Source organism: Schistocerca serialis, chromosome 9, assembly GCF_023864345.2.
Source record: "Schistocerca serialis cubense isolate TAMUIC-IGC-003099 chromosome 9, iqSchSeri2.2, whole genome shotgun sequence".
NCBI classification, from domain to species: Eukaryota; Metazoa; Arthropoda; class Insecta; order Orthoptera; family Acrididae; genus Schistocerca; species Schistocerca serialis.
In genome coordinates, this window is record NC_064646.1 from 82,719,977 (window position 1) to 82,864,155 (window position 144,179).

The window sequence follows — 144,179 nt, forward strand, 5'->3', positions numbered from 1 at the left end:
TCACCATACACTTCCGTCAATTGGCGATGGATTTCAAGCGGCGCAATGCTCTTTGCGTCCAAAAACATAATACCTGCTAGCAATCCGCATTTGGTGGTAACATCCAACGGGAGCTCCATTCTCAACGGCTACGCCTCAGCGCGGCGTGCGAATGTTCACACACAGCGCGTGAAGCACTCTTCATAACAGTGTGACCAACTGCCACACAAACAGGATCCTGTCCTTATAAAAAAATAGGAGACCTTACTTTTGGGATTACCCTCGTAGTTGCACGATATACGAGAGAGAAATGTCAGAGCATGTGCTTCGGTAAGTGCTGAAGTGGTAAGGAACACCACTCAGTCCATGATAAGAAGATTTCAGCACTGCATTGATACCAGCTGTCATCACTTCGAACAACTTCTGTGAATAGACGTTCAGGCCAGCTTTTTTACCTTCGTTAATCTTCAAAGACCTTACTGTTACACTTCACTGGATTCGTCTCGATGGCCGCTATCAGAAAATAAGTACCAAACTATAGGATCCTATAAAAAAATTAAAAAAAAAAGTTGACCTTCATATCTCTGACGCGACCCCGCCTAGCAACAAAACACCAACGCCCGGGTTCCCGGGTTCGATTCCCGGCGGGGTCAGGGATTTTCTCTGCCTCGTGATGACTGGGTGTTGTGTGCTGTCCTTAGGTTAGTTAGCTTTAAGTAGTTCTAAGTTCTAGGGGACTGATGACCATAGATGTTAAGTCCCATAGTGCTCAGAGCCATTTGAACCAAAACACCAACGTCATATTATGGCCCCTGTTGTCCCATGCAATGTTTGTCCCACAAACTTTTCAGCTGCTATCATAGTTTCGGAGTTATTCTAGGTGTCAATAGTTAGTGACTTACCCTGTACATTGTTTGTTGTTTTTCTTTTTTTCTCCGTGTCGCACAGTGTTCCCACAAACACGTACGAACTTTACGACCTGATGTTTTCTGCACGGTGTAACTGCTGCTCCTAACAAGGAGAGATCCCCCGCAGGGGGATAGACTTCATGCAACAATCTATGTGTTGACGTAGGTTAATGTCCAAGGTATCACACCCTGCAACCATTCACCCTGGTCAGCCCACATTTGCGAGCAGTCGACAGAAAAAACATTTCAGAATTTTGCGTAATATTTATTCAGATTGCCTGAAGCATTATTTTTATTCAATTAATTGGTTTAAGTGTAATTTTTTTGTATCCTTTGTCACGTCATATTACTCATCATATGAAATACATTTTCTCTCATTTTTGTACGTATTAGAATTTTCCACTTGGAATCATTGTTCGTGTGATTTTCATTATTGTTATGTGTTAATTTCCATTTCGTCATCTTACATTTTTGCCCATGTTATTGCATTCATTATTTATATTTCTCCTTTTGCTTAAATTTCGTTTTACTTATAATCCCTGATTTCATTTAAATCGTCATGCACGTTATTTTGTACACAAAGCAATAAGAATTTGTTTTAAATGTCTGTGTGAGGATTGCTACCCTAAAAGATGTACATTTTGGAAGGAAAAATATATTCTTGAGACAGTTGCACAGTCAATATAAATATATTATTTCCTCTTTTGTTTTTTAACCGACAAATGTGTAAATATAGTGACAGATAACTAAAAATAATTAAATCTACATGCACAAAGTCTTCAAGTGGAAAAAGAATTTTAGGAAGAAAAAGTTAGAGCACTTGAAGAAGGTAATAAGTTGATTAAAATGATGTGACAGAGGAATACAAATAAAAAAATTGCATGTAAACCAATTAGTGGAAAAAAACTACTGATCAAAGTTATTTTGATGAAGGTTTAGCATCAAAAAAATTTCACTGACCCTGACCCTGACCCTGACGACTGACCCTGACACTGACCCTGACGACATTCTTTTGCAACCAGTGTGTAAATTAATACCATGTTGTAAGCTATAAAGCATGATAAGGAATTCCGAAACTTTTATTTGTCGAGTACTCGCAGGCGAGATCCCACCAAGGTGAAGGGCTCCAGCGTGTTTCCGTTTTTCCTTGAACTCCAACCTACATCACCGTATAGACTGTTTCAAAATGTCGACCCCATCGCTGGGGACTTCTCCTTGCATGTGGACTACCCCTGTCAGTATAGACTGATCATTTTGGTTGCATGTGTCCGCACTACAACTGCTGACCTGATGAGCAGGGGAAAACAAGAGTTAACAGTTTGCACTTAACACATGTACAGCGTGACAGTCATTGAACTATGTGAAATAAAATCGTCGTAACTCCTGAACGGTTTACGTTAGGATCATCGAACTGCACGGTTGGCAGCGGGACGTGATGGAAATTAGTAAATGCATGTTGGTTTGTTTTAGCGATTAAGTGCACTTTCATTTGGATGGGTTCGTGAATAAGCAAAACTGGCGCATTCGGGGGACTGAGATTTCACGTATCGCTATCGATAAGTCATTCACCGTCAACGGGTGACTGGTGTGCAATGTCCAGTGGCGGAATACTCGGTGCGATATTCCTGGTTGACACGGTGACTACCGAACGGCACGAGAAGGTTTTGGAAGATGATTTCGACTCCATTATTCAAGGTGACCATGATTTCGACAAGATGTGGTTCATGCAACGCGGAGCTCGACTCCATAGAAGTATAAGGGTGTTTACTGTCCTGTAGGAGCGCTTTGGGGATCGCACTCTGGCTCTGGGGTGCCCAAAGGTCACTGGCATTGGCCTCGATTGGCTGCCATATTCTCCGGATTTTGACACTTGCGACTCCTGTATTAAAGACAAGATGTACAGCGATAATCTCAAAACCATTGCTGATCTGTAAACAGCCATTCAGGAGGTCATCGACAGGATCCATCTTATGAATCTTCAGCGAGTCATGCAGAATTTCGCTATTCGTCTGCGCCACATCATCACCAATCATGGCAGGCATAACCTTAATCCGAATATCTGTAGTGACGTTTACATATTGAATAAAGGATATGCATGCCGTAGTTTGTTACTAATATACGTTATTCTTCATATAGTTCAATAATTGTCACCCTGTGCTTGGCGAGATTACCCAACCTAAAAAAATATGGCTTGTAACAGCTATAATTACTAGTCTACAAATAAGATAAATACTGATGTAATCTTGTTCACTACACTGTTCTCTGTCACCAATAGAAATATCTCCACTTATACCTGTTACATCTTGTTACAATGCTTTTCTTGTAGTGTCATTGATCTTAATATACTTACGCCATGTAACATTCCAATAACGCCTTTATGTGCAAAATCAGATAATGTAACTTTATTGAATTTTTGTGTTGTTAATCTTTGGCCAGACTGAATTACATACACAAAACAGTTCAGCTTATGATTAATTCATATTCAGAGCTGCATTACATTTTATCGCTTGTGAGCGAAATTAAAATAGTAGCCATAATAATCTGACGAATGCTTTCTAGAAACACTCTCTAAGGAATACTTACTGGTCTATTTAAAACACCTGAAATTATCGTAAATGGGTGAAATTCGATCTGCAGGGAGAGATAAACTCCAAGCGACACACTTGAGTTGACTTATCTCAAATCAGAAATAAAATATTTATTTTCATTGGTTGTTTACAGGAAGTCTATCAGTAAGCACACAAAGAGACGAGAGATACTACCGATTTATTATTTACAAATTGTAACATAAAAAATATAAATACGAGATGCAACCTTCGGCGCAAGGTGTTGATGCTCTGGATGTACCTGCAAACAGTTACATGACTACATTGTGGCACTCACGAAAAGTTGTAAGAAGTGCAGACGTTATTCACCAGTAGGCTCTTTTCGGACAGACCCCCTGCAACGAAAACAAGCCCATAAGTTATGCAAATTTTTTCATGTCTTCAATATTTCTACTAATTTTTTCAACTGGTTTCATGCTGTCCTCCATTTTTATCAATGTCGGACTAATCTTTTCATCCCCCTCCTAACTTCTACACCCAACATCCGTTATAATGTATTCTGCATATTTTAATTATGGTCTGCTCTACTGTTTTTCCCTATTTCATGGCGTAGCAGATGTCCCACTAACCTGTTTCTGAACTACTGGGGCTTCATATAAAATAAGAGTGTATGTAAAATTATACAATCTTTACATAAAAAGTCCATTCGCTCACTTCCATACTGAGAACGTTTTTCTGTGTCTCTTACTAGTTGTCTGCTCTCCCGTTTCATCGTATTTGTCTTATGAGATGCGGGAGGAAAAAGAGGAGATCAGTGTTTAACGTCCCGTCGATAGCGAGGTCATTAGAAACGGAGCACAAGCTCGGTTTCGGGAAGGATGGAGAAAGAAATCGGCCGTGCCCTTTCAAAGAAATCATCCCGTCATTTACCTGAAGCGATTTATAGAAATCACGAAAAACCTAAATCAGGATGGCCCGACGGGGGTTTGAGCCGTCATCCTCACGAATAAGAGCCCAGTGTGCCAACCACTGCGGCAACTTGCTCGGTAAGAGAGGCTGATGTGATACCAATGTGATTTTTCGTAGTAATCAAAGTGTGTTGTTTTGAGGGTCGTGTGGGACACAGATTTTTGTTTACTGAAAAACTATTATTGTTGGACACATCTTAACCCTTAGTTGTACGTAGTATTACTGTCACCTAAGGCCACAGTATGAATTTAGTGGACAGGAAAAGTATAACATCGTGCCAAATGTGACAATGTTACGGAATTATTGTGAATATATTACGAAATGGTTAATAAAATGTAGTTACCAATCTCCAATACAGCCAGCGAGTGTACAACTTGCTCCTATCCCGTCTTCGTCACATAAACATACGTTACATTCCTCCATGTATGTTGTGTTGGGGACACAGCATTTCCCTGCAACAGAATACAACCAGCCAACACAGCTACTTTTCAGGACAGAGCGAGAAATTTGAGAACGCTAAGTTTCTAACAGCCTAGTACCTTGAAAGCGGCGAACATAACAATACAGGAGTTAATGCCATTGAAGATATTACGGTATGATTTTATTGTCTGCTATTTTCATGTTCCATGGGTCATGCTCCTCATAGGTACTTACGATCTGGAAAGTGTCAACTGATTTACTAAAAATGTTAAATTTCTTCAGCTGATATATGGCTACATAGTGATAATTTACTTAGCAGTTTACACGTATGTTTCATTTCTGTTTAAAATGATTAACTGAAATATAGGCTAATACGCGCGCGTGCGCACACACACACACACACACACACACACACACACACACACACACACACACGGTTGCACAGTTACATAAATTCTGCTGTACAGTGGAGTGACATAAAAACAAGGACATTTGTTTTTGAAGCTCTTTCGAAAAATAAAAAACAAGAGCAGGTAAACCGTTTGAATTACTTGGGTATGACTTGTCTGCACATAGTACGCGGTAGAGCAACACAATTAGTAATTTTACAGATTTTCATCGTCCAGACTAGGATCTGCTGATATCCTGAAGAGCACATTTATGAAACTTAAATTCGTTTTCACTATTCATATTAGGATCCAGAAAGTTTGGACGTTCTGTTTCACACATTCGCTTCTTCGAAAGCCCCCCTATAGATGATAAGTTACTTCTCTAATGTACGTTATCAAATGAACTAAGTGCTTTTTCTAGGTTAACGGGACTTCTATTTACAGAGATTACAAATAACTTAAGCAAAATTACAAACGTAACTAGGCAATGCTGATAAAAACTTGTGTCCATTTGGTAAACTTCGTAACAGAGCAAAGGTTCTCGAATGTACAGTGATATAGCCGGCCGAAGTGGCCGTGCAGTTAAAGGCGCTGCAGTCTGGAACCGCAAGACCGCTACAGTCGCAGCTTCGAATCCTGCCTCGGGCATGGATGTTTGTGATGTCCTTAGGTTAGTTAGGTTTAACTAGTTCTAAGTTCTAGGGGACTAATGACCTCAGCAGTTGAGTCCCATAGTGCTCAGAGCCATTTGAACCATTTGTACAGTGATAAATGTGATAAGTGTTGCTGAATTACAGGTAATGATCCAATTGATATGAGTCTCTTTCAACCACTAGCAAGTAGAAAGATGCTTTACACTGTCATTTACAGTACTGTACGTTTTGGTGTACCTCGGAGTTCTATCATAGGGCCCATTCTTTTACTGATCCACATTAATGACCAGTCTTGAACGCCAGTGATGCTTTGTTTACAAATGGTACAAGTTCAGTTGTTACAAATTGAGGTAATGAAATGAAAAAAAAAATAAGAAACAGTATTCTAAAGCTATTCTTTCCTCTGCAATAAGACACAATACTTGCTATATTCGTGACATTCCATATGGAAATCATCTCCATAGTTTGTTGAAACTACAGCTCAACGCAGCATTTGACGGATTATTGTGGTCTCAGAAGGCCTGTACAATTTCCTAGTGACACGAGCTATCAGTAGATGAGTACGTGCACAACCACTTTGTCAACGTGAAATGAAGTCATTGCTTCGCAGTCCTGTCAAGAGAATTAAGTGGAGCGAGTAGGAGAAACGAGTGACACAGTGAAAACAAGAGAAGTTCAAATAGCGAACTCATCACAAACTGACGAATTTAATACGGTCCAACAGTGTACGGAAAAGTCGAATGAGCAGACAGAAACAAAACTGAAAGCGAGTAGCATGGAGCAAGCTGAAGATAGTCAATGAGGAATTGAGAGGTGAAAGGCAGTAATTAGGCATCAGAAACGATTTGGAGATTGATGACAACGCATCGCGGTTTGAGGCAAAAATTTTTCTGTGGTATGCCTTTAAAGATGACGACATCGGTGACGGAAGGTTGTTCTCCATTCTTCGCCAATATGACGGAGTCGTGCGGTCCTCACTAAGGCCTCTGCAGCGCGAAGGACACCTCGTCAGCTGGCATTTGTGCAACATGCTTGGTGCTTAAGTCACCTGTTATGAAAATCTTGCCACGTAAGTTCATAATGACTGGAGCCCCTACATCTATTAGGAAGTGATGAACCCAGTCTATATCGACACTCGGTAAGCACGTATTTTGTTTGCTAAAAGACGGTAGCACAGGCGTACGGAGCTTGCTGTTAATCTTCTAATAGAAGGACGGCTAAGAATTCGTTATGTGCTTGTTTCTTCCACCTGGCTGCACATTCCCCCCCCCCCCCCTCCTCCCCTGTCGGAGCGTGAGGAGGGAAAAAGAGTGAATCTGTAAACGCGCCATATTCAGATGTAATGCAGTCGCACTACGTACAACTTGGTTTCGTATTTCATACTTCTTAACAGCACAGAACATAAATTAAACAAATTTTCAGTAGTATTCAATTATATTTGGTGCGCTGAATACGTAATATAATTTTTATCTTGCACGAACTGTCGGCATACGGACAGACACAGACAATTTTACAGTTTTTTCACTCATGGTGCCACATAATCGTGACTTATTCATTGTCATAATAGGAAGACGCCCTTCACACACATATGTCGATCCAAACATTTTATCGCATTTTGGAGACATGGAAACTCTTCTTGAAGAAAACGACGTAGACCTCTTGGGTAGTCATAATGTCACAGAATTGGTCTTTTAAATGGGAACTACACCGCATAACAGTAAGTTCCATCTGCACTTGCGCAGGAACGCTTTCAACTGAATTGGCAAACGGTCTCGAAATCAACTCGAAAACAAATGTAAGATGAGCAGTGTCCTCAAAACGCTTAGAAAACTATCATTGTAATTCTTTCAAGGCCACAAGGAATTCTCCAAAAGCCGCATTTCCTTTATGCTAGTAACCTTATGGAAATGGCGGTATCTTAGGACAGAATTTGTTCCTTCGAGAATGCGATTTTCTTTTTAAACACATCTCCATAAAAACAGAAATAAATTGTTTTTCGTCTTTCAGTGGCTAAAGTCCACTTAAAATGCAAGCTCTGCATTCCATGTACTAATTTTCGTTACTTCCTCGTTCATTAATTCGAAGCCGCGCGGGATTAGCCGAGCGGTTTAAGGCGCTGCAGTCATGGCGGAGGTTCGCGTGCTCCCTCGGGCATGGGTGTGTGTGTTTGTCCTTAGGATAATTTAGGTTAAGTAGTGTGTAAGCTTAGCGACTGATGACCTTAGCAGTTAAGTCCCATAAGATTTCACACACATTTGAACATAATTCAAATGTGTGTGAAATCTTATGGGACTTAATTCGAGAATAATGGGATTCAAATCGAAAAATTGCTCCAGGCATGACCCTTGACTTGACCAACGTACTTAGCAGCAATAGTCCCAACACTATTCGTTCTGTTCCGCCGAAAAAATGTTGCACCTGACATAGCAATAATGCACTCAGTTCTGTACCGCTAATTTCATCACACGCACCATGCCTGCAAATTTAGCGCCAAGTGCTTCCTGATGTACAGAATAATTAACCCTGCCTATCAACTGTTGTAAATTTTTATCTTTAGTCATCACCAAAGCTTTAAATTCCTTCGGCACAATATTGTATTTCGGTCAATAGCAAATTTCTGGTACCTGTCGATCAGGCGACTGCATAATAGACAATGAGAATCCTCCCTCAGTTCCCATTCATTTTTAAAGGCTTGTGACGATCAATAGACAGAATCTTTTTGCGCAAACAGCCACTGAGCCTCTGAACTTTCCTTATACCACGATCAAACAGCTAAGGGTAAATAGCGCTGACACCACTATTTCGCCCGTGCTGAAGAATGTAGTGCCCACCGAAAACTGCCGTACCGCAGTACTTAATAGAATGTCGCGCTGTACCAAGTAATTCCAGGATGGACCGAGAAAAGCCGAGACAGGTCGAAGCTCTGCCAACACCTGTTAAGAACACCGTGCTCGCCCGCAATTTTGCACGCCGTAGCCGGCCCTGTTTTAATAGGTCACTATTTGATTTATCTGTGTTAAACACATCATGTTGCCTCTATACATGTTCAGTGAGAACTCAAAATCAGCACTTGCAATGGAAACATTGTCCAAGGCTTCCTGCCTTGGATCCACCGTATGCCCTTATCTTACTCACTCGTTACCTATGTCGTACAGCATCGCACTTCTCAAATTCAGGGAGACAGAATCTACTTGTGAAACCCGTATCTACCTTATTCTACATATCACTTGCGTCTAAAGCAAGCCGTGTTTCACACATGTGGTTTTTCTTTCAAAATATTTTCCATCCTTGATAGGATGCTATTTTCTTCAATAACTTCGAGTGTAATGTTATGTCTAGGGTACTGTAACAGACGGAAGTCAGAAATATATCCTGTCATTCAGTGCATTCGTTTTTCCTCCCTTTTTCGAAACAAGAATGATCTGCACATTTCTCCGGTCACAGGATTTTATTCGCTACATGATTTTCGACAAGTATAAGCAACCTACTCCAGTGGAAAATCTATCAGAATTTCGATCAGGTCCTTTTGCTTGTTCTCTTGATTTTATTTTGATTTTTGAATTATTTATTTATTTCAGTGTTTTGAATGAAGGACACCTACACCTGCACCCTGACGTGGAGGGCATGTTAGTTCTCCATTCACTTCAGTGAAAGGGTTGGTTTCAATTCGTCCACCTTTTTTCTGGTCTTCCAGTGAGTCTTTGCAGGATATATTTCAAAAAATGTAATGGTAATCTTGACTCCTCCATTCACAACAGATGCGAAGGAAAGCAGAGCTCTGGTGCAGAAGGGCGAACTGGGGCTGACTCAGCTTCGTGTCACGCTCAGCCAATGGAGTCAATTGGATGCGTTATGGAGAGCCATGGGATATGGGATCAGCACACAGCCCTCCCGTCAGCTGTAGGCTTTCTTGATATCGGAAGATCTACTTCTCATTCGAGTAGTTCTTCAGTTGGCATCACAAGATTTAGGGCGACCCGTATCACTGCTTCCACAAAGGGGAAATGTTTTGCAAAGCCTGGAATCGAACCAGGGCCCTCTGTAAAACAGCCGAACGTGCGCATCGCTCAGCTATGGAGGCGGACCGCAAGAGATGGGATATCTGATCTTAATTATTTTCTCCCATCTTTTCGTTTATGTCAAATATTTTCAACTCCATCCCAACAACCACATTCCTTTTATAACCAAACTTAGTGTATCCTGCTATGCTCCTAAGGAATTTCCTTTTGTTGCCCTATAGTCTTATTTTATCTTTTTTTATTTCTCGCTGCCTTAGAGCGATGTTATGAAATTTTAGGATAAGTTTCTGTTCCTTATTTAGGAGAGATCCTCGAATGATACCGTTTACGTAACTAAACTTCATAATTTCGTCTTTTTTAACCAGGTCTCCTACGTAAGTTGGCGTCGTCAAAAAAAATTAAGTCTATTTACTTGCTCTATGATCTCGTTTTCTATTACTATTTTTGTTCTCACTGGGTGTTTTCCACAGAAAGCCATGGCTTTTGTTTTTGTATTTATTTCGAAATATTATATAGCAGACATATTTTGTGTAGTTCGTAAAAAAATGGTTCAAATGGCTCTGAGCACTATGGGACTTAACTTCTAAGGTCATCAGTCCTCTAGAACTTAGAACTACTTAAATCTAACTAACCTAAGGACGTCACACACATCCATGCAGGTTCGAATCAACCTGCGATCGTAGCGGTCGCGCGGTTCCAGACTGTAACGCCTAGAACCGCTCGGCCACCGCGGCCGGCTGTAGTTCGTAGGCAGCTCATTGTAACATCTTCACTGTCCGAGAGAAAAAAAACTAATCATCTTCAGGCAGAGTTACCATTATACACTGAGGTGACAATAGTCTGGGATACCTCCTAATATCGTTTCGGACCCACTTTCACATGATTTACTGCAGCAACTCGACGTAGCAGTACTCAGTAAGCCGTTGGAAATCCCCTGCAGAAATATTCAACCATCCATAGTCATCTGTAGCCGTCCACAATTGCGAAACTGGTGCCAATGCAGGATTCTGAGCACGAACTGACCTCTCGATTATGTCCCATAGATGCTCGATGTGATTCACGTCAAGCGATCTGGGTAGCCAAATCATTCACTCTGATTGTCCAGAATGTACTTCAAACTAATCGTGAACAATTGTGGCCCGCTGTTTGTGAGCATGAAGTCCATGAATGCCTGCAAATCCTCTCGAAGTAGTCGAACATAACCGAGGATCCAGTCAGTTCCATGCAAACGCAACCCCGGTGTTATGGAGACACCACTAGCTTGCACAGTCCCTTGTTGATAACATACCTGGTACGCCCATGGCTGTCTGCGCCACATTTGAGCAATACCATCAGCTCTTGCCAACTGAAATCAGGACTCATCTGATCAGTCCACGGTTTTCTAGTCGCCCAGGGTGCAACTGATATGTTCACGAGCCCAGGAGAGGTGCTGCAGGTGATGTCGTGTTGCTGGCAAAGGCACTCGCGTCGGTCTTCTGCTGCCAAAGCCCATTAACCCAAATTTCACCGCATGGTCCTAACGGATTAGTTCTTCGTACGTCCGCTATTGATTCCTGTTGTTATTTCATGCAGTGTTGCATGTCTTCTAGCACTGACAACTAGACGCAAACGCCGATGCTTTCGGTCGCTAAGTGAAGATCGTCGGCCACAGCGTTGCCCGTGATGAGAGGTAATTCCTGAATTTTGGTATTTCCGGTTGAAACGTCCCCTTATTGAAGACTTATACATGACTGTGCTTAACCTGACACACAATATTTTTAGCGCAACGCAATCTGACTTTCAAAAATCCCTACAAAAGAATGGCCCTGACTAACATTAAACTATACCTTTCAGAAATCACTTACCTCACAAAAATCTTCATTACTCGAACTACTGCAATACAGCGAGCGCCACTACTGCCAGCTAAATAAAAGATTCAAACTACGGAAGGCACTAACTACTGATAGGCATAGTTAGCAAATGAAAGATTTTAATAGAGAACAAACAATGTATTTACCTTAATAGTCATAATATATATAGCAGTTCATGACAAATTACAAAACTCCGCCATCTCTCTCCCCACATCCACCACTGCTGGCGGCTCACCTCCAACTGCGCAACGCTACGCGCTGTTCACATCCAGCTGCCGCTGCCCAACACTACAATGGCAGACAACAATGCAAACTAGCCACAGACTGCACACAGCACAGCCAGTGATTTTCACACAGAGTGCTACATGGCGTTACCAATAAGGAAACCTAAACAGCCTACTTACACGGTGCTCTCTTGACGCATGCATCTAGCTCCAACTACTGTACCAGCCAGCGTTTAGCGTCTGTTAATTCCCGTCGTGGGGCCACAAACGACTCGCAAAGTTTTCCGCATGAATCACCTGAGTACAAATCATAGGTTCGCCTATGCACTGCCCTTTTCTACCTGTAGTGCGCTATACTACCGCCATCTGTATATGTGCATATCGCTATCCCATGGCTTTTGTCAACTCAGTTGGTAATCTTATGGATTAAAATCAAATGTGTAATTCTGTAGTTTCACTTTCCAGTGCCATGTAATTTCTTCAGTGTGTAACCCCATCTCTGCTTCGATTAAAATTGTTTCGGAATTGACATTGCAGGGAGTTCATTCGTAGGGGACAGCCGCGAGCCATTTGTGAGCCACGTTCTCACTGTATTGCCTGTTCTGTGGGCGAGACAGAGTTGTGGCTGGCTGTACGACGACAACATTGGATCTTGCCAGAAAATAGCAGCTAAAGAGTTTGTTAAGGACAGGGCCTAGGGCAAAGGTCGAAACAATCTCTAATCAGTACTCTAGACAGTAATTAGGACAACAGGAGCATTGTGCTCGCTGGCTGTGACAGTTCATGCACAGGTGCAAGATTTAGAAAATGAGTGATTACCGTCTTCAGTCGGCGGTGGTTTCTTCTGCACCAACTGAGGCAGTTTCTTCTGCGCCACCGGCGTTCCTGTAACATGACGAAGTCATCATAGATCAGAGACACGTGAAATTTTGTTACAAAAATCGTCCTAAAAAAACTGGACCTTATCCGTGTGTTTCGTGTGAGCTTTATCCTCTTCCCTGTTGAAGCCAGATGTCTGGGAGCCTAATCCCAGCTGACACAGGTAGTCCCATTTGCTGGTGCACACTGTCTGAACTTGCCATAGGAGCTGTGATTCGCCTAAGAAAAGCGCTTTTAGCCGGTTATGGTTCCTCTACGTTTTTGTTCTTACGTTTTGGAGACTCGGGGTCGTTCGAATATCTTCAATTGGTGTACAGTTGTACGGTGAGTTTCTTGGCATCTCCTTTTGGGGTTTAGTACAGGATTCATTTCACACAACTACGGCGCAACTGTGTCGCGGAGCACTGATTATGATTCGTAAGGCCTTGTTATTTGTGAACTACAAGGGACGCAGATATGTTGGAGATGCGTATTGCCAGGCTGGGGCTGCGTACGACATCAGTAAGTCTCATAAGACGGTTGCACCGAAGCGTGTTGTGGCTGGTTTATCGTGGCACCAGTATCAGCAAGCACCGTGCACCATTGGAACAAAACTTTCCGTACAACTGATATTATACTGCAAGACTGGAAAAGAACAGCTATTCATTGGGTGAACCTCTTGGTAACTACACTGGTGGCCATTGAAAGAGCAACACCGCGGAAAAGGACATGGAACAACCATCAAATTGCCACGAAATGTAATGCAGGGTGACCCAAAAGTCCTTCGTAACCGGTCACACAGCTACTAAAATTATTGCATTTATTCATTAATATTTATAATTCAGCCCCCATGCAATACCTTCCTGCAGGTGTTTAATCATCCACGCTAGGGATGATGCGATTCTGTAACATACCGGCGTACCTCTCAACCGTCATGTTGACAGTCTGAAAACCAACACCGCACGTTTCCTCCAAGAAAAAGGGTCCGATCACGATTGATGTGGAAACTCCACACGACGCCGTGACTTCCTCGTCATGCAGTAGGAGTTCCACGACAGTTCTAGGGTTTTCGGTAGCTGAAATTCTGCATTTATGGGTGTTGACTGTGAATTTCTACGCCTGCCACCTGAGCAACGTGAAGCTGATCAAGAAGCTGCTACCTGATCTCATAGGCGAACTGAACTCCTTGTTCGGGTAATGAAGGCTCAAGGGATGTCGACTGGCCACAGTGTCATCCTCTGTCATACGATGCGGTGGGGATGTGGTATGGAGAGGCACGTGGTCGGTACACTGCTCTCCCAGATATTGTGACGATTTTCCAGACCTTAGAGCCGCTACCTCTCAATGAAGTAGCTCCTCAATTGGCATCACGAAGGTCAGTGGACCGCGTCGAACCCGGGTCCTCTGCAAGGCAACCACCCACGCTGACCATTCAGCTGTGAAGGTCGGGAGACGGTCGTGCAAATATGCCCAGGCCCAGGTAGTAATGCATTTGATATTTCGCATCTCGTAGTGCTCAGCAGCAAAGAACGTGTTAGATGCTTCCTTTCTAGTTCAAAATTAACGTGTATTCTGACCATTTTCAGAATATTTATAGGACGTCTGAATAGCAATTCTAGACAGACAAAGTGAAAGACATCATTCACATAAGAGAATCGAACAGCGGCTCCGTAAGATAAAATATAATCATTTCTACGCACTATGGAATTTGCCCAAATGATTTGGAGTGCTGTACGATAAACACATAATAAGTAATGGCACCTGCGTGTTCGGGATTCCCTGTAGGGGACAGTGACATTTTCCTGGCATTCAGAACGTCGGGAACTTCTATGGGGGCAGTAGTCTTTCTCTGGCTTTCAGACAAGCAGGAGCTTTAGTGGAGGACAGTATCTGTCCCTGGCCTGCAGAAAATCAGGGCCTTTGTGGGGGACAGTAGCTTTTTCCTGGCCTCCAGAACATCAGGATATTTTGCGTGGAACAGTAGTAACCTTCTGGCTTCCAGGACAGCTGCAACTCTGGCAGCCGCCAAAAGAGAGGGAAGTGTTTGTGATGGCAATCGTGATACAAGTTCTATTACTTCAGCCGAAAAGTTCTTAAGAAGACAATTTTGAATGCCAGCTGGAGCAGAACTTCTGTATTACGTGGCTCGCTTAATAACTTGCGTAATGTCATGTGTGTGTAATACTTCCGACCTGGCCTTGCACTTGTTGAGCGAGAGGCGTGTGGCTTCGCAGACAAATACTGGGTGTGTTGCATATACATCCGGCGTGAAAGCCGCTTCCCGTCAGTTAGTCATTAGCTCCGCCTTTTCCTTGGCTTTTCCTTTGGCTTGTCCATCGTGCCGTTGTTGATATCTGATGAGGTGACAAGCGAAATTTCGTACGCCTGGATGGCCAGTTATGCAGCCGGAAGATTTTCTAAATGTTTATTTATTGTATTGATTTCTGTTGACGTGTAGCTTCGGGCAACGGACACCAAGTGCGATGTCGGAAACTGCTGAGTTCGTCTGCCGTGGAAATGAAGCACAGGATCTCCTGCAACTGACCCACTGGGCGTTGTTGAGGTGTTACAAGTGCGTCTTGCACTGCGAATTCTCACTAAGGTAAGCTGCACTGAGCTGCACTTTCAAAACACTGTCAGAAACCACGCGGTACAATGGTTTCATATCAGGCTTCGTTGAATTATCTCATGAAGGGTGTCCCCAACGAAACGGACAATCTCACTGGGAATAAATGTTGCCGCCATTATGAATAATTTATAAAAGTGTCAGTCAAAGTTGAAACCTGTAAGCAGATTTTAACAATGGATGCTCGAAATATACGTGGTGATTATGATATTAAACTTTCGACACTTGGATCAGCCCAAACGGAAAACTATTGTCTTGACGGGTAACAGACTTCAAAGAAATGATGTTCACACTGTTCCCTGCAGGATTAGCGTTGTTATTACCGTTAGTGTCATGACTTGATGTTAGGCGCCGGTACTGGTGCGGCGACATAGAGTTGAAACATAGGCATCAGTGTGCATTACAGTTGCAGAGTCCGCCCCAGTAGCTGAGTGGTCAGCGTGACGGATTGCCGTCCTCTGGGCCCGGGTTCGATTCCCGGCTGGGTCGGAGATTTTCTCCGCTCAGGGACTGGGTGTTGTGTTGTGTTCATCATCATTTCATCCCCATCCGGCGTGCAGGTCGCCCAATGTGGCGCCGAATGTAATAAGACCTGCGATATGGCGGCCGGACCTGCCCCGCGAGGGGCCTCCCGGCCAATGACGCCAAACGCTCATTTCCACAGTTGCAGACAGTCAACATGGGTCTGGACAACGTGATCAGGGCTTTACTCGTAAAGCTGTTTTGTTAAAACAGTGCTGCTGTCCTTTACGAGTATCGACGCATTAAAGGAATACCGTGAGGTCCTTTTCCCGCACAGGGGTTGAAGAACATGATTCGGAAGTTCGAATTAACTGGTGCTCTGGGAACTGCCCTTGGGAGAGATCGCCAGATTTGAACCCGTGTGGTTTCTGGCTGTCGGGCTACATGAATAGAAGGGTTCACTAACGGGACACTAACGCAGTTTGGGGTTAAACACGAGCATAACAACGAAGGTAACCAACATCGCACATGAGGCGCTTCTACTCGTAGCAGCAGCAGATCAGTCTCCAGTACGGTTCCAGACAGTCGCAGATGCAGACGGTCGTCACATTGAGCAACGTTCGTAACCTGTAACTACGTAATTAACAATTGCTGTACTCTTCTGTGGAAACGAAAATGTCTTTCCTTCAATGGTTTTCTCGTTATTTCTCTTCCGCATGTCCTTAAACGTGCTTCCAGAAAGATTAATTGTCCTACGATCACTCGTTTTCCATGGGAGACTTTAATTATAACGACCCTGTGTGTAAAGTGACCGGTACGGAAAGAAAGACGAAACTTAAAACAATGGAATGTTCCGGATGAAAGTATATATTATGTTACGCTATAACCAACTTCTAATACGTGAAAATTCAATTTAGAGAAACAAAAAGGTTTCAATATAAAATCTATTACTATTGTCCGAAGAGTTTATTTTTGTTCCTGTGGAGAAGATGAAGAGTGTTCTAATCAGTATTTGTGATAAATTAGTATTGTAGTGAAACTGCACAAGATTTATAATTGGAATTCTGTGCTTTGAAAACTGGTGGATACAAAATAACACTGGTTTTACACCAGACAAAGCCAGCTAATAAGATAGTACTTAAATGAACAAACCTCTTTTGTCGCGGCATTTCAAGTTGGTACATGCCCAGATACGGGAAGAGAGACATGTACATACGTTGCAGTCCTCCATCTTTGTCTGACCGGGCTTGCACCCTGAATAAGACCAAAATGTTGATTATCATATATTGTGAATAGAATGCTCACTCTTCAGCATTATAATATTCACACTAAACGTTTGCAACTTCGTCTACAAAAAAAAAACAAAAAAAAACAGGTGACATACGTTCTGTACCGCAACTTAAACAGAGATGCAGCTTCTTTTCAGCGCCAGAGTTAAAACTGAAATTTGTATTCTAGTTACTGCATGTTCTCACAAAATGAGATTACGTTACGTTAGGTTTCTTTATTACTAAAACAAATGTGGTCACTAACGACATCTTTCTTAAACCCACTATGATGATACATAACATGCAAAATATACCATTGTCGGTTCGAGAGGCAATGGAGGAAGATTCAGGCTACGTCTCACGTTATGAATGAGTGTACCCAGTGTTACGTGAGGAACTCCTTGGGTGCGAGTCGTAAGTTCTGTCTTTTCTAAGGCTCTTTCGGAAGTGTTGTGTTAACAATTACGACAGGAAAAATATTAGCTGCTGATGGCTCACCAAGTTCCTCAGAAAGGCGACAGAAAATGAGGGTACAGGTGGTGCAGAGATAACCTTCTGTGGGACGTATGTATTACACTTCACAAAATGGACATCGTCGACATGCAAGAAATGTTGAAAACAAACCATTAACTTGCTCCGTGAGCACAGAATGAAAAATAGTGCTCCACAGTGACCACAAAGATTCTCACTATCAAGATCGAAGACGAACTCATTGGGAGCCACAAATCCTGCAGGACGTTCAGCTACGAATCCACTAGAATCATATTTGTGTAACGGGGTGATGAGAATTGATGGATTTGATGGCATGCAACCGAATGCGAAACAACCTATCGTGGAACTTATTGTGAAACTGGTCTTTAAGACTATCTTCATAGTGCGATACTATGTTTTATATGTACGGAAAAAATAGTCATCCGGATGGTGAATTTTTCCAGTGTTTCCAGATGGTATGAACTGCAATATCACTCACTTTTCAGGAGGAATAGTTTGTTTCAAAGGAGTACGATTTTTCCACGCAGTTCAGTAAATAAGCAAAAGAAAGTTATTTTGACAAGCAATTGGCCAAATGTAGTGCTCGTACCGTAGATCTCTTACTCCTATTTGCCCACTCATGCTTGTAGTGACGTAAATATTCCCTACTGCCCTTGCAAGATCACGCACACGAGAAAGAATGGAAGGGGGCACAGCACCTCTAAGTTCTCACAACACAATAAATAACTCGCCAGAAAATTTTTCACCCAGAATAATAGTCTAGATCGTTGTATACGAATGCGTTAAGGCATTGATACTAGTTGATCTTGATACAACTACCTTTTTACCTTTAATTTGAAAGGTTCCTTTCAAATGTATTTCCTCCTCAAATCCGTATTGGTCTGAGCTGAAAACAAATTCCTTGGTGAACGGTGGGATAAGTTTGCTTCACTCAGCGGCAATTTTTCGCACCGATTCCGCAGTTTGCTAAGCATTGGAAAGTAGGCGTGTTGTTTCAAATTTCGTTATCGTACTTCTTCCAATTCTGTAGCACTGTTCAAAGATACGGAACCGTCCAATACTTCCATCGAAAGCTGTATAATCTATGTCGCGTGACATCTGATGTTCATAACGCCGTAGGTCACTATCATGTGCATCCTGTTTATAGTATCGAGAGTCACTGAAATGCACGAACACCAGTTTGTGTAACAGGTGCGCCTCGTCCTCCCTTGAATATCCGTAATTTTTTTTATGCACTACGCGGTTATGTTGCTGCGGGCTTACCCTAATTCTGTTCATAATTGTTTTTTAATGTGCTACGGGTGATCTCCCACATACGTAATTATGTTTAACATCCGCTCCTTGGATAACGATTGCCCTTTAGGGGAAAGAAGGGTAAAATGACCAGGTTGGGAAAAGTGGTCAGTACTCATTTGATGTGTTCAACAGTGCTCCTTCCTACCGAGAAGCGACCAAACTAGCTGTAATCGACAATATTAGTGTTGTCAGTCACGTTGACAAGGGAGCTTCCTCCGTTGTTTTTCTGTGAAAACATTTCGGTTTCTCGATCGTTTAATGTCAGAGAAGTCAGTCATATAACTTTTGTTCACTTTTATGTAGAGCAGTAGGTTTTTGCGATATTACAGTTCACGAAATGCCTTTTGGCTTGCGAATGTAAGTCACTGTCGTTTCCTTCGGTTGTATTGTTTCGCGTGTGATCCACTGACGCAAACATGGAGTTTGATCGCGAAAACTGGCTACACTGCATGTCGGGAAAAGGTGGCCACTTTTCCCGATACATGGCCATTATTCCAGACTTTTTTTCAGTGTATTGCTCCAATAAGAATTAACTAATTCAATGCATAACTATTGAAATTAAAACATTAGAAATCCTTTTATCCACAAAACAAATATCTGTTATCTTGCTCTTCTGCAAGAGTTTGCAAGACCTTCAAGATCCGATAAAAATACACATATAAAAAAACGTTTTGCATCACCTCGATTCCGAGAGTTCTGGAACCTGTACAGAAAATTGTAATAGAGACCAACATAAACATCATTTCCGCCGTTTTCATTGCTCATAAAAACCACACATTGCATGTTGTACCACCATACAGCGAGACCATCAGAGGTGGTGGTCCAGATTGCCGTTACGACACAGTGCACGTTCTCTTGCATTGATGTATTCGTGGTGGCATACTACCCACAAGTTCATCAAGGTACTGTTGGTCCAGATTGTCCCACTCCTCAACGGCGATTCATCGTACATCCCTCAAGAGTGGTTGGTGGGTCACGTCGTCCATGAACTGCCCGTTTCAATCCATCCCAGGCATGTTCGATAGGGTTCATGTCTGGAGAATATACAGGCTACTCTAGTCGAGCGATGTCGTTATCCTGAAGAATGTCATTCACAAGAGGGGCACGATGGGGGCGCGAATTGTCGTCCATGAAGACGAATGTCTCGCTAATATGCTGCCGATATGGTTGCTCTATCGGTCAGAGGATGGCATTCACGTATATACAGCCGTTACGGCACCTTCCATGACCACCTGCGGCGTACGTCGGTCCCACAGAACGCCACCCCTAAACATCAGGGAACCTCCGTCTTGCTGCACTCGCTGGACAGTGTGTCTAAGGCCTTCAGCCTGACAGGGTTGCCTCCAAACACGTCTCCGACGATTGTCTGTTTGAAGGCATATGCGACACTCATCGGTGAAGAGACTTTATGCCATCCTGAGCGGTCCATTCGGCATGTTTTCGGACCCATCTGTGCCGTGCTGCGTTGTGTCGTGATTACAAAGATGGACCTCGCCATGGACGTTGGGCAGCCTACTGTGCGCAGTTTGAGTAGTAACATGACGTCCTGTGGCTGCACGGAAAGCAATATTCAACATCGCGGCGTTAATGTCGGGTTCCTCCGAGCCATAATCCGTAGGTAGCGGTCATCCACTGCAGTAGTAGCCCTTGGGCGGCCTGAGCGAGGTATGTCATCGACAGTTTCTGTCTCTCTGCATCTCCTCCACGTCCGAACAACATCGCTTTGGTTCACTCCGAGACGCCTGGACACTTCCCTTGTTGAGAGCCCTTCCTGGCACAAAGTAGCAACCGTGGTATTGACCGTCCAGGATTGGTTGAACTACGGACAACACGAGCCGCGTACCTCCTTCCTGGTGGAATGACTAGAACTGATCGGTTAATGGACCCCATCCGTCTAATAGTCGCTGCTCATGCATGGTTGTTTACGTCTTTGTGTGGGTTTAGTGACATCACTGAACAGTCAAAGGGACTGTGTGATATAACACCCACCACATTCAGGAGTTCTGGGAACCAGGGTGATGGAAAACTTTTTCTGATGTGTGTACATCCAGAAAACAGGGCAACAAACGTGGGATGCTGTTGCGATGCAAAAGGTAACTGAACTAGTTAGAAATTATAACATGTTTTTTTCAGCAGCAGCAAAACAAATAAATGTTCCAGGTAATACCCTAAAATGTAGAGTTCTAGAAAAAATAGTGTAGTTGGCATTAAAAAGGTTATGGGCAACTTAAGGGCAGAGTTCGATGAAGAACAAGAGCAAGACATCCTTAATTACTTTTTAGGAATAGAAAAGCAATTTCATGGAATTACAGTGAATGACCTGCAGCGTTTAGCATTCAGGTTGGTAGAGCACAACAGAATGCCACATCGTCTGAAATAGCAGGCAAAGACTAGGTGGATAAGACGTCCTAGCTGTAAACTCTGGGCTCATGAACCATTAGCTGGATGTGATGAGGACGATGACAACTTAAAGAGCGAATTTTGTAAATGACTTAATATTGTTTTGTGCCAACAATGTATCGCAACACATTTCTTTCTTATTTATATTATGTTCTCCTAATAATAATCAATGGTGAAATAAAAACTGTAATTCTACCCATTCTTTAAAACTAAAGACTCTATTTGGGAATGGTGGCAAAGGCGTGGGCACTTTATCCCATTAGGTAGGGAAAAGTGGCCACATTCAGAAAAACGTTTATATATCCTATAAAATATACTCATACCTTTGTTATAAATATTTGGTGTGATATCTTACAGTATGTATATTCGAGGTGTATATGCCACTAACTTCCGTTAAGAGCCATGGTTTCATAAAAATTGAATTTCTCTTAGAATGGCCACTTAACCCCACCTTTCCCTAGTACGTTTTACTGGAGACGGTATTTGTGGCTCCCTGCCCAATAAGGATGATGGCTATATGGCTCGACACCTGTTTCAATATCGCTTTCACTTGTTAACTACGTACCGACATAATTGTATTTCTCAGGCCCATTGTCCACACAGTCGAGCGCATACGACACCACACATTCCACCAACTGATCTTGCAGAAACGCTGATATCTGCCACTCCTTTCTCACTCTGAGAAATTTCTTGGGTTCCTTTCAAGCGAAATTTCAACTTCGCCAACCGTTGTTGTAGATATAATCCAATGTCTGCTTTGTTTATATTTGTAATTGCTCTGCTTTGTACCAACATCACTAGCACTGTTGTGAGTGACTCGTCGACTACCCAGTTCGTGTATGCTCCATAGAGCCATGCTGTGCTCACCACTGGGTGCCTCCAATCCCACCCCCTGTTCCAATTAGCAGCCAATATTGTTGTTGTATGGTAGACAATACTTGAGCCGCCGAATGGCGTAAACGTCTTTGGCCTTTTTTGACCTCGCACTGAAGGAGCTCCTTGCCACACCGATGTAACTGCAGCTGCAGTGAGGTGATAAAATCTGATGCTCGAGGAGAGGTGCTGAGGGGTGCGTATTCTGAGGAATACACAACTGCTTATTCAGTGGACAAAGCTAAAGTCAGGAATGCCACAGGGGAATATGATATGTGTGCTCGTGTTCCCTTTGTACATAAACCAGTTGACATCAACCTGGAACTGTTTGCTGATGATGCTGTCTCGTCGTTGGGTGGTTACAGCAGGCTGCAGGTTGACATGTACAGTTTCCATTTGGTGCGATGGATGGCACACTGCTCTAAATGTGTAGGAAGCTAAGTCAGTGCGGAAGAATTGGATATAAATTCCGTAATTTTTGAATCATTGCCAGTGACCTGCTATTTAACTGACTGACGTAGGTTAAAGATCCAGGTGTAAGGTTACGGGAAGACATGGAACGACGACATAAGGTCAGATGTAATGAAGACCGATTATTCAATGATATCAGTTATTCACAGGATTAACCACAAACAATGCATTCAATTTACTGTGAGAATGTTTGGAAAGAAGACCATATACAGAACCCTTATGCGACCCATTCTTGACTACCTCGCTAATGTTCGTGATCCGCACTTACTTAAAGGACGATATCGAAGTAATTAAGAGGCGTGATGAGAGGTCTGTTTCTGGTCGGGTCGAATAGTATGAGAAAGTGACGGAAAGTCTCCCTGAGCTTAGATGGCGGTCTTAGGAGAAGTCAATCTTTTTACTACATGTTGTTTAGCAAGTTTAGAAAACCAGCATTATGAAACACTGTGCACGACTATAATGCCTCCACTGTACACCCCGTGTAGGGACCATTAAGGTCTAAATATATGAGATTAGAGGATACATTGAAAAAAGACAGACCTACATTTTAGCATTTGCACATTAAGAGAAAGCAAATGAGAATGATCACTGGACCAAACTCTTTGAAACTCGGGTGGTCATCTATAACCTTGTATTGAAATCAGACTGCAGTCTTTAATTCGAAGGGCGTGGAACGGGGGAAATAACTGAGAAATTAGTGAATCAGGGTTGTAGCCTACGCCCCCTGTTACACGTAGAGAATGCAGTAAAGGAGATATCTGGAAAAAGAATCACGAGGCATATCCGGAAAGTAAGTTCGGTTTGAAAAAAAAAACTCATAAAAACATTGTTCTTTTCTTTAAACCAACATTTATTTTTACAAGAAGACCATTTCTTAAACTATTTTCCTATGTACGAGGTCTATTCAAATAAATCCGGAACATTCGTATTTTCGAACCAACGGTGTGTTGAAGCGAAATGCGGGTTGGCATCACTGCACGCGCCTGTGTTTAATGTGTAAGTGTTGGAAGTTTCATTATTGTATATCTGTCAGTTATTGTTCAGTGCTGTAATGAGCAGAACGTTGTGTCACACAGTTTGCGAATTTCGATATGGCAGAGTTAGAGGAGCAATAGTCTTCATTAAATGTTGCTTCAAACTCAAGAAAATATTTACAGAGACACACCAACTGATGTGGAAGCCTACGGGTATGAGTGCTTAATCCGTACTCGGTATTATGAATGGGACACACGGTTTAAAAATGATCGGACTGACAAAGATGGCCCTCGTTCTGAACGCCCTTCGGCGTCTACCGACGACGCTCATGTCAGGAAGGTCAACGAAATGGTTCGTGCCAATCGAAGACTGATGTCCGAGAGATTCCACAAGAATGTAACTTTTCAGTCGGATCGTGTCCTGAAATCGTGACACAGCGTCTTGGAATGCATAATGTCGCCTCCAAGTTCGTCCCACGGCTCTTGAGTCACGCCCAGAAAGACCTTTGCCTTGGAATCTGTGAAGAGCTTTTGGTACGCGTAAATGAGAACAAGATGTTCCTTAAGAGAATCATAACTGCTGATGAGACGTGGTATACGGTTATGATATTGAGAACAAGGTTCCGTCTTCACAGTGCGTCGGGAAAGGTTCTCAAAGGCCAAAAAAAGCTCGTCAGGTCAGATCATATGTTAAAGCCATGCTGATAGTTTCTTTGACTCTGAAGGATTAGTTCACCATGAATTCATGCCACAGGGACATACTGCTAATCGATGGTATTATCGGGACGTGTTGCGACGCCTGAGAGAAAATGTGATAAGGTAACGGCCTGAAATGTGGCGAGACAATTCACGGCTCCTGCATCACGATAACCCATCCGCACATTCATCCCTGCTGGTGCGTAACTATTGCACGAAAACAGGAAATCACTGTGCTGCCTCATCCTCTGTAGTCTCCAGACTTGGTATCTCGGACTTTTTTTTTATTTCCAGAGATGAAAACGTCGTTGAAAGGACGAAGATTTACAATGACAGGCGAGATAAGAGAAAATTCCTAGACGGCACTTCGCGCGATCCATCAAGAGGCGTACCAAGTCTGCTTCCGGAAGTGGAAATGGAGTTGGAAGCGGTGTATCGATTGTGGAGGGGGTATTTACATGGAGACCATGCACAATAAGTAATAGGTAAGCGTAGAAAAAATTCGTGGACAGTGTTCCGCAATTTTTTGAACAGACCTCGTAGTTGTCACTATTTATCGGATACTTATCCTAACGGGAAACCAGTTTTTCTAGGCCCTCTTCTCTAGCAGGGTTTCGCCAGTGAAGACAGCCACTGCTGAACGCCGTTTTTTGCGTCTTTCTCGCTGTCAAATCTCCCTCCATCAAAATCACGCCCAGGTTCAGGAACAAGTGGCAGTCAAAAGGTGAAAGGCCGGGGCAGTGCAGTAGGTCATCGACGTGCATCCAATCGAATTGTTGAAAAATGTTTTGATTGACACCAACAGAATGTGGGCGTGCGTTATCATCAAGCAACACAATGCCACGACTGGGCATTCCTCGCCTTTTGTTTTGAACCGCGCGCCGTTCACAGTGTTTCACGCTAGCGTACCACACTGGTGGTTTCATCTCTGGGAAGGAACTCAACTAGCAGAAAACGACCCATAAAAAACAGCAGTGGCTGTCTTCACTGGCGACGCCTGAACAATCATGCCAACTATGAGGAAAAATAGTTTAAATAGTGCCCTTTCTTGTAAAAATAAATTTTGGTTATAAAAAAATATTTTTATGGTTTCTTTTCGGAAACGGTACTAGCTTTCCGGACATGCCTCCTATACACACGGTTAGAAATGGAATCTAAAATGTAAGCCGGTAGTATTCTGATTATGTTGGGAACAGCAATGAATTAGGAGCGGTATGGATAGTGTGGCTTGAAAATTGAAGGTCAAGAACGTACAAGATTAAACGATTGTAGTCGAATCACATTAGATAACGGTGAAAGTTCGTATTAACAAATGAGGCACCAAAAGTAGACATGACACACCTTGCGCCTTAAGGAATAGTTAGCTTGATAGTGGACAGAACTGTTTGCCGGGAGGTGGGGAGGGGGGGGGGGGGGTGAAAGGGAGGGAGTGAAATGGAGAGGATAAAAATTGTACAGGAATACCAAGAATTGACTACAGTAACCAAATGCAAGTGACTGCAATAATTATGCAGAGATGAGCTCCCTTTCCCAAAACAGACTGTCGTCTATATCTACATCAGAACAATCTTGAGACCAAACAACAGAACTCGTGCGGAGGCATACAGCCAATAATTTTAGCTTCGGTTCTGTATGACACAGCTGCAGAAATATGGATGACTATCAACAGCACAAAGTAAACGCCGCCATGCACTGCACAGTGAATAGTAGAAGTTCATGTAAGGTGGTATGGCGACGACGTAATGAAACTACGGACTGTGGCTAAGCAAATTTTTGCCAACGAGGACTGAAGGTTTTATACACGAGCAGGATGTCGTACAATGGCTGGTTCTGCTTAACAGCTGCCTTATGTAAGAGATGCCTCCGTAGCTGTAGCGTCGTAATTCAAGCAGAACAAAGCGGCGTTAAGGTGGAAGTCGCAACCAGAAACGGTCGCTGAATAGAGCTTTCGCAAGGAACGTGCCAACCGGCGTACTCACTCCGATTGGCCTGGACGAGTACGACGAAGAGAAGCAGCCCGCAAACAATGAGCGCCAGCTTCATGATGACTGCTGCGACGACTATGATGACGCGGTCGTCGACTGCCCCAGGCGCCGCAGCGGCGCCTTTTATAGCGAGCGTCCCCCTTCCCCGCTACTGCGCCGCTTTTATGCATCGCTTTTCGCACGAATGTACTCACTCACTGCCGTTTCTTCTCGGAAATACAATCCATTGTGAGTCTTTATTTCTGTTCTTCGTTCGGGCGATATGAAGTAACGCGTCGAGGATATTACTTCCCTCCTATAAAATTCGTGAATTCTTTTTCCGATGAGGTTTTTAGGCAACGGTGTTTCCTTTTTTAATGATTTCCGATGCTTCTTTAAAACTGAATACAGCTATGTCACACGTCACTGTTTGTAATGAAACACTGCGCGCTGATAACAACCAGAGGATATGTGAAATGTGAGGCGAAAGTGTGCCGGTTTAGTGTAGTTCGTTCCCTTTCACTTGTGGACGAAGATTGCTATCCCGAAAGTAAAACATATAATCATGGAATACGAACGAAAGTCATCGTAGTAAGTAGTGCACTAGGAAAAAGGGCTCTCTGTAAAAACAGCTGCTAACATTCAAAAATATAAAGCCTGAGACCAGAAAATGTTTAATGACAAGTTGAGTACAGCTCTGTAGGGATGCGACAACTCGAAAGACTGAAACGATTCGAAAGCTTTGCAACATGATGGCTACGATTACGAAGTCTTTCGCGACGGAGTCCTCGCATAAAAAGTTCTCGGTTTACTTGCCGCGTCAAATTTGGATAAAATCCCAAGCTTTCGATGACTATCTCCGTCATCTTCGTCAGGGGTAAAACCATAATAGAACAAGGTCTGTGTAACTTTTTCATCTTAAGGAAACATGCGATACCACATTATTTTCAATCATGATTATACTTATTTTCTGATATATTAGTGTCCGTTTCATGTTTCTGGATATTTACTTAATGTTGTATTAGTCTGGCGAAGTTCTGCCTTGTATTAAGTTAGTCTAGTATATATCGATATTTTTACACGTTTTCGGGTTATGGTACAAAAATTACTCTTCCTATAAATGTAAACAACAAAATTTAAAACATAACTTTGTTCTCAGTTCTATCTTATAAAATCAAACAAACATCTTTTATGTGAAATAGCACTTATATTTGTGGCCGGCCGCTGGTGGCCGAGCGGTTATAGGCGCTTCAGCCTGGAACCGCGCGACCGCTACGTCGCAGGTTCGAATCCTGCCTCGGGCATGGATGTGTGTGATGTCCTTAGGTTAGTTAGGCTTAAGTAGTTCTAAGTTCTAGGGGACTGATGACCTCAGATGTTAAGTCCCATAGAGCTCAGAGCCATTTGAACCATTTGAACTTATATTTGTGTAATTTACCCACCTACATTATGCTGATCTCAGGACGTGATTTAACATCCGTACTTCTGAAAAACGAGTTAGTATTTCATTTTTTCCAAATATCGCTTTTTTCCATAATATTTTTGAAATATTTTTGTAGGTGAAATACTCAGCTAATTTTGATTTCTGTTGAATATTAAGAGCGGAAGTTTATACAGCACCAATCTGAATCAACGAATATTCTCAGTTTCCAGAACATTAGAGAACTGGTATATAGCATAAATAAGCGCTAAAGAGACAGTTAGTTTGTCACTAGTTTTTCGACTATGTTCTTGTGCAGTTCGAGGAACTCTTTGCTACAAACGGTGTGAACAAAGATGCACTACACACAAAAGTTCTGCTACGCAAACTGTGACTTCAGGTGTTGCGGAAAATGTTTGTGATATATCTACCGAATTCAAAGAGGTGCAAATAAAAAGACGATAAAAAAATTAATGAATTATACATCAGTCACCGCTGAAAGACAACCTTGGACCAATTTTTATTTTCATTAAGGTTATAAACTGGACTAGAACCCTAGACACTAATGTCAACCGCAAGTTAAGTATCAGTTATTATAGGTTATCTGTCTTGGGCTGACTGCGGTGTACACAGCTGGCCATTAAAATTGCTACACCACGAAGATGACGTGCTACAGACGCGAAATTTAAACGACAGGAAGAAGATGCTCTGATATGCAAATGATTAGCTTTTCAGATCATTCACACAAGGTTGGCGCCGGTGGTGACACCTACAACCTGCTGACATGAGGAAAGTTTCCAACCGATTTCTCATACACAAACAGCAGTTGACCGGCGTTGCCTGGTGAAACGTTGTTGTGATGCCTCGTGGAAGTAGGAGAAATGCGTGCCATCACGTTTCCAACTTTGATAAAGGTCGGATTGTAGCTTGTCGCGATTGCGGTTTATCGTATCGCGACATTGCTGCTCGCGTTGGTCGAGATCCAGTGACTGTTAGCAGAATATGGAATCGGTGGGTTCAGGAGTGTAATACGGAACGCCGTGCTGGATCCCAACGGCCTCGTATCACTAGCAGTCGAGATGACAGGCATCTTATCCACATGGCTGTAATGGATCGTTCAGCCACGTCTCGATCCCTGAGTCAACAGATGGGGACGTTTGCAGGACAACAACCATCTGCACGAACAGTTCGACGACGTTTGCAGCAGCATGGACTATCAGCTCGGAGACCATGGCTGCGGTTACCCTTGACGCTGCATCACAGGCAGGAGTGCCTGCGATTGCGTACTCAACGACGAACCTGGGTGCATTAATGGCAAAACGTCATTTTTTCGGATGGATCCAGGTTCTGTTTACAGCATCATGATGGTGGCAACCGTGTTTGGCGACATCGCGTGAACGCACATTGGAAGCGTGTACTCGTCATCGCCATACTGGCGTATCACCCAGCGTGATGGTATGGGGTTACGTTACGTTACATTTCAGATGTGTTACGACCCGTGGCTCTACCCTTCATTCGATCCCTGCGAAACCCTACATTTCCGCAGGATAACGCACGACCGCATGTTGCAGGTCCTGTACAGGTCTTTCTGGATACAGAAAATGTTCGACTGTTGCCCTGGCAAGCACATTCTCCAGATCTCTCAGCAATTGAAAACGTCTGGTCAATGGTGGCCGAGCAACTGGTTCGTCACAATACGCCAGTCACTCTCTTGACGAACTGTGGCATCGTGTTGAAGCTGCATGGGCAGCTGTACCTGTACACGCCATCCAAGCTCTGTTTGACTCAATGCCCAGGCGTATCAAGACCGTTATTACGGCCAGAGGTGGTTGTGCTGGATACTGATTTCTCAGGATCTATGCACCCAAATTGCGTGAAAATGTAATCAAATGTCAGTTCTAGTATAATATATTTGTCCAATGAATACCCATTTATCATCTGCATTTCTTCTTGGTGTAGCAGTTTTAATGGCCACTAGTGTAATTAAAAGAATTACACCAGACGCGTTTAGCTTTTATTTGCAAAGCATCTTCTGTGACATTGGTGTTTCTTTACATACTCTGCACCTTCCTCTCTTGCTAGCAGTGTTTGATGTCGACAGACTTTATTTCACATCTGTAGTTTTTTGCATTTTGCTTTATTTCCTGCGCTGCACTATTTATAATTGATTTTCATAACTGTTTTTCATTCATCACTGCTACAGTTCGTCTGTTTTTCGAATAGGCATGAACACTGTAGCTGTGATGAATGAAAAACAGTTAAGAAAGTCAATTATAAATAGTGCAGCGCAGGAAATAAAGCAAAATGCAAAAAACTGCAGATGTGAAATAAAATCTGTCGACATCAACCACTGCTAGTAACACTATGTAAAGAAACACCAATGCCACAGAAGATACTTTGCAAATAAAAGCGAAACGCGTCTGGTGTAATTCTTTTAATTACATTGCAGTCAGTTCAAGACAGATAACCTATAATAACTGATGTTAACAGCTGCTGCCGAAGATGGTCACACAAACAAACGTAGCAAGTTAAGCAAATTCAAATTCAGTTTAATGTTCTCCTCTTAAAACATTTCTTTATATATTGCATTAACAGCGCTCTTGCATCAATATAGTTGCTCACTTATATGCATTAAATTTGTACTTCTAACATACAATGTATAATATTAAAGGAGAACTTTATACAGTATGAGGGAATGTTGAACATCAGAGGGAGTGATCGAGAAAGGAATGAAGACGTCCAGCAACAAGTCAAAGATAAAAATAATCTAATAAGGAAGTACTCAATAGAACAGGCAAGCTAGTTGGGTGCATATTGCGATATGAGGCATTACTGAAAATTATACTTGGAGGTGTGATTAAACGAAACTGTACGAGGCATAGATATCAGTACACATCAGAGACAATTGTACCGTCAGGAGAGCAGAGGGATCACTGCAGTTTCTGGCCCCCATCGCTGACGCAGCATCTGTCAGCATTTTTTTTTCTGGTGTCCATTACATCTGTGCACGTCATATTGAAGGTCACTGGTGACACAGACCAAGGTCACCCATGGAAGGGAGAGGAAAGGGAACGAAGGGGGAGGGGAGGGGGAAATCGTCCAAAATGAGATTTTCACTCTGCAGCGGAGTGTACGCTGATATGAAAGTTCCTGGCAGATTAAAAGTGTGTGGCGGACCGAGACTCGAACTCAGGACCTTTGCCATTCGCGGGCAAGTGCTCTGCCATCTGAACTACCCGATCACGCCTCACGACCCGTCCTCACAGCCTCAGTTCTGCCAATACCTCGTCTTCTACCTTCCATACTTCACAGAAGCTGTTCTGCGAACCTGTTCTTACTGAAGAGGAACCATTCGAGTTCTGCGCTCTGCGGTGAGAGAAACCTTTGAACAGTTTTTTATTGCTGTAACAGATTATAGCAAAACTGAATGATCAGATGGCATTGCAAAGGTGGCACACGTGTTACACTGGCATAGCACCAATGATATGCTGACACCGATGTCATGATGCGCTGTGGCCTGTTCTGTATGACCTGTACTGTATGAGGAGCATATCGCCTGCTTTGTGTGTGATTACGACTGTGACATTTCCCTGCTGTAGGTGCAGACATGTCGCGATATTTCCGCAGATGTGGCATCGCACGGCAGCTCTTTGAGAAGCTGCTGGCACTTGCTAGCCTTCACACCCAATGTGTGGGGCAAGACAGGACAGTGTCATTAAACATTTTATTTTTAAATCTAATCAAAAGAGTTTGATTATCACTTTTACTCAGATAAGTGGTTTAAATCTAATTTTTTATTTCTAATTCTTTGCCATGTCATTCTTATCATCAATCTGACTTTTTTGTTTGCTCTTATTTTTCTACCTACCATTCTTTTTTGTGTCTGGAATCTGGCTATGTTGTCTATAATCTGCAACCAAGTGCCAGCGAGGGCGCATCGGTTGGTAACGTGGCATCTCATATGGCCAGTGAGAAGACAGATCCAGGTAGCAAATGACACCAAGAAATTAGAGTTTGCTTTTAGCTCTCAAACTGATCTTTTTCTGTTTCGAGTTTGCTCTACAATATTCTGTAAATTAATTGTGCTGTACCAAAAGCTTTTATGGTCACACTGTAATATTATGGCCTCAAGCTACACTCCTGGAAATGGAAAAAAGAACACATTGACACCGGTGTGTCAGACCCACCATACTTGCTCCGGACACTGCGAGAGGGCTGTACAAGCAATGATCACACGCACGGCACAGTGGACACACCAGGAACCGCGGTGTTGGCCGTCGAATGGCGCTAGCTGCGCAGCATTTGTGCACCGCCGCCGTCAGTGTCAGCCAGTTTGCCGTGGCATACGGAGCTCCATCGCAGTCTTTAACACTGGTAGCATGCCGCGACTGCGTGGACGTGAACCGTATGTGCAGTTGACGGACTTTGAGCGAGGGCTTATAGTGGGCATGCGGGAGGCCGGGTGGACGTACCGCCGAATTGCTCAACACGTGGGGCGTGAGGTCTCCACAGTACATCGATGTTGTCGCCAGTGGTCGGCGGAAGGTGCACGTGCCCGTCGACCTGGGCCCGGACCGCAGCGACGCACGGATGCACGCCAACACCGTAGGATCCTACGCAGTGCCGTAGGGGACCGCCCCGCCACTTCCCTGCAAATTAGGGACGCTGTTGCTCCTGGGGTATCGGCGAGGACCATTCGCAACCGTCTCCATGAAGCTGGGCTACGGTCCCGCACACCGTTAGGCCGTCTTTCGCTCACGCCCCAACATCGTGCAGCCCGCCTCCAGTGGTGTCGCGACAGGCGTGAATGGAGGGACGAATGGAGACGTGTCGTCTTCAGCGATGAGAGTCGCTTCTGCCTTGGTGCCAATGATGGTCGTATGCGTGTTTGGCGCCGTGCAGGTGAGCGCCACAATCAGGACTGCATACGACCGAGGCACACAGGGCCAACACCCGGCATCATGGTGTGGGGAGCGATCTCCTACACTGGCCGTACACCACTGGTGATCGTCGAGGGGACACTGAATAGTGCACGGTACATCCAAACCGTCATCGAACCCATCGTTCTACCATTCCTAGACCGGCAAGGGAACTTGCTGTTCCAACAGGACAATGCACGTCCGCATGTATCCCGTGCCACCCAACGTGCTCTAGAAGGTGTAAGTCAACTACCCTGGCCAGCAAGATCTCCGGATCTGTCCCCCATTGAGCATGTTTGGGACTGGATGAAGCGTCGTCTCACGCGGTCTGCACGTCCAGCACGAACGCTGGTCCAACTGAGGCGCCAGGTGGAAATGGCATGGCAAGCCGTTCCACAGGACTACATCCAGCATCTCTACGATCGTCTCCATGGGAGAATAGCAGCCTGCATTGCTGCGAAAGGTGGATATACACTGTACTAGTGCCGACATTGTGCATGCTCTGTTGCCTGTGTCTATGTGCCTGTGGTTCTGTCAGTGTGATCATGTGATGTATCTGACCCCAGGAATGTGTCAATAAAGTTTCCCCTTCCTGGGACAATGAATTCACGGTGTTCTTATTTCAATTTCCAGGAGTGTACATTCACGAGAATTTCTAACACGTAAATCCTGATGCAAGTAATAACGATTATTACCCGATGAAGAAAACGCAAATTAACTGTACTCTAATGTAAATTTTTACTGTATTTCATTTGCGCAACTATCCTAATACGCGTCTGTATACTTTTTCATGTAATCTACCGAATGATGACGTCGCCATAATCTCCATGGAACCCTGTCCTGGGAGGTACACTCTCCACTAATCCCGACTAATCTTCCTGGAGGGTTCTGGCTACAAAAACAGGTTCTGGGCCTTCACGCCATAATGTATGCAGCCCTACACCTGCCCCATCGCTTTCAGGCGCATGTCACCAGCACTATCCACTTGAGACTCTTTTAATTAAAACTTTTAAAGGAAGAACTATAATCGAAACTGAATCATTTGTGATTTAGTGGTATGTGTTAAAAGACTAGAAGAACTAAATATACTGAATAATTACTCTCTGTAATAAGCATTCAACTTTAGTCACTTTATGAGATTTAAAACTGTTGAACATTACGATCCAACACAATGAAAGACATCCTTACCTTTTATCTATGTGTTTCTGAGCAATGTGTGCGTTTGATAACGCGAATATAAAATCTTCATTTCTGCCTATGGATACTCTTATATGAACTTTTGATCTAGTCCTACTTAAGGTACTATATATTTATTATTCCTAGACATCTGGAATTAATGAAATGCTTTTATGTTTGATATCGTTACGTAAATAACATTTCCTTGGCTCTGTTAAAATGGACTCTATAACGAAATATCAGTATTTTTTCTTGTTCTAGTAAAATTACATTTACCAATTATAACTATGCGCTGAGTCATTGAATCCACAGTGTTTCAATATCTGGAGGAAGGGGTATAGACTTTGTGAAGTGATGTTTGTAATTTGTTTTTTTCTTCCCTCTTCTCTCACTTTCTACGTTACCTTTCCCCTCCTGGACTTGGTGCGTTAAGATTTATTAATCATTGTTGTAAGTGTATTGGTGCGAATAATTACGGATTTTATATCAGTAAACAATTTAGTTTTATTATTTCCTAACATTAGTCTCTCTCTTGTGTTATTAACAGCACCATGAAAGTTACTCCATGCTGTCTTGACAGATGTCCTACCATCCTGTCTCTTCTTCTTGTTACTGTTTTCCATATCTTCCGTCCTTTGCCGATTCTGTGGAGATCCTCCTTATTCCATATCTTACCAGTTCAACTAATTTTCAACATTATTCTGTAGCGCCACATCTCAAATGCTTCGATTCTCTTCTGTTCCGGTTTTCTCACAGCCCATGTTTCACTACAATACGATGCTGTGCTCCAAACGTACGTTCTTAGAAATTTATTCCTCAAATTAAGGACAATGTTTGAAACAAGCAGATTTCTATTGTCCAGAAATGACGTTTTTGCCTGCGCTAGTCTAGTTTTTATGTCCTCCTTGCTTCGTCCATCATGGCTAATTTTCCTTCCAAAGTACCAGAATTCCTTAACTTTGTCTACTTTGTAACCATCAATAGTGATGTCACGTGTCTCGCTATTCTCATTTTCTCTACCTCTCATTACTTTCGTCTTTTTTCGATTCATTTTCAATCCATATGCTGTACTGTAGGATAATGGAATGTAGTCGAATTAAGTCTGGTGAGGCTGAGGGAATTAGATTAGGAAATGAGACACTTAAAGTAGTAAAGGAGTTTTGCTATTTGGGGAGCAAAATAACTGATGATGGTCGAAGTACAGAAGATATAAAATGTAGACTGGCAATGGCAAGGAAAGCATTTCTGAAGAAGAGAAATTTGTTAACATCGAGTATAGGTTTAAGTGTCAGGAAGTCGTTTCTGAAAGTATTTGTATGGAGTGTAGCCATGTATTGAAGCGAAACATGGACGATAAATAGTTTGGACAAGAAGAGAATAGAAGCTTTCGAAATGTGGTGCTACAGAAGAATGCTGAAGATTAGATGGGTAGATCACATAACTAATGAGGAGGTATTGAATAGAATTTTTTGGGGAGGAGAGGAGTTTGTAGCACAACTTGACTAGAAGAAGGGATCGGTTGGTAGGACATGTTCTGAGGCATCAAGGGATCACAAATTTAGCATTGGAGGGCAGCGTGGAGGGTAAAAATCGTAGAGGGAGACCAAGAGATGAATACACTAAGCAGATTCAGAAGGATGTAGGTTGCAGAAGGTACTGGGAGATGAAGAAGCTTGCACAGGATAGAGTAGCATGGAGAGCTGCATCAAACCAGTCTCAGGACTGAAGACCACAACAACAACAATGCTGTACTTATTAAGACTGTTCATTCCATTCAGCAGATCACGTAATTCTTTTTCATTTTCTCTGAGGATAGCAATGTCACCAGCGAATCTCATCACTAATATCCTTTCATCTTCAATTTTAATTCCACTGTTTAATCTTTCTTTTATTTCTGTCATTGCTTTTTGGAAGCATAAACTGAGCGGTAAGGTGGAAGACTACATCCCTGTCGTACACCCTTTCTAATGCAACTACATCTTTCTTGATCTTTCACTCTTATTGTTCCGTCTTGGCTCTTATACATATTGTCTATTACCCGTCTTTCTCTATAGCTTATCCCTATTTTTTCTCAGAATTTCAGACATCTTGCATCATTGTACATTGTCGAACGCTTTTTGCAGGTCGATAAATGCAATGAACGTGTCTTGATTTTTCTTTAGTCTTGCTTCCATTACAAAACGCAACGTCAGAATTGCCTCTCTGTTGCCTTTACTTTTTATGATGCAAAACTGATAGTCATCTACCACATCCTCAATATTCTTTTCCTTCCTTCTGTGTATTATTCTTGTCATCAACTTGGATGCGTGAGCTGTTAAGCTGATTGTGCGATAGTTCTCGCACTTTCCGGCTCTTGCAATCTTCTAAATTGTGTGGATGATTTTTTCCGAACGTCAGATGGTATATCACAAAACTCATACATTCTACACGCCAACGTGAACAGTCGTCATGTTGTGACTTCCCCTAACAACTTTAGAAATTTTAGTGGAATGCTATCTATCCCCTCTGCGTTATTCGATCTTAAATCCTCCAAAGCTCATTTAAATTCTGATGCTGATACTGGATTTTCTAACTCTTATACATCGACTCTTGTTTCTTCTTCTATATCGTTACTAAACAAGTCTTCCCGTTCGTAGAGATCTTCAGTGTACTCTTTCCAAGTGTCCGCTCTGTCCTCTGCATTTGACATTGGAATTCCCATTAGTCTCTTAATGTTACCACATTTGCTTTTAATTTCACCAAAGCTTGTTTTGATTTTTCTACATGCTGAGTAACTCTCTGCGACAATAACTTCTTTTATTCACAGTTTTCATGCAGCCATTTCGCCCTAGCTTCCCTGCACTTGCTGTTTATTTCATTCCTAAGTGCTCCTGTATTTCTGTATTCCTGAGCTTCCCTAAGCACTTTTGTACTTCCTTCCTTCACGGATCAGCTCAAGTATTGCTACTGTTACCCAGTGATCTTCTTTGTACCTATGTTACTCTTTCCAACTTCTGGGACTGAATTAACAGATCACCACGTGGAAAAATTGGGAGAGTGTTGGTGTACAAGCCGCAAAAACCGCCTTGAGCTAAATTGCATAGCAACTACTGCGGTTATCTCACCGAGATAACTACGAATTTTAGTATTTGTTTAGAACATGTTCCTAATTTGATTAAAAAGTCCAGTTCCTGTGCAAATTAAATTATCACACTTGAAATCTTTCAAATTTTCACGGTCGCGAAAATACGAAGCCAAGCCACAGACAGGTATTCCGGAAAATTATTACTTCGTGTCCCAGTATTTTTAAATCCGTAGACCTTTCGTTAGTTTAACTCGCCCAGTTCTTAGGAAAGTGAGTTAAAAGCCGCAGCCACCACGACACACTCCATAGCGTCCACACCGCACCGGCGCTCCATCTCGACACGTCGTTCTTCCCTGGTAAACTAAACTCACATCTGTATTCTTAAGATTTCTTCCTGAAAATACCGGGTGATCAAAAAGTCAGTATAAATTTGAAAACTGAATAAATCACGGAATAATGTATATAGAGAGGTACAAATTGACACAGATGCTTGGAATGACATGGGGTTTTATTAGAACCAAAAAAATACAAAAGTTCAAAAAGTGTCCGACAGATGGCGCTTCATCTAATCAGAATAGCAATAATTAGCATAACAAAGTAAGACAATGCAAAGATGATGCTCTTCACAGGAAATGCTCAATATGTCCACCATCATTCCTCAACAATAGCTGTAGTCGAGGATAATGTTGTGAACAGCACTGTAAAGCAAGTCGGGAGTTATGGTGAGGCATTGGCGTCGGATGTTATCTTTCAGCATCCCTAGAGATGTCGTTCGGTCACGATACACTTGCGACTTCAGGTAACCCCAAAGCCAGTAATCGGACGGACTGAGGTCTGGGGACCTGGGAGGTCAAGCATGACGAAAATGGCGGCAGAGCACACGATCAAACAAAACGACGCGCGCAAGAGATCTTGCACGAGTCTAGCAATATTTTGTTGTGTTTCTTTTTGTTCTAATGAAACCCACGTCATTCCAAGCATGTGTGTCAATTTTTACCTTTCTATCTACATTATTCCGTCGTTTATTAAGTTTTCAAATTTATACTGACTTTTTGATCTCCCAGTCCATCGTTGTGTCACTAGACAAAATCCCTCCAGGTCTCTGCATCGCCGTTTATATCTCCTTTTTGTTAGAATATTTTGCAGGTGATGGTACATAAAAGAACAAATATCTTACTTGATGGTTAATAACTGTAACTTTTTTACGTCCACAGATACCTACGATTCTTTTACACAGAAGAATGTACTTATCATAACGTCTCTCGTTCTCTGAAAAGACTGTTGTGACTTAACCGTTTTACTGCCCGCAGTGAAACCTTCCGCGACAACGATAGCCAGTCAGAGCGCTACATATGAAATCGAGTTCTGTTGGCACAGCACTTTCACGTGGTTTGTATTTAAAAAAAATTCAATGTTTGGGCTGAAACTGCATGCTTCCGGCAGATTCTGTCTCACGTTGCACGGTGCCTGCCCTATCACTTTTTCTTTTGCATTCTCCCGCAGCGCCACGCTGTTGGCGCAGTTTCTTTCCTGTTCTTACCAATTTCCTCGCGACACTTCTATATGATGCTCTGCTCCACACATAGAAACTTTTTCGTCGAAGCGGTATCAATACCCAAGAACAGCAGAGCTATTTTCTCTTATTTATTATATCCAACTTCTGCGATCTTGCTTCCTATGTCGGAGAGTTGTTTTATTTCTCCATATTTTCTGTTTTTATTTTATATACGATGATTTGAGACACCGTTGCTGTTTTCGTAAACCTCACTGAACAAGAAACGGCAGCCAGTCACTGATAACCAAAAAACAATACTCAGTACAGTTATACAATGCAGCGTAAACACTTCAAATGAAATTACTTCCTTAAGGAAAACAGTATTGAAAAGTACTACAATCATACCAGCACTGATAAGAAAATTTACAATTTAACATCGTAAAAAATTGAAGCCTTTATACAAGTCTTTCAGTTATTATTCTTCGTTAGAAATTTAAGTTACCTAAATCTAACTCACTCCACAATTTTAATGCCTCCTCTCCACACTTACTCGTGATGCAGCATTACCAAATCAAATACCGTATCTTTAACCTTAAGGCGATATGCATGTAGACCGCTGGACCTGATGGGATACCAATTCGATTTTACACAGAGTACCCGAAGGAACTTGCCCCCCTTCTTGTAGCTGTGTACCGTAGGTCTCTAGAAGAGTGTAGCGTTCCAAAAGGTTGGAAAAGGGCACAGGTCATCCCCGTTTTCAAGAAGGGACGTCGAACAGATGTGCAGAACTTTAGACCTATATTGCTAGCGTCGATCAGTTGTAGACTTTTGGAACACGTATTATGTTCGAGTATAATGACTTCTCTGGAGACTAGAAATCTATTCTGTAGGAATCAGCATGGGTTTCGAAAAAGACGATCGTGTGAAACCCAGCTCGCGCTATTCGTCCACGAGACTCAGAAGGTCATAGGTACGGGTTCCAGGTAGATGCCGTGTTTCTTGACTTCCACAAGGCGTTTGATACAGTTCCCCACAGTCGTTTAATGAACAAAGTAAGAGCATATGGACTATCAGACCAATTGTGTGATTGGATTGAAGAGTTCCTAGAGAACAGAACGCAGCATGTCATTCTGAATGGAGAGAAGGTTTCCGAAGTAAGTGTGATTTCAGGTGTGCCGCAGGGCAGTGTCGTAGGGCCGTTGCTATTCGCAATATATATAAATGACCTTCCAACTGCCCAACACTACAATAGCAAATATTCCGACAATGCAAATCAGCCACAGACTGCACACAGCAAAGTCAGTGATTTTCATACAGATCGCTACGTGGTGTTACCAACGTAAAAACCTAAACAGCCTACTTACAATACCTTCACCGAGGAGTCGAGCAGTATATTGCTCCATCCAACGTATATCTCGCGAAGAGACCATGAGGATAAAATCAGAGAGATTAGAGCCCACACAGACGCATACCGAAAATCTTTGTTTCCATGAACAATACGAGACTGGAATAGAAGGGAAAACTTATAGAGGTACTCAAGGTACCCTTCGCCACACACCGTCAGGTGGCTTGCGGAGTGTCGATGTAGATGTAGATGTACACTGTAACCTCTCCACTGTACAGGCTGTTTCCGTAAGAGCGTGCAAAAATGTAACAGGACACAGAGAATGCTCCAATGAACAATTTCAGATGGGGAACCTGGCGTGGGAGAAGCCAGCTTACGGAGCTACGGAAGTAAACTTGTCTGTCGCTTTGTCTAAAATTACTGTTTTCCAGCTTATTTACAGTTAACATGCCTACAAGTTAATACGTACCGTGCTGTTTATTTACATATGCATTCTTTATTTCCTGCGAGGAGACAAGGAGGACGAGCCTGGTTACTAGGAAGTCATGATCGAGGATTTGTTTACCTTACTTGTCTTTCAGATGGTTCTGTTCTACCGTATTTACGTTGTGCCATGACAAAACGTGCTATGAATCGACAACAGACCCATTCATTACTCAAAGCTACTGAGAGACGTACAGTACAGTACGATGGAGCAGTACCGGTACAGACTCACACAACTCACTGACATGCACCTTGTGTGTGGGGAAGTGCGGTGCAACGTTCTCGCCGCAGAAAGGCTGTACAGGGAACGATTTCCTAAAAGGTATCATCCGTCACGACGAGAGTTTATTCCTCTCGATCGACAAGTGCGGGAAACTGGTTCATTGGAAAGACGAAACGAGGGACCTGATTCGAAACACACTAGGAATATTTGTCAGGGTGTGTCAGAATCTTGTTCGCCGATGTCGTATCTGCAATGAGTTTGATAGCAGTCACTTTCAGCATATTTTGAAAGATACACTACAAATGGTACGTGAAATGTGTCAGTAATGGTTTTTCCAGTTAACTGTAACAAATGCAAATAAAAAAGTACATAATAATCTGATTTTATTCCTATTATCTCCTTAAGCTTGCTTCTCCGACCTCAGTTTCCCTACCGCAAATTGTTCAGTGGAGCATTCTCTATGCCCGTTAAATTTTTGTGCACTGTTACGGAAACATAGTGCATATTTTCCTTTACGAAATCCAGCCCAAATTTGCCTAGCACTCTATAAATGTCTACATATTACCAAAACTATGCACCCACAAACCGTCAACTAACTTAAACTCGTTTGCTAACCTTTGACTCAACAAAATCTAATTTGAACTGAACTGTAACTGATCTCAATACAACTTGTCTTTATATTAAATGCGCTACTGAAGCAAAACAGTTACTGGCCCTAATCAAAATTTCCACCTACCTCGCGTCTTGAGAACATTGTTGCAGATTTATCGAAAGCCCAACAGCAAACAGCAAGCAGGCAGCGACTAAGCCAGATTTCTATATCTAAATAAATATTCAAACTGTTGGATACCACATGGTGGAATGTGGTAAAGCGTAATGGTAAAGTGGGATGGGGAGGTTGACTATTCCTATGAAATGATATTCCAAGACTGGATTGGATTGTTTCGGGGAAGAGACCAAACAGCGAGGTTATCGGTCTCATCGGATTAGGGAAGGACGGGGAAGGAAATCGGCCATGACCTTTCAAAAGAACCATCCCAGCATTTGCCTGGAGTGATTTAGAGAAATCACGGAAAACCCACATCAGGATGGCCGGACACGGGATTGAACCGTCGTCCTCCCGAATGCGAGTCCAGTGTGCTAACCACTGCACCACCTCGCTCGGTGATATTCCAAGACAACGACTTTACGAGGTGCATTCAAGTTCTAAGGGCTCCGATTTTTTTTTCTCCAGACTGGAAGGAGATAGAAACATGCGCATTGTTTTAAAATGAGGCCGCGTTCATTGTCAATACGTCCCAGAGATGGCAGCACCATATGGCAGATGGAATTTTACCGCCAGCGGCGAGAATGAGAACTGTTTTAAATACTTAAAATGGCGACGTTTTCCTTACTTGAACAGCGTGCAATCATTCGGTTTCTGAATTTGCGTGGTGTGAAACCAATTGAAATTCATCGACAGTTGAAGGAGACATGTGGTGATGGAGTTATGGATTGTGTCGAAAGTGCGTTCGTGGGTGCGCCAGTTTAATGAAGGCAGAACATCGTGTGACAACAAACCGAAACAACCTCGGGCCCGCATAAGCCGGTCTGACGACATGATCGAGAAAGTGGAGAGAATTGGTTTGGGGGATCGCCGAATGATTGTTGAACAGATCACCTCCAGAGTTGGCATTTCTGTGGGTTATATGCACACAATCCTGCATGACGACCTGAAAATGAGAAAAGTGTCATCCAGGTGGGTGACACAAATGCTGACGGACGACCACATGGCTGCCCGTGTGGCATGTTGCCAAGCAATGTTGACGCGCAACGACAGCATGAATGGGACTTTCTTTTCGTCGGTTGTGACAATGGATGAGACGTGGATGCCATTTTTCAATCCAGAAACAAAGCGCCAGTCAGCTCAATGGAAGCACACAGATTCATCGCCACCAAAACAATTTCGGGTAACCGCCAGTGCTGAAAAAATGATGGTGTCCATGTTCTGGGACAGCGAGGGCGTAATCCTTACCCATTGCGTTCCAGGTGCATCCTACGAAAATGTTTTGAAGAACAAATTCCTTCCTGCACTGCAACAAAAACGTCCGGGAAGGGCTGCGCGTGTGCTGTTTCACCAAGACAACGCACCCGCACATCGAGCTAACGTTACGCAACAGTTTCTTCGTGATAACAACTTTGAAGTGATTCCTCATGTTCCCTACTCACCTGACCTGGTTCCTAGTGACTTTTGGCTTTTTCCAACAGTGAAAGACACTCTCCGTGGCCGCACATTCACCAGCCGTGCTGCTATTGCCTCAGCGATTTTCCAGTGGTCAAAACAGACTCCTAAAGAAGCCTTCGCCGCTGCCATGGAATCATGGCGTCAGCGTTGTGAAAAATGTGTACGTCTGCAGGGCGATTACGTCGAGAAGTAACGCCAGTTTCATCGATTTCGGGTGAGTAGTTAATTAGAAAAAAAATCGGAGGCCTTAGAACTTGAATGCACCTTGTAGAATGAAATATGTTTATAAAAGGACAGAGTAAAATTCCGCGTGATTTTCACACGTAACATAGGTCTCAACAATACAATGCTTAACAAAGTCAACAATGATTTAAGAAATGTACAATATTAGCAGAGAATTTCTACAAAAACCAAACAGCTTTAGTGATTTAATATGTGAATGCATGACTCAGGGAAGTAGGGTGGTCTTTCTCTCAGCTTTGAGCAAGTGAACAAAGTTAATCAACTACTAATAATCATTTCTACAAATTAAGAGCGCATTTTTGCAGTCTTACCACAAACTTCTTCTCTTCAGAAATAATAACACTTTTCAAAATTTATATTCTCTTCGTTTTCCAGAAATACAGCTTATTCATCGTTGCTGCCACTTACAATAAATCTTTCTTCATCTAACAGATACAATCACAAATCAATACAGCATACTAAATACATCCATCACCTACCACAGTCCAACTAATGGACCAGACTCCGCAGAGGCAAAGACTGTCCCGTGACAAGACCAAATATTGTTTAACAGTAATGTAACTTGCTCTCTCTCTGATATGCACATCGAAAACACACAATAATCAAAATGCCATGCCCTTACAACACAAATTTTATTTAGGACTTATAGAAGAAATGATCTTAACGATCAATAACATTGATTTTGATACAATTAGAATAGGAACATTGCCCCCGTTTAGTAACTTCTGGGTGTCTCGCAACCGCTGCTCCAACGCACACCTTGTCCAACGATATGTCCCATCCGTCAGCTCTTACACCTTTCGCAAACTTTCCATTAACGCAGCGGCTGCATAAACTCTTCATGTATGGGCCCACGTGAGACACGTTACACAGACTTCTGTCTGCTTTGTGTCACGCAGTCGACTGGCGCTGCGTTTTCCACACTAGATCAGGTTCCTTCCTTTTCCGTGCGTCTGTTCGCTCTTTCAACAACCACCGATTTTCCTCCTTCAGTGTCTCCCCATTCCACAGATAAACCCTCTCTCCTCCTCAGAGAAGTTCCACTCACATAGACATGGTAGTCCGGCCAGCCCAGATCGACTATACTCCGATCCACACACGATGGCGGTTCACGCAGCTCGACACACACGGGGGGGGGGGGGGGGGGGGGGAGACGACGACTCCATTGTTGCCGGTACAAGCAACGGTTGCGGTAAGCGCATTCACTTGCTCTGCGCTTCAAGAAAGTGTGTATACTGCAAATTATGTCTCTTGCTTGCTTGTGCAGAATTTGTCGCTTCCTCCTCCATAAGCTGTGACAACTCGCAACAAATGAAATAAAAATTAACTAAATCACGCTACGATCACTAGCAATGCTCGCAGTGGCTACGACACTCATAGTAGTGCGCTGAGAATAGTACAAATCGCTAATTGGTTGTCGGTGAATGCGTGACGTAAATGCGCTGAACAAACCTAAACTTGACCACTATCGTTCGTGACTCCAACTATAGTGCCCACGTAAATCATCGTGCCCTCACAGTACAAGATGTACAGTAACTTATGACTGTCGACGTTAGTCTAACAGGCATTTTGTTAGCAATATGGCGAGCCCAGAGGCATAGAGACTGTCATTTCTCCTCACACAAAACTTTAACAGATCTGCTGTAATTGAGAATCCCCCTTACACATTGTCCAGTGGCTTCCGAGTGTTATTGCAGACATGCAGATATAGCGTCTTCAGTTTAACAGATTTTTGAAGCGAAATGGGTAGTTAATAGTCTAAAATAGCCTTAACACAGGCACACAGATTCAAAGAAGACGAATAAGTCGAAAATTTAAAAAAAAATGCATTGCCCAAAAGAAAGGAAGCACCCTCAATGATTGTCTTCAGCGACACCATGGTGCATACTGAGGGGTTGTAGTGTAGTAATTCAATTGTCACGGTCATCAGCCATTAGATGTCGCCCAGGAGATCCGAATGAACAGCCTCTGTTTCGAATCCTCAGGCAGTAGGTTAAAGTTGCGTTAGTTGTACTACAGCCTGAGTCGTACTGCAGTAATGTCTGATTCCGCGTTTGGAAAATACGACATCAAGTGGTTTAAAACTGAGCTAAATAGTCGTACGAGTAGATAAAAACAAGTGAGCAGAACACTGGCTATCGTGACGGAAAAATAATTAACCAGTGAGTTTGTTTGACTGCTTTTATTACATTCTGTCACTCAGTTGTAAGCAACTTCAGAAACGGATTTGATAATAAAGTAATTTTTCTGTACCATGTCTATATTCGTAGTACTTTGCCATTCATTTAAGCGTAATGAAATGGCAGAAAATTTTGAGGTTATGTCTGGCGTACTGTTTTGAAACGTAAAAGGTCTCACTGCCTAAGTCGTACCTGTGGAGAATTCGTTCATGGAAATTGCATACCAACTAAAAACTGTTTCTTTCAGCTGAGGTTCAATCCCGGGTCCGGCCATCCTGATTTAGGTTTTCCGTGATTTCCCTAAATCACTCCAGGCAAATGCTGGGATGGTTCCTCTAAAAGGGCACGCCGACTTCCTTCCCCATCCTTTCCTAATCCGATGAGACCGATGACCACGCTGTCTGGTCTCCTTCCCCAAACAACCACCCCCCCCCCCTTTCAGCTGATCAACATAACGAAGAAAGCGTACAATGAGTGGAAGCAGGAGGATATGGACGAAGCCTTACTGAAACATAGGAATGGTGAAATTGGATTTAATGAAGCATGTATATAGAAGATATAATATACCAAAGCCTACATAGCGTCGCCATTTGAAGGGTTTAAATAAGATATCAAAGTGTGGAAGACCTATTGATATGACAACAGAGGTGAAAGATGAATTAGCACAACATGTAATTAATTCAGAGTCCAGGTTCTTCGGACTAACTACACCCGAATTAAGATTCAAATGGTTCAAATGGCTCTGAGCACTATGGGACGTAACATCTAAGGTCATCAGTACCCTAGAACTTAGAACTACTTAAACCTAACTAACCTAAGGACATCACACACATCTATGTCCGAGGCAGGATTCGAACCTGCGACCGTAGCGATCGCGCGATCGAGACTGAAGCGCCTGGAACCGCTCGGCCGCACCGGCCGGCTCCGAATTAAGGAAACTTGCCTACAAATTTGCTTCACTTCAATAAAGAAAACAATATAGGCGGTAAAAAACGGTATTACAGGTTTACGAAAGTTCACCCCACTTTGTCCTTGCGAGTTCCCGAAGGCATGAATGAAGGGGTTTGGAGCAACCCCTCCCCGCCCCCCCTTCCTTGTAATAAACCATCAGAAATGTCTCAGTTTTTATGCATTGAGTCAGTAGATGGTGGTATACAGTATGCACAGTATAAATGGCCATATTTTCCACCCACGTTTTGCGATAATTAAATCAGACCCTCCTTGAATTGACTCAGTGAACTGTCGTCTAAGAATTCTTCGTATCTCTTATGTGGAGATGCTCTAGTAGTTTTATACCCCCGTGCTATCGGATTCTGAAAGTGCAATACAACTGTCATTGTTTTACGTAATGAAGCAGGAAGAAGTTTTTTTGTGCAACTAGTTTTTACGTGGGATTCCATTATGATGCGTTTATTTAAGAAATGCCGTAAGATGAACTTGTTCACACTGATTGTAAGCTGACTATTAATGGTAGGAGAGCAATAACTACCACGTAAGTAGATCGAAAGGCAGCCTACTGGCAACTGTCGACTATGGCGCACAGTCTGTAACGTGAGCATACGATCGGTATAATATATAAGTACATCTTTGGTTATGCCAAAATTATTCTTTTATTAATTAATATCAACAGTGCCTCGCATTGTAAAATTACTGAAAGATATTTTTTATGATCCGTAGAATCCTCCTTATGTCTGAACGCCAAAAGGCAACTCTTGTTAGCAAATATTTATTAATAACAGTTACTTGATTCACGCCAGAATAAATGTACTTTCCCTACGTGAATCTGAAACTGACTTCATAAACGCAACCAAACGCTATGCACAGTGATAAAATGAATATTTAAATACTTAACGTAACAGGAACGCAGGAGTTGCGATATAAAAATAACATTGAGAAGAAAGACCGCGCACTGAAGACAAGTTTACAAATCTACTGTACAGTTGTAACCAAACTGACGTTGTTCCGAGTGCCACAGTACAGGCTTTATACATCGCAGGAAGCTGCAATGTCGTAAGTTTGTTCACTAATCGGTGCGCTCGCGTGTTTCCACCACCTCCCAGCAGCTGAAAATATGGCGCTGAAAGCAGTCAGAATGAGAAATCTTTCAAATGATAGAGCACAGCAATCAGTCGTCCTTTTCTGTCAGGTTTTATTAGGCAAATCTAGATTTGGGCTAGTGCCTAGCCGTTATCGAGGCACTGTTTCATAGTACCAATACATGTCCTACTACCGGTACGTCAGTCTCCTGTTGTTCGGACTTCTGTGACAGAATCTAGATTTCCCTAATAAAACCTGAAAGAAGAGGACGACTGATTGCTGTGCACCATCATTTGAAGGTCATATCACAGTAGTTCAGTGCACCCACATTCCTAATGGAGGTAACTTTATGAGAATGTGATATGATTGATATTTCGTCGTTAGTAAGCTGTTTGTGGCTTGGCGACATGTGTGATTTCTTTTGCGAAGTGACTGTTTTTTTAAAGGCTCATAAGGGCGAAGCTTTCCGTACGAAACGTAATGGGTATTGCGAAGGAAGACCGCGCACTGCTGGAAAAGTTGGTTTAGCAGAATGGCAGCAATGGCAGCGCTGCATCAGGAGAATTTCGCGGACTAGAACACCTGCGGAGAGGCCCCATGTCAACAAATGGGCTACAGAATATGGTCAAGACACTTGAAGAAACATGTGAATTATTAGGTGGTGCAGCACGGTGATAGAGGCGACCCGTTCCCACGGCACACATGGAGATAGATGACATGTGCCAGGGGAATATTGGTTGGACGGTCGAGGGACATTTTACTCAGCACAGTGCTTTGAATGCACAGAACTGTCGCATATGGGCCTGTACCCTGCATCTGCGATTGCACTCATCTTATGCGATTATTTCGTGTGGTTTCATACACATCTTCATTCTCAGACCGGTTTTCTTCGTCGATATGACACCTCCCGGATCTGTTTGATGGTCAGTGACATCTGAACCTTGCAACGGACTTCTTGTACAGTCTGTGATTCCAGCTTTGGAAGATGTCACTTGTCAGGTGAAAGATTTCTTCGAGAAACCTCCTTAACAACTGCGTCATGTCTAGGCAATTTCAAGACGTGTGATCTTCCAACTCCCCCGATCTAATTCCATGTGAATTCTGGTTGTGCGATATCCCTAAGATCATCTCTATCATGGATGCATCCGGACTCTTTCTGATCTGAAGAATAGCATATGATAAGGTATCACTCTGATACAAAAAAAAATGGTTCAAATGGCTCTGAGCACTATTGGACTTAACATCTGAGGTCATCAGTCCCCTAGAACTTAGAACTACTTAAACCTGACTAACCTAAGGACATCACAGCCCTGCAGCCAGGCGACTAGCGCGAGTTTTGGTGTTCTCGTAAAGATAAGTCATTTTAGATTATAAAACATATAGATTAGTACTGATTACGTGGTAAATAGGTGTATTAGTGTGCCTTTTAAGTGTACCATTAAAGGTTTCATTTTTCTTTACGTAATATAGCAGAAAACGCGAAAAGACCGTACAGTCGTATTTTTTGATTACGTTCTGCTGCAGCAAATCTATAGAATTTCGTTTAGTTGTTCCTTGCTCTCTCCAGCAATTTAACTTAGCGTACCTCTTCATTATTTAACTAGCATTTCTGAAAAGTAGCGTAAAGTTGTTGTTTCAGAAACTTTGCACTTTTGTTTTTGTTTACACACAGTTGTGTATAGGCCAAATTTGTGTAACCATATTTTCGTGTTTATCTGTAATTTAACTGACTTATTCTTAATAAACTATTACGTTTATCATGAGTAAAAAGTGCTTGACTTGCCGTAGAATTGTTAGGTCGGGACTTTCGTGTGATGGGTGCTGTAGTTTTTTCCATGTGGGTGACTGTAGTGGCGTGGGAATAGGAGAAGCAAATGAGACCCATCAGAGGTTTTGTAGGAGTTGTAGTAGAGATAGGAAAATGCTAGAACAGGAGCCCTTCAGGCTGAGTTAGACAAGGCCAGGGGAGATCTTGACAGGTTAAGGAGGGAGAAGGGTAAAGAGGGGTGGGAAGTGGCAACGGGCAACAGGAGGAACACAGCTTCGAGGTGAATGTGGAAAATAGATTTGACCTGTTGCTTCAGTTAGAAGCTGGTGAGCCTCAAGCAGTTGCAGGTGTAGACAGGGCACAACAAACGTTCAGCAGCAAATTGAAAAGTAAGAATGTAGGGAAATCAGTAAAGAGAAAGAAAGTGTTGTTGTTAGGTAGCCCCCATGGAAGAGGTGTTGGCCAACTTTTGCAGGATGAACTAGGATCAGAATGCCACGTCACCAATTTTTTTTTAAACCTAGTGCTGGTCTGGAGCAGGTGACAGAGGATTTAGGATCACTTTGCAAATATTTCATTAAGGAAGACACCGTGGTTATTGTGGGTGGGGCAGGTAACAGTATTGACAGAGATCCTGGGTGCAGTATAGAGTGTGACCTTGCGAAGATTGCATCAGCATCGAAGCATACTAGTGTTGAGTTTGTATCTGTTCTTGGGCGCCATTACCGACCTCATTTGAACTCTTCTGTCAAGAGAGTTAATTTGGAGTTGGAATGGCTGCTTATGTCGGGGGCAGGATCACACATTGATGTGGTTCCTGTTGATTCTCTCATGGCCTTCACCTCAACAGGAAGGGGAAGGGCAAACTGGTTGGGGAAATAGCAGGAAAGTTAAAGGGTGGAGGCACTGTCATGAGTGGTAAAATACCAGTGGTTATAGGGTTAAGAAAAGACCCTTTTTAGGGTAGGGGGGACAGAAAGAAAGCAAATTTTAAGAGAGGTTAGAACTGAGACAAACCTTCAGTTTGAGAAATAAATCAAAAAAACATAATTACAGCTTATTACATCAGCATAAAAAGCTATTGGTTAAGAATTTTCAACAGTCAGCAGATATTTTAACTCTACCCAATTTTAACTCAGTCAATGTGAAATGTCAGCTATCTTTATTGCATCAAAATATTCGAGGACTGAGAAATAAAATTAATGAATTAACTATCTGCATAGATGAATTAGAGTCCTGGAACCCAGCTGACATAATCTGCCTCTCTGAACATCATGTAACGACTGGTATAGGAGCTTTTAAGTGTTACAGGGTTTAGGTTAGCATCACACTTTTGTAGATCAGAAATGGAGAAAGGAGGAGTACCCACATTCATCAGGAACTGTCATAAATTTAAGAATATAGACATTCATAAATTTTGCCTAGAACAGCATATGGACGCATGTGCAACAGCATTACAATTTCACAAAAAATCCTTCGTAATATTAAGTGTATATCGAGCACCTGCAGGTAACTTTAATCTGTTTGTAAACCACCTTGAAGCTGTACTGGCCCATTTAACAACCAAAAACAAAGAAATGGTGATTGCTGGTGATTTCAATGTAGATTTCCTTAAAGACTCTCCCAATAATAACTTATTTGAGTTAGTAAGTAAAGTTCCCCACTAGGGTAGCCACTTGCTCACAAACAGCCATTGATAATATATTTATAGAAAAGTCCAGTGAACAAAATTATATTAAAAAACCAATAGTCAATGACCTCTCAGACCATGACATGCAGTTCCTTCTGTTAAATGTTAATACTGAACAGGATGTAAAATCTGTTAAATCTGAGCTCAAGAGGGTAATCAATAAGCCAAAAATTGATTATTTTAGGACACTCCTCAGAGACATTCACTAGACTGATGTTACAGTGCTCATGGCATGAATGAAAAATATAACAATTTTGCTAATAAAGTGCTTACCTTATTCAAACACTGTTTTCCCCCAAAACTTACCAAGGTTAGAGCAAAGTCTACAAAGAAGCCATGGATTACTCAAGGAATAGGGGTATCTTGTAAAACAAAAAGAAAACTGTATCTGTCAATCCAAAACAGTTCCAATGTTGATGCAATATCACATTACAAGAAATACTGCAAAATATTAAAGACTGTAATACAGATGTCAAAGCAAATATATTACAAGGAGAAGATAGTCATATCAGATAACAAAATAAAGACAATATGGGATATAGTGAAGTAGGAGACCGGTAGAACCAGACATGAAGAGGAACAAATAGCATTAACAGTAAATGATACATTGGTGACAGATGTGTATAGTGTTGCAGAACTTTTTAACAAACATTTTATAACTGTTACTGAAAAGATGGGGTTGTCAAGTTCGGTAGATGCTGCTATGGAATACCTCAGACCAGACATTTCAAGTAACTTCCATAATATGAATTTGACCCTCACTACCACAACAGAAATAATTTCCATCATAAAATCCTTAAAATCAAAAACATCTAGTGGGTATGATGAAATATCAACAAAGTTAATTAAAGAATGTGATTCTGAGCTAAGTAACATATTAAGCTATCTGTGTAACCAGTCGTTTATCAGTGGAATATTTCCTGAATGGCTGAAATATGCTGAAGTTAAGCCACTGTTTAAGAAGGGAGATAAAGAAATAGCATCAAATTTCCGTCCAATTTCACTGTTGACAGCATTCTCAAAAATTTTCGAAAAAGTAATGTACAGTCGGCTTTATAACCATCTTATCTCAAATAACATACTGTCAAAGTCACAGTTTGGATTTCTAAAAGGTTCTGATATTGAGAAGGCTATCTACACTTACAGTGAAAATGTGCTTAATTCATTAGACAAAAAATTGCAGGCAACTGGTATATTTTGTGCTCTGTCAAAGGCATTTGACTGTGTAAATCACAATATCCTTTTATGTAAATTAGAATATTATAGTGTAACAGGAAATGCTGCAAAATTGTTCAAATCTTATATCTCTGGCGGGAAACAAAGGGTGTTATTAGGAAAGAGACATGTATCAAGCTATCAGGCATCATCCAACTGGGAACTAATTACATTTGGGATCCCACAAGGTTCCATTTTGGGGTCCTTATTTTTTCTTGTGTATATCAATGACCTTTCATCAGTAACATTACCAGATGCCAAGTTCGTTTAGTTTGCCAATGATACAAACATTGCAGTAAATAGCAAATCAAGTGTAGTCTTAGAAAGATCAGCTAATAAAATATTTGTGGATATTAATCATTGGTTCCTAGCCAATTCTTTGTCACTAAACTTTGAAAAACACACCACATGCAGTTCAGAACTTGTAAGGGGTGTCCCACGAGTATCTGTCTAACATACGATGACAAGAAGATAGAAGAAGTGGAAAGTGTTAAATTCTTGGGATTACAGCTTGATAATAAATTCAACTGGGAGGACCACACCACAGAACTGCTGAAGTGTCTTAACAAATCTCTGTTTGCAATGCGAATTGTGCCAGACATAGGGGATATAAAAATGAAAAAGCTAGCATACTATGCTTACTTTCAATCCATAATGTCATATGGGATTATTTTTTGGGGTAATTCATCAAGCCAAGCTAAAGTTTTCCGGGCACAAAAACGTGCAGTAAGAGTTATATGTGGTGTGAACTCAAGAACATCCTGCAGAAGCCTGTTTATGGAACTAGGGATACTAACTACTGCTTCCCAATATGTTTATTCCTTAATGAAATTTGCCAGTAAAAATATATCACTTTCTCAAACCAACAGCTCAATTCATGGAATCAATACTAGAAATAAGAATGATCTTCACAAGGATTTAAAGTCACTTAATCTTGTACAAAAAGGTGTGCATTATTCAGGAACACACATTTTCGATAACTTGCCAACAGCCATAAAAAGCTTAACAACCAATGAAATTCAGTTTAAGAGAAGCCTAAAGAATTTATTGGCGGCCAACTCCTTCTACTCCATTGATAAATTTCTCAGTAAAACCAACTTATATATATATATATAATATAACTTCTGCACAATTTCAGTGCAGTAATGTGTTCATTGTAAATTTGTAAATGTGTGTGTGTGTAAGTACAATCTAACTTCTGCACCATTTCAGTGCAGCAATGTGTTCATTGTAAATATGTATTATAGTAGTTGTATTACATGTTTATTACCTTATAAATAAAAACTTTTTTGTTTTAAATTCAGTGCATTAGTGTTTGTAAAATGACTCATTCATATAGTGTTCATTAAAAAATGACGATCATTCCACTTGGGACCTGTGGAATGGTACATTAGCTTATTTGTTTTAGTTGTAAATATTTGTCACGTATTGTCGTTTTTCTGATATTTTCCACATCCTGGAGGACCTCCTCATTACGGATCAATTGGAATGAAAGTAAATCTAATCTAATCTAATCATGCCCGAGGCAGGATTCGAACCTGCGACCGTAGTGGTCGCGCGGTTCCAGACTGAAGCGCTTAGAACCGCTCGGCCACACCGGCCGGCCATTCTGATACCCTACGAGCAACTGTCGACTATGCCGTGTTGTGGATGCAGCATTTTGCTGAATGAGGAGAGGACGTGTTTACATGCTGTAACTTGGGACCGTGTCTTAATAAACATTCCAGAACCACCTTTATCATGTGTTTGATCGTTCTTTCCCATTTCCTGCACTCACACAGCGTACTGACTGCTTACAGAGCTATATTTTCACCTGGCCAAAGTGGAAATATTCTATGCAGCACACTCCACATATTACCTAGGATGTTTCAGCGTCCTGCGATGTACAGCCCGCAAAGCAGCCCTCTGTACACCATCAATTTAATTATAAACACTGCGTGATGCTCCACACTGCGGTTCGAATACGGGAAAGAGGCATATCGGCCACAGCCGAGAATAAACTAGACTAGGTAGGAGTGGCCTGAGAAAAGTCCCAGAAAATCGTTGCGCTACTTAGCACTTCAGAACGGTGTGTCAGACGCATGTGCTCACAAAGCTGTCCACAAACTCGAAATCTTGCAAAAGCGTACACTGTTTCTTGATGTCACTACAGAAGCTGGCCATTTCAGTCTGCGCATGATGAAGAATAAGACACCGTGACGCCATGATGAAGCATGGCTGCGCTTATATGGGTACATAAAATCACATATCGATCGACGTTTCAGTTGTGAGAAGTCTTCATCAGTCAGTGTACATCAACAGCTTTTACGTGATATGATAACTGGAGTATGGTCTGCAACGAGAAGTATTCGACTAAACCGTAACTTGAGAAAAGTATGTGACTAATGAATACCACACATGCAGTTCAGTTGAAGGGGAATGCATGTCTCTAAAAGGGCCACACACAGAAGCTGGACGGACAGACATAGGCACGAGTATTGTAACTGCGAAGAAACCTAGGCTTCTCAAAAGGAATATTTAACTGATCGACGAAAAATGTAAGTATAAAAAAGTTCAGGCCTATCAGCTGATTGTGGTAAGGACTATGGGACCAAACTGCTGAGGTCATCGGTCCACTGGCTTACACACTATTTAATATAAGTTAAACTAACTTACGTTAAGGACAACACACACACCCATGCCCGAGGGAGGACTCGAACCTCCGACGGGGGAAGCCGCGCGAACCGTGACAAGAAGCCCAAGACCACACGGCTACCCCGCGCGGCTACGAGCCTGGGTATTTTCACATTGGCCTCTCAAAATATATATATATATATATATATATATATATATATATATATATATATATATATATATATATATATATATGCCTTACTGTCATTTCTTGTTAAAATATTAGCTTATTCCCATGAATAAGCAGGTTTCACTCAGTTAATATTCGGCAGAAATCAAACCTGCATTTAGATCGCACTTCCTTAACTCTTGTGCAGAAGGTGTGCATTATACTGCTGCAACCATTTTAGATAAGCTACCAGTAGAAATCAAAAATCTTAGCTGTATTCCAAGAGCTTTCTAATCGAAACAAAGAGTTTCCTCATGGGTCACTGCTATTTTGTCGAGGATTTCCTTGAAAAATTAAGCTGATTCTTGTTGTATTGTTGGTTACGTTTACTTAAACTAATGGTTTTGCTTTTCTCGGTTTCATAAACATTTTACTTTTATCTGTTATTACTTTTATGTTGTAATTTCATGTACTGACACGTCCAAGGCCTTGGAGATTTGCTCTTCAATTTGGTCCTACGGAACTTGACGTGTAAATAAATAAAATAAATGCGTAAAAAGACGTCGCAAAATTACGTGTAGAGCATATTTCATTAACAGGCGACACTATAGAGATATTCGTATCTCTTGTGAAAGTGAAGCTTCTTGTTATCCCATAAAACGCTGCGTATAAAACCAGTCAGTTAGGTTCCGTGCAAACCAAACTTTATCATTTCGCGCGAAGAAAAGACAGGCGTTCGTGCAGTCGATGAATACTGTGATACATTCGTATATAACAATGCCAGTCATAAGTACCAGTGGATTATTGTTTCCTCAGCTTTATATCTGTCTTCAGGAACATTGAGGTAAACTGGAATGAAAAATGAAACAAAAAAGTCATGTTTGCTTAATGCTGCAATCGACGTAGAAAAAGATTGGAAAAATGGGAAAGAATAATTTTCAATGTTACATCCGAAACGTCTTCTTACCATATGCAGAAAATAATTCATCCCTTTTGTTGAACTCCTTGTCTGGACACAACGACACCTCCGTTTTTATGAGGACGAAGAAAGACTATTTTTATAATTCGCATTCCACCCGGAAAAATTTTTCAGTAGTCTAAAGCATCTTTCATAAAATTGGCAGCCAATGATTTGAGACATTTTGGTGTGGTTTAGGTGCTTAAAATTCGTGAGTGAGCACTTTGGACTTGTCACACGGCTGCGCCCGCTTATTCGCCAACTAACGCGCTAGGCAGGAAGGGCTGTACAAACAGCAGTTGTAAGTTCTTCGTGTGCCAGTATGAGTAATTTCAACGTTTTTTAAATGGATACTTACAGTGCGCCTTAGCAGCTAACATTTTGACATTGTATATCTTTCGATGTATTCGTCCTGTGCAAAAACTTTAAGGATAAGTTTGGAAACGTCTAATTGGACCATTCCCTTGTTAGAAGCAAATAGAGGGCTCATGTTGATACCTTCACCTGTTCTGGAACTCATACAGAATACCTGGAACGCTATCGGTTCGCAAGGCCACGTCTCGCTGCTCGTATCGTTACAGAACGATTTTCTATCTAGGGGGGATTTGGAGGCGAAATATCCGTCGAAATCATATTTCGAGCGCAATAATTTCCATCTGACGTGTGGTTGGGGTGGAACGTCGTATAAGTGATACAACAAACAGAGGTTCCACCATTCTGAATAAAGAATCTCTTCGTCCATTACACTCCCAGTCGCTCCATCACATCTTACAGCTGGAATTCCTCCAGCACTGTAGGCAGCAAACTGGGGTGCCTGAGAAACTAGAGACAAAATTCTGTTTTGTCCTACTCCTGTGAGCTCGGTAATCTCGGAGGCATTTAACTCCTTAAAAAAGAATCTCAAAATTGACACTGCCAAGTGTTGGATGCGATATTCCTGCTTGAATGTACTGAAACTTTCAATATAAGACATTCTGCTGCATAACTCGTAATACGTGCTTCATAATGTCAGGAGTTTCACATTAACAATTCACCGCCGCTGTTTTGGCGGCTTTTACTGCACGTAAAACGTTATGGTCCCTTCAGAACGACCCGCGTCATTATTCTCTGTTATGCTGAAATTATGTGACTGAGAGACAGGCCACGTGTGGAGAAATTGCGAGCTTTGTGATAGTCACCAGTTGCGAGAAAAGCTGTTCTCCTCTCTGCTTTTCAACAGCCGCTGTACTCGTTTTTATATTTCGATACTTGCTTCTTTAGAAATGCACTTACTCGTAAGCAGCCCAATATACTGAGCAGATATCCTTTTCAGGAAACTGTAATAACATTCCACGTAATTCTGATGTGTACAGAAGACATACGGCTCGCGGTGTGTTGTCACAGCAGTCAGCTAACACCATCTCGCTAATGCTGGGCATTGATCTGGTGCGTCGTGGTACCCTAATATGGAGCGTCGCAAAACTATAGACTCGAATGTGGTGACAGCATCGATCGGTCGTGCTAAAATTTTGCTGTGTATAAATAAGGTTCGGTAGACTCTCAGCCTGCTGGAAGTTTGATTTGTTGAGAGAAGTTAATCAATATGATAGGATAAATTCGAGGGTAGGCAGTATCCCAAAATATTTAAAAATACACTGACTACAGTTTAGATACAATCATAAGCAATATTCGCCGGCCGGTGTGGCCGTGCGGTTCTAGGCGCTTCAGTCTGGAGCCGAGCGACCGCTACGGTCGCAGGTTCGAATCCTGCCTCGGGCATGGATGTGTGTGATGTCCTTAGGTTAGTTAGGTTTAATTAGTTCTAAATTCTAGGCGACTGATGACCTCAGAAGTTAAGTCGCATAGTGCTCAGAGCCATTTGAACCATAAGCAATATTCAAAGGAAAAATGGTCAGAGAAATGATAGGAACGGTCATTCGAAGGAATGGACATACGCCCTATTCTGAATGGTTTCCGAGATGGAACACATTTAGGGTACATTGCTATTTATGGAACTCCTAGCCTTACACACAATGGGTTCGAATCATATTTAACAAACAGAGAGCAAAACGTTTTGCCGAACAATTCAAACAATGTTCAGATAATACGGGGATGCGGCCAGGTGACGTCGTCTCGAGGTGCGCGCCCTGTAATTTTCAAGGCGAAATTGTAGCTAGTAAGGGCTTTAAAACTTCGGTTTGCAGAGCAATTCAGGAAAGATAACACACACACACACACACACACACACACACACACACACACACACACGCACACACACACACACAGACACAAACACAAACACTGAACACTAGCGCCATCATACAAATAAAGAAGACTGACGTCAGAAGTTATCGACAGTGAACATTAATAACCAATGGGTGAGGTAGCCTTAACTCTGTCCCTCTGTTTTTTGACAAGGAAGGGAGCAGGATTCCACACATGATTTGAACAGAAACCTCCGTCTCTATTTATCGGGTTACTTGTTAATTTAATCTCAACTGCTTCCTTAATAACACTACCCCAACAGCTAGAAGTGCTTGCCACAATCTCCATGTTGTTATATTCCTTAGAATGACCGCTGCCAAGATAGTTTTCTGCAATAGCAGATTTACACGGCTGTTTTAGGCGTGTGTGACGCTTATGCTCAGTACACTGGTATCCCACGGTCTAGATCATCTGACCAATATACGAAACGCCACAATGGGAAAGTTTCTGGTAGTCACCTGCCATACGCAAACCAAGACCGTAGTTTACAGAACCTAAAAAGACCTTCACCTTAGATGGTCCTGTTGGGAATGCTACCTGCGTAAAGTAGAAAGGCCAGTAGACTTTGGTGACACCTCGATATTATCATCACTCATTTGGTGCACAGTTGGTACATAGCGCTGACAACATCTGATCTGTCTTCCATTATAAGCGTTCTGACCGAAGATGACCATGGGCTAACATGGTTGTCAAACTCTCAAGGTCTTCAACGGCATGGGTCCTGTGAACGAAGGTACGAAGAACTCCTTCACGCTGAGCCGGATGGTGACAACTATCAGCTTGTAGATGGTAAGTCAGTGTGAGTAGGTTTCCTATAAACAGCATGCCACATTGTACCATCAGACTTCCTCTTGACCAACACATCAAGGAAGGGAAGGCAGCCAGCCTTTTCTAACTCCATCGTGAAATAAATATTCAGGTGAGGTGGATTCAAGTGCCCTCAAAGCCATGAGGCCAAACAATAGTTCATATCGTCTACATATCTGAAAAACAAACAGGTTTCACAGCCGCCAACTCAACGTTCTTGGAAGTCTTTCACAAACTAATTGGCAATAATGGGTGACAACTGGCTTCCTATCACAGCTCCATCTGTCTGCTCATAGCGTTGGTCATTGAATTAAAAGTCTGTGGAAGCCAACGCATGCCGAAATAGGTTGGTTAATTCAACACCAATCGTAGCGAGGTGGCGCAGTGGTTAGCACACTGGAGTCGCTGTTGGGTGGACGACGGTTCGATCCCGCGTCGGCCATCCTGATTTAGGTTTTCCGTGATTTCCCTAAATCGCTCCAGGAAAATTCCGGGGTGGTTCCTTTGAAAGGGCACGGCGGACTTCCTTCCCCGTCCTTCCCTAATCCGACGAGACCGATGACCTCGCTGTTCGGTCTCTTCCCCCAAACAAGCCAATCCAATCCTTAATCAACCGTAAGGAATCAGACAGAGGAACACTAGTGAAGACAGGGACCATATCAAAACTTACTACAATATCAGTCATTCAACTGCGTTTCCTCTTATTGACGTAAGAAATCCGCCGAGCTCTTACTGTAATGCTCACATCGACTTAATAGTACGCTCAACAAAGTAGCAAGGTGTTTTGCTACAAGATACGTCGGAGCACCAACGTTACAATCAGCGTAAGAGCAATCACTTTCTAGTGGTCCTTCTGAAGGCCATATAACAATAACAGCTCACTAAGAATTAAGGTTCTTGATGTTCTCCAACAAGGTCCTTTTCTTCATAGGGCTGTTAGTCTTCCGCTCTCTTTGTGGAGTCAGCACCGATCCTGCGATACATTGAATCAGACAGTAAACACTGCATCTTCTGAAAGTAATCCAGCTTTCCCAAGTTCATCACAACTATGACATTGTCCTTGACCGCCTGCGGATTATTATCCCGATCAACTCTAAGTGAACGTAAAGCAGCACTCTCAGCTGCTGTTACACTGCCGGAAGGTTTTTCAATTCTGAAGATTAGTTGTTGCAACAGTGCATATGGAGTACTTGAACTGGTTACATTTAAAGGCCAACAGCACAAGCGGTTCTGTAGTACCAGGTATCGACCCACGCCAAAACACCCAAATTAGTATTTGGTGTAGCCTTCAGGGCGACAATGTAGGCGCTGACTCCAGCATCCAGTCGATCGTACAGATGGAGGACCTTTCGTGGGATACGTTATGCCACTCCTGCTCGAACTGTACATGTCATGTTACGTTAACCGGGGACCTAGAAACGACGGAGAGGCCCCGTCTCCACCGCAGCCGCAGTGGTCCGCAGCCCCACGACGGCTACCGCAGTCCACTTCACCCCTACGCCGCCCCACACCGAACCCAGGGTTATTGTGCGGTTCGGCCCCAGGTGGACCCAGCAGGGAACGTCTCACACCAGACGAGTGTAACGTTTGCATGGTAGAGTAATGGTGGTGTACGCGTATGTGGAGAACTTGTTTGCGCAGCAATCACCGACATAGTGCAGCTGAGGCGGAATAAGGGGAACCAGCCCGCATTTGCCGAGGCAAATAGAAAACCGCCTAAAAACCATCCACAGACTGGCCGGCTCACCGATTCTCGACACAAATCCGCCGGGCGGATTCGTGCCGAGGACTGGCGCTCCTTCCTGCCAGGAAAGCCGTGCATGAGACCGCACGGCCAACCGGGCGGGCCACTGTACATGTAGTTGCGTAAGAGTTGTTGGTTGACGAGTCGCACTTCTCGTCTCATCATATCCAAACGTGCTTAACTGGAGATCGTTACAGCCAGGGAAGTTGCTGCACGTGTTTCAGGACACGTTGAGTTTTATGGGTACCTTGGGGGCCAGCACTATCCTGTCGGAACAAAACATTCGCTTCCTTTTTTACAAACTACTAGCTTGCTGGAATCATTGTAGGTCAGCAACTTCTGTTAATCAGTAAAACTGGAAACAGTCCAAAGTTACAAATTTAACTTTTTTTATTTACTCGATGACTAGCTTCGGAAAGGGGCCCACTAACAAATCATCGTAACACATAGTCAAAATGGTATTTCCGAAAATTCAAAATCCATGTCGAAATCTTATACACATTCTGAAGTGCCAACGAACAGTTATAGCGCATATAGAGTTATCTGCATGCGCCGTAACTCTTCGTCTGCACTTAATAGCACATATACATTTTTGGTATGATTTTGCATTTTCGGAAATATCATTCTGACTATCTCTTACGATGACCTGAAAATGGGTACCGGCATAAAACTTGGCATCGAGTAAACGAAGAAAATAAAACAAAAAGTGAAGTTTTCAACTTTCGCTGGTTTTACGTTGTACTGACATCTCTTTCATGTTGCACCAAAGGCATAAGAACGAGTCTAACAACGTTCTGCACGCAGGAGCGCTGTGTAGCGTCCCTTCCTGAAACATCAAAGATGGACGAAAGTTGTAGCTTGTTGCATCCCAGATCATAAAGCCTGTATTAGGACCAGATTGTCTTGAACGAATGCAGTCTACGAGACAGTGTTCATCAGATCTACGCGTACACGCAAACGACTATCACTTGCGTGCTTTCATTGCTGAAGATCGCGGCGAGTCATTCCATCTTCCAAATGATCCTGTGACGGCACAGTTCGAGCAGGGCACGCCGGTGCTGTGGCCTCAGCGGAAGACGGGCAAGAGGTGTGCGTGCTCATAGTCCCAGTACTAATAAGCTACTCGCAGCAGTTCGTGTTGACACTTCGGGGCTCACAGGCCTTCTTATCTGCGCTGTGGTAGCCGTACCACCTGCCACTGCTACCCTTACAATGGGACGATCCTAGCGGGCGTCTATGCTGCGTGGACATCCAGAAGCTCGTCTATGGATGTGACAGTGTCCACCTGGTGACTGATTCCAGCATCATTGCACAACTCACGCAGCACGTCCAACTCGTGTGGCAGTTCTCCGAAAGGACCATCCCGCTACTCGGAAGGCCACAGTTTCACCTGTTTCAGACTTGTTCAGTTGGCAGTAGGAAGCACATGTGTAATATTAGAACAAATAAGCCATCGGTCACAAATATTAAGTCAAAAATGACCAGGTTTCGACGTTACTATGAGCGTCTGTAGTGTCCCTTTTGCAATATTCACCCTTATCGAGGTGAAACATAAATAAAAAATGACTGTATGTGACCGAAAATGAACTGCAAACATCGATTTATCTGCGAAAGGGAATAACAATAACAGTAAAAATATGCAATATAGAGCGATAGATGCAGAAAAGACATTATTTTTAGTGTATGAGATTATAATGTGTAAGTAATTACAAGAAGTATTATCATCTTTGTAAGAGTATAAAACACAATGCAATGTTCATTCTTCTGTCTAGTCTGTTTTGTTCTGTTCGTTCTGGTGTTAGCTGGAATAACGTACGCAAGCTATTGTGCTGCGCTTGCATTTGTTTCTGTCGTAACGTAATTGCAAATATTTAATGGTGTAAACTGTGTCCTTGTAAGAATATATTAGTATAAAGTGATCTCCGTGTGTTATTTCAAGAACCTACACCACATTTATCTTATGAAAAGAATATTTAATGAAAATTATTTAGCATGTTTCCAGCTGCTGCGGAGCGAGTACCAGTGATCTCTGATTGTTAACAATTAGCCGCCATTACGCGGTACATTTAAAAATATTTTTTCACAGCACAATGTCTGATAGCCGGAGCGGAAGAAATTATGTAAAAATATTCAGTGAGATTAATTTAAGTAATCCAGTGAAATAATTTTATTAAAACTTGTCTATTTTCTATGACAGTGAACTGGAGCTGAGTAATACTACGCTATTGCATTTACAGTAATTTGTAGGGAGCCTGGCGCTCGATAAAACCAGATATAATACGTAATTGGCAACCTACGAAATTCATTATTTTGCTTATTATATCTCTTTCGTATTTTTTTTGAAAGCTAAAAAAAACTCCACTAAAAATCAGTAACAGATCACGATAAATCAAAGGACAAACAAATTTACTAGGAGAGTGTTTCCTCTAAATAAATAGTTACATTACTTTTTTAAGAGATATAATACGTCGTCTTCAGAATTAGACTAACTGTTCTAAAACATATTAGGTATATAATACATTAATAAAAGTTTGTGCTGACTGGAAAGAGATGCAGCACTTACAAGTCACATTTTAAAAAAGATCTAAGCCGGAAAGGCGACGTCATGAATAGTTGTAAATAAGATGGCGAGCCGCTAAGGGCTGCTCGTACTTGAATGAACAAGGGTTGCAACAAGACTGAGGTGCCCACGTTAGAAAATGTGGGCAAGTAAACATGGTGTTGCTACGAGCGCCATCTAGTAGCCGCAGAAACAACTAGGCTACTGTACATTCAAAATTAGACACATGAAATTGTGATGCAGCTGCTTCAGGCATAACGTAAGCACTAATAATAATAGGATGAAGTTACATATTTATCTGCTTTAAACAGAGATACGAGGGCTATCCACAAAGAACATTACGTTTCGGAATTAAAAATAAATAAAGTATTGGAAATTGTTGTAATTATATACAGATGAAAGCCACACTTAAATATTACTTTTCTACATAGTTGCCATTTAAATTAAGGCACTTATCCCTAGCGATGGACGAGCTTGGAAATTCCTTCGTTGTAAAATTCGGCCGCCTGCGCCTTCAACCACGTGGTTAGCTCTTTTGGGACGGAAAAGGTGTGATTTTTGTGGATTTCCTGGAAAGAGGCACTACAATAAACTCTCGAAGATATTGGTAAACTCTGCACAACCTCAGAAGAGCAATACAAAACAAGCGCAGGGGAAAGTTGGGCTCAAAGATCTTGCTGATTCACGACAACGCCCGGGCCCACACGGGAAATGCCACTCGTGAAGTTCTCGAATCTTTTAAGTGGGAGTTGTTTCCTCATCCGCCGTACAGTCCCGACCTGGCACCGAGCGACTTTCACTTATTCCCAGCAATGAAGAAGTGGTTGGCTATGCAGCGTTTTGATGACGACGCACAGCTTCGAGAAGAGGTAACACACGTGGTTGAAGGCGCAGGCGGCCGAACTTTACGACGAAGGAATTTCCAAGCTCGTCCATCGCTACGATAAGTGCCTTAATTTAAATGGCAACTATGTAGAAAAGTAGTATTTAAGTGTGGCTTTCATCTGTATATAATTAAAAAAAATTCCAATATTTTATTTATTTTTAATTCCAAAACGTAAAGTACTTTGTGGATAGCCCTCGTACATTTTGTAACGTAAAAAAACGTCAGTTATGACATACAACAAATAAGCACTAATAATAATAGGATGAAGTTACATATTTTCCTGTTTTAAACAGAGATACATTTTGTACCGTAAAAAAACGTCAGTTTTGACATACAACAAAACAGCAAAGATGTAACAGGAAAACAACATTTCGGTAAATTGCATGAGGAAATCTGAATCAAAGATCAAGCAGTGGCTTTATACAGTCGAAAAAGTTTTTATTTCGCAGCTGCAGCTGTTAGTTGAGAATGAGGCCATCATGACGAGAGAGATGTTTGAAAATCTCCAATTCCTCTAAAATATCTAACCTACGCCCCTTCTTTTCGGTATGCAGAATATTGTTATCGCCTATGGCTTTAGGCACGTGTCCAGTAATTAAGAGACGATCGGCAAAGGATGAATTTAGGAGACTGGTGCCGTTCTTTCTCAAAAGATGTTCTTTATATCTGATGGTGAAACCACGTCCAGTTTGCCCTATATAATAGGAGGACCAGGTATCGCAGATGATCTTATAACTCCAGAACTTTCTGTAGGGGAGCGAATGGATTTAAAATTATGAATGAAGTTTCTCTTCAGATTATTATTAGTAGAGAAGGCAACTTTGCAGTTGTATTTGTTGCAAAGCGTGTGCTGAATCTGATACGAAATGGGTCCTATGAAAGGAATAGAAAAACGTTTTTTTTTTTTTTGGTTAATTTCAGTGCATGAGGTGTTGAGCGTGGTAGTTCTTGCAGTTTTCTTTTTTAGGATATCGTCCACTATGTTAGGCGTATATTCATTATTGACTTCTATGGTTTTAAGTAAATTAATCTCCTCATTAAACTTTTCTGTTGAAAGTGGTATAGAGGTGGCTCGGTGGACGGCAGAGTGAAGAAAGGCCATTTTTTGAGACTGTGGATGAAAAGAGGAAGCAGGCACGATTTGGTCAGTAACGCTTCTTTTCGAAAAATATTGTAAGTGATGTTATTGTCTTCTATTGTAAGCGTCAAGTCTAAATAATGTAATTGGCGGTTTTCGTTTTCGAGTTCAATAGAGAAAGAAATTTTTTCATGAAGGTCGTTAAAAAGTTTAAATATATGATCAATTCAATTCTGTTCTTCCGCGGCATGTTTACCTGCTTGTTTCACGCGTTTGCACCACACTGAACCTTCTGACGGTGAGCATTCCCTGTTAAACGGTACACATAGATGGCGCTCTTGTATCTGTATCACAATGCTCTCTGTTGACGGCTGACGTTGGAACCAGTAACAGTGCAACTACCATATCCCGGGTGGTGTATGCCGTAATCGGATCAAAATCTAGAGATATTTAATTCCAGGGGCATTACTTTTCTTTCCGCAGTGCATGTCACGCTTGGGAGGTGGTGCCATAGTCAGCATATGACAAGCCTCCCTTTTAAAGTGAAAGGTAAGAAATTTTAGTGACTTGGGAGAAAAAAAAAAATCACAAAGTGAGTCCCACAGGGCTCCACTCCTATTCCTATGGTAGTAAGACATCGAGAACAAAAAAAGGATGAAAGTAACGAGGTAGGTTGGGCTATAATAAAACGGTAGAGAGATCGAGTTTGTAACGTAGATACGTGCGTGCCATTACTCGGAAAACAAATGTGAATCAAAAGTGTCCTGTGTGGTAAACCATACAGAATAGAGCATAAGTTAGTATGAAATTTTTTGTTTCAAATGAGAGTTCCTGTTGTATCCATGCTTTTTCAACAGTCCTTCTGGGACACCCTCTATTGTGTCCACGCAGCAAGAACAGGTTCAGTACTTAAGATAATGGACTACACAGAAAAGGGAGCAATAAGTGCAGTCGAGTAAGTGTATTCGTTCGCAGTTCGTGATCTAGTGGTTAGCCCAGCAGTCTCTACACCGCGGCGTCCAGGGTTCGACCCCGAGTGGGTCGAAGGATTTCTTCACTAGGGCACTGGGTGTCTGTGTTAGTCTAATCATTTCACCTCAATGAAAACACGCCATTCGCCAACGCGGCGTCAAATAGAAAGAGTGGCACCAGGGAGCCAACCAACCCCAGATAGGTTACTTCAGACAGTTAATGCCACACCATAATTGCGTTCTCAATGTATAGAGCTTAATCGGAAGGAATAAACAGACAGAAGGCAAAAATTTTCTAGGTTGTTAAGCTGCGTCATATTCCTCTTCCGTTTCTGCTAACACAATCGACGTTTCAATCCCTCTACTGTCAAGGGCCACTATATCATTCACTTATTAAAGCAAGCTGGAATCGCCTTGCCTCATATGGTTAACGGCCAGCCCTTGTACCGTCCTTGTTGCAACTTCCACATTCCACCTGTCCACTCACAAAGAACTTTTGTAGCTCTTAAAACCGTTGTCCGCCATACCTGGCCGGTCACATGCCACTTCTTCATCGTCTGTCACGTCATCTTCGACCGTAACTGCGGCACCTAACGTTAAACGTCTTCCATTACGCGGTCAAAGATGTAAAGATGAGCCCGACAGCGGTAAAGACAGTTAGACGGAGATTACTTTGCTACACAATGCTGTATCTTCTGGCTGGAACAGCAGAACTTGCGACAACGGCCATAAACTGGACGCAGTGGAGGGGCGTCGGACCAGTATATAGGACGAAGTGGTGGCGGCCATGGCAGACGCCTCCAGAGGTCAGCACAGAGGTCAGCATCGGCAGGACAGCCCAGAAGCAGCAGCAGCGCCAGTCACCATGAAGTTCGCACTCTCCTTCTGCGCGGTGTTCCTGCTGCTCGTCGCACTGGTCCAGGCCGACCAGGGTGAGTCCGGCACTCATTTGATCCCTGTAGAGGACCTGCCAAGTGGTCTGTCCATCTCACGGCCTTTTTCTCAGTACTGCTTTCTACTAAGAAATTCTTCCAATCCATATGCGGCATACAGCAAACCAGTGCTTAACAGTATTGGTTAAAAACGGTCTTGGTGGCAATTTTAGTTTTCTATTTTTCAACGTCGCGTTTCGGTTTATTTAGGCATCTTCAGGTTACCTTTTCTAGATGGACGCGAGAGGCACCAAGGACTGAATAATGCGTTCACGTTCACAGTGTAAGTAGGCTGTTTAGGTTTTTTTATTGGTAACGCCACGTAGCGCTCTATTTGAAAATCACTTACTGTGCTGTGCGCAGTCTGAGGCTGGTCGGCATTGTTGCAATAATTGCTATTGCAGTGTTGGGCAGTTGGCTGTTAACAGCGCGTAGCGTTGCGCAGTTGGAGGTGAGCCGCCAGCAGTGGTGGATGTGGGGAGAGAGATGGCGGAGTTTTGAGAGCGGATGATCTTGACAGAGACTGTAAATTTGTAATACTGGATGTCATGGACTGATATATATATATATATATATATATATATATATATATATATATATATATATATATTGAACATTATTCAGGTAAATACATTGTTTGTTCTCTATCAAAATCTTTCATTTGCTGAATATGCCTATCAGTAGTTAGTGCCTTCAGTAGTTAGAATCTTTTATTTAGCTGGCAGTATTGGCGCTCGCTGTATTGCAGTAGTTTGAGTAACGAAGATTTTTGTGAGGTAAGTGATTTGTGAAAGGTATAGGTTAACGTTAGTCAGGGCCATTCTTTTGTAGGTATTATTGAAAGTCAGATTACGTTGCGCTAAAAAATATTGTGTGTCAGTTTAAGCACAGTCATGTATAATTTTCCTAAGGGGACGTTTCAACAGTAGCGAGTAACAGAGTAAGATGGGCTCAGGTAGTAAGCATGCCCCCATCTTACTCTGTTGCTCGCTCCTGTGAACGGGAACGCGTTATGCAGATCTTGGTGCCTCTCGCGTCCGTCTAGAAAAGATAACCTGAAGATGCCTAAATAAGGCGAAACGCGTCGTTGAAAAATAAAAAAAACTAAAATTGCAACCAAGATTGTTTTTAACTAATACTGCTTTCTTCTAACATAATTATGTAGTTATACTAGCTAATAAGGCGGCAAAATTATCCAGATGTACATCTGCACTCCGCAAGAGCCACCTTGCGTTGCTAACGGAGAGCACCTCTGACACCACGTATCGTGTTCTCCCTTACCGCTTCGTCCACAGCTCGGGGTCTAGTGGCTAGCGTTGCTGCCGCTCGATCACTGGGTCCTGGGTTCGATTCCCGGCTGGGTTCGGAATTTTCTCTGCCCAAGGACTGGGTGTTTGTGTTGTCCTCATCATTTCCTCTTCACGATCATCGTTTGTGACAGTGGCTAGATAGGACTGTGAAAAAATTAGACTGCGTAACAATTGGGACTTTCTGCGGACGCTGATGACCGAACAGTTGAGCGCTCCACAAACCAAACATCATCATCATCATCATCATCATCATCATCATCATCATCCCTTATCCCTTCGGGAATAGTGCCTGGGCAGAACGGCTGTCGAAATCTTCGTATGAGCTCTTCTTGTCTGATTTTCTAATCGTGATTACTTCACGAGGCGTAGGATCAAGTAATATGTGACCCAATTGTTTTCGAATGGCAGGACGGCTCGGTCTCTCACTATCCTTTTAAACAATCTGTCCACCTACCTGGACACGCCTGAGGCTGTCTGGCCCTTCACTCTGCTATGGCAGATACTGGTTTAGTCGACAAAAGCAGCGTTGACGAAAATTCGACTAAATACCTATCACGCAAAGGCCACATAGCTCCAGTCCATAGGCAGTAGTTCAAAGTTAGTTAAATTATAGACCGTTCGTGATTCTTTCATGAGTCGTTTGAAAAAATCTCAGAAATTTCCTTTTAGTTGGTTTATTGTCTTTAAAACAAGAAAACCGGCTGTCAAGTCAGTACTTAATATCCCGACATCAATTATGCAATGTTACTGACTGTCTCTGCAACATGTTCGCACCTAAATGCAGTCAGAAGATATTTACTCCTACCCGATACTTTGAACGTCCTAAACAATCACTGACCGACGACTACTTGCGGGTTAAGGCAGTCAGTCGATCAGCACGCTTTTTGTAAAGAAGTGTTCGCCGTAATGTCTCGATATCTGCTCGGAACATGCCACGCGTAGTTTATATACTATTTGAAATATTCATACGCGAATATCTCCCAAAATAAACCACTGACAAAGTTCAAAATTGCATAAAATATTCAACACTGTAATCGCTTTTCGTCAACGATACGAGAACCGATCAAAAGCACTAATTTCGTCATGTTGGTACAAATTTGATCAGCGCGACTTATCATAGATGTTTTCCAGAAGACGACTTCCGAGCGACTATCTCGACTCATAGATCTCAAGCACCAAGCCCTACTCCGACGCTCGGGAAGCTGAACTCCTATTGGCTAGTATGTTAAGCAGCCAATCAGATCATCCCGAGCACGTCTATAGTCGCGGTATATCTAATGTCAGCCAATCACTTTACCACAAGTAATTATGCTAGAAATTTCGTATGCAGCTAGTCCCGGCGGAGGTTCGAGTCCTCCCTCGGGCATGGGTGTGTGTGTTTGTCCTTAGGATAATTTAGGTTAAGTAGTGTGTAAGCTTAGGGACTGATGACCTTAGCAGTTAAGTCCCATAAGATTTCACATACATTTGAACATTTTTTAGAAATTTCGTAATTTCTAAACTAAATAAAATTTGATGAAAACAAAATACGATACCTTTCCACAAAACAAATTACTAATACATTTTATACTCAGCGCCCCTTCTGGCTGCCTTTAACAACATCAAGCTCACTCGGACATACGTCGTAATTTCCTCTATACACTACGACTTTCTTACGCATACATTTACATAGTTTTAATACAATATCACATTCTCACTTTACGTATGTCCTCCATTTGCTCTCTCAGTCTCTCCAAAACACACACACACACACACAACCGAAACACGATGAAATAATGATTTACTAAATTATTTTTCATTACGCCAGAAATCTGTGGTGATGAAACTAAAGAAAATTGTTGAAAATTTGATTACAAGAAACCATTCACTCGGTTGTATTTTCAATTGACACTATATATGAAGCCATTACAGTTCCTAACTCAAGTTTCACAATGCCATCACGGTTATTATGTGTTTTAGGTAAAAATTTATATCTCCGAAAGTATAGAAGTTATTGCTTTGAAATTTTAGCAGTATGGTTTTGTTATCCTTAGAATTTGGTACACTAGGTATGAAAAAGATTGATTAATATTTAGTAGTACTTCCTCAGATTCACAGAGAGTGTATGTAACGTATTTGGCGCGGCATTAGTCAAGTACACGGCTCGCGCAGCCCACTAGCCAATCGTCAACTTGTGCGAGCGTGAGAAACAAAATCTGCTTTCCTCCCGGCTCCACGGCAAGCTACGCTTTCAATGTAAGATGACGACTCGTAATAATTTACTACGTTACAGTACGCTCTCGAAATTTCAGTAGTAATCTTCTGCGTAATACACCCAGCCTTTGTTGTAGTATCTGCCACAGGCGACTGTTGAGCGTGTCTGTAAAACTCTTCAGTCGATTAAACTATACCGTGACGAAACGCACTGCTCTTTGTTGGATCTTTTCTATATGTTCTCTTAATCCTTCTTGGTAAGGGTCCGAAACTGATAAATGATAATAATCGGACCAACAAGCGTATTGTAAGCCACTTCGCGAATGAATCACATTTCTTCCTATGAATCTTGGAATGGCAACTGCTTTTCATGTGACATTCCACATTAGGTCCTACAGATGCTTAGTGCTAGGTCTTTTAAAGTTTCACAGTAATTTGCCACAAATATCGCAATCGTAAAACAGTGTATTTGTTAGCCTACTGATGCCCCATATCTTAAGTTATTCATTATGAATGTGAAGGCAGGTCACAGAGTGAGTTACTGCGAACAGTTCAGTGATAGGATCGTTCTCATCGGAACAGCCAGCAAACCAAATCCGAGAAAAATAGTTCAGGTGTATTTGCGGTCGTCGCTAGCAAAGGATGAAGAGATAGAAAATGGTTCAAATGGCTCTGAGCGCTATGGGACTTAACTTCTAAGGTCATCAGTCCCCTAGAACTTAGAACTACTTAAACGTAACTAACCTACGGACATCACACACATCCATGCTCGAGGCAGGATTCGAACCTGCGACCGTAGCGGTCTCGCGGTTCCAGACTCTAGCGCCTAGAACCGCTCGGCCACCACGGCCGGCTGAATAGGTAGAAAACATATATGAGGATATTTAACTGATAATTCAGTAAGTAAACGGATATAAAAATCTAAGATCATGGCTGATTGGAAGGCGGTTGTAGAGAGGGAGGGGCAAACTGAAGAAAGGGTTGCGAGAGGATATGGGCCTGGAAGTAGGAGCCAGAGAAGGCACACATAGACGCAGATCAAGAGTAGGTTATGTTAAAGAGTCTAGTCAGGAAGAATCAGCGATCAAAGAAATGGGATACAGACGTACTAAGGAACAAAGAGACGCGCTCGAAGTTCGCTGAGGCTATAGATACTGCGATAATGAATAGCTCTGAACGCATTTCGGTTGAAAAGGAATGAACATCTCTAAACAGGGCAATCACAGTAGTTGGAAAGAGAACCGTAGGTTCAGGGAAGGAAAGTGCGAAGAAACCATGGATAACAGATGAAATACTTCAGCTATTCGACGAAAGAAGGAATTTCAAAGATGGTCAGGTGGATTCAGGAATACAAAAATACTAATCACTTAGGAACAAGACAAAAGCATTCTTGAAAAGTGTGAAGAAATGGAAAGAGAATTGATCGGCAGAAGGACGGACACAGCATACAGAAAAGTCGAATCAACCTTCAGTGAAGGGCTGTAACATTAAGAGTGCAAGGAGAATTCTACTGTAAAATGCAGAGGAGAGAGCGGATTGGTAGTAAGAGTTCACTGAAAGTCTCTACAAGAAAGAAGATTTGAACGATGTGACAGAAGAAGAAAAAGAGACTGTTAGGAAGAGTTAGGGCATCCAGCGTTAAAATTAGAATTTAAAAAGAGTTTTCAAAGACTTAAGATCAAATAACGTTGAGGGGACAGATAACATTCTGTCGGAATTTCTAAAATTATTGGGGGGCAGTGGCAAAATTTGTCTGTTCACGTTGGTGTGTAGAACGTATGAGAGTGGCGATATACCATCAGACTTCGAGAAATACATCATCCTCACAATTTCGAAGATTGCGAGATCCGACAAGTGCATGGATTATCAAACAACCAGCTTAACAGCTCGTGGATCCAAGTTGCTGTCGAGGATAATATGCAGAAGAATGAAACAGAAAATTGAGGATTTGTTAGATGATAAGACTCGCTAATGACATTGCTATCCCGAGTGAAAGTGAAGAAGAATTACACAATCTGCTGAACGGAATGAGCAGTCTAATATCTACAGAATATGCATTGAGAGTAAATTGAAAAAAGACGAAAGTTACGAGAAGTAGCAGAAATGAGAACAGTGAGAAACTGAACATCAGGACTGATTGTCACAAAGTAGATGAAGTTAAGGAATTCTGCTGCCGAGGCGGCAAAACAACCAATGACGGACGGAGCAAGGCGGGCAACAAAAGCAGAGTCGTGTGTTTTAACCACGGAGCTACCTAGCTCTGTAGTTCTAGTCAGCATTGTTGCAATCCAGTCTTAGGATTAGCTATGAGAATGTGAAAATGTCGTTTTTGATGACCTCAGTGTCCAGAGAGGTTGGATATTAAGCAGCAGGACACAACATGAGACTGCAATAGAAAGTAAGATGGTGCAGACACCAACGTCACTGCGTATTCTACATCTACATCTACATTTATACTCCGCAAGCCACCCAACGGTGTGTGGCGGAGGGCACTTTACGTGCCACTGTCATTACCTCCCTTTCCTGTTCCAGTCGCGTATGGTTCGCGGGAAGAACGACTGTCTGAAAGCCTCCGTGCGCGCTCTAATCTCTCTAATTTTACATTCGTGATCTCCTCGGGAGGTATAAGTAGGTGGAAGCAATATATTCGATACCTCATCCAGAAACGCACCCTCTCGAAACCTGGCGAGCAAGCTACACCGCGATGCAGAGCGCCTCTCTTGCCACTTGAGTTTATTAAACATCTCCGTAACGCTATCACGGTTACCAAATAACCCTGTGACGAAACGCGCCGCTCTTCTTTGGATCTTTTCTATCTCCTCCGTCAAACCGATCTGGTACGGATCCCACACTGATGAGCAATACTCAAGTATAGGTCGAACGAGTGTTTTGTAAGCCACCTCCTTTGTTGATGGACTACATTTTCTAAGCACTCTCCCAATGAATCTCAACCTGGTACCCGCCTTACCAACAATTAATTTTATATGATCATTCCACTTCAAATCGTTCCGCACGCATACTCCCAGATATTTTACAGAAGTAACTGCTACCAGTGTTTGTTCCGCTATCATATAATCATACAATAAAGGATCCTTCTTTCTATGTATTCGCAATACATTACATTTGTCTATGTTAAGGGTCAGTTGCCACTCCCTGCACCAGGTGCCTATCCGCTGCAGATCTTCCTGCATTTCGCTACAATTTTCTAATGCTGCAACTTCTCTATATACTACAGCATCATCCGCGAAAAGCCGCATGGAACTTCCGACACTATCTACCAGGTCATTTATATATATTGTGAAAAGCAATGGTCCCATAACACTCCCCTGTGGCACGCCAGAGGTTACTTTAACGTCAGTAGACGTCTCTCCATTGATAACAACATGCTGTGTTCTGTTTGCTAAAAACTCTTCAATCCAGCCACACAGCTGGTCTGATATTCCATAGGCTCTTACTTAGTTTATCAGGCGACAGTGCGGAACTGTATCGAACGCCTTCCGGAAGTCAGGAAAAATAGCATCTACCTGGGAGCCTGTATCTAATATTTTCTGGGTCTCATGAACAAATAAAGCGAGTTGGGTCTCACACGATCGCTGTTTCCGGAATCCATGTTGATTCCTACATAGTAGATTCTGGGTTTCCAAAAACGACATGATACTCGAGCAAAAAACATGTTCTAAAATTCTACAACAGATCGACGTCAGAGATATAGGTCTATAGTTTTGCGCATCTGCTCGACGACCCTTCTTGAAGACTGGGACTATCTGTGCTCTTTTCCAATCATTTTGAACCCTCCGTTCCTCTAGAGACTTGCGGTACACGGCTGTTAGAAGGGGGGCAAGTTCTTTCGAGTACTCTGTGTAGAATCGAATTGGTATCCCGTCAGGTCCAGTGGACTTTCCTCTATTGAGTGATTCCAGTTGCTTTTCTATTCCTTGGACACTCATTTCGATGTCAGCCATTTTTTCGTTTGTGCGAGGATTTAGAGAAGGAACTGCAGTGCGGTCTTCTTCTGTGAAACAGCTTTGGAAAAAGGTGTTTAGTATTTCAGCTTTACGCGTGTCATCCTCTGTTTCAATGCCATCATCATCCCGTAGTGTCTGGACATGCTGTTTCGAGCCACTTACTGATTTAACGTAAGACCAGAACTTCCTAGGATTTTCTGTCAAGTCGGTACATAGAATTTTACTTTCGAATTCACTGAACGCTTCACGCATAGCCCTCCTTACGCTAACTTTGACATCGTTTAGCTTCTGTTTGTCTGAGAGGTTTTGGCTGCGTTTAAACTTGTTTGCCATTAGGGACGCAGACTGGAAACTGCCGTCTGAGTCACACGACAATCTCACTTTTTGTCTCTTGCAGGTTGCACCTTTGGCCAGACAAAGAGCGAGGACTGCAATGCGTGCATCTGCACCGCCAGCGGCGAGTGGGCCTGCACCGGGATGAAGTGCCGCGCCAAGAGAGGTCAGTGTTCCAGATTCCCTAATTTCATCGCACTCGCTGTGGTACACGATCACCATTAGACACCCGGAACATTTTTAAACGTAAAATAATAAACATCAAAATATCTATTACAGAAAGAATAACAGTGAAAACAATAACAGACAGCACAAGAACTTGTTTCATATTGAAAAGGTTACCGACGGGCATCAGTTGTCTCGTTCATGCCGTGGCCTTACGAGTAGGAACCGTGCAACCTTTCGAATGTAAAGCTTTGAAAAAAATATGAACGGTGGGCTCCATGTGGTTCCCAAGTCGTGCAGTGACCGTAAACCATAAAATTACCAAATATGAAGCAACCAGTAGCAAAATCATGTATTATTTATTCACTTTTGCAAATTGATTTCAACTGATTAACAGCCATCATCGGTGCTTTCAACCAATATGTGCCCTGGGTAGTAATACCGTCACTTTATGTTTGACCTCTGCTTAAGACACTATTACTACTCAGAGCACGTATTGGTTGAAAGCACCGATGATGGCTGTTAATCAGTTGAAATCGATTTGCAAAAGTGAATAAATAAAACATGATTTTGCGACTGGTTGCTGCATATTTGGTAATTTTGGAAAAATTGGCCAAGTGCGAGTAAGAATCGCGCACTGACCGTTCTGTACAAACTTAATTATGTACACAGACAGTTTATCCATTCCGAGACTCGAGTATATTTACGATTTTTGGTTGTTATCGGCAAGACATCGCTCCCAGGGATTCCCGGGCTTTGGAGAATGTTTCAGTTTCAAGTATGAATTCGCATAACAAAGGACAAACGAAATATTTTTGTTTCGTGCGATACAGTTACAAATTATCAGTTTCGAATTTTTCTTTTGTTTGTACTGTGAAACCTCGCTTCTTGTCAAATTTCATGATTCTAGGTCAACGGGAAGCACCCTATGGGATTTGATGAGTGTGTTTTCGAGTATCCAAATACATCACATAAACGGCTGTATCTTTTTATTGCATTAACTTAGAAGCGTAAGACTTTTATACCGCCTAGGGACGGTCTAACTTTGTATGTGACATAAATTTGAAAGCGATAAGGCAAATTGTTTCAGAGAAAAAATTGTCTTAACTGGCGGACAGACAAACAGACGGACGAACAAAAAAAAAAAGACAAAAAATATTTTTTCTTGTTATATTATTACAAACTAACAATTATCGAATTGTTCTATAAGTTTGTACTGTGATACCTTGCATCTTGCCAGACTTCATGATTCTAGGTCAATGGGAAGTACCTTATAGGTCTTGATGAGCGAGTGTCCTAATAACAAAATATGTGACATAAACGACCGTATCTCTTTCTTTGGTTCACTTATAAGTTTAAAAATTTGACGCCGCCAAAGGACCATCGGCCTTAATATGTGACATAAATTTGAACTTGATACGTCCAGTCGTTCCAGAGAAAAATTGGTCTTAAGGGGACATTGTATGTCCTATGCCACCAATGTTAAATTATCGAATTTTGTAACCCATTATCTTGGAAACTTTTTAGTGCACCAATTTACAAATTTCCATAATTATTGAATGCACCTTTATAGACACACTGAATTAGAATTATTACTAAAATTGGGCTCGTTATCTCTTTTCTTCAAACACTCAATTATTTGACAGAATTTTATAAATAAATTAACATAAAAACAGATCAACTCAGGATATTTCAATTATTCTAGTTCCATATGTGTTGAATCTCACACTTGGGGGCTGTGAAAATTTCATGTCTTTACCATCAATACTTTTTTAGAAAATGGGTCATTTATTGCAAAAATGTAGTTCATAGATACTGAGGTTTAAAACCTTTTTTTTACAAATTCTTATACAGACTTACATGTCTGCGTTTTTTATGCACTATAATTGCCCTGGCCCGTAGTCTGTGTCTTCTTCAGTGTGACAACACCTCAATGCTTGCCTCCTCCTTTTCTTTCTTGCTTCTTTTGTCATTTGCTGAGCAGCTTACTGTGCTTCACGTACACGAAGCTCATACAGTTCCCATAGTCTTTTATATGTGTTCTGACCAAATATGACCCCTAACTTCTCCACAACGTTAAGTCATTCATAGTTCCGACCATTAAAAGTTATTACAGCATCATACACTGCTACCTTTAGAGTCATAAGGCCAAAAAATACATTTTTAGGCACATGGAATCATACATCATTGAAAATTCATTCACATTCTGAGTGTACCGAAGTAAACATTTCTTTAGTAGCTCAGGATTTGTCATATCTCTGTAAATAGGATTTATTGCCTCCATTCCTACCAAAGGAAGATAATGTTTAAATGTAAATTCATGCAGGGTGCCAGAAAATTCAGCTTGCCTATATTTACATCTAGTGTTTGGTGGAGGTGGGCAGAAAGCATGACATAGCTTTTCATCGGTTGATATTCGGTGAAAGTTCTTTTGATCTTCTCTAAATTGCCACAGTTATCTTTAATGGCCTTCCCATAATACTACTGTAATTCATCAATTACTTTGTCCGTTAGCCTTCCAGCACATTTTGTTGTCTTGCCATCAGACAGTTTTGTGTTACCCAGCTTGGTTTTTAGGTTAAGCAGACGTGTTCCCATCCTTTTCTTCACATGTCCTACACACTCAAGTTTTTGTATAGGAACACCCTATGGCTTACTGTTTTGTACTGCAATGAAAGCCTTGCTGTCTCCATCACCTAATTAATTCAAATATCTGACACCTCTCTCCTTCTGCCAACGCTGGAAAATATTAACTGCTCATTTTACCTCCATTCCTCCAGTTGTTCAGGTCTCACATATCTGTTACCCGCAAATTTGTGTTTCTTGAAGTTACTTTAAAACTTAATCATTTTATGCACGCATAAAAAGCAATAGAAGTTAGCTTACTACAAAAATAGCCTATAATCACACTACTTCCAAAGAAAACTAGTATCAGAAACAAAGGACTGATTTGTTTATTCGTAATGCTAACTTCTGAGACGTAGTAGTAGTCACAAAACAAAGCAATTCACAGCCTTCTAGATTGTGTAGTTCCCAAGATATGACTGCTCAACTGTGGCAGTATATGCGTAGCCACGAAATTTGACAGTCTCACGTCAACATTCAAAATATCATTTGAAGGTGTCACAACTGTCTGATTTCAATGTATTATATACCAAAATGTTCAGGAAAGTTTAACGTACATTGTAGAGTAGAAAACAGAAAATGTCAAATTTCACGTACGATTTCCCCTTAACAGTCGGACAGGCAGTGAGTCGGAGGGGTAACAAAGCGACCCTGCAAGTATTCCATTGAGGCACGGGAGCCCTAAAAATCAAGAAAAACTCAACTGAGAATGACTGCATCGGGTAATCATGCCTGCATCGTCTTTAGATGAACAGTGGTCTCTGCATTTTGATTCATGTCACTCAATTTAAAGTACAACACGATTAAGTGAAAGTAAAGTGTTCATGCACGAAAAGCTATTAGCGTAAGAAACACGCTTTCCTTGAAACGGTACCAGGCACGCCAGTTCTTTTTACACATCGCTGTTTCTGAGGGCATCTACTTGTCTAGAAAGCTGCGGACGGTTTTTTTTTTTTTTTTTTTTTTTTTTTTTACTAAGTAACAGTTCACATAAACTAATCAGCACATTTCGTGATAATTACAAACATTATTTCTTCTGTTGATGATTTTACAACATATCACCAATGAAATTACTTCTGCTATATCAACATCACGCCAACGGCCTTGCCGCAGTGGTAACACCGGTTCCCGTCAGACCACCAAAGTTAATGGGTGTCGGGCTTGGCTAGCAGTTGGATGGGTCATCGTCCGGGTCTGCTGTTGGAAAGCGCGGTGCTCTCAGCCCTTGTGAGGTCAATTGAGGACCTACTTGATTGAGAAGTAGCGGCTCCGGTCTCGGAAACTGACATACGGCCGGGAGAGCGGTGTGCTGACCACATGGACCTCCATATCCGCATCCGGTGACGCCTATGGGCTGAGGATGACACGGCGGCCGGTCGGTACCGTTTGGCCTTGATGGCCTGATCGGACGGATTTCATATCAGAATCACATTGGAGAGCAACTGCATGTAATTAGCTCTTCAAGTTAGCGGTGTTAAATTTATGTGTACATTTTGTGGCTTTAAGTGTTGTTATATATTACCCGTCACTTCCTGTATAGCTTGCTTAGTATACCCTGATATACCCTACCAGTATACTCTTTTATTATGCATGGGCCTGAAGATGGCATAGTGGAAAGCCGAAACTGGTAGTTAAAATAAAATAAAATAATATCTCAAGTAGACGACTGTTAGGCGAATGTCGCTCATAATTACTTGACCAGCTGGTATCCCCTGTCCATGATGGATCAAGAGAGAAACTTAATCTTCCAGGGTTTCTGCACTCGCAAATTGTTGCCCTAAGTTTCAAGATGGAAAGATTCGCAAAACGTCTAGGAATCTCTGTGAAACGAATTTCTCAGGAACTTTTCAAACAAACTACATTTTCAAAGTTTATGCTGTGGTTACGAAATCTGTAAACTGCGTGTGACACTCAGAGACTGAAAAAGGTAACGGCAACAGTAATTGAACAACTGGCTTTCCAGGGGAAAGAAATATACAGCAAATACGTTCCGACCATGAAGTACATAACCGAAAACGGCTACATAAATGGGGTACCTCATGTCACTGGTTTCGCATTAAATTACTATATGCATGATAAGATAAAGAAACGTGCCAAAACATTTTCCTTACTGAAACAGCAAGCATGTCTGTTAAGGCGGAACACCATCCCAAAAGCAAAGAAACAATGCAACACTCATGGTAAAACATGCTAGACGATTACTTGTGAGCTCATCATACATCATGGATGACCTTTTGTGTACATTGAACCCGCGTATGGGTGTTTGCGAGCGCGTATATATATATATATATATATATGAACACACACACACACACACACACACACACATATATATATATATATATATATGTATATATGTTCACTGCTTTTTAATTAATCATTTGAAACTTAAATTAAATATAACAACCTATTCAACAATCTGTATCCTGTTTTTTTTCTAAATAATGCGACAGATTATATAGATACTGTTACAGCATTGCATGTAAAACGGAAATAGCTTTAAAATGATGCCATAATGAATCCAGCAGCAGAAATCTCAGTATATCTTTGACCATTGCTTTAAAACTTTCTTCTGCAGAAATATTGCTCTCAAAATATCCCCCTTATTCTGTCGATCATAACCTGCGATTTACAGCTTAACTGTATTGCAGATATTAGCTGCGAACCAGGCGTGGAATTCATGGATCAGTGTAACTCCTGCAAATGTGGACCAGATGGGTTGTCAGCCTCCTGTACCGCCAACACCTGCAATAACTATTAGACAACAGGTGAGGTAGAACGTTCCCTTTCTCCTTTGTTAGATATGTGCTCTAATACTGTAGAGATAACACGTCTTACAACATGATGTCAGCTTTTATAGTTTATCAAACTTCTCATTCAAATTTTGGTGTATACATGTCATCATTGTGTGAAATTTCATTGCCTGTAACTACACTATTTGCTTAATAAATAACTCAAAAAACGTTTCGCACTTCAACTGCGTATCTTCGAACGTTTGTGGGATTAGACTCAGGAGAAGAGATTGAAAGAAAAAGCCTAATGAAACTGAAACACAATTTCATTATCCAGGAGGGGGAATGAAATAGCAAACCATACGAAACCGAAATTTTATTTATGGGTTCTTCCGTTGCTTCTTGTCAGAACAATTCCATATTTAAGGTTGAATAACAAGTATACTGCTTTTGTTCTGCTGATCAGTAGATCAATAGAACAAAAACGGTGTACTTGTTATCATCATCATCATCATTTAAGACTGATTATGCCTTTCAGCGTTCAGTCTGGAGCATAGTCCCCCTTATAAAATTCCTCCATGATCCCCTATTCAGTGCTAACATTGATGCCTCTTCTGATGTTAAACCTATTACTTCAAAATCATTCTTAACCGAATCCAGGTATCTTCTCCTTGGTGTACCCCGACTCCTCCTACCCTCTACTGCTGAACCCATGAGTCTCTTGGGTAACCTTGCTTCTCCCATGCGTGTAATATGACCCCACCATCTAAAACTGTTCGCCCTGACTGCTACATCTATAGAGTTCATTCCCAGTTTTTCTTTGATTTCCTCGTTGTGGACACCCTCCTGCCATTGTTCCCATCTACTAGTACCTGCAATCATCCTAGCTACTTTCATATCCGTAACCTCAACCTTATTGATAAGGCAACCTGAATCCACCAGGCTTTCGCACCCATACAACAAAGTTGGTCGAAAGATTGAACGGTGCTCAGATAACTTAGTCTTGGTACTGACTTCCTTCTTGCAGAAGAGAGTAGATCGTAGCTGAGCGAATCCGTTTATATCTCTTTCCCACTGACATTACTTTCGTTGTGGAGATGTTAATCTTCGTACCATAGTCCTTACATTTCTGATCTAGCTCTGAAATATTACTTTGCAAACTTTCAATCGAATCTGCTATCACAACTAAGTCATCTGCGTATGCGAGACTGCTTATTATGTTTTCACATATCTTAATGTCACCCAGCCAGTTTATCGTTTTCAACATATGATCCATAAATAATATGAACAACAGTGGAGACAGGTTGCAGCCTTGTCTTGCCCCTGAAACTACTCTGAACCATGAACTCAATTTACCGTCAACTGTAACTGCTGCCTGACTATCTATGTAAAGACCTTTAATTGCTTGCAAAAGTTTGCCTCCTATTCCATAATCTCGTAGAACAGACAATAACTTCCTTCTAGGAACTCGGTCATATGCCTTTTCTAGATCTATAAAGGATAGCTACAATTCCCTGTTCCACTCGTAACACTTCTCCATTATTTGCCGTAAGCTAAAGATCTGGTCCTTACAACCTTTAAGAGGTCTAAACCCACACTGATTTTCATCCAATTTGTCCTCAACTAATACTCGCACTTTCCTTTCAACAATACCTGAGAAAATTTTACCTACAACGCTGATTAAAGAGATACCTCTGTAGTTGTTACAATCTTTTCTGTTTCCATGTTTAAGGATTGGTTTGATTACTGCTTTCGTCCAGTCTGATGGAACCTGTCCCGACTCCCACGCCATTTCAATTATCCTGTGTAGCCATTTAAGACCTGACATTCCACTGTATTTGATGAGTTCCGACTTCATTTCATCCACCCCAGCCGCTTTATTGCACTGCAAAAATATTCAACCTTAAATACGAAATTAAAATGTAATTGTATTGGAAAATAAAACAATAATCAAAACAAAGGCAGCCTCTTCGAAAGCGCATATCTTTACACATATGTGAAATCAAAATCCGCAGCAGCGTTCGAACGCCAGCGCCGTGGTATACGCTAGTTAGGATACCAATCTTTCCTGCTGTTGAGTGACAACGACCTCACGGTCTAAGCGAGGAGTGGCCCTTCAAGGCTTATTGTCAGAGTCCACCCAAAGCACACTGTTCCGTTCGCTATTGGAGACCTAGCGAGCCCTGCTCAATGGCACTTTTGCTTCATTACACAGATGGATGTACATAGCAATTTCGCGTGGTCAAAAGAATATTGAGAAAGAGTTTTCCAAACTACACGGTCCACTCACATTAATGCGATCACCGCCTATGTTCGACGTCAGCGTGCAATAATCCCTCACAGACCGCAGGTGGCAGCAATAGCATAGGAGGGTGCATAAACCATGTTGAGGCGGGGGGAGGAAGACAGAGCGATCGTTGCCGTAATGCGGAAACGGAATGATTTATCTGACGTCCTAAAGGGTGTGATCAGTGGCTTTCGGGTCAAGAATGGAAGCATTTCCGTAGTGCGCACACCGCTCGCGTGCCACCGTGGTTGAAGTATGCCAAGCGCGCGGCATTAGCCGAGCGGTCTGGGCGCTGCAGTCATGGACTGTGCTGCTGGTCCCGGCGGAGGTTAGAGTCCTCCCTCGGGCATGGGTGTGTGTGTTTGTCCTTAGGATAATTTAGGTTAATTAGTGTGTAAACTTAGGGACTTATGACTTCAGCAGTTAAGTCCCATTGGATTTCACACACATTTTAAAGTATGCCAAGCATGGTAAAATGACTCTATCCAAAACGGGGCCGAAGGCAAGTGTGGTGCACCACGAGCCATAGATAGCAGGGGTGAACGACGGCTGCAGAGATGTCTACGGGTAAACAGACGTGCGTCTGTTGAGCAACTGACCACTCAGATGAACCTAGGGGCTAGAGTAATTATGGTGTACGACCGTTTAGCGAACGTTGTTGCGTACGGGCCTCTACAGTAGGCGGGTGGTTCATGTACCCTTGCTGACTGCTACTCATTGGCGACTGAGGACGGAATTAGCTCGCCAGTACTGAAATTGGTCTGAGAGCCGACAGGTGGCCTTTTCAGATGATTCAAGTTTTGTGCTCCATTTGACAGATGGCCGTTGGCGTGCACTGCGTGAAATAGACATTTATCTTTGTGTACAGCTATAAACTGGTGCAGCATGTAAACGCGTGTAGCTGGAATACTTATTCAGATCACACTGTGAAGAACTTCTGGAGCGCAACTGAAGCCAAAGTGAGGCAATATGTGAGGGGTAGCCGTGCAGTCTATAGCGCCTTGCCACATTTCGCGCGGCAACCCCTGTCGGAGGTTCGAGTCCTCCCTCGGGCATGGGTTGTGTGTGTTGTCCTTAGCCTAAATTAGTTAAAGTTGGATTAAGTAGTGTGTAAGCCTAGGGACCGATGACCTTAGCAGTTTGGTCCCATAGGAACTTACCACAAATTTCCAAAAATTTGAGGCAATAAAAATACTCGCGCAACTAAAAATGAAGATCGGTATTAAAATGAAAATTAGAAAATTATGAAAGATGTCGTCTCATGTTGTTGTTGTGGTCTTCAGTACAGAGACTGGTTTGATGCAGCTCTCCATGCTACTCTATCCTGTGCAAGCTTCTTCATCTCCCAGTACCTACTGCAACCTACATCCTTCTGAATCTGTTTAGTGTATTCATCTCTTGGTCTCCCTCTACGCTGCCCTCCAAAACCAAATTGGTGATCCCTTGATACCTCAGAATATGCCCTACCAACCTATCCCTTCTTCTAGTCAAGTTGTGCCACAAATTTCTTTTCTCTCCAATTCTATTCAATACCTCCCCATTAGTTATGTGATCTACCCATCTAATCTTCAGCATTCTTCTGTAACAGCACATTTCAAAAGCTTCTATTCTCTTCTTGTCTAAACTATTTATCGTCCACGTTTCACTTCCATACATGGCTACACTCCATACAAATACTTTCAGAAACGACTTCCTGGCACTTAAATCTATACTCGATGTTAACAAATTTATATTCTTCAGAAACGCTTTCCTTGCCATTGCCAGTCTACATTTTATATCCTCTCTACTTCGATCATCATCAGTTATTTTGCTCCCCAAGTGGCAAAACTCATTTACTACTTTAAGCGTTTCATTTCCTTATCTAATTCCTGCAGCATCACCCGATTTAATTCGACTGCATTCCATTATCCTCGTTTTGCTTTTGTTGATGTTCATCTTATATCCTCCTATCAAGACACTGTCAGCTGCTCTTCCACGTGCTTTGCTGTCTCTGACAGAATTATTATTTCATCGGCGAACCTTAAAGTTTTTATTTCTTCTCCATGGATTTTAATTCCCACTCCGAATTTTTCTTTTGTTTCCTTTACTGCTTGCTCAAAATACAGATTGAATAACATCGGGGATAGGCTACAACACTGTCTCACTCCCTTCCCAATCAATGCTTCCCTTTCCTGCCCCTCGACTCTTATAACTGCCATCTGGTTTCTGTACAAATTGTAAATAGCCTTTCGCTCCCTATATTTTACTCCTGCCACCTTCAGAATTTGAAAGAGAGTATTCCAGTCAACATTGTCAAATGCTTTCTCTAAGTCTACAAATGCTAGATACGTAGGTTTGCCTTTCCTTAACCTATTTTCTTAGATAAGTCGTAGGGTCAGTACTGCTTCACGTGTTCCAACATTGTCTCATATGACTTGTAAATACGCTCGGAATTGTAGGAAACGCAAATCAGAGAGAATCTCCCGTCGAAAGTAATCCAAAAAGTCTAAAAAGTCCAGTGCAGAGCGAATGCTAGAGGTACAGCAGTTTCAAGTAGGAAACGAAGAAACGTTGCAAAGCGACTACGTTGCTGTTCTAGGCTGTAACCATTGTACTCCTCTGTGTAACTACTATATTAAAGAGACTGACAAATAAATTACTTATTAATACGAAACACTAGTTATGATTTCATCTGAACGTTTTCTCGAAAAATCTACCCTGCGGGCCCCAACTGCGCACACAGTGATTTTTTTTTCAGTAGTTTATACGAACTGTTCATACTAACTGCGATTGCAAATAATTATTATTATAGCAAAGGTTGCTGATTCTCTGTGGATACAATGTTCTCTCAGTAGACTACTCTGTTTCTTTTGCTTAAGCCTCGGACTGAATCATTCTGCCGTTCACTCTACAGTGGTTTGCACAGTGTAAATGTAGGTTCAAATTCCATGCAAGATAATAAGGACTGCACGCTGTGTAACATACTGATGTAATGAAAGGTGCATAAGACAAATCTTTCTATAAAAAAAACAATTATCGGGAGCCGCACTTTAGAACAAGTGGCTATATTAATTGAAGATAAATACAGATAGTTGCGACCAGTCACTCTGTGTGTTTTTGTAAACGAATTTTCGAGACTTTTCAGACCCATCTTCGTATGAGGCATTGGCCTTGTGTGTTAGTTATACGGAGAGTATTGTCGAAGAACGAATATCTTTGCTTACTGCCGCAGTAAGTAAGGAAATACGTTTTTCGAAACAACTTTCCAGGTAACTTTCACTCGTGCCAATAAACTTAAGTGTTTCCTATGTCCTTGTCAAATATCACATTCCCTGCTTCGCATCACGAAAATAAATGTGAAGCTTCTACATGTCTCATCTGAAGATGAGTATGAAAAGGCTTGAAAAGGCATGTTAACCGACATTGTTTTCTTCCTGTGACTGAGAAATTAGCAGCACATGAGAAAGTGGAATAAATCCGTTCCAGTACCGCTGAAATGTTACGTTACAAGAAACGTATTGATATTATTTTTCTTTAAACAGCAGGCATTGTTCTTTTTTTGTCTACAGGGTGCCTTCCAGTATCAGCCAACTGGTGACGAAGTTCCTCATGTTATAATACTTTTGATGGCTGAAAAATACTAATATCTCCAGACGTTCTTGAGGCAGTCCAAGGACAACATACGGCTTCCTAGTGTTCCATCTGCACCGAAATTCTTATCACTTAAATTTGAACTTCGTGTGTAACGTTTGGCATATAACAATAAAGAACTAATAATATATTTTTTCTTATTTCTTTATAAAATGCATTTTATAAAAAACTTTACGGCTGTTTAACATCACTTTATGGAAGAGTTAGACAGTAATATCTATTTTCTGTAGTTGTACTTTCTGGAAAAGGTCCCCAAAATATATATTGAACACGTGTGATCTGTTTTAACCCGTAACTGGTACACCTATAAATTGTAACACATAAGGTACATCTGGGTCCTCGGGACCCACCCAAGTTTTGAGTATATTTTGGTAAAAAAAACACATTTAAATGAAATTTAAATATGAAACTTTTATTAATGTTTTGTTACTAATGTTTTAAAACCACATTCCTCATTTATGGTCATACCTTAAAGATGTTACAAAAAAGGACAATAAACTGCATAAAATACGAAATGTGAAAAATATACTTTTGGAAAGTCCTGCACATCAGTTACAAATAGTAAGATAGACAACTGAAACTTCACGTTTAAACACAAAATGTACTATGCTTCACAACAGTAAGCCAGAAGAAAAGTTCAAAATCAATATAAAAATTTCTGCAGGCACAACTTTTGGATAAATTTTAGTACATTTCTCAGCTAAATGACTATGTGATCTTTGAAAATAGCAGAAATTATGACAAAATATTAGGTTTCAATTATACAGCATCTTCACCAGTCCATTTCAGTTATTTCATTCATCCAGACTACCGAAACAGTTTGGACATAAAGCAGTGGAACATTCCAAACATAATGGTGTTCGACATCTGGCACACGCCCGGGATGCTTTCCTGTCTTTTTTAGATGGGCACACTGAGCATCTTTTCCTCTTCGATTTAGTAGCACCAGCTTCACTGTGAACCTGGGATGTTCCTGATGCCTTGGAGGGGGTCATGCCTAGAATATCACAAATGGAATTTCGGATATCTTTTCTCAAAAATGGAGAATCCAATCTTCTTTTCATACAATCACTTATGAGTTGTGTACCTAGTTCAATGAGGAATTCTCTGCGTGTCACATCATCAGTATCTTCTTTCCCATGGTACAAAACAAAAGCATTTACACCTGCTATATCTAGCATAGTGTAGAAGACTGCCATAGGCCACCGCCTTGTTCTTCTAGAAGTCGTGTAATTATGCGTCTTTTCGTCAAGTGCGTCAACTCCACCTTTTGTTTTATTGTAGTCATGGATTATTTCAGGCTTATTTTCCACCATACATTCTCCATGGTGCATTGTCGATATCAGGTTGACAACCTTGTTCTTTTTGGGGACGTGTGAAAGTATTGTTACAGAACCAGAGTATCCGTAGATTGAAGAAGACACATTTCTGCCCTTTGCTGTTGAAAAGCTTGGTGGTAGCTCAGCCTTGTTCTTTCTCATGGTGCCAATATAAGTCAAATTACAGTTCGACAACTCATTGACCAACTCCACACTTGAGAACCAGTTGTCCCCTGTCACATTTCTGTTACTTCCCTTGATTGGTTCAACCAACCGCATGACAACAGCTGTTGGTAAGAGGACACGGCGCGGGATGGCTACAGCTGATTTTCCCGAATATATCTCTGCATTCAAACAGTAGTGCATTTTGGCATCAGCTAGAATAAATATTTTTATACCGTATTTCCGTGGCTTGGATGGAATGTACATCCTAAATGGACATCTACCACGGAATCCTACAAGCATTTCGTCAACAGTGACGTACTCTCCGACTGAATAGTTTTCTTGACAAGCTTCTATCAATGAATTGAAGAGCCAAGAGATGTGGTACAGTTTATCTGTGAGTTTCCTTGCGTCACGGGTTGCTGCATCATCAAAACGAAGGCAACGTAATAAAAACAGCAAACGTTTCAAGGGCATAGTTGCCCTAAAAATTGGTCTACCAGTGCCGTTTGTAGCATATAAACCATTCAGATCTTCGTTGTTTGACTTGAAGGCTCCCCACAAATAACAAAGACCTATGACAGCTTTTATTTCAGTACTGTCTGTTAGATTTGAAAAAGAATTCTTTTTTGACTCAGGTGGCAATGACATAATCTTTTCATTGGTTCTGAGTACTACCTCTGCAATCATTTCTTTGCTGAAAAGTAGTTCCCAAAATGCTAGAGGGGTCTTTTCTGTTACCTGTCTAGCTGCATTACGTATGCCAGGAAAGTGAATTGGAGCAATGATGTTGGTTTGAGAGGTTCTTCCACGTATGCTGGGTGTTGTTGACCACTTGAATCTGTTTCTTCCATAGATATAATTAGTTCCAGATTGTTCGTTGTTACTGTCTCCATCATCACTTTCATCACTTCCAGTTTCATGTTCACTAATTTCATAGTCACTGTCGCTTCCACTTATGTCTTCAATATCACTGTCCAATGGTTCGTTCAGATTATCTGTAGTATCTTCCTCGCTCATTTTTCTGAAGCACTACACCGTAAATCCAAGATACCGGAAATAATGCCACGAAAAGAAAACTTTCACTAACGGTACACCTGGGTCCACGGGACCCGATCACCTTTATAGAAACAAAACTAACAAAGAAACGCCTGCAACAATGTTGTGGGCTGGTAGCCAGTTGATTGTTAGGAGAGTACAGGGAGAGGGAAGTCAGTGCTACCACACACATCACGGAGCTGGAAAAAAGAAATTTCGCTCGGGTCCCTGGGACCCAGGTGTACCAGTTACGGGTTAAAGAAGATAAATTAAGCTGTAGTTTGCCAGGTTTAATGAATAAAGAAAGTGTTTCACAACAACAGGTAAGCAGACAACCACACAATTGTCGCCTCACTTTCACATGGATTGAACTCCACGCCATTGTTGACATACGTAGCGAAAACGAGCCAACACACTGCGAACTGAAAACGAAGTAGGTGGTCCGAGTAGCATCCGTCGATTATGCACTTGGCGAACGGCGTTTCGAATAAAGCAGCAAGGATTATACAACACTGGAAAATGGAAAGTGTTAACACCAGGAAGCAACAGTCCGATTTTTATCAAACTTTGTACAGAAGTTCTTTATATAAAGGGTACTAAACGATTAAACTTTTAGTCCATTCGATACTGATGTCAGTTTCAGAATGAGGTTCGAATGTACCCTTTTACTCGTTGTAACATGGAAGGAAACATCCTCAGTGTGTCAACTTCAGGGATTTCTTGCAATGCCAGAAACATGAAGATTGCTGGTTGGAGTCTTGAGTGAAAAGTATATGTGTTCCCATAGCAACCTAGACGTGCACCATGGGTGACAAACTGGGGAATGAGACAGTTAGTCAAACATTGGTATGCGTTTGTGGTATGAACTGCATTCTTGCAATATACTCCTCAAAAATCAAAAATGATATCCGAGTCATAAAGCATATGGCAACAGGCTTTACCAGTCTCGCTACATAGAGGATGTTAGTAGGGTAAGTGCAGATATATCTGTTCATGAGTGAGGACAGTGTGCTGAATATTACATCAGCCTTTCTAATTTGTAGCTATTACGACAATTATGTTTTTAGGTCGGTTAGTACCTCCAAATACACTTGGCACAAGCAAGCCATTAATGTTCATTTCCCCTGGGCAGTAGCCCAGTTATTGAAGCGTGGACACATGGACCCCAAATGGATACACTATACTGGCAGGCACAGTCCTTTACACTGCATAGTTAAAACTGTGCAGAAAACTTCAGGTAGTGAATTATGTGACGTGTTTGTGTAAAAACTGATAGATGCAGTGAAAATACAATTGACACCCTGCAGTGGGCACATATTAAGATACCAATGATCGCAATATCTGTGCCTAAACCTCTAACACTATGCATTGGCCAACATTCAGCCTCCCTTCAACAATCACCAAATCAGCCCTTTTGTCATTTGCAATAGCTCCCCACATAATTGCTTCGCGAGCTGCAGAGGTATGGGTTATGAGAATCACGGAACATTTTTGCTATTCATCAGGTCGTCTCTGGATACGTTAGCATCGATGTGACCGCCGTAAACAGAAGTAAGTCTCTTCGCTGAGCAGCACAGAATTACATTACGTACCCCAGTTGACTCTGCCTCCAAACCTTGAAAGTATCTTTGGTCTGTTGTACAGTGTCAGCCATAAACAATGCACAACTCGGCATCTCAAGCCAGGGTCCACTAGTATATTCCGGACGAAGAGTAACCTCTGCCCAGACTTCAACTGTAGTCATCCGTCTATTCGTGTGATCCAGCCGATAGTCCTACGATGTTCTTGTGGCGCAGTTTTCTGGAAGGATACTGGCTTACTCATTCGGCCACACGGTCATCTTCAGTCAACCTCGTCACCACTCGTTCCGCAGACGTGGAATAACCACTGCATCTGAACCATAGAAATCGGTACTGGATCTTCTTTTTGTCATATATAAATGCTCTTCTGTCGTGCAAGAAAGAGTCAGAAATAGTTCCCTTTCTTAATGATCCAAGTATTACAATCAAGCCTTATAGAGTAAATTCAATACTTGGAAAGTTAAATAGCATTTTTTCGAAAAAGAATAACTGATTCACTGCAAATGGACTGTTACTGAATTTAGATAAAACACAATACATGGAATACAGTACTGCAGAACGCCTGATAACACTATCAGAGACAATGGAGGAGGGTAAAACAATAAATGAAACAGAATATCATTAACTCTTAGGTGTTTATATTGATAATAACCTGACCCAGATTTCACACGTTACCAAACTTCTTCAGTTCCTAAGTTCTGCAACTTTTCTCTTACGAATAATATCAGTACTTCACACACTAAAGTCTCGAGAGGTCTTATTCTACAGCAGTGCGTCATTGAGGAAAAGAGTCTTTCTTGCACAGAATAATAAGAATGATAAGGATAACATGTGGGTACCCTAGCACTTCTTGTACATAACTTTTTAAACAGTCAGCCATACTGAAAACAGCCTCACATTCCATTATGAGCTTCGTTGCCAACCTCCAGTCACAGTTTAAAATAACAGAACCATTCACAAGCCTAATACCAGAAGCATAAATTATCTACACTATACGTGGTGTCCACTGTAGAACCTCTTGTACACATCTCTTTAAACAGTTGCGCATATGACAACAGCCTCACAGTCCATTTACTATCTTATGAAGTTTTTATACCAGCTGTCAATCACGGATTGAAAACAACAGTAACATTAATAAGTATAATAGCAAAAGAAGAAATGATTAACATTATCTAGTAGAAAATGTTGTAGGCAGCTGTTTAATCTGTCTGGGATACTGACAACAGCCTCACAGTACATTTACTACATAATGAAGCTTTCTGTCAACAATCAATAACAGGTTGAAAACGACAGTTAACATTCGTAAGCATAATGCCAGAAGGAGAAATGGTTTACACTATCTATCACTCATTCTTAGTGGGGCCCGGAAAAGTTTGAGACAGTACGCTATAAAAATCGTAGGCCCCGACTGAGTAATGTAAAGACTTTAATGGATAATAAAAATGTAGAACAGATGGTATTCAATGGGGACAAGAGTGAGACATTGAGCATATCTAAGTATAAAACACTGTATGCATTAAAAAAAACTTAAGTAATATACACGGTCAGTATGTCGGCATATTAGTCGCTGAGAAGATGTACTGATTAGTTTCACATAATAGGTAGATGTTGAATTTATGGTCCACGGAACGTGCAAGAGAACTAACATACAATATAAGAGATATCAGCATTGTTCAATGAGAAAATGAACGCACTGAACTCAGAGGGAAACCAGAGAGCACATTTTTCTGTGAGCATCTCTCGGTACCGCAGGCGAGATACTTACCTCTCAGGTGCAGTAGGTGTCAGACTATACTAGAGCATTATTGGAGAAATTCAGCTGTTTCGTTTTGAAAAGTAAAATACGTAAGTAATGATATCAAATACTTCGATAAATCAAGCAGTACTAGAAGTTGAATATGTATCCGAACAGGGCTTGCCTGATATGTTGATGATTTTGGCTAAAGCGGTAGCTGCGCAATGGCGTTTAGAGAAAATAAGGTTCTAATTGTCAGCTGTGTGTTCCAGCATCTTTGATACTTATCAGCCTTTAATTGCGTAGTGGTTTTCAGTTATTTTTCCTGAGAGTAGATCAAATTAAGCTTTGCTCTCCCAGCAATCTATGTATTTCTAAAGAGAGGGAAATTTAAGTACTAATCTGAAAACAACGATTGTTGATATAAGTGTAGGTGTAATAGTACAAAAGCAGTATAAGTTTTCACTTTGGTCCGTTTGCCACAGATGGCGTGGAGAAGACGGAGGAAGCAAAAGAAATTAGCTTCTAAAATAACATGAATTACTTTGAAAGACAGGAAAAAGTGATAATGGAGAGGAGGAAAAATGAGAAAAGAGAGAATAAAAGAGGATTTCTATCGCGGAATGTGATAACGTTTCTCTTTTGATGTCATGCTGGTAATTTACTTTAATGAGAGTAGAATGTGTTTCAGCATTTTGTAAAACACGAATATTGATGAATCATATCCAAACTGAGCAGGAACGGCGTTGAAAAGATTCCAGCATGTTTACTTTTTTGTACCGTTCTCCCTATTTCTTTTAGACTCCACCTTCAGAGACCGTACGTCTTAAGCAGAATATAGTGTCAAACTATATACGTCACACTCCTCTAGAATTTACGAATCGCTATCTCCCGTGCACCATTTAAACCGAGTCCTGTATTGTAATTAAGATTGGATGTGTGGTGTCACCGCCAGACACCACACTTGCTAGGTGGTAGTTTTAAATCGGCCGCGGTCCGTTAGTACATGTCGAACCCGCGTGTCGCCACTGTGTGATCGCAGACCGAGCGCCACCACAAGGCAGGTCTCGAGATACGGAATAGCACTCGCCCCAGTTGTACGGACGACTTTGCTAGCGACTACACTGACGAAGCCTCGCTCCTTTGCCGAGCAGATAGTTAGAATAGCCTTCAGCTAAGTCTATGGCTACGACCTAGCAAGGCGCCATTAGCCTTACATAGCAATTGATACTTATCGTATAAAGCATGTCTCATCAAGAACGATGTATACAACAAGGATGGATTAAAGTTAAGTATTCCAAAAGCTACGTACTTTTCTTTATAGCATTCATTACGTATCCTGTTTCAGACCTCACGCCATCCTTCGTGTGTTTATAGCGTGCATTGCGGTCCTCTCAAATCACACTGTGTCGGCACTTCTGTCGACACATCAGGATGGTATATATTTATTAAAGGAGACGCGTTGAGGAGACAGAATGCTGAGGGACTGTTGGGGACGTATTCTTAATGATCATACAATTTGTGGCATTATCAAACAGGCAAATAGTGGCTAATCATAAAACTAATAACAAGGATAGTTTGGTTGCACTTGAATTTTTATTTGATGTGAAACAGGTCTCTGTTACTACTAAAAACTAAAATGGTTATTTATACACTCCTGGAAATTGAAATAAGAACACCGTGAATTCATTGTCCCAGGAAGGGGAAACTGTATTGACACATTCCTGGGGTCAGATACATCGCATGATCACACTGACAGAACCACAGGCACATAGACACAGGCAACAGAGCATGCACAATGTCGGCACTAGTACAGTGTATATCCACCTTTCGCAGCAATGCAGGCTGCTATTCTCCCACGGAGACGATCGCAGAGATGCTGGATGTAGTCCTGTGGAACGGCTTGCCATGCCATTTCCACCTGGCGCCTCAGTTGGACCAGCGTTCGTGCTGGACGTGCAGACCGCGTGAGACGACGCTTCATCCAGTCCCAAACATGCTCAATGGGGGACAGATCCGGAGATCTTGCTGGCCAGGGTAGTTGACTTACACCTTCTAGAGCACGTTGGGTGGCACGGGATACATGCGGACGTGCATTGTCCTGTTGGAACAGCAAGTTCCCTTGCCGGTCTAGGAATGGTAGAACGATGGGTTCGATGACGGTTTGGATGTACCGTGCACTATTCAGTGTCCCCTCGACGATCACCAGTGGTGTACGGCCAGTGTAGGAGATCGCTCCCCACACCATGATGCCGGGTGTTGGCCCTGTGTGCCTCCGTCGTATGCAGTCCTGATTGTGGCGCTCACCTGCACGGCGCCAAACACGCATACGACCATCATTGGCATCAAGGCAGAAGCGACTCTCCTCGCTGAAGACGACGCGTCTCCATTCGTCCCTCCATTCACGCCTGTCGCGACACCACTGGAGGCGGGCTGCACGATGTTGGGGCGTGAGCGGAAGACGGCCTAACGGTGTGCGGGACCGTAGCCCAGCTTCATGGAGACGGTTGCGAATGGTCCTCGCCGATACCCCAGGAGCAACAGTGTCCCTAATTTGTTGGGAAGTGGCGGTGCGGTCCCCTACGGCACTGCGTAGGATCCTACGGTCTTGGCGTGCATCCGTGCGTCGCTGCGGTCCGGTCCCAGGTCGACGGGCACGTGCACCTTCCGCCGACCACTGGCGACAACATCGATGTACTGTGGAGACCTCACGCCCCACATGTTGAGCAATTCGACGGTACGTCCACCCGGCCTCCCGCATGCCCACTATACACCCTCGCTCAAAGTCCGTCAACTGCACATACGGTTCACGTCCACGCTGTCGCGGCATGCTACCAGTGTTAAAGACTGCGATGGAGCTCCGTATGCCACGGCAAACTGGCTGACACTGACGGCGGCGGTGCACAAATGTTGCGCTGCTAGCGCCATTCGACGGCCAACACCGCGGTTCCTGGTGTGTCCGCTGTGCCGTGCGTTTGATCATTGCTTGTACAGCCCTCTCGCAGTGTCCGGAGCAAGTATGGTGGGTCTGACACACCGGTGTCAATGTGTTCTTTTTTCCATTTCCAGGAGTGTATTTATATTTGTTGGGAAGACCATACAGAGAGATAACGTGATGATGTTGCAGACCTGAAGGGGTGATGAAGAAGGGTAAATGTAGCAATTTGAAGTAAGGGACCAAAGTCGAAAGCTATAAGCGAAAATCGTTCAGCTACTTCTGACAGTGGAATACATGTACTGGCACTGTTGTTGGTTAGACTGTAGAGTAGGCAACTTCCGGAGGTGGTAGTACGAACCAAAACAAGAAAAATAATGTCTCTGAAATGCAGACGAATCATAACAGCTATGAGCACTTGTTCATCCTCTCAACTGCGAAACACATCTCTTCCACAGAACAAGTGTCCATAGCTCTTAAGGTATTCATTTTAGAGCCCATATTTACTGGACTTTTTCTTCTTGTTTTGGTCCATACTACCTAATCAAAAAGTATGTAAACCAAAGAGCTTGCAGCAGAAGAAATATGTTTTGCAGTATCGTTGATGTACAAGTGCTCATAGCTGTTAAGGTATCCATTTTATTGATCATGTTCACTAGACGTTTTTCTTGTTGCAGTCCATAATACTCCTCTGAAAGCTGCCCACTGCACAGTCGTAGCAACAACAGTACCGGTGCGTGTATTCCTTTGCCAGAGGTATCTAAAAGATTTTCTTTATAACTTTCGACTCATTCGATTCCGGAGCAGGCCGCTGATCTCAAATTGATACATACCCTTTGTAACGCCGGAAATGCATATCCTCCTATTTCCATCTATTGTACTATACTTTTTTTCCTTGTTTTGTTACCTCAAGATATGACATTTCTGTCCCTTTATATATTGTAATTGCTTTACTGTTTGGACATATATATATTTATGCACTTATGTCGATGTATAATTGGTTTGTTTCGCAAATATTATTTGTATTTTTACGCTGGGTCTTGCCTAGGGAAAACTGCTATCGAACGATTACATCGATGGGTCGTGTGAAGAATCAAAGTGTGTAGGATCTTTGGTAGTGTTAACTCTGCCGCGTGGAGCGCGGGCAGAGCAGTGAGAGTCTGGCGGGAGTAGCGAGTGGAGCAGGGGTTGTGTGACGCTCCCGCGAGTTGCCGCGCTTTCGGGGTTTGGCAGCATGTAATTGCGCTCGACTCGCGATGATAGTTTCTGACATGGTGTCGCGGACGGGAAGCATTAGCTGGCGCACATCAAGAGCCCGTTTCGCCTGGTGACCGTGTCAAGAAGAAGACGCGCCAACATCCAGCTTCTGCAACAGCGACGGCCGACAATGAGTGACTGTCGCCACCTCCTCGATCGACGGCTACAAACCTTCAATCAACCAACAAGGAAGACTAAAACCACGTAAAGTTTCAGAACTGTATGGCAGACCTCAGCTTTTCAAATTGTTCCATTTGCCTCGCAAAATTACAGCAACTTAGCATGAACCTTTGTTGCTCATTGTCCCAATTGCATTGCCAAGCAGGGTCCCTTCCTTTTCCGAAATGAACCCGAGTGTCGTTGAAATTCAAGCGCCAGCATTAAAATAATATAATTAGATTTCACTGCTTTAATTTCAAAGTTCAGTAGCTGGCTACAATATTTAGGTTACACGAGCACAAATTTAAAGTGCGAGTTTTGTTAGCATATTTTAGCTTACCTGTGACTGCAGCTCAGCTTGGTACGTACTAAATTTTACTATTGTTAATAGTTCAGAATCATTTAATTCAAGTTCAAAGTTAAATCTCTTGTTTCTAAATTGCGTAGAGTCAAGCTGCTTTTGAAATGATTGTTGAGGTAGCCCAAGACTAACCGTATTTTACTGGATTTCGATGTGCTTCAGAAAGAAAGCTCACTATTAACTTCAGTCACTAAATTAACTTTCGATTTTCCGGTTTTATTAATTCTTTTGCTAAATTAAGTCAGAGTGTAGCGAAATTTATTACTTCTGACAAACTTTCAGTTTTCACACTACACGTGTCAACCTTCAGTTGCCACGCTTCTAGTGTTAATTATATGTGTAATAACCTTTCCTTTTCAGTTACTATAGTAATTGTCCTTAGGACTGGCGACCGTGATTTCCCCCAAATCTCAAATATCTAATTACCGCTAGTTAATTGTTAACGTAACGGCCGCACATTTACTTTCTTTATTAACTTTACCCCTTTTCAAAATTAATTTCCACCAGTTTCATTTGCATTTTTCCTTTCATTTAGATGTAACCCTTTCCTCCCTCTTTACCGATAGATTAACTTCGGTGACGATTGCTTTTCCCAAATTTCCATTAGGTACACGCGGTTTAATTTTTCACTGTCATTAAGGTCGATAAGTGAGGGGGGAGGTTACACGTGGCGACCTGGTGACAGGACAATCTTCAAATTTGAGGTTGTTCTGGACACGAATTTTGCATTGTGCAAATCTCGTAACAAAGTACTGGTTACGAAATGGTCGATACGTCAGCGAGAATATTCGTGTGAGGAATCCTAATTAGAGTTGAGATTTTGCATTTATATTGAAAATTATTAAAATGAGTGAAGGCAACAATTACCAAAATTTGGTAGACTTGGATACGGAACAATCGGTCGAACAGTGGGAAACGCGCACAGCGGTACCCATTGTTCCGGGGCAGGCGGCTAGCATGAAAGATGCGACCGCCGAAACGCAACAAAGAGCAGAAATGGAATTCCAGACTTTAGAAAATGTTTCGGAATCGGAAGTGAAAATCAAATCTGAATCCCTTGATGACGAATACGGGGGGACAATGAAAGAGGAAGCCGCTACGGAAGTAAAACCGGTGGTTTCCGGGAATTTAACTGATTTATTGAATGTTTTGATTAACGAAATCAAGAGTCAATCGGCAGAAATTAAAGATCAGGCTGCCAAGCAAGAAGCTCAGGCTGCCGAGCAAGCAGCTCAGGCTGCCAAGCAAGTAGCTCAGTCTGAAAAAATTGAACGAATGCTAGACAATCAGAACAAAGCTATTAATGTTGTTAACAACAATGTTGAAGTTGTTAACACAAAAGTTGATAAAATCAAAGACGATATTGTCGTGATTAATACCGAAATCGGTAACCTTAAACAGGAAATGATAGGCGTTCAGGCGGAAATTGCGAGCATAAATACTCGTTTTGATTCAGAAATTAGCAGAATCGAGAAAAGTGTAGGAGACGCAGTTGCTCCGATCATCGACAATAAGGTGACGGAACAAATTCAATTAGTGAGAAAAGAGGATCAACAGAAGGTGGAAACTTTAAAGGCTTTAGTATCCGAAGTAGATACCAAAGTGACGAAGCAGGCTAACACCTGCGAAGAGAAAAAGAGGGAAGTGGAAACGCTTGCGACAACCACTTGCCAAGTGATTACGAGGGTGTCGGAATTAGAAAGGAAACTTGACGAAAAACAGAGCTATGTGCCAATCTGTGCACATAGTTCGGAGTTGTTGACGAAAGAGGAGCGGTTCGACCCCTTGAAAAAAGGCGGTATACACCCGACGGATTTCATTAAAAATTGTGAAAGAGTTTTACCCAGATCATGGACTAATGAGAGAAAAATTAATGCGGTTATTGATGTGTTGGCTGGTGATGCCAAGCGTTGGGGCTTAAACCTCAACATTACGAACCTGACTTTTGACGAGTTTAAAAATTTGTTTCTGGCTGAATACTGGTCAGAGCAAAAACAGCAAAGTGTCTGGCGCGAATTTGTCGTATCGAGGCCTTTCGATGCGAATTCGGGCGGCTCGATGAAGGAGTTTTGTGAGGGCTGGATCCGCAAGTTGGAATATTTGCGTGATCGCCGCACGGAATCCGAAATAGTCTGGGAACTCTACATGAAGCTTCCAGATGATACAAAACGCTATGTAGGAAGCAATTACAGGACAATCAATGATTTCCTGGGAAGAGTTGAGGACGAGGACTATTGGCGCAATAATCGCGACAGTGGTAGAGGCCGTGGTAACAACAACGGGTACCACAGCAACCACACCAACGATAACCATGGGAATAATGCATACCGCAACCATGGCAGCATTAACAATAATGGTTCGGACCGTAATAACAATCGGTACAATGCAAATAATAACCGGAATGACGGAAACCAGTATCATACTAACGTGATACGGGCTTCACAGAATAGTAATAATGCCAGAGGGTGTGACCAGCCGCCTCAGCAGTATCCGGGGAGCGTATCTGCTGGGACGAGACAGGGAAACCATTAGCCGCGCCGGTGAGGGGCCGACCGGGCGTGGAGAAATTTTGGCGGCCCAATAACAGGAGAAAACCCAGGTGTCGTCGTTATGAAAATTCCGTATGGAATAATCAACGGCGGGAGAGTGTGCCAGTGTTAGGAGAAAGGAGTGCGCCCACAAGTAGTAAATCAGCTGTATACATGGCAGCAGAAAATACATTCACTGTCAGTGAGAACAATTTAAGTAGTGTTCCGGAAATCGATTATAAAGTGGCAGCTGTAATACCCACAGCGGAACTGGAGATTGAGTTTAAGAATGATTCGCAATTGTTGAGAGAAGATCAGATGTCGGATAAAACGTCCGTCATCGAGCGAGGGGATGCAGAGAGGGATGAGGTCTGGTTAAGGCAGTTCGGTCGCTTATACGACGAACTAAGAGATTATAGGGGCCTGTACGGGAGGAGTGTTTATAGGGAGCGCGGGCAGGATTTGCCGCGTCTCGTCCCACAGGAAGATAGTATTTGTGAAGTGATGGAAAGTTCTGGCCCTAACCGGCAGACTTTACCAGAAATAGTTGATGTTAATGGGGAGCACGAGCAAGATTCGTCGTGTTTCGTCCCGCAGGAGTTAGATGTTGAAGTAGTAACGGAAAGTTCTGGCCCTAACCGGCAGACTTTACCGAAAGTTATAGTGGTAGAAGTAGCCGACCCATCCGACGCAAACCTCCAGTTTAAACATTGCGAGAGTATTAAGGAGAAAGATTACGAAAATTTTAGTGATAGCCGGACACGATTGGTAGAAAAGCACATAGATTACAGCGTGTACGAGGTTAGAGCTGACGTTATACGGTCAGACGGTAGCAGTGTGGGTTGCGCAGATCCAGAGGAAGTAATTGCAGATACTACTGGGCACATTTCTCCAGGTAGATTGGCGGATGAGATTAATCTGACCAAAGTGGAATCAACGAAGGTGACGATTAGTGAATTGATAGCAAAGCAACACTCACTAGTTGACGAGTTACAGGAAAAGGTTTCGGTATTGGAGGCGAAGCTACAGACTAAGCCTCAGGACAAACGTGTTAAAATTAAAACTGTATGTAAACAGAGGCTGAAAAAGCCGCCAGATAAATCGGAGTTAGGATCAAAGCCGGATGGTTTTTTCTGGAATGACCTGGATATAGACGAGGATTTACTGTGGGAAAATAAAGAAACAGTCGAGGACAAGTGTAGACAGATAGTAGTGTCTGTTAATATGCACGACCTACAACTAAACGTGTTGATTGACACCGGTGCAGAATTGAGTGCTGTATCTGGGAAAATATTTGAGTTACTGAAAGACAGACCTGGCATCGTAGTTATGCCAGTAACAGGAGTGAAAATTATTGGTGCTACTGGGAAGGCCAGTAAACCGGTCACAAAACAGATTTTTGTCAACTTCGAGATATGTGGGGCACGATTTGAACAAGAGTTTGTCGTCGTGCCAGACTTCACTACGGAAGTAATTATCGGGTTAGATTGGCTATTAAAGTACCGTGCAGCGATTAACTGCGAAAGCAAAACGTTGACATGTACGTCCCAAGATAAAACAATAGTAGTTAGTTTTGACGAGGCAGGAGACGGTGTGCATAGGCAATACCAGCCTATACACATTGTTAACTGGCCGGATGGTATTGACGTAGGTATGAAGCTGAACTACTGTAATGTGAAGAATCTCGGCATTGACAATAATGTAGAAAGTGAATTGGAAAGTATTGTAGACGGTGTGTCAAACGTAACACACGAACAAAGACGAGGCCGACTTTCCCGTACCTATTGCCATCACAACCATAGGGCATGGGGCAAATATGTAGCAGTATTTGAGAGAATTATGAACACCTTGAGACATGAATCTACGGGATTTTCTCCAGAGGAAATCCTGTTGGGTGACAGAAGTACAAGTTTAGTGGAAGAGATAATCAAATTCCCTCCACGGATTGACATTAGTATTGGTGTGAAAAAAGATCGTTTGCGAGAAGTAATGAAGCTTAAAGCCGATGCTCGCATACGTCGTCATGACGCTAAAGCGCGTTTTGCTAAGTTTGCGATCGGAGACTTAGTACTTGTAAAAGCTCATGAGAAATCGAGCGAGATAGACAATGAAATCTCTAAATTTAAGTTTGTTTATAATGGACCATATAAAGTCATTGGTATACCTCACACAAATGCTTATTGCTTAGAGTATCCAAGCTCTGGAAAGCTGTTAGGTATACGAAATATAATAGATTTGAAATTGTACCAACCTAGGATCGATTAATACCACACAATGGGTAATTTGTACAATATGTAAATATAGAGTGTAAGATTTAAGGTTTGCTAGATTGCCATGATTTTGACTGACCAAGAGGACATTAAAGAAGTTGTAATTAATAAGTAATTAATTTTGATTAATCAGTTTAATTTTAATCAATTTAATCATGATCTAATCAACTGAAAAATCCAAGCTGCTAGTTTAAGTTTTCAGCTGAGTCACAGTAGATTAAAGAATGTAAATATGCTTTTGTAACTAGCTGTCAGATTTCATGAATGTGTGTTTTATTAGTCATTCCCGATGTACTTAGACGCTGTTTTAAGTTTCAGGCTAGTACATGCGTGTGATGATGGACAGTGTTGAGCTATCCACTGTGATAGTATTAAAGGACTCCTTGAGATTACTCGGGAGTGAGTTTTTCCGAAAGAATTCAGTGAAACGGACGTTCTGGAAATGCCGTTACAAGGGCGAGAGAGATCAAGCGTGCCGCACAGGCGGGCGCAACAATACTGGTGGGGCGGAACCTCTGTCGGCCTTTGTGCCGCTGTTGGCTCTTGGGCCGCTGTCGGCATTCTTTGTACTTGCGAGTACGGAAGGCGGAATTGTTTTTCTTCCTGGACAGCTGAAAGAATTCTACTGTCAATATTTATGTTTTTTTTTCGATCTGATGTGTGTTATTTTCTTGTTTAGCGTTTAATGGACTCCCATGACGAGAATATTAATTATGGAAGGGTTATGTAAAAATGTGTATTCTATGTAATTAATTATTAATTTGCGTATTTTGATCTACCTGTTTTTGTGACCATGTACTCTGATTAATTTTGTAAATAGTATTCCATTTCTTGATACTGTTGGGAATTTTGACAATTTTAGAATAGCTAAACCATTTTCTATGTTTTCTATGAATTTTAATATGTTGTCAACCTGTTTTATTTTGTGCAAGATGACAGAGTGGAATAAGATTAGGAGTGTCTCCACTCAATTATTATGGTCTAAAAAATTGATTTATGGTTAATTAGACGAATGCTAAATTTTGTTGATGTTTTGAGCATATGCATTTCCGCTGTTTCTTTTTTGGGACATTTTCTGAGTCTGTTTACGTTACACGAACATCCTCAGACAATGTGGGGCACGTGTAACGCCGGAAATGCATATCCTCCTATTTCCATCTATTGTACTATACTTTTTTTCCTTGTTTTGTTACCTCAAGATATGACATTTCTGTTCCTTTATATATTGTAATTGCTTTACTGTTTGGACATATATATATTTATGCACTTATGTCGATGTATAATTGGTTTGTTTCGCAAATATTATTTGTATTTTTACGCTGGGTCTTGCCTAGGGAAAACTGCTATCGAACGATTACATCGATGGGTCGTGTGAAGAATCAAAGTGTGTAGGATCTTTGGTAGTGTTAACTCTGCCGCGTGGAGCGCGGGCAGAGCAGTGAGAGTCTGGCGGGAGTAGCGAGTGGAGCAGGGGTTGTGTGACGCTCCCGCGAGTTGCCGCGCTTTCGGGGTTTGGCAGCATGTAATTGCGCTCGACTCGCGATGATAGTTTCTGACATGGTGTCGCGGACGGGAAGCATTAGCTGGCGCACATCAAGAGCCCGTTTCGCCTGGTGACCGTGTCAAGAAGAAGACGCGCCAACATCCAGCTTCTGCAACAGCGACGGCCGACAATGAGTGACTGTCGCCACCTCCTCGATCGACGGCTACAAACCTTCAATCAACCAACAAGGAAGACTAAAACCACGTAAAGTTTCAGAACTGTATGGCAGACCTCAGCTTTTCAAATTGTTCCATTTGCCTCGCAAAATTACAGCAACTTAGCATGAACCTTTGTTGCTCATTGTCCCAATTGCATTGCCAAGCAGGGTCCCTTCCTTTTCCGAAATGAACCCGAGTGTCGTTGAAATTCAAGCGCCAGCATTAAAATAATATAATTAGATTTCACTGCTTTAATTTCAAAGTTCAGTAGCTGGCTACAATATTTAGGTTACACGAGCACAAATTTAAAGTGCGAGTTTTGTTAGCATATTTTAGCTTACCTGTGACTGCAGCTCAGCTTGGTACGTACTAAATTTTACTATTGTTAATAGTTCAGAATCATTTAATTCAAGTTCAAAGTTAAATCTCTTGTTTCTAAATTGCGTAGAGTCAAGCTGCTTTTGAAATGATTGTTGAGGTAGCCCAAGACTAACCGTATTTTACTGGATTTCGATGTGCTTCAGAAAGAAAGCTCACTATTAACTTCAGTCACTAAATTAACTTTCGATTTTCCGGTTTTATTAATTCTTTTGCTAAATTAAGTCAGAGTGTAGCGAAATTTATTACTTCTGACAAACTTTCAGTTTTCACACTACACGTGTCAACCTTCAGTTGCCACGCTTCTAGTGTTAATTATATGTGTAATAACCTTTCCTTTTCAGTTACTATAGTAATTGTCCTTAGGACTGGCGACCGTGATTTCCCCCAAATCTCAAATATCTAATTACCGCTAGTTAATTGTTAACGTAACGGCCGCACATTTACTTTCTTTATTAACTTTACCCCTTTTCAAAATTAATTTCCACCAGTTTCATTTGCATTTTTCCTTTCATTTAGATGTAACCCTTTCCTCCCTCTTTACCGATAGATTAACTTCGGTGACGATTGCTTTTCCCAAATTTCCATTAGGTACACGCGGTTTAATTTTTCACTGTCATTAAGGTCGATAAGTGAGGGGGGAGGTTACACCTTTCTCATCACCTCTGAAAGTCTGTAACATGATCACGAACGCAACTCGTATATCACATTTGTAAATGTCTAGAGTAATGTGCACACTGCACACCAATAAAATTACAGCACGAGAAAGGACGGAATGAACGAAATTTTACTTACTGTGCAAATACAGCAGCACTAGGAAGAATTGGTTACTGTATTTGTAGGTGGTTTCTGAGTATACGGGGTAACAAATTTAGCACACAGATCTGCCACTTCTGTCGGCAACAACGGCCCTAATCCTGCTGGAAATTGCGTCGAACTGCGCTTGAATGACGTATGGGTACCTCATTACATGCAGCGTGAACTGTACGGCAAAATTCATCATTAGTAGCGGCTGGTAAGTGGTGGATTTCCAGTCTCTTGGCAGTCCATGAACAGATGTTTTCTATGGACGAGATATTAGGTGATCGTGTCGACCAGGTCAATAGTGGAACACTCCGTGTCTGAAGTAGATCAGAATGGCACAAGCAACATGCAGTCTAAGATAACGTCACTGTGAACTCGAAGATATGGCAGCCAGGTGGCGTAACACGTCAGAAATGTAATGGCTTCTATCCAAATTACCGGCTGTGCGGACAACAGGTGACCGAACTGTGTGAAAGTTGGTATCCCATGCCTCCACTCCAAGTGCTGAGGCCCATAAGACGGTGACAAATGCAACAGCAAAGTGCAACGGCGCGGTCATATGTTCGTCCTCAGAAAACAGTTCCACTCTTCTTGCGGTGATTTCTTATTCTCCAGTCCAGTCCACACACCTGGCCTGTTAAAAAAAGGCGTAATTTTCTTCGTCCAGATAATGGTGTAGCGGAAACCAACCACCCTACACGACTCTACAGGTGTGGAATCAGTAGTTTTGAAAATGGCATAAGTGAGCAACACCTAACGTCTGGAAAATTAAAAACAATCTCTTTGCCGAAAAATTATCAGTGCTAGAGACGCAACTTGTTTTCGTAATTACTTGTTGTCAACAACATATTCTACGAAATTTATTCAAGACATAATTCCTAGTCCTATTTTAATTGCAAGCACGAACATAAGAAGAACTGCAACACCATAAGATGACTATTCTTCCAAATCTTTATTTTTTACAATTTCTTCAACAAATAAAAATAATAATAAACAATGACACTGATGCCCTTTTCAAAACTAAGGTAATGAAAATATCTTAGAACAAACATAATACAGCTTAAACTATTTTAATTTTACAAAACTGAGCAACAGTACGATAACGGCACTTTCTAAGATATATTAACATACAAAGTGCATCTTTGTGCAACATTTTATTGCATAAGGTTTGACATAACGCCTTTTAATTTGCTTTTTCTCCGTCCTTTGTTGGCCACTTACAGAGCTCCTCATAGAAGGATATAATATGTTCTCCCGGAATATACTGCTGCAGATTTTTGATGTCCTCCACTTTCTTAGAGTTATTTGGACAAATAGAGAATAATTTGTTTTCACATTTTGCCAATTTAAAACTGTGAGATCTAAATCTGTCAATATAATCATAAGTTTTCGACACTCTCTTATTGTGCTTGAAGCATTAACACATGTAGTATTTTGATATGCGGAACTATTCTTTTTGTTCTTTAGGATATGCCTCCCTAAAGATTCAGCAGACAAAAACTTTGTCTTATAAAATTTATTCCACTAGTTTTTTAAATAAACTGAAAAAAATTCCGTGTGAATACGCTTATAAACTTACAACTTGAACTAACCCCCATCTACATTTTTGCACACTCTGTAGCTTTGTATAAACAATCATTTTGTTTCAAGTGTCTCTTTATAACGCCAAAATTACAATCGTAGGGGAGGAACTAATGACCCTATACTGGGTAGTATGGGTTAACTTTGTCAAAGCGTCCAGAGCAAAAAAGCGATCTTAGGAATCAGATAACAGTATGAGAGAGGACAACCCACTCTCTCACCTGTTTTTTGTATATGGAAAATTATTAAAGATTTTGTTACAATCTTATGCACCTCTAGCGAGACTGTAGAAAATTAATGGCCTGAGTAGACAGTGATGGAGTCTGGTAGGGCGCTAAAAGCATGAGGTACTTTTATGGTTCTTAGTTCGCAGAAACGGCATGTTGGAAGCTGAAAGCATTTGGCGGTGAGCCCATCCCTCAGTAAATCTTGCCAGATAGGCCCACAGTCGTAAAGGGCATACAGAGCAGCCCCTAGTCAAGACAGGTCTCCAGCAGGACACTGCCGCTATACCTGCATTGGCGTCAGCCAAAGTCTGGGCTGGGGTCGACAGACTGAAGGGACATGTCTACACAGTGGAGTCGTAAACTGGGCATTGTGTGCAGAGCCATGCGTAATAAAAATTCACAATTTTTCGTGTTCAGCGATAGTACAAATAGGCCTGTGACCCACTTCCATCAGCTGACCCGGTTGTATAAGAAACTCCGGCGTCTGATAAACGTTTAGAGATGGAATCTTTATTACATCTCATAGCTAGGGCTAATATGCTCCAAGGCACAGGTGATTTAGATAAAGATCTTTAAGATTGTATCTGTTTGCTTGTTGTCGCGGGAAGTGACGCGACTTTGGAGAAAAACATGTGTGTCGCATTACGAATAAAGAGTATTGATTCACAGTTCAACCACCTGCAATTTCACTACACTGTAAACGCGGAGGGAGTGCTAAACGTTCCATAACTTCCCAACACTCTTGTATATATTCCGAAAGCGATTCATCCAAAGTACTCAGTTACAGTGGATGAAAAAAAAAACTTGGAAACACTAAGAACACAACACATTGTCATGCCTAATACGGTGTAGGAAAACCGTTGGCATTCAAAACAGCTTCCAGTTGTCTCGGAATGGATAAATACAAGTCCTGTAAGATTTTCAAAGGAATCTTATCCCGTTCTTTCTGCAAAAAATTCAAAAGTCCAGGTAACCATAATGGAGGTGGATAGCGATCATGCAGACTTCTCTGCCAAGCAGGGACATAGGGGGTTGTCGTGTATCCCTAGAGTAACATTTAAAGCCGGTTCTTGAAACTTTGTTAATAGAATTTTTCGTAATAGTTTACGTGTGTCTTAAAGAGTCTGCCATTTCAGTTCCTTCAGTATCCTTGTGACACTCTCCCAGGTATTAAACAAACCTGTGGCCACTCGTGCTCCCCTTTCTGTATACGTTCAATATCTCCTGCTGCGTGTCCCACGCACTTGACCAATATTCTGGGATAGGTAGCATGAGTCATTTGTAAGCAATCTGCTTTGTAGACTGATTGCACTTTCCCAGTATTTTACCAATAAAGCCATCTCTGCCACCTGCTTTACCCACGACTGAACCTATGTGATCATTCCATTTCATATCCCTAAAAAGTGTTACATCTAGGTATTTGTATGAGTTGGCCGATTCCAACAGTGACTCATTGATATTATAGTCGGAGGATACTATCTTCTTTCGTTTAGTGAAGTGCAGAATTTTACATTTCTGAACATGTAGAGCAAGTTGCCAATCTCTTTGCCGTCTTGAAATCTTAGCAAGATCTGACTTCTCTCAGATAGTATTTCACTATAGATAACAGCATCATTTGCAAAAAGCTTGATATTAATATTGTCTGCAATGTCGTTGATATACAACATGAACAGCAAGGGACCAACTCAATTCCTTGGGGCACACCTACATCTATATCTGATAAAGACTCTCCATCCAAGATAACATGCTATGTCTTCCCTACCAAAAGGTTCTTAATCGAGTCACAAATTTCGCTTGATAACCCATATTTGACAAAGAGTAGTTGTACGTTGTGCAAAGGCTGTTAGGGACGCCACAGGAATACAGCAGTGTTCTGCATTTGACAAAGAGTAGTTGGACGTTGTACAAAGGATGTTAGGGACGTCACAGGAATACAGTAGTGTTCTGCACCGGCTACCTGGTTTTACAGCTGCGTAGTTTTAATGATATATCTCTAACATCATGCTTTCATTAGACAAAAGCAACATCAAGAGGAAAGCACTAGCCCGGACTAATTTTCCGCTGCTTTTACAGATAATACCTTAAGCTGCAAACTCACCCTGATCCGCCCGGACCACGAGGTCTAGTAGGATCATCGCTGCACAGACAGTGGCTGGTGCGCGTTTCATGCTGGCTGTGGTTCAGCCACGTAGCACGCGGACTGTCGGAGCTGCATCAGCGCACTGGCGACTCAGATATCGAACCGGTGCCCCCTCCACGGCGCCGTACATATGGTGGATAGGGCCCGGGTTACCCCTAGTAAACTTTCATCCTAGAAATTCATCGCTGTGTTCCAAATGTGTCTGTCATTTGTCTTTATAGCTCTACTCATTTGATCGATCACTTCTGGTGCCTCGAGTCTTTTTAACATTGGAAATGCACACTCAAATGCCCGACAGACTTCACAATTCCACAAGGCAGTAATTTTTGTCTAAGGAATTTGCTAGGACAAACAATGGGCTATCTAAAGGACCGCCTGAAGAATCTTTGTCCCACATTCACTGTTGTCAATTCAGCATCACGATAGATCGATACAGACTCATCTTTTTTTCTAAGTAGGTACTTCCATACTTGACGTAGGATGAATATACGTGAAAGAGAGTGGTGATTCCGATGAATCAATTTTTCGTGTATGCACAGTAGTCAAAAAAACCCAAGGTTCACATAATTGCCAGCATAATTTTCCTCGGATATAACTATTCTTGGTACAAATTATCTTAACAAGATCTCCATTAACAGTTGGGCCGTAGCAAGGCAATGGCGAAATAGTCCACCCCCTCAAGAGCGCTAACAATAGAGTTCTTCCAGGTACATCGTTAAGGTTCTGTAGGATGCCAAAGGTCGGCGAGTGGATGGTGAAGCAGACACCCTGTTTGACTGTGCTATAAATTTCTGCCGCCTGAGGACGAGCAGTACTCAAGCCAGTACTGCTGCTCCTCCCAAGTTTTGGTGGTACTAGCTGCTCTGCAAGTAAAAGAGAATTGAAGAATAAGTGTTCTGTTACTGATTAACAATATTGCTGGAGTTGGTACTCGTTGTACCTAAGGCAGCTATACTCTTGTGAGTTTACCAGTCCGGCTGACAGTTTGCTAGCCCTGGGCAATTCAGACCATCGGACAAATGCAGAAAAAAGGCAGATATGCTCTTGCTTAAAAGAATCTGACTGAAAAGTGGGGTACAAGCTGCCTCATTCTACCTTTCTCAGAGCCTTTAAAATTTTCTCAAAACTTTTCTATCTGAACATATTCCCACTCTTTTTAACATGCAAGTCACCTTTCACCCCCACAAGCTACCCTGTTATCTCTCATACACTAGTTCGTCGCTGTAATTTGCTCATACCAATCCACTCCCAGTTACCCTTTCTCACACACTCATTCAGCCCAGCTCATTGTCATTAACTCCTGTCTCACAGCCACAGTTTCCTTCGTTCTGTCCTATTACTACTGTCTCCTCTCTCTGTCACTGTCTCCCTCTTGCCATCTCTTACTGCTACTACACTATTCATTCCTTCTCAATTCTGCTGTCTCTTGTCACTGTCATTATCTCCCTCTCTTCCTCGCTGTAACTGTCATAGATCTGGTCTCTCTCATTATCACTTGCTCTCACCCACTTCCAGTTTCTCCTACTCTTCATTCCTCTCCACTGGCACTGTCTCCTTTACCCTTTTCTTTGCACTGTTCCGTCTCTGTAAACTATGCTCCATTGCCACTGTCTCCTTCGCTCATTCTGTAACACAACCACTGTATCCTACTATATTACTTTTCCGTCTCTTTCACACTGCCACTGTCTCCTTCTCTCTCAGCATAGGAAAACGTAAATATGTCCGCATGCTAAAACTGTTGGGATAACTTTTAAAGGTGTTGAGGAAAGGAGAATGAGGCAGCTGGTACCCCGCTTTTCAGAGCCTTTTAATAGGAGTGTATTCGCTCTTTTCAGCTCTAATAGAAGCATTATTCCACTGGTTTTCTTCTTTTTCGTGCTACACCAGAGCATGTCACACATTTGAAAATACCTGCATGGGTCAGTCATTGAAATTACGCAAAACTAATTTTACATCTCAGACTGCATTTTACGTACACAAAAATTTTGCATGTGCATCGGTACTACAACAAAGGGATTCCCAGAACTTTTCTGACGATGAAGGAGACAGTTACAGCATACTTCGCTGTGCTACATCACATTATAGACTACGTTTTTGCCTCACGTCGTATTTTATGTGCGTATTTCACGTGGCTAGTAGCGTAACTTTGAATCCCTGTGTCTCGGAAACGGATAATGATACCAAGAAATTTTTTGAGGTTGTTCGAGACCGAGATCTTAGTATTACGTCGTAAGAATTTCAGCTATTTGCTGTGCATTGTCGCCCTGGAAACCACGGCTCAGTTTTGGTTCCAATAAAACATGTTTTTGGGGTATTTCTCGATAACGGACAAAGATTTTTGGGAACTGGAAGATATCACTTCTAGATAAATGCCTAGAGAATATACGCTAAAATTTGAGCAATTAGCTGCAGGCAGTTATTACATCCGCTGCTGACGGATGTGAAAACAATTTTTTCAGGTTTTCTCAGGAACCGTCCATGAACTAAATGGTGCTACCATAAGCCCCTAAGGTCCACCGTAGACTGCATCTAATGCAGAAAGAAGCAACCGATTTGCTCCATTTTCCTAAGTTGGACGAAGTGTGTAATTTTCAAATATTCACCATGTACTGTAGGATACTGACAAAAAGACGATCCTTCTGTTGGGTACATTAATGGTCCTTGTCCCAAGGGCTATCCAAAACACTTGACCCTATCTTTGTATCAATGATAGAGCCCGAGGTATGGTCTCTGAAAAATTCCCGTTTTTAAGCGCGGCATTTAGAACGTATTGGTAGTGTACCGATGTAATGCGCGTTGACATTCGCTAATGCCCGACCAAATTTCTGAAGGGTTCAGATGGAGAGCCGTGGAGCGCGTTAGTCCCTGCAATAACCACGTGCAGTCTGTTTCGGTTTCATGTATCTTAAAAGCGGATACACAGTGGTGGAAAGTCAATTATGTCAGGGATAATTCGTCAAGTATGGAAAGTCAACTGGATGAAATTAACAACATGGGATTGTGGGTCTATCTTGATGCAAAACACTTCCGTTATTTATTTATTTACTACCAAACTAGTTTCAGCGAGTGGGTTGTTTGATTCTTATTTACTATACGTCACAGCATGGTTTTACGATTGCTGTCGTTGTATCCGGCATATTTTCTGCGTTTTTTTGTTGTCGTATTTCTCAGTATACACCATGTCATCTGCAAGTTCGCCGTAATCCTTTGAATTACGAACAATATGAGAAAGCTATGTTTCTCTGCGTCTAAAATAAGCTGCAAGCTGCCCAACGAACTTGCAGATGGCATGACGTAGGCGGAGAAAAACGGAAACAAAAGAACGCAGAAAATATGCCGGAATCAGCGACAAAAATCGTAAAATTATGCTGTGAAGTATAGTAAATAAGAATCAAAGAACCCACTGCTGATGGTGATATTTCTCGCTTAAACTAATTTGGGTCTACATAAATAACTAACAGAACTGTTTTGCATCAACGTGAGCCCACATTCCCATGTTTATCGTTTTTGTAAACACGGACCATTGGAAGAGTTTCGAGATAAAACTATTGAAATCAAAAGACACTGTGACCAAATATCATATGAAGAAAAATGGATTGAAACATCTCAGTGATTTGAACAGTAAGCAGTTTCCTCATTTTCTCGGTGGTAAACATGCCAGAATACAAAATTCTTATACTTCACTTTTATTTTCTTCTCTAGAGCTGTTGGTTGTAAGCGATTATGACCATATCCTAATCCGGTTAGACATTCGTGCTTATGGAAGAGACAGCAACTCGCGTATTTGCAGAGACCCCGTTCTATTGTATGCGAAAGACTCACGGGAAAACCATTGGTTATACCGAAACAAAGAATTTAGCAGCAGATCGTGAGATGACACTTTCATACCTGAGTGGACGCAGTGAAGGATTTGGGCTGACTAAAAATGTAGTGTGACGCTACGGAACAGTGTACTTAATTTACGGAAAAATCATATTTTACTATCGGCTAACTCAAGCACGTAGGAATGTTGAGTGTACTTTCGGTATAGCGTGTAATAAGTGGAGAGTACTACATCACCCATTAGACGTGCGTTGGATTGATTGTGGTGAAGAAATTGTAAAACCGACTGCGGTACTTCACAGCTGTGTTCGAATGAGAGATAATTTAAACACGAAGACATCTCATAAGTGTAAGGGGGGGACCCACCTCATCAGCATGAAATGTTCTGGCTAAATTTATCAGCTATTTTGTTGATTACGTAGACTTCAGATCGTATGATATGGAGGAAAGTGTACTTGTTAACAATAATATTATCTCTATTTTTTCCTATTTTGTTACTCGCTTCCCTCACAGATGATCAAAACATATTCTTCCGAAGCTCACAGTCTCAAAACGTTATTTTTATGCAATCAGACGGAGTATTGTAAAATGCTCGTTTTCTATTCCATCAATTAATAGCCTGATGTCAGTATTCTAGCGATTGGTTTTACTGATGTTTCACAAAGTCCAAAAGAGAAAAATAACGGAAATACACATAAAATACATTCTGGTCACGACGGAAAAGCACAAGTCAACCGACAGCAAGGAACTAGGTTATAAGTGGGCATACTGGCTGAGATAACAATCTTACCTCAAGGATACTGATAGGGGCATCCGGTGTGAGGTTACACACTTGGGCTCCATGCTTCTCTCACCCCACCCTCACTCCACCCCCCACCACTACTCACAGAATTTATCAAGGTCACCCAGGTAATTGTGCTACCTACATTCAAGGTCATGATGTAACCGGTCGAGTGACAAAAGAAAGGGCGGCAATCCCTGCCCATTCGCTATGGACCAATGCGGAATATGCACCCCTTCAAACGTTCACCTTTAGTAACTGGGACATTTGCATTGCAGGGTTATTCTGAAGCCGGAAAGCATAGGAAGAGGATGTGCTAATACCGATATTACGCGACAACCAGACAAACATGTTAGTAGTCTCATTTTTTACGTGATTTCCATATTTTCCCCATTTCACGTATTTTTCACCCGTTTTCCCATTTCATAACTGCCAGCACTCTGAAGCGTAGGGAGAGGTTGTGTCTATTTATTTATAACAGGTTACATAACTCGAGTGCTATTTGTTTATAACAAAATTACGTGGCACAAGCAGAGACCTCACCAAGGCAGGTCAGTGAGTCCACTCATTTTTACGTAGTTTCCGCAATTTCACGTATTTTTACCAGGTTTTCCTTAATTTTATGTATTACTGACCAATTACTGCTCCCGAAGTTACGTCGATCTCATGGTATTCAGAGACAATCAAAATGAATTACATATCACTGATACGGAAGCACACTTTCTCAATTCCATTTTTGTATAACTGGGGAACTAAAAAACATAGGGATATGCTGAGTCTGTCTATTTGTTTAATATTTTGAGACACAAATAGACACCACACACAGACAGATATGTAATTAGTCTCACTTTTACGTATTTTCCACAATTTTACACATTGTAGCCCCTTTCGTGAGTTATTTATCAACATCATGTTGCATCGTGTCACGATGTCTCGTCATGACGTCACATCCTGTCACAACTCGTCGCAGCACCTCACGTTGCGTCACGTTGACACCATGATGTTGTTAGCTTTGGTCCCGATTTATGTAAAGTTGCTAAGCGACTATTCCATTACTAGTGTCTGACATCAGAGTGATAGAAACAAACACATTGGTAGAAATGGTGATGTCATAGAGAATTATGTCAGCCAAATATATTGCATAAGAAGTAACACACTACATTACTAGATTCTGTGACGTCATAGTAAAATTATGATACCTCCAACCAAAGACACTGTAGCACACCTCTAGACAGAGTCGTTCAACAATATCAGCACCAACAAAAGCAAAAGTCATGTGGCCTGTTGGAGGGTAGATCACCCCTCAGACTCAAAATGTGGGATGTTGTCGCAAACGCCGATGATCACTGACAGAGTGGCCAGCAATTGCCTACAAAGTCGCGGTTGATGACGGATACTGCTAGCCATGTGTTCTACCACTCGCGGAAATAATGGCAAACAGAAATATCAAATACTGGTGCAAATACACACCGCTCTCCTCGCTGTATTTGCTGGATAACGCCGCTGCGGTACGGAAATCCTCGTACGATCATGACCACCAGACCACCTCCCCAGGCATGGTAGACAAATATGCATAATGTATGAGTAATCATCTCCGACTTAATAAGTGGCACGAATGGCGCTCAATTATCCTGAAACAGGGCGGTCCGTCATAGCAAAACCTTTCATAACTTGTCTTCGTTTTTCGAGGTAAACGTGGCTAACAGCTTCATCACCAAGTGGTCCCCACTCTCTCTCTGGACAATCACCTGGGCAAACCACTCGTAACTCGCAGACACCTACATGATCACGACTGGAAATCTGTGGTCTCATTTGTGGACGAACGTTGCTGACAATTTAAGCAATAATCACATCCCTTCCCACCACCTTTTCTTTCAGGACCAATCAGAAACATACTCCCCGCCTCCTCCCTCCAACCGCCATGTTTTTGAAACTAGCGCGGGTGACTCCATTTTCAGCTAGGCTGCCTCCGAGGGGAGTGAAGATTCGTAATAAAATAAATCCTGCAAGAAGAGGTGACATTACTACAAGCCTGGCATACTAACCATGGTAAAATCCAAGTATAGTATGTAATTTCAACTCATCCATAGATTTCGAAAAACATATGCTGCAAAGCCAGCACATTGACGTATGCGCTACGAAAACTTACCTGTGCCTTAATAATAAGTATCCCTCAAATGGGAGCAGAACTGCTGCAACATATATAGCCCTCTCATTTTGTGTGACACGTGTCTGGTACATAGGAGAAAAACATTACCGAGCACATATAATCCTAGGAACACATCGACGGTGGGCTAGATCTGACAGACATGTAACAACTCTCACAATATTACAGGGTCGCATCACTACAAGTCTCGTAAACATATGCGGAAATTATCGTACACGACATGGCCACATGCAAACGAGACTGAGAAATAGTCAAACTGCAGCAAAAAATAAACTCTTCCTACAAATCCACAGACTCAAATAGAGCACGATACTATAAAATATGACTTCAGGGATCGATCACCATGTACCGATAAGCATATTCTTGAAAGACCAATTACCAACATGATTTAAACAATGCGAACAACAAACGCAGATTGACCATTGTAAAAGCGAACTGCACATTTCTGGTAACAGTGCAATGAGCACCATATCCTGCTCGTACCTGCCGGATCTACAGACCCAGAGATCACGAACGCCGGCATCGCCACTGCGAATTCGCAGGCATACAGTGACACTGAATATCCCTCTCAGACGTTCCAGAGGGAGAGTCAACTCATTGTCTCCAAGCAACCGTGGCAAGTGTCTTCGCAAACTCAGAGACAGGAGGGAATCACCAAGGAGTAACAGTCCAGAATTCTTTTCCAGTGGCTTTCATTAGAATTATGAGTATGTAAGCAATGGACTGTCAGTAAAAAATAGACTTCCATGGAAGTACCTCGTGCAATAATTGCTGCCTTCAGTCATTAAAGCAACCTGGTAATGGTTTCGGGCTATCTATCAAATTCAGAATTTTGTTATAACACACCACGGTAACACTAAGCATGTTATGTACTTGATAAATTATTATTGATTCTAATACCAATCGTATCTACCACCATACTGACATTTGCAACGTGCAAAGGAACCGTGACACATCTGGAAAGACGATGTTTCTATCAACCATAGCTGCGAGAGCATACGAAAGCTAGTCACTTGTCTCGATTCTGTTGGAAGTAAAGGATCAGATGAAATGAGTTTCAATCACCCGGCAGAATCACTCTGAACTGCATCATTAGTTCGACTGCCAATATAGTTGCTTCGTGATATCGATTACCACAATAAAGCTATTGATATCCAATACTTTATTTCTAAACCATTACATGCCCTGATTGACTTTTTCTAAGTAGAGCATCATTATCGAATAATCCATTGAAACTATAGTCTTACACAACATGCACACGTCGACCCAAAAACGCCGTCTCTGAGTGATGTCCGGTTCCCGTCAGATCACCGAAGTTTAGCGCTGTTGGGTCAGGCTAGCTCTTCGATGGGTGACCATCCGGTCTCCCGAGCGCTGTTGGCAAGCGGGGTGCAGTCAGCCCTTGTGAGGCAAACTGAGGAGCTACTTGATTGAGAAGTAGCGGCTCCGGTCTCGTAAACTGACATACGGCCGGGAGAGCGGTGTGCTGACCACATGCCCCTCTATACCACCATCCAGTGACGCCTGTGGCTGGTGATGAGACGGCAGCCGGTCGGTACCGTTGGGCCTTTCAAGGCCTGTTCGCGTGCAGAGTGAGTGGTGTGCATGTTGACGTCGAACATAAGAGCTGGTCTCACTATTGTGACTGGATCAATGAATGAAAGTGTGGGGGCACGTTGCTAGAGGTCCTCCAACCGCGCACAGGAAGCAGGATGTCACATGTGGGTCGATGTGACTATAGCCTCAAATGGATCTGGCTCCACAACACGAGGCGGTTGAAGGAGCGCAAGAAGACAGTGTGTATCAATCATCGAGCGGCTACGGTGCACTCTGGTGGTGTTTTCCATTACAGCATGACCCAAGACAACATTTGGAAGACTTCACGTTGGGGACAATCATACGAAAACTCGAAGGAGGTCTAAGTGTGGCGAGTGTAGCTCAGGAGCTTGCTACTGCTCACAGCATTGTTTCACGTGCATGGACAGCGTTCTGAACCGCAGACACTGCTGCCAATGGAGAAGAGTTGGTCCACTACGGACACCCACCACAGCAGACGACCTCTACATTGTGTGACAGACAAGAAGAGACCTACGTCTAACAGCGGGTACAACTGCCAGGCCTGCAAGGGTCACAGTCTTACGTTCCAGGGTCGTAGGGCGACAGCATACTGGTTGTGGTCTCTTTGAGTGATCACTAGTATGTTCTGCTCCGTTGATACCCATACATCGGAGGGTGTAGCCACTTCTTGGATGATGCGACCGCTCAATGTCATTCAATACGATCACGACGACACCCCTCGATCGACGTTAGCACTCGTGTTGTCACTCGCCTTCATACATGGCAGTGGACGTTTGAAAATTGCTCAATGGTCGTCAATTTATTTAAATTTTATTCCCCGCTGACTCTTAATTCAATTACTGCCACGGGGGTGAGGAGAAAGAACACATCCTGGTGATACCAGCATTATGCGTATTTAGATGTTCGATTAATCTGAATAGTTTGCAATGTTCCAGCGATTCTATTTAGAACTCTATGCTGATGTACCGACAAGGACCATTTTCGCAGATAAACATCCAAGTACGTAATGGATGTTCAGTTTCTCAATATAGTTCGTCGCACTCACACATTATACATCCACTGTAAGAACAATTTCATGCATTTACATTTTGGTGTCCCACAATATTGGTTGGCTGTATATTACGACGATACGTTGCATACAACTTCCACAGATATTGTTTATCATGCAGTCAAGACTACATAATGAAGCCAAAATCGTTGATAAAATTGAAATGTAGTTTGTTTATTAACACTCTTCTTATCACTAACTAAATATGAAATATGAATCGGTATTGGAGGTGATGATCCTATCCTTCTTTTCAGTATTAGATGGTCGATATCGTGTTCTGAATAACGCGTGTCATATAACGTCCAAATATCGACACGACCCAGGCTCTCAATTCCGCACTTAAATGTCTATTCTTCGTTCTCGAAATGTTCGATGTGATTCTCTTTCACACACAGGGTTCAATTTAACGGTGTATGCACTGTTTTTAGTATTTTAGGTCCCCGTTGATTAATATCTGGTAGTTAATAAAGATACCTATTTTTATGCTGGCGCATTGTTGGTATCAGTTACCCCCGCAACCGTCCAAGGATAAACTTCTCTTAATGTTCCGCGCACACACGTTTCACAATTTCATAAAATGCTGAATTACGTAAACTATAGCTTTCCGTTGCGTACTACTTTCGTGGGTTCCACAACCATAATAGTTTCCCAAGAGTATCTTTCCCAGCTAACACAAAATTCGAATTATGTTGTCGGAATCATTTTCACTTCACCCGACAATAAACGTCTCTGATCACTTCGTCACACGAAATGTATTTTAAACGTGCTTTAAGAGTCTTTAAATAATCTCCTTAACGAATTTCGCAGTAGCGTACCACTTTCTCATCGACTTGCCCGATCGCGATAACTGAAGGTAGAGAGCTCAGTAATGTGTTACATATTCTTTAATATGTATTAAAAAACAAACGCGCCCCTATATCTTTCTGTCCCGCTTGGTCTTTGCTACTTTGCTTTTTATTACTTTTCATTATATTGCTTCTTAGTAATACTGTGCAGTTATTTAAGTTTCGTCTTACTTTCACCTTTTTAATTCTTCCAAAATAGTCTATTTATCCCCGATTTTAATTAATATGATGCTAATTGACACGCCTCCCCGCAAAGTACCGTTATAATGAGAGTAGGTTCAGTCTGAGTAGTGAGTCTGGACGTATCCTCATATGACGAGACATGGGAACACTTAATGCACCCTACAATATTATCGAACGTAATTGTTTTCGTGGTCCATATGTTATGCTGGTGTGAGGTGTAACTTTGCATGGGCCTCCCGAATCCAACTCTTTCAACACAGTACGCTCACCAGTCAACGTTATTGCAGCTCAGTACCCCGATGCGTGTTTTTTCTCGGTTGCATTCAGGCCTGTCTTCGTATTTATAGATTACAATGCGGTACCGCTTCAAGCAGCGCAGTTGCAGGAGCTCTTGGAACGAGATGATGTTTGGGGAATAGACTGGATTGCCCGATCCCACCAACTTAAATCCCGTCGAGCTCGTGTAATACTAGCTGGAGAGTCGTACAGTAGCACGTACACAGGCACCAACGACCCATCCATCAGAGCCGCGCGGAGTAGCCGTGCGGTCTAGGGCGTCTTGTCACGGTCCGCGCGGCTGCCCCCGTTGGAGGTTCGAGTCCTCTGTCGGGCATGAGTGTGTGTGTTGTCCTTAGTGTAAGCTAATTTAAGTTAGATTAAGTAGTGCGTAAGCCTACGGACCGATGACCTCAGCAGTTTGGTCCAATAGTCCTTACCACAAATTTCCAAACTTTTTCATCCATCAGTTGTCATGAGTGCTGGTGGAGGAATACAATGCTTTACCAAAGTAATTTCTTACGAAACTTGTCGCCAACATGGGAACACGTTGCAGAGCACGCATCGCCCTGCAGTCTACGCTAGTATTTGTAAAAGTCTAGGACAAACACTGAATTGCGTCACAACGTGGCAGCATAAGCCCAACAGCAAATGCTTTTCACTAACGATTAGCAAATCGGGTGTATATCATGATGGCGACACTCCCAGTCACATGTTCTCCTAAACAAGACATAATTCACGCTATATCGTGCTGTGACTTGGAAGCTCCAGAGTCAAGAGGTGGGGCCAGAAACTACGGTCAAAATGTATATTGTTACTCAGCACACCAAAAATGCATACTTAGTGGTGTATATTTATTAAAGTATCAGCCGAAATGTCTATAAGAACAGAGAGATACAGTTCTCAAGCCCGACAGCAGTATGGAAAAACATGATAATGGATCCTACGATCACTATAATAAACACATATCAACAAAAGTTTTCCAACACCTCGGTTCCGACAGTTCCAGAACCCGTATTGAAAATTGGAATAGAGATCAACATAAACATCATTTCCGCTCTTTTTAATGCCCATGAAAACCACACATCGCTATTTGTACTACCATACAGTGAGACCTTCAGTGGTGGTGGTCCAGATTGCTGTACACACCGGTACGTCTAATACCCAGTAGCACGTCCTCTTGCATTGATGCATGCCTGTATTCGTCGTGGCATACTATCCACAGGTTCATCAAGGCACTGTTGGTTCAGATTGTCCTACTCCTAAACGGCGGTTCGGCGTAGATCCGTCAGAGTGGCTGATGGGTCACGTCGTCCATAAACACCCCTTCTCAATGCATCCCAGGCATGTCTGATAGGGTTAATGTCTGGAGAACATGCTGGCCATTCTAGACGAGCGATGTCGTTATCCGGAAGGAAGTCATTTGCAAGATGTGCACAATGGGCACGCGAATTGTCGCCCATGAAGACGAATGACTCGCCAATATGGTGCTGAATTGGTGGCACTATCTGTCGGAGGATGACATTCACGTATCGTACAGCCGTTACGGCGCCTTCCGTGATCAACAGCGGCATTCGTCGGCCCCATATAATGCCACCCTAAAACAGCAGGGAGCCTCCACCTTGCTGCACTCGCTGGACAGTGTGTCTAAAGCGTTCAGCCTGACCGGGCTGCCTCCAAACACGTCTCCAATGATTAACTGCTTGAAGGCATATGCGACACTCATTGGTGAAGAGAACGTGATGCCAATCCTGAGCCGTCCATTCGGCATGTTGTTCGGCCCATCTGTACCGCACTGCATGGTGTCGTGGTAGCATAGATGGACCTCGTCATGGATGTCAGGAGTGAAATTGCACATCATGCAGCCTACTTCGCACAATTTGAATCGTAACACGACTTCCTGTGGCTGCACGAAAAGTATTATTCAACAAGGTGGCGTTGCTGTCAGGGTTTCCTCCGAGCCGTAATCCGTAGGTAGCGGTCATCCACTGCGGTAGTACCCTTTGGGCGAACTGAGTAAAGCATATCATCGACAGTTCTTGTCTCTGTGTATCTCCTCCATGTCCGAACAACATTGCTTTGGTTCTCTCCGAGACGCCTGCACACTTCCCTTGTTGGGAGCCCTTCCTAGCAAAAAGTAACAATGCGGACGCGATCGAACCGCGGTATTGACTGTCTAGGAATGATTGAACTACAGACAACACAAGCCGTGTACATCCTTCCTGGTGGAATGACTGGACTCCCTCCGTCTAATAGGCGCTGCTCACACTTGGTTGTTTACATCTTTGGGCGGGTTTAATGACATCTCTGAACAGCAAAGGGACTGTGTCTTTGACACAATATCCACAGCGAACGTCTATCTTCAGGACTTCTGGGAACCGGGCTGATGCAAAACTTTTTTTGCTGTTTGTATGTATGACTTTCATATCGTTTTAAATAAAACCAAAACTGGCATTTTGATAAAATCACACGTGTAATCTAAACTTAGGTCCTCAGCCCAGTGATTATGCACCATCTGTAGTAATAGTGGTAAACGGATCAGAATAAAGTCTCCTTTATATGAGCACATACCAGTAGTTCGATTTCGAGTAATAGATTTCTACCTTAAATAATTAAAAATTGTATAGAGACAACATTCCGCGAACGTCAGATACAGTTAGCAGATGATTCGTATTAAAACATCCGGGTAAAGGCTTAAAAACCTTTTGGTCAAACGTTCTAAAGGTAGTATTACACTCTCTTAAGTGCAGACTCCAGGGCCATCGGGCAGGCTGGCTGCGACTTTATTTTCTGTCTTCGTAACTGCATATTTATGGCGGAAATTCACTTTAAAGTCACTGTGGCTGCTTTATAGCAAGAGAGCAATTGGTTTTTTAAATTATGATACCGTATGACGGTGAGTTGCATAACAGCGAGCTGCTACAGTAAACTGCACGCAGGCAAGTAGCTGTTTAGTCTACCCTGTTGATTCGGCTGCGACTTGTACATGACCTACTGTATAGACCTTAGCCACGAATAGGCATGCAATCGGGACTGACAACGTCTCAGGCGGCCTCTCTCCGTCTCTCTCTCTCTCTCTCTCTCTCTCTCTCCAGTGATTGTTAATTCTCTTCCAAATCACTCCACTGTATATGTGTCTAAAGCAGTAAAGCCCCCACAACTGATACCACCGGACAGAACAATTCGAATAGAAGGTAAAACGTATCATAAGTAGAGCATTTTTCCAAATATATCTATGACTCCCTGTCAGTCACTTATTTTGTATAAGCAACAAGGAAATCCTTACGTTTTTTTCCCAAGAAGTCTATAACGAGCTTGCTGTTTCAATTTTTAGCACAGTCAATTAAAAGACTTATTGTGCAGTGACTCTAATAGATCGCTCATCCTCATGGCTTCCTCGGAAAGCGACCAAGAGCTCTCCCCCAGGCGCTTTCATCCAGAGTTTTATGTCACATCCCAACTACACTCTAAGTATAAATGCAGATATCCTGTGTGACTGTTTCGTATTTTTTACCGAATTTTGCGATATTTCCAACGTTTTTTGATATTCATCCATTTCTTCCATATGTAAGTGTACAAGTACAAATACACTGATGAGCCGAAACATTATGACCACTGCCCACCACGACGTCAGATGCCGTCTGGTGGCGATGCCGTCACAGGACGGGGTGACAAAAGTACGGAAGCGGAGCAGACACGGACGGGGAATCATCCTAGCAAAGATACAGGTTGCAAATGGTGGAAAGCCATTAAGATAAGCGACTTTGACAAAGAGCAGATTATGATTACGCACAGCCTGTGAACGTGTATCTCGAAAACGGCGATGCTGGTCGAATGCTCATGCGCTGCTACCGTGAGCATCTAGAGAAAGAGGCAGAAGCACAGTGAAACTACCACTAGTTGTCAAATAGTTGGACGACCACGACTCTTGAAAGAACGTGGAGTTTGGAGGCTTGTCTGCACTGTAAAGCGGGACAGATGGTGATCTGTGGCTTCTCTGGCGAAAGAGCACACTGCCGGTGCACACACAGTGTTTCGGAGCACACTGTTCACCGTACATTGTGGGTCATGGAGCTCGGCACCAGACCACCCCCTGCCTGTTCACGTGTTGACACAACGACATCGTCGATTACGACTGCAGTGGGCATCGCACCATCGCGATTCTACTGTCGCTCAATGGAAGAGTGTCGGCTCTTCGAGTGGATTACATTTTTGCTACACTAGGTCGCTGGTCGTCTCCACAAATGCCGTCATCGAGGTGGACGCCAGCCCGAAATGTGCAGCGCGCCACGGATGCAAGCTGGTAGGACCACTGTTATGCCAAGGAGGCATTCTCCTGCGCTTGTGTGAGACTTTTCGTAGTAATCTAAGAGACGCTCACAACTGCGAACCATCCCTTCATGCCTGATGTCTTCCCTGACGACGTGTCCTCTTTCAGCAGCATAATTGTCCGTGTCTCGGAGCTTGAACCACGCCACAGTGGTTTGAAGAGCATTATAGCGAACTCATGTAGATCTCTCGGCAACCAAATTTGCCTGATGTAAATCGTAAGGAATCCATCTGGGTCGCTATGGGGCGCCGTCGCCCCTTACACAAATCCGCGGCCTTTTATCTAGGCGAATTACATGACCTGTGCGTAGATATCTAACGCTGTATACTTCCACAAACGTATCAACAAACTGTTCGATCCCTCTTACGCAGAATCAATGATGTATTTCTTTGCAAAGGCGGACAAACAAGTTATTAAGCTGATGGTCATAAATGCTTTGGCTCATCAGCCTATGATCTTACTACTTACACGACCAGAAGTGGCTTGCTTTTATATTTAAATGCCGTCCAAATTTGATACAGAGCCCCAACTCAGCCAGCGTATATGCTTACTCCTCCAAATGAATACTAACAAGGGGAGGCCGCCAATTGTGAAATTCAGATTCGATTCATACTGCGCATAATAAAAGCTCATGGCCAGAGGTGTAATGTGGCAAAGCACCAAGATGCACTTCTCAGCCGTTGTCGAGAAAATCGACAGTTAAAAGAAACCGTTGCGGTGAAATACTCTCTACGATTAATAGTTCTCTACAGCGTCGTGGCGCAGTGGTAAGCGTTCGGTTTTGTAATCAGAAGGTCGCCGGATCGAATCTCGCGCGATGCATTTTTTTTATTATTACTTTCTTGTAATTCATATATATATATATATATATATATATATATATATATATATATATATATATATATGTAAAGTATTAATGAATTGCTTACGCATGTTGGTGAAGGCGGATCGCTCTCCAATTGTACCGCCTCCATTTGTCCGTTTTTTTTAACAGGGTGTACCAAAGCTCTCCCGTCCGCACTGATTTTCGACAATGTTATAAGTTGCGCTAGGCACCGCATCTACCTTCTTTCGAAGTTAGCAGGCAACTACGCTGTTATGCGGCGGCTCGTTTCGGCCCATTCAACATCTGTCATTCAAGTGTAACGAGCGAGTAACGGAGTTTATATTTCATACCTGCCACAGCAAATTTGTGTTCTTGGGATCTCTATTCTAATTCGAACGTTTGACTTACGCTATACGTATTCGTTTCGGAATATCGTTTCTACGTCTTCCGTTAACTATACGTGGTTAACATTATGAAGACAATTAATAACATTTGTGAAATACAACTTTGTTTGCGGAAAACATAATGATGTCGCCAGTTTTTCCACGACAAACGACTTTCAACAACTTATTATATGCATAATTGTTGCAACTGATTGCCGGGAATCATATATATATATATATATATATTTGAATTATAAAAAACAAATACTAAAAAAAAAAGGTTGCATAGTGCGAGATTCGATCCGGCTACCTTCGCATTACGAACCCGAGCGCTTACCGCTGCGCCACGACGCTGTGGAGAGTTATTAATCGTAGAGAGTATTTCACCGCAACGGTTTCTTTTAACTGTCGATTTTCTCGACAACGGCTGAGAAGTGCATCTTAGTGCTTTGCCATATTACACCTCTGCCCATGAGCTTTTATTATGCGCAGTATGAATCGAATCTGAATTTCACAATTGGCGGCCTCCCCTTGTAAGTGGCAAAACCAACGCTAAGATATAGACACGTAGATGGGTAGCTGTTTGAGGTAGTGTGTCGACGTTATTCCGCTGTGAGCACACAGCGTAACTGTGCTATGTCCATTTGCTACAAGGGCCTCTGCAGGCTTTTCCAGGACCATAACGAACAAAAGAAAACAAAACAATAATTACGCATATCCATCATTCGGATCGTGAGCCATGGTGTTTAATCCAACAAAAATCCCATAGAAAATCGGTTTCAGGTTCTCCTGAATTTTCCAGTTTTCCAGGCAACTTTTGCAGCGTTTATTTGCCTGAAAACATTATTCGGACTATAAAAAATAGAGCTGGGGCTCTTATTAAGGCAAAAGCACAGCAGTGGAGCACCCACCCTTACGACTGTAGGGCCACTCTTCATCGCTAGGGTCGTTCAATCGTTTGGGTAGATCAACGACCTGGACCCCAATAATCCAGGTACTAATCTGAGATCAAGGACGCAAATTTTCTTAGTTATTTTTCCAAACAGAGAGATCGGCTGCAGTCTATTAATCCATGTTAAAATTAACTTTTACATAAATCTGTGCTCTGTCATACACAGCTGTATTTGGAGTCAAGTAGAACAGATATTATACAGCGGAGCTTGTTGAAAACACAGCTACTTAACAGCTCCAGATGAAAGAAGTGTTAAAGATCGTTGACACATCATCTCATTTGGAAATTTTCAAGGTTTCTTTCAATGTACTGATTACCAGATGCCTATTCAAACATCGGAATAGTTTTGAGGATATTTGTGACACTGCCAGCGACTGCGGATCTTGTGATCATTGTTTCAGCAAACTAGAGACGGTGCAAAACTATAGAAGGTCGACCATGGGTGACAGCAGGCTGTCAAGTTTAGTTGTGTTTTCAATAGAACATAAATTCCTAAATTTGAATTTAGCGATATTATCAATGAGTTTGCTTCGCTAAACCAGACAATGCTCAAGAACATTATAATAACACAACCGCCGAAAAGGATTTTTCTCAACTATCAACTATACCCCTATGTCCTTTACATCTAGTTAATTATTTATTCACTGCTAATAACTAATAAGGAGCAAATAGAATCTCACCTACCTGGGCTCGTAGTTCTCAAACAATTATGAGTTACTCTCCATTCAGTTTGACTTTTGCAACGCAGCAATTTATTACGAGATGACATTCGTTGCAGCAAGGCACGCAGCCGTCTAGAGCGGTGGCTGCAGGATGGCTCTTTCCTTTTTTTTTTTTTTTTTTTTTTTTTTTTTTTTCCTCACAGCATAGCTGACGTTGCCTGCCGTGAGAACGGCAAAGCGTAACATTCATTCGATACGAAGATTCATACCCTCTACAAATCTAAATAATGGATATTAGTTATTATCCGATTTTGTTCAAATTTTGTACACAGCTTTTTGTTGTTAGTGGAATGATGCTGACAAAATTACAGATTTTTATTTATTATAGTTCTGGAGGGAGACCAAGAGATGAATACACTAAGCAGATTCAGAAGGTTTTAGATTGCAGTAGGTACTGGGAGATGATGAAGCTTGCACAGGATAGAGTAGCATGGAGAGCTGCATCAAACCAATCTCAGCACTGAAGACCACAACAACAACAACAATAGCTCTGGAGATAAAGAGAATTGCTAAAACTCCTAAAACCTACGCTTGTTTTTTAAAACCAAGTTAGGTACAATAACAGATTAACTTTTATTATCATTTGAAGCCATTCCAAAGTTATCAGTGCATAAAAATCAATTAATATGGATTTTCTTTTTGAACTTTAGTCACTGTGCATTACGTAATACAAAAATCGTTCAGATTTATTATTTGTTTATATTTTGCCATGTGAGTGCGTGAGAATGATTGAGAGAGTGTATGTGTAACATACGTTAAAATTTAATACTTCATTTTACGTAAAACCTTTTACAAACTAAGCGTTGGGAAAGATATGTTGCAACCATGATTCAGGTGACGTATGTTGGTGTTTGCTTGCTTTTGAATAAAAGCAGCCAGAATGGAAGTTAGAGGCGGAATAAGTTTATTTATCAATTTGAAAAATATTTCGCACTTCATTTATTTTGATTAAACAAAATACAAGAATTTGAAGTTTTGCTGACATTAATTACTATCAAATTAGTGACTGGATAAGGCAAGATTTACCGCGAGAATTATCTGGAAGGAACGTTCTGATTGGTCGTTTAGATCAACAGCCATTGAGAAGTAAGCTGTTCCTGCGCAAATAGAGGAGTGGGCATACAGGAGAGTACCTCGAGGAGAGTCGCTTGCTAGCCGGTCTACGGATAATACGATGTCAGATCGCTCCTTAAAAATACTCTGTAAGATGAGGAAATAGTGAGCTAGTTTCGGTTCGAACATATCGTGACTGAAGCGACTGGAGTTACGAACATTTTAATGAAAGTGTGGTGTTTCTAAGTTAAATAAAGGTACGAGAGTGTGAACTTTCTGGTCGTAGTAACAACTCAGCGTGTTTCGCGCTCGGTACGGAATGTTTTGGCGAGAACCTCTTATGAAGACGACCACTGAAACGACCGAATATTTAACTCACGAATAGACGTGGTTCTGTGACTGGCTGAGCGTGAAAATTAGTCGGGTCGGACTTATTAAAATTCTAGCTGCTTTTCGAGTGAATATTTGTTATACAGACAGTAAACTTTGAATGATAACGTTTCATAATATTAAATACGGATTTGATAGCCATTTCATGTGTTGCAATATGAATAAAAAGCGGAGTTAATCTCATTTTAAACGCTTTTCTGCAAGTAGACTGAAGATCCCGAACGCCCGATTTTCTTCATGAACTTTCAGTAACTGACTTTCAACTGGAGTTTTGCGGCCTCTGTGTGGTAGGTAGTAGGTGGTCGTTTCATCAACGCTGCCTTACACTGTCTAGCACGTATCTGCTACCACAGAGTGAAGGGAAGTCGGCAAGAACCCTATCGAGGTAGGTGGTCTGAACGATAGCGTTAACTAAAAAGCAGACGACCGACCCCACCCCGACGCACGTTTTAGCAAATGAGATCAGCTCCACGTACGCACTACATTGAAGTTGGTGTCCTGATTTCCCCTACTCTGATATGTCTTTAGTTTAGCCAGGGAGGAATGAAATGGCTCTGAGCACTATGGGACATCTGAGGTCATCAGTCGCCTAGAACTTAGAACCAATTAAACCTAACTAACCTAAGGACATCACACACATCCATGCCCGAGGCAGGATTCGAACCTGCGACCGTAGCGGTCGTGCGGTTCCGGACTGAAGCGCCTAGAACCGCTCGGTCAGTCCAGCCGGCAGCCAGGGAGGAGCGCTGTTACAGCTTTTTAAGCCAGAGATAATTAACCTCGCATAAAGCGGCTACAGAAAGTCGGGCCAAGTGCTTTACAAAGAGATAATAATTCCTGTTCCCTAAGCTGCCCAGCTGCATCTCACACATTGCTAATATGTTTATTTGTCACTGACAGCCTATCGTCTAGCGTTCCTGCAAGGGGACACCTGGGCTCAAAATAAAGTTTCCTGTTGTTTTATACATATGCCTCAACTTATGAAAGCTGAGACTCCATGAGTGCAGGTGGTCTTCACACCACGCTAGCTATTTCTGTGAATGTAGCTCTGGACACATATCGTGAAGAGCGCACTGAATTACGCAAAAACTGCAGGAAGGCGACAGGACATCGCCGGCCGTGACAAAACCGTGTTGCCTCACTGTCCAGGATGCCTTGACACGGTTCGCGCGGCTCCCCCTGTTGGAGGTTCGAGTCGTCCCTTGGGCATGTGTGTGTGTGTTGTCTGTAGCGTAAGTTAAAGTTAGACTAAGTAGTGTGTAAGCCTAGGGACGATGACCTCACCAATTTGGTTCCATTTGAACTTACCACAAATTTCCAACTTCCAAAGCTGTGTTAGTGTGTGGTACCTGCCACTAGGTGTGAGCTCACCTTCCCTCTGATAAGGCTGGGCGCAACCCCCCTCCCCCCCCCCCCCTCACCACAAGGGGGAATCAGTGCGAACATCAGGCCACGAGGCTGGCCCTCTGTGTTCAGCTTGGCAGATCATCTACCCAACTGAACTACAACGAAAATCACATGCTAAACTGCCACCTGGAAGAAGAAGAAGAAATTCTTAAATCTGGTAATCACTGATGCTATTCATAACAATCGTTAACTGTTTTATTAAGCGTTGTGAATAAATTTCGGACAGTAATACTGTTTAAATCAAATTATGAATAACACACCAGTCCACAACGGACGATCAGGTATCACCACTCTTACCGTAACATCGATTAGATGTAGTTTTATGTTATGTAACTGTGTATCTGTAATTACGAAGTGTCTATTCTTTTTGATTAAGCTCATTGATTTGTAACAGGAAATTTAAATTATTGTGATGTACATACGGATAAAGCCAAATGAAGTTTAAAATAGTGAAATTTTAAAACATGTGTATATATAGAAGAAAAACTTCGTATATTGGAAGATGGTTCATTCGTGGGGCATTTGTGTTTGTAATATGTAAAAGACTTAGGGAAGTCCCTCCGCAACAGAAATGGCTCGGCGCGATGTAAAAGGTGGTTTTGGCGGTCGAACTCGGCGGCTACTTGGTGGGAACGATACGCAGTCAGTGGCCAGACGTTCCACGGTACAAATCGTCAGTGCCAAGGGAGGCAATTGGAAGCCGTTTTGCAAGGAATTTTGCTCAGACATGGGTTTGGCTGTTGCATGGTACTCTCGACAATAAGGAATGGCTCTAACACATCAAATCTCTGCCGCCAAGAAGAAATTCTATAGAGCATTCAAACATCAAGGGCCATTAGTACAGTTGGCCTGCACGTCGCTTGCCACCACTACTTCGCCACTGCTCCAACCAACTTCATGCATACAAAGATATGTATCAGAGCATGGACCAGTTAATTTGTGTGAGTGATTTTAATAGTAATCCAAGTGCTATAAACCTGTTTTTAGAACCATAACTTTTTCGTGTTCATAAACCTATGCAGGATCCCCTACCAAGTGCTTATAAAACCGAGTATCCTGTTTCACATGCACTATTATTGTTTATTTATGTTTGTCGGATGTGCAAGGATTATTAAAAGGGAAGCTAGTTGGAATTTAACTAAAATACTCTCAACTTATTGCAAAGTATCGTTTTGCAAAAATTCAGTGTCAGATTGTGTAAATGTTACTGTCTAAAATACCTGCTTCACAGGTGATGAAAAATGGCGAATACGTTATACACATTTGAAACTTAATTTAGCCTTGATTACTATCATGAACGAATTTTTGAAGCTAATTGAGCTCGGTGTTGAATAATTTGCCTTGAAAAGTAAAAACATAAACTATTCCAAGTGAAGTTAAGAATTAAACTTAGTTAAACTGAATTTTACTGCTGAAATAATCATAGAGTTTGACTAGTGATACAATATCAGTTTATGGGTCCCCATCATATTCTTCTCATATTAGAAAGATAATTGGAATATTACTGCTGCTAAGGAAATCTGATACATTTCTATAAATGGGAGTATAAGCAGTGTAATTGTGGTATTATTTATTTTTCTTTGTGGTATTCATATGTCAGTCAAGCCAGAACCCGCTCCTGGCCAATTTTAGTTCTGCACTTCTTGTAGTAACATTTCAGTACTGATCCAAGTAACAGTCTTGAGTGTAGCTTTTATTAGTCTGAGTCTGGTACAAATTTTACTTTCTATGATTACTAGTACATGCAGTGTTGGTGACTGCTGCTACACACAGCTCAGAGTGCCCTGTGTCCGTTTGTATCCTGTGTACTATTCAAAGGGAAATATTAATGAAAGTAACTTCGACAACTAATATCTAATTATCTTAAACATATATTTACAAATTCATGTGCCTAATTGGGCTGGCGACGCTCATTTTTTCATTCGCATACGAAACTTACTACTTTCATTAAACCCTGAAGTTTAAAGCCTGTTTAGTTTTTCTGTTCAACTCATCATATTCAAAATTACTGTCCGATACCTTTATAAGTTAGACATACAAGCACGGACAAAATTATATATCCTCTCAGAGAGTAACATTAGTTTGTGTCACGACAGGCTAGTATTATACGTGGTTTTTCCCGTGACAGGACTTAATGTTTGGTAGTTAGGGGAGAGTGACGTGTAATAGGCTAGTGTTGTATTACCTTCAGGGAAGGATCTGTGCAGACGTAGTTGCACAGAGACTCGTCGCAGTGCGACAACACCAATAAAACTTTTATCATTCTTATCCCTTATTCTTAATGGGAAGGGTTGGTTAGAATGAGCAGGAAAAGAGTGCTTCGCCGAGAAATCTTACAGTACTCACTCATTCTGAAAGCCGTCTTATCCACTTGCTCTTAATGCTGGCACAAGAGTGTTGAAAACCTTACTTTCGAAAATACAGCATAATATGGGATGTACTAGCTTATAAATTTCCTTCATTATCTTTGTAAAAATTTACAATGATTATTCTTCTGACATTATCCACATTCAAACTTACATAATCTTGCAAATTTGCGTATCTTGCTGACTGACTCATTCCCACCCTAATCCTAATGAGAGGTTACTTGACTACTCACATTCGTTCCTTATTAAAACAGCTGTCATAAAATTACATTCACTCCTTGTTTGAACAATGTACTATCTTTATCGACATCGACACATGTCCTTACCGCACGTAACAACACAAAACACAAATATCTGTTTATATACAGAACTTTAAATTGCAATAAAAAAATCAAGAACCGTCAATACGTAGTTTCCTCGCACATATGTAAAAGTACAGTTGAAACGTCCCCGTCCCCTTAGAAAAATTGTACATGACTGTGCTTAAACTGACACACAATATTTTTAGCGCAATGCAATCTGACATTCAAAAATCCCAACAAAAGAATGGCCCTGACTAACACTAACCTATACGTTTCACAAATCACTTACCTCACAAAAATCTTGGTTACTCGAACTACAGCAACACAGCAAGCGCCACTACTGGCAGCAAAATAAAAGATTCAAACTATGGAAGGCACTAACTACTGATAGGCATAGTTAGCAGATTGAAGATTTTGATAGAGAAGAAACAATGTATTTACCTTAATAGTCATCAAAAGTCATAATATGTATATCAGTTCATGACATCCAGTCTTACAAATTTCAAAACTCCGCCATTTCTCTCCCCACACCCACCACTGCTGGAGGCTCACCTCCAACTACGCAACGCTATGTGCTGTTCACATCCAGCTGCCCAACATTACAATGGCAGACAACAATGCAAACTAGCCACAGACTGCACACAGCACAGCCAGTGATTTTCATACAGAGTGCTACGTGGCGTTACCAATAAAAAAACCTAAATAGCCTACTTACATAGCACCCATGCTCCCCACAAAAAATTTTACAAATTGTTTTGGGCACTGGCCAATACAGATTTGAAAAAATTTTTCATAATTACAATAACAAAGATACCAAATGCACACACTTATTGATACAATGTTGGTCTAAAGCTAAAATTTTCTCACAGTCCATAAAGACAGTCTTGATCATTCATCACAGTAAAATTGCAGTGTTTTTTTTATCAAAGTCTGAGCGGTAAAAGAAAATGCACACAGAAGTAGTGGATTTCCATGCAGTCTTGAAGAAGTAGTGTTGTCCTTCCAACAGAAAGACAGTGCTGACTCTTGACATGCTGACAGGTAATGGGCCACAACAGAGCAAACCCACAGCAGAGTCAGTCGAAGTTTTGAAGAATATTAGTAGGTAGGTCATCACAGAGCAGACCAACTGTAGTCCTGGTAGAGATTACGGTATTGGTGGGCCACCAGAGATGCAGACCCAGCACAGTCCTTGTAGAAATAATGGTATTGGTGGGCCATCAAAGATGCAGACCCACTATAGTCCATGTAGAGACAGCCAGCAGCCATCTGTTGCGACTGTGCAGGTGCACAACCACCATCGAAGAGTCTTGCAGAGAATATAGCACGTCCATAAACCACCACTTGTGCACTCACAAAGTTTTTTTTAATTGTCCTTAGAACCAGCAATGCTGTTAACCAGTCCCTTACTGAATTATCAACACATGTACAAACACTATCAGTCCCTACTTCTCACAGATTGTCCATATACTATGACCAACAGAAATGTGTGCAGTGAAATGAATGCTTACAAGTTACTTAATTTGCTGAACTGGCGTTAATTACAATATTATAACATGAGAATACAATGACAAAGGTACAAAATATATCATTAAAGAACATAACAATCGAACTAACATATACATCAGTGTTATAGAAATTATGACATAAGTAAATACACAAAAGATCAGAATAACTTTTGAAACATCAACTTTACACATGAGCATTAAAACTGATCAGAATAAATAATGTCTAAACATCTTTACAAAGAAAATAACATATTATCAGAAAAATTCTACAACATAACTCTTATTAGTTAAACACATTAAGACAGGAAAAACACAAATTCACATAGTGTAATAACACAAAAATACAGGACAGGGTTTGTTTTGGTTCAAATGGCTCTGAGCACTATGGGACTCAACTGCTGAGGTCATTAGTCCCCTAGAACTTAGAACTAGTTAAACCTAACTAACCTAAGGACATCACAAACATCCATGCCCGAGGCAGGATTCGAACCTGCGACCGTAGCGGTCCTGCGGTTCCAGACTGCAGCGCCTTTAACCGCACGGCCACTTTGGCCGGCCAGGGTTTGTTTTCAGTGTAACATTTGGTACTGCAGTCCAACCCAAAACTTCATTCCATAGATTTTTTGTCTTATTTCAACATTTGTTTCCACCAAAAAAATCCTATCCAAGCATGCTTTCTGTATTTATATGTTCACATATTTCTTACCTCATTATTTATTTTCCATTATTCTATGTCATCATTTATTTCCAAGAAAATCCTACCTAAACCTGTTGTCCCTAAACCCTACTTTTTTGTTCCTATCCTCTTTCAATATACTTTTTTGGCCAAACCATTTTCTTCTAGCTTCTCAATGCATTCCTTCCAATTCATCACAACTCATTCGCTTATATAGTCTACCCCCTCTTAAGCTAACTTAAATCTACTGAGCTCAGATGCTAAACTAAGGGACGAGGCAATGCAGCAGCACAAAACAATTAACACAAACAGCAATGACAAAAAAAATGGAAATTTGCAAAGCAAGCTACAGCAAATCTAAATTACCAAGCAATGCAATATTACAACTAATCTAAGGCAATGTGCAGCAAACAAGAAAAATAAATCAGTAGTAAAACTAGCTTAACAGAGTAATACAAAGTGAAATTCAGTAGCACTATGCCTGGCAAACAGCAGCAGCAACTGCAATAACTTATATCTAAACATGAGAAAGCTCAAGCAGAAAAAATATTACAGTAAAAGTGGCCATGTTTAATAGCTATGTCACATCTTAACACTAGAGTGATGCATCACTGTAACTTGCTCTAGCAGACAAGTTACCAAGCCATTGACAAAAATTATGTACGCAATTCCTGTAAAGGGAAATGTCTTTTTGTGCTCCCTCCTTTTTTTGAAATAGAGTATAAAGTTATTATTGACTGGATCTGTAGGCATAAAATAACTATATTAGTACATCGATTAAATTTTATTTTAACCAATGCTGCAGTGCAGCTAGAAACTAGATGTTAAACAAAATGAGTAAATAAATACATAAAGCAAGCCATATGGCATTTCTCTCAACTAGCAAGACAATAGCCACAAAATGTTTCTCATCATTTCATTAGGCATTTTAGTAAATATCATAAATTAAGAGCTCCACAGTATAATCATATGTTTTCAAGTTTGAGCGTGTCGTATTTGCGATGCTTTCTACAAAGAAATGTCAAAAGCGAGGATAATGGCCTAATTTTTTTTTCTCCACCTGTGCCTCTGAAAGGCACACACTAATGGCTTTTTTTCCAGGTGACTGTCACGCAGCTGGGTGCCCACAACGGATTAGGTGCAGGTGGTCACTTAACTTTCTTACCGAAATATTTACGACACCAGTTTGCACTACAGTGACAGTCTCATATAAAAATTTCACAGATCGAGAATTTGCGTTTCATATCTGTAGAAACAAAATCCTGTAAATATAACAGTGTCCAAAAAATTTTCGCCAGCATAGTGATACATTCACGCATATACACACATATCATAACTCTTAAAGTACGATTCTCGGTTTCCAACATCCTTTTTCACAAACCAGAGTCCCTAACTTATATTCATTATTCATATACATATAAACACGTAATCACATTCCTCATATAGTATCAGCTTATTGATCATAAACATATCTCAACCGCATAATACACATCGTCGTTGTAATAATATCATAACATCTCAGTCAAATCTCAAAAACGTCGTAGCTTTCTGCAATAATTTCAAAACCTAAAAAAAATTCTCTGCTCATTTCAATAGGGTCATCTACCTCAAACGTACTTTGGAAATCATGATCCCATACCAAATACGACATTCAAAAGCTCTCATAGTATCACAATGGTTCCAAAAAAATATGAACAGTTCACACAGTACAGACAAAATACAGTTTCATAAGTGTGAAGTTATCCAACTGTGTAATTGTGTAAACATGTGTCACTGATGTAGTAAAAAAAATGTTTGTCTCTCAGTTAAATGATCAGATAGCTGTGTAATTCTGTGTTAGAGAAATATGGTACCGATGTGTAAAGTTGTATAAGCAAATACCATATTAGCTAGGGCTCCTTGTGTTTGCCAGACACATAGTACACGATGTAGGCGTGTACCCCCTGAGGATTAATGAATAATACCCTCGGGTGTTACAGATTACAGCAATAGAATGAAATGTATCACGGAAAACCTTTGTATCATTGTACTTCAAATATCTTTAAAAATAAATGTTTTAAGTGCTAAATTAATCACTCAAATACGTGTATTGTAGCGCTCAACTGTGCGTCTTGTTGTAAGATAATCTTTGTGGAAGTGTCGCAGTTATCGTCCTCCAAAAGCTAAGTTCTGCAGAAGTCAATGTACTTACCTCATGATAAACAAAAGTGAAATGCTTTGCGTATAGATATCTTAGTTATTACGCTTATTGCCATGATGAAGAAAGTACTGTGCTGTAACGTATTGTTGTGGTACAGAAAAGGCTGTCTCATTGTAGCTACACCACAAAAGTTACTATTAAAACATGTTTTACTTTCCAGAATAATACAGAAAAACAGTGCAGATATAAAACAGAAACACTGTAAAAGCAACAATGTAAATTCTGTCACATATTAGTAGCGTCGTGATATAATCGTGTAGATGTCAAATAAACTAACCACTGTGTCATCTGGTACCTCTCAGAAAGTACTTTAAATCCAGAATGTATTTTCAAGTATACCAAAAGGTTGCATTAAAATCTCGTTAGCAGTACAGGTACATGCTCTAAGTATGTCAGCCTTATAGTCGTTACGTAATTGTGCAACTAACAAGCAAGAATGTACACACACAATAACACTGTGTCGTCTGTTCACTATAACAATGCACCCGTAAATACTGTCTAAATATGTTCCCTATGTTCTAGCCTGGATAGTTAACTTTAAAACATAGTGGCATGTTAACAGTTTCTACGTCTGACGAAGCGTACTAGTAACGTGAAGTGAAAAGTTTTATGGCAAAGACTAAGTTATAAAGCACATTATCTCTCAATAAACGGTTTTACATGTGAAATGTGGTGTAAACCTTTACTCTTCTTAGTACGCAGTGTTTCAACTTCGACGCAATTATCATGTGGTATACGTCGGATTCTGTAAGGTTCATTGTAAACAAGAAAGAATTTGTGACTCAAGTGCTTCTTCTTATGTGACAATGAATGAGCTTTAATGAGAACTTTCTGACCAATATATGATTTCTTTGCATTTGCTTTACCGTGTAGTTTTCTCCTTTTGTCTGCTGCAGATTTTATATTTACAATACCCAAATCAATTATGTCTTTGTGTCGAAGTTTACGTGTATTCGGGAAAGGTACAAGCTCTCTGATTCTGTTCGGTGGTTCTTCATTCTTCAGTGCAAGAGTAGGTGGTAAAGCAGTGGAGTTATGAGGCATTTCATTCAGCACGTTTTGAAATAAGCGTAAATATCTGTCCCAGTGCTGATGCTTTCTGTGACAATAAAGTCTGCAAAGCTTATTGATTTCTTTCATAATACGTTCGGAGCGGTTACAATTTGGTGAGTACAATGAAATAAAAACAGGTTTGATTTTATGATTCATGCGTGACCAAACAGCATATCTGAATTGCGGTCCGTTATCTGAAATGACTTTACTAACGTGTCCGACTTCACGTAAGAAATTTTTAAAAAAGCGTTGGATACAGACCGTCCAGTGGCTTTACGTAACGGTGTGAGAGAAACAAATTTTGAAGTAAGTTCAACAGCGACTAGAACGTACGAAAATCCATTAGATGTTCTGACAAGCGGTCCCAAGAGATCAACAGCAGCAGATTCTTTTAATTTAGAAGGAATGATAGGAAACAGCGGAGCACGATGGGAGATAGTAGATTGTTTCACCTTTTGACAAAGTTTACAAATAGACAAGACTCTTCGAATTCTCTTTTCCATATTGTTAAAATAACAAGTCGTTCGAAGAATATGATAACATTTTCGTGGGCCAAAATGTGCATAGCTGAAATGAATGTACCAAATGGGCTTATTAACAAAATCGTCAGGAATGCAAAGTACCCATAGCTTGTCATCAACAGTGCAGCGTTTGCACAGTATGTTGTTTCTAACCAGGTAATAATGCCAAATCTGTGTGTGTGTCTTTTCATGCCATTTGCTTTTGATGTCTTTCCAAATCGGATCTTTATCTTGTTCATGAGCAATGTCCTTTAAAGATGTGGTGATGAAGTTTTCAAAGGCGACTTTCTGAATGTAAAGAATACTGAAATTTTTCTCGCGGTTGCCATCTGTGTTACTTTTCTCAAGCCCAGCCGGTGCGCGTGACAGTGCGTCCGCAACAATGTTCTCCTTGCCGGGAATGTAGACTATTGTGAAGTCGAATTCTTGCAGAAACAATGCCCAACGTTTAACCTGTCATGATTTAATTTTGAAGACATAAGAAATTGTAATGCACGATGATCACTGTATACTTTTACGTGCTTACCAGAAAGAAACAAACGGAATTTGTTAAATGCCCAAACGATAGCTAAAGCTTCTAATTCAGTAACGGAATATTTTTTTTCAGATTTTGTTAGCACTCGGCTAGCAAAAGCAATGGTTTTCTCAACAGTAGTGTCATTTTCTATGGCTTCTTGAAATAAATGGGCACCAAGACCGACTTTAGAAGAATCCGTGCTAAGGCAGAAACCTTGTGACAGATCTGGATGAGCTAGTGTTGGCGCGTTAAGTAACGCTTCTTTCAGAGAATTGAATTCCAACTGTGCTTGTTCGTCCCAGTTCCAAATAGTATTTTTTCCAGTGAGAGAACAAAGTTTTGGTGTAACAAGAATTTGCATTTTCAGAAAACGACGGTAAAAATTTACGAGACCTAGAAAACTGCGGACTTGTTTTTTTGTGGATGGAACTGGAATGGCTCTGATTGCTTCTAACTTTTCAGGATCCGGCTGAATGCCTTCAGAAGAAATAATATGTCCCAAAAACCTCACCTTTGACCTACCGAAATCAGACTTCTCCAAGTTAACTGTAATTCTATATTCTGCAAAAATACGTAACAAAAATTTTGAAGAAGTTCTTCCAACGTTTGCGGCCTGTCTGTTTCAGGAATAATGATAGTATTCATTTGTCTTGAATCTAAGACAAGCCTGATCGATCCATTTTTCTTCTCAACAACATGTAATGGATTGTTGTATGAGCTTACTGCAGGCTCAATAATGCCCTCGTCAAACATAGATTGTATTTCTGTTCTAACACGGTCCCTATAATGTGCTGGAATTACGTATGGTCTAACACAAAATTTAGTGTGCTCACGAACATGAAATTGGTATTGAAATCCCTTTATTGTTCCTGTTTTGTGAGTAAAAACTGTGGAATGTGCTTGTAAAATCTCAAAAAGGTCTTGCCTGTCACTGTCATTACAATTCTCAATTGTTTGAATTTTATTCTGAATTGACTCATTAGTATCAAATGCGCCGTCGATATCACCCCTGTCAGTACTTGCAGAGTGATTGTTAGTGTCAAGTTCGGTCGAAAATTCCGAACTGTTGTCTAACAGGAGGTAAAGCCGATTAATTTCTTCGTCATGGTTTGAGAGCGAATCTTCAAATTTCAAAGCTATTGACTTACCTTCTTTCTCTAAACTCATTTCAGCATCGTGAAAGTTTAAGATTGCTTTGTATTCATTCAAAAAGTCTACTCCCAATATAATTTCTGTCGACAATAATGGAACAATAAGAAAGTTCATAGAGAAACTGTGGCTTTGGCAAAAGAATTCTAAGCTGGTTTGTTGGCGTACATCTACACTTTTTCCAACGATTGCACCTTGTAATTTAATCTTACGTAACGGAAGTGTGGGGCAATCGTTCGATTTGTTGCATTTGCTAAAAGCTGTTTTACTAATTACTGAAATGGGACTGCCAGAGTCAAGTACTGCCGTAAATTTTACGTCATTTACTGTAATGTGAATCACAGGATATGCAATGTTGTTATGTTTTATGTCGTGTTCCTGGAGTAAGATGTCCCTAATGTCTTCCATTTTTACGTAATTACTAGCTACGGCAGCTGCGTCGTCAGTTTCATAAGTACGTTTTGTGGCTGCTAGCGGTATCAGTCATTCCCCATTGTGTGTTTGTTGGCGCGCGTCGTTATTGGGATTTGGAGACCTAACTTCTACAAATTCACCTTGATAATTCCCTTGATAATTCCCTTGATAATAATTATTTTGGTTCCCATATTGTCTGTTTCTCTGATTGTCTCTGTGATAGTCACTACCGCAGAGAGGTGATCTTTCCCTGTAATTATTACTACTCTGCCAACGGTTGTCATGTGGATGGTGTCTTGGTCACGATTTGTGTTGTGAGGATAGCCATGTCGTGTCCAGTTATTATTTCTTTCATCGCAGAATTGCGACAGATGAGATCTGTAATTGTTGTGTTCCTGTTTTCGCGTTCCGCGATTGTCAGTGTCAATTTCTAATTCTTGTAAGAGACCCTGAAAAGCTTCAATGTCGTCTTTGCAACGTCCTGCCAAAATAAAATGTCGTAAATGTTCAGTGATTAAGCAAATGCGGATGAGTTCCGAGGGTCTGTATGGGTTTGACAGGTACTGATTTTTGTGCAACATGTCTTCAAAATGTTTCACAAGACTGGAAAATTCAGATTGCTCGAAATGTTTCATCATTATGATGCTATGTTTTACTCGGTCTTGTGTAGCTTGAGACCAATATGCTGAGAGGAAGGCATGATAAAATTCTCCTTCACTGTGACAATCGTGAATGACCGATCGCATCCTTTCAGCTGGTTCATTCTCTAAGTAGCCACACATAAATTCTAATCTGTGCTCTAATGGCCAGTTGGGAGGAAAACAATGAGAGAATTGATGGAGCCACGCTTGTGGATGAATGTCGTTGCTAGAATTCTTAAATGTTTTGAATTTACGTGTAGTAATGAACAGCTTATAGTCAAAATCATCGTGTCGGCGAGTAGCAGATCGCTCATTGTTACGTCGTTTCGGCGGTTCCATTTTAAAATTCAATGCGTCTTGCCAATTTCTTTCATAATTTCGGAAGTGTCCTGTGTTATTATTTTGTGGTATTTCAGTATTTCTATGTCCCTCTGCCTGTACTGGAGCCGAGTGTCCTCTGAAATATGTAATTCTTGTATTACTTGTGCCAACTGATCTTGTACTTCCCGGATTTCTCTTTTGTACAGTGTATTGATTTGATTTTGATTTTGTTTGAATTTTCTAATTTGTTCATATTCTTCAGTGTCAGTGAAGGCTACAGATCTTGTGTCATTCAGATTATCATCTACCTTTGTATATAAGTTAGTGAATTGATCTGAAAGTTCGGCTCCTTTATCCGATAGTGAAATTATTTCCTGTGCGTGTTTTTCTGAACTAAGTTTCAGAGTGTCCATTTGTGTTGAAATCGCATCTACTGTGTTCTTTAAGTTTTCCGAGTTTTTGCAAGTACCGTAACCGAATCGGTAGATGCAACTGAGTCAATTTTAGCTTGCAAGGTCTCATGATTTTCATGAACAATAGTTTGCAGTTCTTTTATGGCTGCTTCGTGATTCTGTGATGCATTTTCATGACGCGAAAATATAGGTTGGAAATGCTCACAAATTTGTGATTTTACGTCATTACAGACTTTTTAGCATTTCGATTCAATGTTATGTAACTCAGTAGTTAAATCTTCACGTGTTTGTTGAAGTGTGGTGTCTAACTTTTGAAGCTTTTGCTGTGTTTGTCACTGATTTTGTTCCATTGTGTCTAACTCTTGAAGATTTTGTTCCATTGTGTCTAACTTTTGAAGATTTTGTCCCATTTGTTTCTGATTTTGTTGAAGCGTTGTGACTAAATTTTGTAGCCTTTGTTCCATTTGTTGCATTAACTGTAATAACAGTGCACTGGTGTCTGTAACATGTTCCTCAGTGCTATTCGGCAGTGCATTTGAACTGGCAATATTCGCATTTTGAAAAGCAGAAAATGTGTCTTGATTTATTTGAGAAAACGGTGAGGACGCTAAATCTGAATCTACAGTATTTGCAAGATTGTGTCCTGTCATTTCGGAATCCTGAGGCGAGCTGTTGCCGAGCGATCGATCGATAATGCTTCCCTGTTCACTAATTGTTGCACTGCCTACACCATTATTTGCAGCCCGCTCCATTTCCCTATGCACATTTACCAAATTACTACTTTCAACATTAGTTAATTCATTACATGGTGGCGCTAACACACTGCTTTCGTCTTCACTGTCATTTCTCAGTTTACTTTGGAGCCTAGTATTACGTTTTTCACACGTCATTATTGTCACAATATTTCACACGACAACACAGAAAAGCACAATTTGAAGAGCAAAATAAGAAAACACATTAACATAGCATTGAAAATAATATCTCGTTAATTGCAAGCGCAGCTGCGAAATACTTGGTGCAAATCTACATGCATGCCACAACTGCTTTACTGTACAAGAATGAAAACTACAACTACAAAGGAAATTCTCTCTATGATTACGCGCTAGCAATAAACAATAGCTACACTAATTACACAAACTACAAGAACAAAATCAGAAGATTCCAGTGAGGTATCCTCGGCTAAGGGTCGACATATGAAACGTCCCCTTAGAAAAATTATATAAGACTTTGCTTAAACTGACACACAATATTTTTAGCGCAACGCAGTCTGACTTTCAAAAATCCCAACAAAAGAATGGCCCTGACTAACATTAACCTATACGTTTCACAAATCACTTACCTCACAAAAATCTTGGTTATTCGAACTACTGCAATACAGCCAGCGCCACTACTGCCAGCTAAATAAAAGATTCAAACTACGGAAGCACTAACTACTGATAGGCATAGTTAGCAAATGAAAGATTTTAATAGAGAACAAACAATGTATTTACCTTAATAGTCATCGAAAGTCATAATATGTATATCAGTTCATGACATCCAGTCTTACAAATTTCAAAACTCCGCCATTTCTCTCCCCACATCCACCACTGCTGGCGGCTCACCTCCAACTGCGCAACGCTTTGCGCTGTTAACATCCAGCTGCCCAACACTACAATGGCAGACAATAATACGAGGGGCGTTCAGAAAGTAAGCTCCGATCGGTCGCGAAATGGAAATGACTACGAAAATCCGATAAAGCTTTCCACAGATGTGTTGGGTAGTGTCTCTAGTATAACCCCAGTTAGCATCACGTCGCTCTTCTCATTTCTGAGCTCGCAGTGAGTGCGTAAAGATGTCTAGAAAATAGTGTCTGCCGCCAAGTACGAGGGCCTGGTGAGAAATTTCGCCTGAAGCTATGCAGCTAACATTACATAACTGTCGTGCTGTTTCTACTTCAAGACAATTCTCAGCCGCATTCTGCAGGGGCAATGAAGATGCTCCTGCATCGTTTTCAAATGGAAATGTGAGATTACCCACAATACAGTCCGCAATTGTCTCCCCCTGAGTTTCATCTCTGGTCACATGAACCGCTGTCTTTGAAGACAACATTTTGACACAGACAACGAGGTGTAGGCCAGCGTGGAGAATTGGCGGAAAGCACTGGCGGCTGCCTTCTATGATGGGGCTATTGAAAAGTTGGTACAACGCTATGACAAAAGTCTAAGTCAGAACGGCGACTACGTAGAGAAGTAGCTGAAAGGTGTAGCTAATTGTTACAAGTAAAACATTTCTGATGTTCACTGTGGTTTCAATTTGGCAATCAATCGGAGCTTACTTTCTGAACAGGCCTCGTACAAACTAGCCACAGACTGCACACAGCACAGCCAGTGAGTTTCATACAGAGTGCTAAGTGGCGTTACCAATAAAAAAACCTAAACAGCCTACTTACACAGTTAGAGCTTCATTTGCTCCATGAAACAGATGTCATGTAGAAATAATGAAGCATAACCAACACTAAACAGATTCAGAAGGATTTAGGTTGCAGTAGGTAGTGGGAGATGAAGAACCTTGCGCAGGATAGAGTAGCATGGAGAGCTGCATCAAACCAGCCTCTGGACTGAAGACCACAACAACAACAACAACCAACATCGACAAAACACTTTGAAAAATGTGACCAACAATTACGAACTCATGCACACAATGTTAATTAAATGGACTACCAAAATATTTTCGTGAAATCATGATACTTTTATATGTGTTTGATGTACTAAGAAGCACCTCGTTGTAAACCAAATTACGAATGGTAAATAAAACATGTGAGAATTATCCTAAGACTTTTTGAAGTCATGAAACGCAATTATATCCTCTCCACATGGAGATTCAACACTTCATGAAATATATAATTGTGTTACATAATCATACAACCATTTTATCGATAACTCTGGGATAAAGTAATGACTCTAAAATTGCACCACTGAAGTTGTTAGCAAAATTGCGTCACCAGGCTGGCTGTGATACCATTTACTTCAATCATAAATCAAATAATACACATGTACAATCGTCAGTGGCAGTTATCAAAATTTATACTTTCATCCTTGAAATACAAGCGAACGGCCCATGTTATGAATCACCTATTCAAGGTTTTTCTGAATTTGTCTCA

General features: G+C 41.7%; 2 protein-coding genes across 3 annotated transcripts; one reads left to right on the forward strand and one right to left on the reverse strand.

Annotated features, from left to right (window-relative positions):
- Positions 1-3,690: 3,690 nt before the first annotated feature.
- Positions 3,691-108,245, reverse strand: LOC126419825 (serine protease inhibitor I/II-like). 2 transcript variants are annotated; one of them, XM_050087057.1, is made up of 5 exons: positions 108,155-108,245; positions 17,056-17,157; positions 12,777-12,842; positions 4,746-4,854; positions 3,691-3,828 (listed from the first exon to the last, which is right to left on the reverse strand). In XM_050087057.1, exons 1-5 carry the CDS (start codon positions 108,222-108,224, stop codon positions 3,795-3,797), a joined length of 381 nt encoding a protein of 126 aa, XP_049943014.1. In that variant the 5' UTR covers positions 108,225-108,245; the 3' UTR covers positions 3,691-3,794. The 2 variants fall into 2 exon arrangements, with proteins under 2 accessions (XP_049943014.1, XP_049943015.1); XM_050087058.1 differs by lacking the exon at positions 108,155-108,245 and adding an exon at positions 26,353-26,442.
- LOC126419828 (protease inhibitors-like) lies at positions 66,715-86,066 on the forward strand. The gene is made up of 4 exons (XM_050087060.1): positions 66,715-66,781; positions 74,647-74,748; positions 80,024-80,140; positions 85,940-86,066. Exons 1-3 carry the CDS (start codon positions 66,715-66,717, stop codon positions 80,131-80,133), a joined length of 279 nt encoding a protein of 92 aa, XP_049943017.1. The 3' UTR covers positions 80,134-80,140; positions 85,940-86,066.
- Positions 108,246-144,179: the final 35,934 nt, after the last annotated feature.

What these genes read in the sequence shown, in the direction of transcription:
- LOC126419828 (XM_050087060.1), top strand. Translation starts at nt 66,715, where the DNA reads ATGAAGTTCGCACTCTCCTTCTGCGCGGTGTTCCTGCTGCTCGTCGCA. An exon ending in ACTGGTCCAGGCCGACCAGG is followed by an intron (nt 66,782 to 74,646) that starts GTGAGTCCGGCA and finishes TGTCTCTTGCAG; the next exon opens with GTTGCACCTTTGGCCAGACA. An exon ending in GAAGTGCCGCGCCAAGAGAG is followed by an intron (nt 74,749 to 80,023) that starts GTCAGTGTTCCA and finishes ACTGTATTGCAG; the next exon opens with ATATTAGCTGCGAACCAGGC.
- LOC126419825 (XM_050087057.1), bottom strand. Translation starts at nt 108,224, where the DNA reads ATGAAACGCGCACCAGCCACTGTCTGTGCAGCGATGATCCTACTAGAC. An exon ending in GAAATGCCGCGACAAAAGAG is followed by an intron (nt 12,843 to 17,055) that starts GTTTGTTCATTT and finishes GTCATGTTACAG; the next exon opens with GAACGCCGGTGGCGCAGAAG. An exon ending in GCTGGCTGTATTGGAGATTG is followed by an intron (nt 3,829 to 4,745) that starts GTAACTACATTT and finishes TTTTCGTTGCAG; the next exon opens with GGGGTCTGTCCGAAAAGAGC.